The sequence below is a fragment of the Diplotaxodon limnothrissa genome, linkage group LG19 (assembly GCF_057381915.1).
Source record: "Diplotaxodon limnothrissa isolate DT_005_m linkage group LG19, D_limnothrissa_male_GT1.1, whole genome shotgun sequence".
Lineage (NCBI taxonomy): Eukaryota > Metazoa > Chordata > Actinopteri > Cichliformes > Cichlidae > Diplotaxodon > Diplotaxodon limnothrissa.
The window spans coordinates 24194060-24338238 of NC_140614.1; the positions used below are offsets into that span (position 1 = coordinate 24194060).

General features: G+C 41.2%; 6 protein-coding genes across 7 annotated transcripts; 4 read left to right on the forward strand and 2 right to left on the reverse strand.

Annotated features, from left to right (window-relative positions):
* The first annotated feature begins 5815 nt into the window (after positions 1-5815).
* On the forward strand, positions 5816-44674 carry LOC146612269 (single-stranded DNA-binding protein 3). Of its 2 annotated transcripts, none has more exons than XM_085343756.1 (18): positions 5816-6042; positions 13583-13655; positions 14408-14469; positions 19792-19876; positions 31245-31334; positions 35703-35786; positions 36924-36983; positions 37108-37174; positions 37590-37654; positions 38044-38105; positions 38353-38398; positions 38969-39004; positions 39150-39204; positions 39460-39530; positions 39937-40015; positions 40106-40134; positions 40296-40397; positions 43166-44674. In XM_085343756.1, the coding sequence occupies exons 1-18, from the start codon at positions 5987-5989 to the stop codon at positions 43334-43336; spliced, it is 1293 nt and encodes a 430-aa protein (XP_085199882.1). In that variant the 5' UTR covers positions 5816-5986; the 3' UTR covers positions 43337-44674. The 2 variants fall into 2 exon arrangements, with proteins under 2 accessions (XP_085199882.1, XP_085199881.1); XM_085343755.1 differs by lacking the exon at positions 43166-44674 and adding an exon at positions 42882-43056.
* Positions 44675-49412: 4738 nt separating this feature from the next.
* LOC146612270 (ankyrin repeat domain-containing protein 34C) lies at positions 49413-53130 on the reverse strand. The gene is made up of 4 exons (XM_085342482.1): positions 52918-53130; positions 52267-52449; positions 51776-51992; positions 49413-50266 (listed from the first exon to the last, which is right to left on the reverse strand). The coding sequence occupies exons 1-4, from the start codon at positions 53128-53130 to the stop codon at positions 49413-49415; spliced, it is 1467 nt and encodes a 488-aa protein (XP_085198608.1).
* A 4987-nt stretch (positions 53131-58117) lies between these two features.
* On the forward strand, positions 58118-67906 carry LOC146612271 (RNA polymerase II elongation factor ELL-like). Its single transcript, XM_085343136.1, has 12 exons — positions 58118-58381; positions 60704-60748; positions 60865-60986; positions 61459-61619; positions 62464-62756; positions 62998-63122; positions 64479-64953; positions 65041-65128; positions 65216-65282; positions 65399-65570; positions 66722-66766; positions 66856-67906. The coding sequence occupies exons 1-12, from the start codon at positions 58247-58249 to the stop codon at positions 66982-66984; spliced, it is 1857 nt and encodes a 618-aa protein (XP_085199262.1). The 5' UTR covers positions 58118-58246; the 3' UTR covers positions 66985-67906.
* Positions 67907-68518: 612 nt separating this feature from the next.
* d2hgdh (D-2-hydroxyglutarate dehydrogenase) lies at positions 68519-72434 on the forward strand. The gene is made up of 10 exons (XM_085343632.1): positions 68519-68617; positions 69125-69491; positions 69579-69636; positions 69715-69854; positions 69986-70179; positions 70255-70423; positions 70553-70696; positions 70835-70977; positions 71128-71293; positions 71382-72434. Exons 2-10 carry the CDS (start codon positions 69152-69154, stop codon positions 71645-71647), a joined length of 1620 nt encoding a protein of 539 aa, XP_085199758.1. The 5' UTR covers positions 68519-68617; positions 69125-69151; the 3' UTR covers positions 71648-72434.
* Positions 71864-81589, reverse strand: acvr1l (activin A receptor, type 1 like). The gene is made up of 10 exons (XM_085343633.1): positions 81461-81589; positions 80705-80788; positions 79774-80028; positions 79452-79663; positions 77323-77422; positions 76387-76533; positions 75567-75842; positions 75148-75345; positions 74787-74917; positions 71864-73680 (listed from the first exon to the last, which is right to left on the reverse strand). The coding sequence occupies exons 2-10, from the start codon at positions 80775-80777 to the stop codon at positions 73549-73551; spliced, it is 1524 nt and encodes a 507-aa protein (XP_085199759.1). The 5' UTR covers positions 80778-80788; positions 81461-81589; the 3' UTR covers positions 71864-73548.
* Positions 81590-85374: 3785 nt separating this feature from the next.
* On the forward strand, positions 85375-95271 carry otomp (otolith matrix protein). The gene is made up of 9 exons (XM_085342483.1): positions 85375-85465; positions 85956-86092; positions 86324-86426; positions 86602-86787; positions 87683-87857; positions 88443-88510; positions 90049-90233; positions 90559-90730; positions 95171-95271. Exons 1-9 carry the CDS (start codon positions 85375-85377, stop codon positions 95269-95271), a joined length of 1218 nt encoding a protein of 405 aa, XP_085198609.1.
* The last annotated feature ends 48908 nt before the right edge of the window (positions 95272-144179 follow it).

A 144179-nucleotide genomic window follows, 5' to 3' on the forward strand; every position in this document is an offset into this window, starting at 1 on the left:
GGGTGGGGTAAAACATTATTACGCAACTTAAAACGCTCAAATTTCACAGTGAATGAATTTGCATTTATTCATGCCCGCTCATGTTGTGGCAGTGGCAGTTAATTTTGGAGCTTGTCACATAAAAATTAAATTCATACGTCACCGAAGAAAACAAGACCACAAACTTTTCCATTTTTTTGTTAACTAAGCATACCACATTTAAACCTGTGTCATGTTTATTTGTTTATCTGTATATTCTAATTCAATAATTCAAGTGGTCTAAGAAGCAACTAGCCTTGCCTGTCTCCTCTGGGATTTCAAGTTCTCTTTCTTTCTTTGTTTTCAAACCTGCAGCAGGTGAGCAGTACAAAAAATTACCGTATTAAAAGCAAAACCTCAGCAGTGACTTGTTTTTAGCGCAGAGGAAGCATGTGCATGTTTGTCTGTGAAGGGTCTCCGAGAGGAGAGGGGGGAGCTGCAGGAGGAGGGCTGTCTGTCACGTTCTCCATTATTTATTCATTCATTTATTTACTGCCTTTTCCTATATTTATGTGACAGTATCTAAATGAGAGACACATTTTAAAAAAGGACAACATCTTTGTATGTCTGTGAAGGGAGAAGTCAATTGTAGATGAAAAGCTGCGATAGCATAATTCAATAACACAACTTTCTCTCTCTTTTTTGGTCTTATTTGATTACTGGCGCTCTTTTTTAGCTTGTCACGAGTCATTTATGTCGACATGTTGCGGAAATCGAGTAGAAAGTGGTTTTTTTTTTTGGAATCCTTTGACCAATTTCAGAGGCCTGCAAGTCTTATCTAGTTATTTACTAAAGTAAAAAAAAAAAAAGGAGATAAAAACACACTTTCTGTTCTGTAAATCATCTGAAACCTCAGTCTTGTGCTACGTACATCTATTTCATTCATAAATAACACACTGATGACAGAAATCTGTTGAAAGGTTTAACAAACTGCTTAAATAAGCACCACTACATGGGTAACATAGGGTTTAACTTACCTTCATCTAGTTTAATAGTTAATAGAGTCCCTGAAATGTCGACGGTGTTCTTACGTCTTCTCGTTATTTGCAACAATGGGTTGGATTCGTGACTTAAATTGATATCGCACAAGAAAATCTTTTTTTTTCCTGCATTAACTCACAAAGAAAAAGCCTGTTCTGACAAAAGAAAACGGTGGGGAGGGGGGAGGAAGGAAGTGATTGCTAAGTGTTGGAAGGAGTCCCATATCTCTCTTAGAAGCCAATGAGCTCTGATAGAGAAATTCCAACAAACCGACTGATTGGCACCGCAAAGGATGCCATTCAATTAGAAATGAACATGTGAATGGAATGCTTCTGAGAGGGATCTGGAGTGATGAAAAATACAGGTTTGGCATGATTGAGCTCAAACCTGTTTGGGGCTTGCACGTGTGTGTATGTGTGTGTGTGCAATCTCCCTGATAGGATAGGGGCTTCGTTAGGGTAATTACAGCTTTGCTATGTAAATAAGCCTGTCATAGAGGAGAAAGACACACCCACCTCTTTTTCAGACCCAATTAACCTAACTCCCCTGGAGTTTACATACCTAGCGCTCTCCAGAACACACACGCGTATACACACAGATAAAATCCATTCCAACACTACTGCGTGCACACTTGTCTACACTTATGTTAAGGGCGAATATAGTTATCGGCGAAGTCTTCCGTGCTCCAAACTTTTCCATTTCACACAGAGCCAGTCCTAGACACCAGGCAACGCAGTATGTGCGTGCGTAAACTTGAGAGCATTTGTGTGTATTCGATCCTGGGCGAAGCAGTAGACTACAGCTAGCCAGGTGATATCTGTATGCATAAGGCATCACCCCAGGCTAACTGGCTGCTGGAGCTGTGGTGAGCAGCATCTATCATCTCAGGCCGCTGATGAATGTCTGTCCTGAATGGCTCTGTGGCGTAGTGAGGGGAGCAGAAAGAGAGAGCACAACATGACTCATGGTGGAAGGAGAAAGGAGGGAGGTGAGGGCTGGTGGTGGTGGGGAAGGGGGGGGGGGGACAAGGTGGAAAGATGAGGGAGAAGGGCAGAGGGGGAGGAAAAAGGGGAGGAAGACAAAGACGAGGAAAGAGTGGGAGCGATGAAGAACAAAAAGGCAAAAAACACAAAGACAGAGAGGGAAAAGAAAGTGAAAATGCTCAGTGAGACTGCACAAGAATGTAGAGATGCAGATGCATCGGAAGGGGGGGAGTAGAGGAAGTGGCAGAAGAAGGTGAGGGGCGAGGAAGACGCGGAAGGAAGAAGAAGAAGCAGAAGAAGGAACAGAAATAGGAGATGGAATGGAAGGAGGGTGGAGAAGCATGAACAGGAAGAAGTGAAATGGAGGAAGAACAGGAAGGGGGTAGGAGAATGCGAGAGAGACAGAGATAGAGATGAAGGATGTGGGTGCATGGGGAAGAACAGAGGGAGATAGTGGCAAGAAGGCATTAAAGTGGGTCAGAGGAGAGCAGGATGATGTGGAAGAGAAGGAAAGACAGAGAGGAAGATAAAGAGAGAAAGAGAGCATGTTGGGAGAAGCAAGAAAGTGATGGAGAAAGGATGGAGTGGAAAGAAAGGGAGGATAATGGTAGTTCAGATGACAGCAAACCCAATAATGCACCAAATAAAGATTGACATATGTTGTATGGTGCGTGGACTAAATGCAAAAAACACATAAATGAACCCATAATCTCTGCCAAACAGAAGAAAACTTGTCAAACCAGAAAAAAAGTTGTTAAATACAGCTGATCCGTAACAGTAACTGTTTTTATGACATTTCAGCTGCGATGTGATCGGACAATTTATATTTACCATTTTCTGTAAAACATTGCACACCATTGTTGATGCAAGATGTAACATCAGCTTGGTTCCAAATCACCCTGATTTCATTTCATCCAATATTGAATAAAATTATCATATATAGAGGGAAAGCACGACGACAAAAGCCCAACAGCCTTATCTGCATTTGAAACGGAGAGACAGACACACAATACGCAGTGACGCTGCTTGTGTTTATTCTCTGCAAAAGAGGAAGAGCCAGTGTTCCCGGGGATCATTGGGTTCTTGGATCAATATTGGTGCTATGATGAGACAGTGATAGAGTTTGTGGTCTAGAGCTTAAAAGATACCTACACCATCACTTTCTCACTTTCCCCTTCTCTCTCAGAGTTCAGCTGGCTAAATTTGAAAATGCATATTCTTCTTCCTCTTTCGGCTCTCTGTCCACACTTTGACACCCTTCTTTTATAAAGTCATTACCAGAGTAGAAGAATCTGAAAACAACATCTCATTTCAAAGTAGTAGTGCTGAGCAATACAAACTTCGGTATTGATCCGAGTACTGCCAATACCAATACTGATACCGGTACCGATATTTTTAACCTGTTAAGGTAGCTTATGTAGGGCAAAGCAATGTGCTGCGATTCACGAAATGAATCGTCATCAATTTACTTAATTCGGGACACATTTTAATGACCACCGTGATTTACGTGTTCTACAATAATTAGTTAAAACAACAAAAAACACCTTTTAGTTTTTCTTGTATTTTGAAACTGTTTCTTTTTTGGAGACCTGGAATGTAAATGTTGTTCTGTTGTTTAACGGTGCAATAGGTCATAAATCATATTTGGATGCGACAATTATTTAACACAATTCAGTGGGCTACACGCTGAACGTAGTATCGATGCTATCATACTAGTATCTGATACCAATACCAGCGTTGGTATCAGTAGTGTCGATATTTGGAATGATCTGCCCAACTCTAGGAGAAGGAAACTTTTTGAAGACCTTCCCGTGTTTGCACATGAAAGCAGTCTTTAGCTGCTTTATTGCAAACATTACACTGCATGCAAATATGAAACCATTAAGCTTAAGACAAATAGCAGTCCACAGCTAAGTGCCCAGTCATATTTGAGTGAGTTTAAATAGGCTGCAAATAAATGTATTCTTATTGTCAGGGTATACTGTTTGTCCCTTGGAAAAATCCCAACACTCTTATGTCTGTTGCATCACTCAGTGTTTCTTTGTTGCTATGTTACATTCACTAGTTCACCGAGGAGAAATGTTTTGGTCATCCTTAAAAATGATGCTCCTCGCTAGTGTTTTTTATCTGTTGTTCCTCTGTTCTTTCATATAATGTCTGCTCATCATGAGGTACATGCTCATGTAGAAAAAAAAGGCTTACCACACATACAGAAATATTTCTCTCTCTCTCCCACCCTTCTCTCTCTCTCTCTCTCTAACTCTCACGCACACAGAAATTCGTGCGCCTGCCTCCGCGCATACACACTGCGCCGTGCGCGCAGGCGTGCACGCCCGCAGACAGTCAGCTGTGTCCTTCCCACAGCTAGTAGCACGAAAACAGAACACACTGCCTGTCCCTGCCTTACACACATATACACACACAGACCCATGTGCACACACAAACTCTGAAACAGCCCTCTACACACTCTTAAAGGGACATGACACAAACTAACGCATTATATATCAAGCGCCAGCCCCGTACCTGGATAATCAATTATTTTTTATTAGTATTAATATTATATTAAATTGAAACGAAGCTTGTGTGTCTACAAGCATAAAACAAATATAACTCGGAGCTAGTGAACAGTGATAATTCCTTAATGCTCTCATCCCTGTGTCTTCATAAGATGGTCACTTTTTAATTATTTTATTTTTACTGTATAAACTATAAGCATGTTGATACAAGATCACAGAGATGATCACATTTTACAGTGTGTAAAAAATGTTGCATTAGTGAAATAGTAAGAGTCCTTTGAAATTGAGACAACACGTGTTGCCCCAAATATTCTTTGAATATATAAGAAACTTTTTTTGGCCTTATGATAAGGTTTGTGAATAAAGAGAGACAAAACTGGAAAAAGACTAAACAGATTAGGATAATTTTATCATCTGTATATACAGTGGGTGTATTTGTCTGCTAGTGACGCTAAAACTACTTCTTTATCTTCCAGAACGCATAAAATTGATAATATTTTATACCTCGGGACACTTTAGACACACAATGAGTGAATTATGTGCTTTAAGCAGCTGACCGTACTGATTGCACAACAAAACAAAATTAAAAAGATTAAATTATAGCAGAATAAGAGTTTTCTTCAATTACTTGTGTTCCTACTCCTCCTCCTTTAAGGGCCGTTGAGGTCAGAGAACACTAGTTTGGGAGGCAATAGAGAAGTATTGCATGGAAAATAAAATACAATAAAATAAAAACACTAAAGGCTTCTGATTTGCACTTATATGTCAGCATGATAGCATCTATGAGTGGTGTACGCCGACTGTCCGAAGGCTCAGCAGTCAAAGGTAATAACAGACATCTTTTTCTGTGCGCACAGGACTGGGGTGTCTGGTTGCCCTATACGGTGTCACTGCATGACTGGTGCTATGACTGGCCACAGGGGTAATTTAGAGGTACACAGGTCAACAAGGGTGGGTATTTGGGACTATCAAGCCCCCATCTGCTGTGGCAAAATGAAGCCCTGAATCTTTAGCAGGATACATATTGACATATAATTGCTTAGAAAATGTTTCAAAACACCAAAAGCATTCAATCTGAATAATCTTGTGCTGTATATGAACTCACATGTAATGTAAGGCCTGAATTTGAAGGCCATCAAAAAGAACTTGAACTTCAGCGAAGTCGACAAAAACTGAGTCACTGTGCCTTTAAGAAGCCCCCACCGTCTCGCAACAGGGGGGGCGTGAGCTGAATCCAGGAACAGCGATTGAAAAAAAAAAAAAACGCTCCACCAGCGGACTGTTTCAAGTTCCCCCCGGCTGAAACCCTGCCTGATTTGTGGGCAATGTTGGGGATGTAGAAAAAAAGGAAACCGGAGCAAAGAGAGCGCAAGGGAGAGATAGGGAGACAACACTAACTAGGTAGCTATGGAGATAGTAGGTTTTCCTGGTAGCTTTCTTTGACAGGTGTCGAGTGGGATAAAATAAAGTATCAGAACAGCCTCCAAGATGTACGGCAAAGGAAAAGGAGCTGTTGTCCCCTCCGATAGCCAAGCAAGAGAAAAGTAAGTACAATATTGCACTGTCACAACTGAAATCCAGCAAAGAAGTGTGCTAAGGTGGCTCAACTTGCTAACTGATGTGGAGCAGTTCAGTCACTCCAGCGGAGTCACGCATGTTACTGGAGCTCTTTTCTAAAATTTACCGGCTACTTCAAGTGAAAGCTGTGCTACTTTATTCTTCGTGTTTGCCACTTTGTTTGTACTCGTGCCTCTACCTTTCTTCTTATGCATCCTCCCAACTACAGGCATGGCTGCTAAGTTAGCCCAAGTGGCTAGCTGCACTGCCAATTTCACTCTTGTCTTTCTTGTTTTCTCTCAAGTACAAAAAAAGGAAAAAGAGAGAGAAGCGGCAGTTTGAGCAACTAAAGTTGCTCCACTTTTACCTGCAGGGAGTGTTTTCTGCGCGTGCTTCCAGCGATAATGTCTGAACGTGCACTCGGGAGCATTGATGGGGATCCCACGTCCATCTCTTTGCCCCTCGCCCCACAGTGTGAGGAACAATGCATTTGGAGCGACGCCGTGCATTGTAGCTAGCATGCTTTGTGTCGCCTCGCTGAAGCAGCAGGTATAAATAGAATACAGCTGTTTGGGGCTTTGTTAAAAACTAGCAGCGGAACGTGCTCGAGAATTGTTCCAGAAACCCAGACTGGTTACATTGTAGCGATGCCCGTGTTCGGCCAGCGAACAGCCGCTTGCGGTCTCCGCGTAAAGGGGAGCTGCGCCTCCTCTTTAACTTTTGTGGCCCGTGGAGATTTTCTGCAGTCATGCCGAGTTGTGCGAAGCGCCGGCGGGGACAAAGTGCTCACAAAAATGCCGCCGCTTTTTTTTTTTTTTTAAACCGTAGGAGTTCCACATGGGCCTTTTATAGTGGTTGGTTTTTGTTTTGTTGGGAAACTTAGATGGCGTTAGCTGTAGCCCTCCAATCCCTTTGTCTGTGTGCCTCTGTCTCGGTGCCTTGTTGTTCGCTCTGAAGATACGTGCCGCACGTTTAGCAACACTCCTGTGAGTTTCGGAGCTTTCACGTTAGTCTCAAAAAGATTTGTAAAAACCCCATGTGCACTGGTTCCGAAATAAAAGACACGCTTCTCTGCAGTGAACTTCCTTTCCTAAAAGTCACAGCTAGCAAAGCGCATTGGGACATTTATTAAGATTCGTTAAACTTTGGTTAGATTTAACAGTTTGGGAGTGTTGTGCTTTGCAAATGGTCCACAGTGGGGTCGGATTCTCTACGGTTAAATATCCTGCTGAAGAAAAAGGAAGAGGGAAGAGCTTTCACACAGGTCAATGCTTATCGATTCGTCCTCAGAGCGGATGAGTTGGACACATCAGCTCTGACTTGCCGGACCGGTCTGAGCTGAAGTGGGACCAAATTGTGAGACTCGTGTGCATGTTTGCATGAAGATCAGCAGGCGCCACGTTACCCCACACCTTCTATTCTGTCATTTGTGAAGCCATCTGCTTTATTCTTTTCCTCTGTGCGTGGCTTTTACACCTCTTTTCTCCATCTGCCTCCCAACTCTCACTTCCCCATCCACTGCTGCTCCTCAGTCTCTTCATCCCTCACTTCAGTGTTGAATTATTGAGACAGACTGAAGCAGCTGCTCTCAGCTTTGCGTCAGAGTTGAGAGAGACAGAAGAGAAAGAAGGAGACAGAAGAGAGGGAGATATGGTGGGCAGGCTCATCCATGTTTAAAGAGGGGGTTTTGTCGGGAGCCTCAGGCAGGATGTCAGGTGTGCCGACCGTGTACATCAGGGAGATTTCTCTCTCTGTGGAAGTGAGTTTATGCACGCGCAGATGTCCCATCTTTAAATGTATAAGAGCGTAGTGGGCAGGGAGGTCAAAGGGCACCTCACATGAAGTGGAAGAAGGAAGAAAAATTTTCTTAAAGCAGGAGAGAGAATACCAACCAAGTAGCGTACGAGTCAAGCTAGGGGCAGGGATAGCTCAGTAGGTAAAGTGGTCGCCCCATGATCGGAAGGTCGGCGGTTCGAATCCACTTAACGGCTACCCTGAGGTACCCCTGAGCAAGGTACCGTCCCTACACACTGCTCCCCGGGCGCCTGCTTAGTGGGCTGCCCACTGCTTCACTGAGTGAATGGGTCAAATGCAGAGAAAAACAAGTAATTTCCCCATGGGGATCAATAAAGTATCCATTATTATTATTATTATTATTATCATTATGTGGAGGCCACACAACCTTAACAATTGGCAGAAAAAGGGTTGCTTCAGTTTTTTAACCTCCCCTGATGAATATAATATCACACACTGCTACTTGACTGCTTCTCTAATCTCCTGTACCACCTGCTGTTCCCTCCACTGTAATACTGGGCATGTTCCCGTTTTTGTTCCAGTCAAAGCCATTTTTTCGTCTCTCCCTTCACTCCACCAACCGCTAGTGGCTCCTCACCTTAAACTTCTCTTTCTTTTTCTATGTCCAAGCTTCTGAGCTTTAATAATGCAGTAGGCCAGGTGCACACACAAGCTGCCCCTTCTTGCAGCCCACATACAAAAAACCCCACACACATACACACCACACATAAAAAATTCATTGAAGGCCTCTTGGGGGGCATCTGCATCGTGAACCTCCCATCCCCAGATGTAACACCAAGTCCTTACCCGTTTCCTTCCAGTCAAAACTCCTGTGTAAGGATGCACATGTATTGAGGAAGCCTGTAAGCCTGCAGTGTGCAGGGACATGCAGACAGTATCAATATTTGAAGCACTTGCTGTATCCTAAAGCTTCCTGTGAGCTTTTGCCAGGCATTTCAAAAATATTTAAAACTGGTTTTAAATCCAAGGAATCTGCGGGTGTTGAGGTGCAGAGGTAGAAAGCTCTATGATGCATAGCATGTGTGTGTGCGTTGTAGGTGCTTGTGTGTGGCTCAATGCTAGACTGACCTGCAAGTGGCAGTGACTTACACTCTACACCAGCGGTCACAGAGAGCTCTGTGACCTACAAATTGCTAGGAGCCTCAGAAAGTGGTCAGATTCCCCTGGCTAAAGTGGTCAAGTGTTTGCGTGTGTTTGTTTCAGCAGAAGTGCAGCCTTTAGCCTCATAAGAGCATTGGTTATTTGTACAACAACTAATCTGCCACGCTGTCTGTTTTGAATTAAGTGGTTGCACTCGGGATGGTTTCTTCCTTTTGAAATATCAGTGCACTATGAGAGATTTATTTATCATGGAATATAATAAAAAATATGAATTCTTCTGCGAAGAAGTCAAGGCCAGTTGTGCTTTGTTTGTTTGTTCATCGATATGTCTGCCTGTTCATTTATGTGCTCTTATCTCTGTCACTATCTGCAACAGGGAAACACCCTCGGTTATTTATTACCTTCCAAGCAGGTCAGCCCACTGTACATACGCAGAGAAAGCAGCACTTTGAAACTGTTATCTCTTTCCGCATGAAGTGCAGGACTACTAATGATACATGTTCAACCTGGACTGACCCATTGATAGTTTAGCCTTATGTAACACATGTGTCATTATTGTTGACTGAAAACCGTGTCTGCAGCTGGGATGTGTGTTTACAAAGAAACTTTCAGTTTCTGTTCTCTCTTGGTCTCGCACTCTTAACTTTTAAGACAAGTTGGGTAGTTGCAAAATGTTTCTTTTATTGAAATTCCCGCCTAGACAGATCACTTAAATCTATTCAAAGTAGCAACCAATAGGAATGTACCAGTTTATTGTCGGCTAATGTTACTGCCATTGGTTAGACTCCATTTATAGTTTTCTGTATCTGGGATCCAGGTTTATTAGTTACAAACACAATTTGAGCTCATTCAAAATCGGTTGACAACTTTATGATTAATACGCAGATCTTTGCTTACCTGACACAAAGGGTACAGTGGAAAATTACAAAAACAAATCGGTTTCCACTACTGTCTAAATTATTTCAATCATTAGTTCTGGCCCAGAATTTCCAACTTGTTGCAGCGCTAGTATACAGTGCATATTATATTATTAAGCTCAGGTCAAGAGGACAGAAGGTTGTGCACCTCATGTCGACCCACTTGAATGCCAACGACGCATGGCGGCATGCAGGACTCTAAGGTGGCTTACAGTCTCTATAGGCTTATACATACATTGTGTGAGCAGTCTTGGAAGTTTGCAGGTTTTGAGTCCAACAATGTTGGTGAACGGGTGTATTGATGGTTATATACATGTGTATATATGTATGAAATATATGAATGACACTCAGAGCTGGTCATGGATGATGATGAATTTGCCACCTTCAGTTTGATATCTTGTGTTAAATCATACACATAATGTGTTCTGCTTAACTTTTAAGAAACATGCATTAAAATCCGCTCACTAGCCCCGTAAATGTCTTCTGCCTGTTTTCTCTCGTGAAGGACAAGGTTTGAACATGTAGGGACTAACATCACTGCTGTTACTGTCTATTTGCCTATTCATATCTTTCACAGACTACATTTGCATACTAACAATGCATATTTTAAACATTTGCATACCATTTGTAGTAAGTACAGGTCAGTCACAGATCATGTCTCTTAACGTAACCCATGGCAGTTTTTTTTTTCCATTTCTGTTATTAAGCCTTGAACCTCACAGAGAATTTGTTCATTGCTTTACTATCTGGATGTTTATTTTAAGCGCATTTATTAAATTTTTTTTCCTTCAGTACAGGTTATTAGTTTAAAGAACAATGCTCTACATGATTGTGTTTATAGCCTGGGATGATTTGCAAAACATACTCCTAAAAGAGACAAGAATAAGGAAACAAGTGCAGTTTAACATCCCCATAGCTAACACTGGATAATTCTGAATACTAGCACAATGGCAGTTGAACCAACTTCATACTTTTATTGAGCTTCTAAACATTTTTTTGAAATCAAGTTGGATGATTTTGATATTTAGAATGGAAAAACTAAATGTAAACAGGGTTGTAAAAACCTACAGTTTTCCGAGGGATGTCCACGAGGGCAGTCGCATGCCCTGGAACGGGACTGGGGTGAGGCCCTCTGTCATCTCCAGACACAAGCAGCTGGAGGCAACTGCTAGTGATCCTTCCACAGGTTCACCTAAGGAAGTCTTGTTACAGCAAGTAATTCTTTTACTTTTAAGTAAGAACAGTAATCTGGGGGTTTGACAAAACATGTACTGGAGCTCAAGCTAGTTGCTTCAAGCTATTTCTAGAAGTCCTTGCTTAAACCTTTTTTGCATGTCTGTCTGCAGCGTCAGAAAGCAGGTGAGACACTTGCACACATTTAGACATGAAGTACAGGCAGCTGTGCTACATGTAAATGTATAGTAAATAGTTGGACAGGATCAGTTAGCAAATATTTGTTACTTCACTTAAAACAGGTGAGCTGTCACATAAAATTGACCTTTATCCCAATGACAGAAATTTGGAGTTAATTGTTATACTTGTTTTGACTGTTAATCTAAAGATTTCAGATTGACTTCAATTAAAAAAACAAACAAATTTCATAAAAATAATATTATGTTGATGGAGTGAAGTTTAAAACAAGCCAGCACTTGACTAATGTACAGCATGCACTCATCAGCTTTATTGATTGGTTAATAGAAAATCAGAAAACTGTGATATAAACCCACCATAACTATCCCCAAATCACAGGGTCGCGCCATCAGGCGTCCTGATTAGTCAGAATAAATTTTACATTTACCAGATTGTGACCAAGAGATGACGCGTCAAGCCTAAACATTTGAGAACATTTGACAAATGATTTCTGAGCCTCCAGTCGATGGTCCTAATAATAGTGGTGGATTAATTTTCTTTTTATAGACACACCCCAAGGTTTAATCTTAGTCCATATGCACTTCAGGACCACAGCTATGCACAAACCTAAGGGTAATTTGAGTATTTGCAACCTCGGCGGTTATTAAACTGTCTTTATCCATTTTATTTTCATTGAATGCTGATAGAACTTCCTCTTTAGCATCTTCTTAAGAGACTTAAATGCATTAAATATGTTTTAATAGATATTTCATCTTATGAAGAAGTAACTTTGGAAACGAAGACAGAATTGGGGGGGAAAAAAAGCTGTCAGTGGTTGAAAACAAACTGAACAACATCCTAATTATCTCAAAATCATGTGTCATTGATCAGTTCATCGACTAATGATAGGGACTATGACACTAAGCTACTGTCCTTCTCATTAGGACCTTATTGGGCTGTCAGAGGACTGTCTGCTCTGGGCATACGGGGCACTGTCATATCCACACTGCTGGTCGATTGATGGTCCATTAACAGCCTATTAAACATGACTAAGTGAAGGAGTTAGGAGTACAATGTTGGGCCAATGGGGGTTTCCCACTCCACAGCATGGATGTCTGTCTGTTAATAGACCCTGGTGGATTGCCATTTTCAAATGTTGCTGGCCTGTTATAATAGCAGCGATTTTGAAAAGTTTGACAAGAGCTTTTAAAATATGGTTGGAACGATTGGGAATGCCTGTCATGTGCAGCTATTTCTGCTGGTATGTGGTGCTTTGAATAGAAGCGTATTCTTCAAAGAGTCTGACTGTCTTTAGGTTTTGTTGTGATTAAAGGAGTTTGGATAATTAGGCTTAATAAAATGCACAGCAGCAGTAAAGTATAGCAAACTATACAGACCACCTGGAGTCCCAGAATGTTTAAGTGAGATTTATGGTCTAGGAGAACAGAGGCGCTGTAGAGCTTCAGTCACAGGAGCTTTTGTTTTTCTTCAGTGACTTTACAGCCATCCCGAAATAAAGTGAAGATAACAATACGGAGGAGCTCCAAGTCTCCGGAACTTTGAGCTCAAGGAACTAATGTCCAGGAAGTGTTTAAGGAACTGAAGGTTCATTTTGCCCCTTTTGTTTTTACTGTAGTGTAAAGACCCATAAAGACGAATCAAATTAATCACCAAGTGAGGAGGTGATGAGGTTATGACAAAATGTCCAGATGCTTTAGCAAGGCCATATGCATTACTTTAAAAAAATCACTACTATAAGTTTTTATTATTTATTTAATAATTAAAAAAAATCCAAATAGAAGAGTCAAATCCACCTAAGTTAAATTGTAAATGTACAGCAGTGTTATGAGTATGCATGTATGCATAGTATGGAGTGTAATACTGGGATATTTACTTGTATTAATAGAACTATTCACTGTAATGAAAAGAACTATAATAACACAAGCAAAATCTTAGGTTGGTCATTGTAAGTCCAGTCTTCTGTTGCTGCATGATGTTATAGGTTAGCCTGATGGCTGAACGTTTGAACCTTTGTCTGAACTTTCAGAAAGTACTTCCTGTTTAACCCTAACAATATCTGACTGACATTTAGTTAACCCAACTTCTCTGTTGATTGAGGGAAGTTCTAAATGACTTCACCCTCCCTGACTTTTTTTATTTTTCCCACTCTTGCCACTTCCTGATAATAGTTTGTTCCTTCTTCACAGTTGAACAGTCGTTGATCTGTTGATACATAATCTTCATTCTTTTTGTCTAATTTGTTAAAAATGCAAGACAAAGACAGAGGAGTTTGACATTAATGTTGAAAAATATCACTAATTTTTCTTTTTCTTTTACATTTCAGGTTGGCGTTATATGTGTACGAATACCTGCTACATGTGGGAGCACAGAAATCAGCACAGACCTTCCTGTCTGAGGTAAGACGGCAGCCATGACATCGACTTTTTTATGCTGTACCGAGCCCGGTCGGTTTAGAAATGCCTTCGTTCTTTGCATCTTTCCTGAAAATCACCCCTATAGTTTAACCTTACCAACTCCTGTTCAAGTACATGTTACCAGAAACATTGGCCTTGGTTACTAATGAATGGAAAACGGCTTCCTGCATTACCAAGCTTTACACGATAGATCCCTCCTGTAGCTCATGTTATAGCAGCTTGTACCCTCTCAGGCATACATCGTCAGTGCAAACATGCTAAACATGATTACAGGGTGCAAGGTGTTGCATAAATTTTTCATAAGGAAATCCTATAACGTTACACCGGATCATGCTCACTGTCCAACCAGGGGATCTTAGTGAACCGGTGAAGTAATGTTATTTCTAGCCGTTTATAGGCAGTGTATTGTAAACTGCATTGTCTCAAGTCTGCTGACAGCCCATTTGGGTGTAAGGAAGTAAATTAATAAGCTATACTCTAGATGATGATTGTACTTTACATTAAAAAGAGGAACAGTAGAGGGCTAATAGAAGAAAGATAGTCGGGAAGAGGGTGATGCACAGAGCCAGAAGGATGCCGATCTTCACATTCGATACCAGTGACAGTTTGAGACTAACTGATTATGTGTTCTTAACCTCGGACCTGCAGACATAATCCTCCCTCTCTAGTGGCCATAAGTGACCTCTTTTCTTCTGGCTTCCTTTTCCTTTCCCTTTTTCTTTTCCTTCTCTCAGATTCGATGGGAGAAGAATATTACATTAGGCGAGCCCCCCGGATTCCTCCATTCATGGTGGTGGTAAGCGATCTATTCAGTTGTTCTATTATTAGCAGAGCCTTTTTGCTTTTTATTCTTGTTTATTTCGAGTGAGTATGTGGATTTTTACTTGCGTAAACACATTTTACAGTGTGCATCTTAAACTGTGTATCCCCCCTCCAATAAATCACTACTGTTATGTGAACAAACAGCTGTAATCCAGGTTTGAGAATAATAAACTCAACACATAAATCAGTACATGCAACCATTCAAAAGTTAAGGTGCTTGGGAAATGCCACTTTTTAATTTAATTAAGGGTACTTGCCCATATTCATGATTTAAAGTGACTCTCAGAGGTGGGAGGTCTGACAGAGTCTCACCCTTGGGGTTGACCAGACTCACCGAGGGCGTGACCCCCTCCCTTCCTGTCTTCTCGCCTCTCCCCTCCTCCAGCTCTCCAACCTTCACCCCCGATTCTGAAACAATAGATCCAGATGGTTAGGGAATGGACCCCCCCCCCTCCCTTCCCCCTCCTCACCCTCTCGTCAACCTTTGTAGCCCCCCCACCTCCCACTTTTTTCCCCTTTGTTCACATGGGAGAGGGATTCTTGGTAGATTAACCCTTTGCATTCCAGCTTCCTTTGTGTACAGCCTCCCCCAACCCCTACCTCCACCCCCCAATCATTTCTCCCCAGGGCTAAGATTTAACCTTTAGGGTCAATACCTTACGAACTGATCAGCAGTTTCACTTGTTTTGAGGGATTGCCCTCATCCTGTGGTTCACATTTACGGGTAGAACCATGTTTGTTTTACTGTAAAACCCACATTTAACAGCATTTTTTTTTCTTTCTTTCTACCACATATTTAAACTTGGATGGAAATATTTAAGCCTGTTATTGGTATGTGGGTTTCCTGTGGATGCAGAGTCCCCTCCATTGTGTCCGTTTGTAGTTAAGACTACTGAGAATTGAGGCTACACTTAAACAGATCTTAAGCTTATGTAGCTAAAAAGAAACTGAGCAAAAGCTAAATCGTTGAAAATCTAAACTAAAAATTAAGCTGCTGAATTGTCTTAATACACTGAAACAGTAGCAGACAAGGAGTATTTTATTTTTCTAAAAGTCAGCACACCTAATGACCAAAACCACAGAAGAATACAATTTATTTTCATTTTTTTCATACTTCTTCACATTCTTGGCATATGAAACCATTTAGCTTTCACTTAAGACTTTGAAATCTGTTCAGTATAAGCTTTTAAATGATTCCTGGAAATGACTGGAGAATAGTTAAAATCATGCGTTTTAATGGGGATTTAAAATATGAGAGGAGTTGGCAGGTGTTTGGAGGAGTACTGACTAGTACCTGAATCACGTCTTTTAACGGGAAGATGTTATTTTCTTACCTCCTCTTAATAAAAGTTTAGCATAGAGAGTGAACAACAGTGTTATAAGAGTGAGTTATTGAGCACTGATGCTATTGAACCAGCTGTAAAAACAGCACACACACAGCTGAGTAGCTGATGCTTGGTTTGGACAGAACCACACCAAGAAGTTGATAAAAATGATGAGCAGTACCTGGTGATGTCACCACTGAGGAAGCTCTTGTATTGAGTTCACAGGTGGCCAAAAGTTTATTTGGATGAATGGGAAGTTTTATCGTCTCCTTGTGTTTAACAAGGAGAATTCATAGTAGAGATGGACCGATCCGATATTACGTATCGGTATCGGTCCGATACTGACCTAAATTACTGGATCGGATATCGGAGAAAAATAAAAAATGTAATCCGATCCATTAAATATCACGAAAGCACCTCACAAAACTTGCAACACGCCGTAACTCACCTCAGAACGTTAGCACGTCGGAGCAGTATGCATCACGTGATAGAGCGGCTGTGGCATGCGGGACCTGTCGGTGGTCTGGATAGCATTTGGAGCTTCGCTAGCAACCCGGCATTTCATCTCCGACAAAGTTATCCCCGAGAGAAGTAAAGCAAGTGTGTAAGTCCATCTCTGAATGTTTGTAAAGCATTCCTGCGTTAAGCTTAACAAACGATATATGGAGCGACTGCCTCTTCTTGCTGCTACTTCAATCATGAAACTGCTTAATGATCAGCTGATCGGCTTTTCTGTCGCGACTCCGTCTCTCTTGTTTGCTTTTGGCCCACTTTGCACCAGAAAGAGGAAACCAGCGGCTGAACAACAGCAGCACGTTTAAGCTTGATCAGCTGTTGTTCGAATGTATTTAATATTACTTTCTACTCGAGGATCTTTTTCTACGTAGCTGACGCTGGTAACTGTGCAGGGGCGGATCTAGCAAAGTTTAGCCAGGGGGGCCGATAGGGCATTAACAGGGAAAAGGGGGCACAAAGACATACTTTTCTTTCTTATTCTCATTTAAAATGTCGAGCTTTTAATAAATAATTATCTGACACCGAAAGTTTTAATTTGATGTAAAATGAATAGAAGTCAATTACTGTATATAGTGACTATTAAGTCTAATATACCCTAGTAAGCTATAGTACCTTTTCCTTTGGGAAGATACCATCTGTGCAGTCTGCAATTTTGTTGAAGAAAGATGTTGAATCTATTTAATATTTCTTGAAAAATAATTGATTTCTGTGCATTTCTTTTCACACTGCATCAAATTAAGGTTGATTACGTCGATTAAGCATCATGAGGTGGAGCGTGAGGGGTGGTTCCCTATTTTTTATTTATTTATTTTTGTTGTTGCTGGGAGTTGGAACCCTATTAGTTAGGTTGCTTAATATTTACGCTAAGTACTCTTTAAAATACCAGAATAGGGAGGATGGTGTAGGTTTAAGTCTATTAGATTGATCAGTATTGCTGAACTATGAAATATTTTTTTTTGCATACAGGTATAACAGAATAGCTTTAGTGTAGTTGTTGTTTTAAACTTGAGTATGAACTTATACAAAATGCAGCAAGATATTTTAAAAAAAACAGTTTTGTTGATTAAAAAACACTATATCGGATTCATATCGGTATCGGCAGATATCCAAATTTATGATATCGGTATCGGTATCGGACATAAAAAAAGTGGTATCGTGCCATCTCTAATTCATAGCTGTGGACAGTTCATCCTCATCAAAGGAGGAATTTCAACAATTGATCACGGTCACCAGAACAGCTAGCAGTGTCATCCGACATCATGACGACTGTTTACACTCAGTGGTTGTTGTGAGATACAACAAAAATAAATCAGAATATGTGTTCAAAGTGACAAACCCCCTATACCCCCCAGGGTGTAGTTTACATATGAAAATGTTGACAATTGTGAACATCCCGAACATTTAAAAAGAAAAACAATATTCAGTGCAGGGCCACACAAAGAACAAAGCAACATATTAAAAAAATTCTGAAAATGTCAAAGTACAGCATTTGCCAACCTTTCATACAAAGGCGACTCTGCTCCGTGAATCTTTGTAGAGCCTATGATGTAACCTATGTGGCCAACGCCATTGCCAGCATTCATGCTTTTGCGCAGTGTTAATTGTGTTGTGTCCCAGCATTTTATGCGGTGCCAGCCACGATACAAACAAATAAAATCCTGAGGCTTTTCCCCTCCTGCCTACCCGGGCTTTGGTGTGGTCAGTTTTTGTTGTCGTTGGTTTTGTTTGGGTTTTTTCAGAAGCAAACATATTTGCCCCTCAGATTTTTCCACTTCTTTGTACATTCCCTCATGTTCGTTCCGATAGATTCAGCAAGCTCCCTGCCGCAATTTGCTGACTTCTGTGAGTCCTCAAATTGAGGCTATGGTTATGATTCCCCATATTTAGGTGATAATTGTTATTCTCTCACTGATGCATTCAAAAACTGGTACTGATCAGGCCAATCACAATAGCTGCAGACTGCATTTATGTGCCATGTAGTTACATTTCCAGGTGCACATCAGGTTACAGGAGACGTTTGTGGCGCCGTCAACAATAAGAGTCCAAGGACATGTTGTAATAAAAAGCAAATGAAAGTAGAGAATAATAATTTGAAAGCATGCAAGGCAGTATGAATCTAAAAAAAAGTTAGATTTGTTATTTAGTTAAAAACTTTGTTTCAGAAGGTTCTGAAAGGTGTAATAAAATAAGCATGATGCTGTGTTATGTAAACATTCAAGAAGTGCATCTTCTTGAGATCAATTTTTTTTTTTTTTTAAGTTTTATTGCACACTTGAGCTTTCAACTTTGGTCATTAGTGCTGTTAGGTGCATTTTTTTCCCCAACTTTTACCGGCACTTGCTTCTTCCAGAGTTTGCTGATACAGGTATCGCAATGCCCACAAAAACCCGCCTCCTCTCAGTCAGACTCATGCACTGCAGCTGAATAATACAGGCTTATTTTTATTTTTTAATACAAATCAGACATCTTATGCCCTCAGTGTTGCGGCGACTTGTCCGCCCCTGGTATTGAAAATAATGTGGAATTATATTTTCTAAGGCATTCAAAGTTATGAATTCCAGTGTAATGGAAGGAATTTCCCCACTTTTGGGATTATTAGAGTATATCTTAAACAAATCAGGGGTTGTTTTTTTAATATATATATATATATATATATATATATATATATATATATATATATATATATATATATATATATATATATATATATATATATATATGAAGAATGTCTCTCTCCTCTGAGTTCATCTTGTCATTGTTTAAGCTGTTAGTAAAATAATCAGAGCAAATGAAAAAACATATGTGCTGCTTTGTAGCTTATGTGATCATTCTGACCTTCTAAAGATAGGCCACTAAGTTAGGATAAGCCAGCTTTTGGGATCAACATAATCTACTCCATTCTACTCATTTTGCTCAAATACAGGAGCTCATTATTGAACTATCCGAAACCTTCATAAATGTCTCATATGAAGGCAAGACTGTATGAAACGCACAAAAAAAATCCGCTTGGAAGTCTTAGTTTAGTCTTAGATGGGTAGCACACAGGCTGTTTGCATTCCCTGTTCTACTTATCATGCCCAAACACACTGACAAAGAAACTTTATGAATAGTTGGGTCCACTCTTGGTACGAGTCAGTGGAACAGTTACAGTGTAGGGACAGGAAATGGATGGAGGTAAAGAGGTCTGCACAAGTATGGTAATGCAAGTGTGTGCGTATGTGTGTATTCTGAGTGAGTGAGAGGTTGATTGAGGAGGCGACACTGGCATTGTGTCCCTCTTCCAATGATGCTCAAGTGTGTAAGAGGTGGTTTAAGAGCGCCAGGGAGATAGTGAGAGTGTGTGAATGGGTTATGAATAGCTGTTACACATTGGCTTGTATTGCTCTGTTTGCTAACCTTTGAACTGCACCCCCCCCCCCCCCCCCCCCCCCCCCCACCTCCCTCTTTCATTTCAGCGTATTCTGGGATTTGTATTGTGCAGCTCCAGACCGAAGAGAGACGTGTGAACACTCCAGTGAGGCAAAGGCCTTCCACGACTATGTAAGTGACAGACTGGCTTTTCTAACACTTAAAAGGAAACAATTAACACTTACTGTTAATCCTTTTTTTTTTTTTTTTTTTTTTTTTTGCCTGTTCTTTTATGTATGTCTGCCAAGACAAACACTATATTTCAGTCACAAGTTCAAGTTTCTAGAGGAGTCTTAAAGTGGAAAACGGGATATATATATATATATATATATATATATATATATATATATATATATATATATATATATATATATATATATATATATAAAAATGTCTTTTTTAAGATTAATTGGACTGAAAATATTATAATTAAGTATAATGAAAATGTTTCTCGAACAACAGCGAATACTGGCTGACTGGATTAAAAAGAAGAAAAAAAACGTGGTCCATATGAGACACTTCTGCTAACCAGAAGTAAAGTTCTAACTAACGGTCGTTTAACAATTCATTGATACATTCTTTTCTTGATTAGTTGATGTTTGGCCTATAAAGTACAAGGACATGGGGAATGTCTGTCCTTATGTTTAAGGTGGAAATCCTCAAATTCCTTTTGTCTGATCTAACACACAAACATTCTGATCATTTCAAAGGCTGAAACTTTTCAATATTTGTCCTTTGGCTTCAAGAACAACTTAAAGATCCACTCACACAAATTGTAAAAAAGTTTAATTGAAAATGCTTTTCCCCCCTATGTTCTGTCTTGTGTCTGTGTATGTATACCGTTACAGTGCTAGATACTCATTTAAAGTATTTCAGAGACTTCTTCAAACTTCAAAATTGTTCTTGACTAGTTTCATATGTCGGTTACAGTTGATGTTCTTAAAATGGTCATGTCAACAACCCCAACCATGTGCTGTGTAGACCTGTTTACAAGAGGCAGGCATTTTAGACTAAAGTTAGCTGAAAGCAAGAAGGAAAGGTAGCTGCAAAAAGGCACCAGTGTAAGACAAAGGTTATTTTAAACTGAATCATACAAACCAATTTCAGTAGAGCTCAAGAATAAAACCGTGGAGCCAGAAATAAGTTTATAGGTCTCCTTTTAACTGCTTAAAGCCATGTAATTAAAATAAAACGAATAAAAAAATGCAGTGTTCAACTCAGAAGTCGTCAAGAAGATCAATTTATGTGCACCAGGCTTCTTGAGTTTTGCTGTCACACATGCTGAATGGCATGCATGGACATGTGTTAGACCCAAGTATGATTGAGCAGGGAACATTTCCATACCAAACCTATGGTTCCTCATTTCTTAAGGTGCATCAATAATTGACAGAAAAGGAAGAAACTTCAGAGGAGCAGAAAAATAAAAACAATTTGAGAAACAGCAAGAGGAAAAAACTGAGGGAATATTATGGAAATCCAAAGGGTCTCATTCTGTGGTGTTGCTGATTGAACGATGAAACTGAAAATGACATTATGTAGGTAGATTGCAAGTCGGTGTTTCTCTTTGTTACAATGTATAATGTTGTTACAATGCACCACTTGAAACGACACCACACAGTGTAATATCCTTGCAGTGCCATGAAAACCCTGCTTCTAAAAGTGTGTTCTTGTTACCAACTTATATTAATCATGTCTTTAGCTTTACTTAACATAGAATCGCAATTCAGCAACACACTTTTTTTTTTTTTAAATTGTTTTTCTGAACTTCATAGGTGAGAATGGCTTAAATTCTTTTCAAAGGTCGGGGTCAGCTGTGGTTTCCATAGTTTGTAAGGATTCAGTGTCTCATTTGAAATCAGTTCATTTGGATGGCCTCCTAATTGTTATTCCTGATTTTCCATCTTGCTGAGGAATTCCTCAAACAACAACTCCAGATTTCTGCAGCAATAATGCAAAGTGTTGTTTTTATTCCAGCATGAGGAGAAACTGTAACTCTGTTGTCATGTCTGTAAAAGTCATCTGCTCTGATTGACACTGTGTCTGTCTTCGGCGTGTCCGCTTTGGCCAAGACAGTGTGGCATTGTGTGTGCGTGTTTTTGTGTGTGTGTGTGTGTGTGTGTGTGCATGCGCTGTATAGTGTGAGGAGATAATGGAATAGAGTTCTAATCCGGTAATCCCAGCACTGGGCCGAGGCTAAGCCAGGGATTTGTGTGTGTGAGTGTGTATGTGTGTGTTTGGATGGGTGGGGGGCATCTTTGGCAGCCAGCCCATAATAGGAGGGTGGATGGGCTCATACCCTCCTTCCAGTTAACCCTGTGTATAAATGTAGATGGGTGAACTGCATGTCTGCTCCTAGCAGCGATAAAGCAAAGGAGATGGGACTGGTTTAATTTTGGCTCTTGTCCCCCGAGGCTGGTCTCTGAGCACAGGTCCTTTTCTACTGGTTTCAAAAGAACGAGCCAGTTAGAGGCACTGAAGAAAAAGGCATTTCACCTTACGTTAAAACAGTTTCTTACTCTTTTGAGGATTGCAGGAGTGCACGCCAGCGTTTAAGGAACATTATTACAGTTCTGTCCGCTGGGTGCAGAGACACAAATGAGGTCTGGCTAGTTTTTGGATGCGGGTTATAAAAGTACTACAGGGGTTATAATATAGTTGATTTGTTTGTGTATTTTTTTTTTTCAATAGAAAATTACCTGTAATATTCATAGATCTCTTTGTATAGGTTTTTAATTCATGCTTAAATAGCTTTATAAATTATAAAGCTATTTATAAAAGTGATGTGTTTAATGTGGCAATATTTAGCTGAAGTGCAGTAAACATGAGAAAAACAGAAGCCAAGGCAAACACCATGTATATGTATGTATAATTTAATCAGGGCTTGTCAATAAGACCAAGACCAGGGATTCTTGTCATGGGCTGTGTTGTATTACTTGGTAATCTTCTATTAAGTGAATTTTTGTCATTCAGCTTTCAGCAACATCTTTTTGCAAGTATTTGCTTACTGGGTAATTTAGCACTGCTAGCTTGATCACTTATGTTAATGAGTGATAGTATAAAGTGTTTCATAAATGAGTATTTCTGCTAAATTATTGTGTGTTGTTTTTTATTTTTTAATGGATTTATTTGAATTTATGTTTTGAATGAGCTTGGGGATGTATTCATCTGGGACGAGGGGTCACGAGTGCTCATTGCTCGGCTATAGAGGCCCTTGAGTTTTATTTATTTAATTTTTCTGCTTTTAAAGCTTCTTCAGGAAGCTCTTCTGCCATTTTCTGTTACCTTCTCAAACTCCTTCCCCGTCTTCTTCTCATACACTCTGCAGCTCTGTCCTATTCACGTCATATTTTTGCAGCGTTGAGTACCTCTGTTAACACCCCCACATCCGCATCTGTCTTCTGTCCCCATTCATTCCAAAAACTTTTTTTAACCTCTCTTCCTTGTTAACTCTACCTCTTACTCTTTCTTAGATCTAACAAACCAGCCCACCCCCTCTCCTCTCACTTCGCTTATCACTCGCTCTGTCTGAGTCTCCTTCTCTTGTTGCACCCACCACCCCCACCCCTACAACCCCTTTTCTCAAGACAAGATTGATTGGCTAATCTAGCTGTTTACCCACAATGCCTACTAGCACTGAAGAGAAGAGGGCAGTGTTGATGGTATAAAGACACAACCAAGAGACAATTGAGGTATTTGAAAATGGAGTTCAGTGAACATACCAAATGGATAGAGAAGGAAATTAAAGATAGCTGCTTTTGTTATTATTTTAAATAGAGCAACTGTAATTTCCAACTATGTGTAAATCAATAACACTATAAAAAAAAAAAACTACAGGAAATTTGAAAACAGCATGTATTTAAAGTTATAGTATATCTGTACTGGTGTGTGTTTTGGTGCTTTTCAGCACTTTCTGATGCCTTGGAGGACAGTAGCAGCGTAATAATATTTGTACCATTTCCTTTAATGCCATAAAGTGTTTAAACCTAATGAAGCATTAGTGACAGAAAGCAGCTCTTTGTTATACAGCAATTTCTCCTGAAAAAAATCCATTAAAACCAGCTGACGACATGCAGCATATTAAACAACCTGCAATATGTTTTCACTGTGAATAGTTTAAGGAGAAAGCCTCTTAGATGCAATTGAATAAAAAACCCAAACTATTCTGCCAAATTTCTGCCTGCTGTGTAACTGCTGCTTTCTTCCTCTTTTGACCACATTAAACAGAAATCTCTCTAAATTCCTGAAATTTCATATAAGTCGCATTACCACAGTGATTTTTTTAAAAATGTCTATAATCCTGTTAAAACAGTATTTGTATGTATGTACAAATTCCTCTATTAAAAGCAAAGAGACATAAAACACAAGCATGTTTTATTTCAATCTATATTTTTGTCACTGGCTGACTCCAGATCAGCTAAATGGAGAACTTTATGCTTTTTGCATTGCAGAATAAAGTATGTAAGAGAGAAAGAAGTGTTTTTATATATATATATATATATTAGTTATTTATTACTGTATTACTTAGAATACTAGTAATAATACTAAAACATCCATAATAATTTCAGTTCTTCCTTCTCCTTGATTTGAATCTATACTGTTATTCACTGCTGTTCTCATTCCACCCATAGTCTTGTCTTTTGGACGCTCTGCCATCTCTCTGGAGCGTTGGCTAAGTGGATGTTGTGTCTGCAGCATGTATTAGTGCTGTCATCCGGTGTGTGCGCACAAGTCCGCCTGTCTGGTTCAGTACTGCTACCTTGGCAGCAGCGTTTGGGGAAGTGCGTGTGTGTTTAGCGTGCACGTTGTGCCAGTTTTGAGGACCAGCTGGGTTTTCAGAGACTGTGTGTGTGCACGCGTGTTTGTCAGACGTGACGGTGAGAGGAGCAGCCATATCCTGTTGCTCCAGAGTGAAACATACTGTTTGGTCTGGGCAAATTAGCCAGATCACCACAGTCAGCTATTTTTTTCCCCCCTCCCATCTCCATATACTAATAATAATAATAATGGATTGGATTTATATAGCGCTTTTCAAGGCACCCAAAGCGCTTTACAATGCCACTATTCATTCACTCTCGCATTCATACACTGGTGGAGGCAAGCTACGGTTGTAGCCACAGCTGCCCTGGGGCAGACTGACAGACTGACTGTCTCGCATCCTCACTCCTTTGCCTTTCTACCCCCCCCTTCTCTCCCTTACTCTGTTCGCTAAGGACAGCAGGTCAAGGAGACAGTGATGAGGTACATATCAGTGTGAACCAGAATGTAGATTAGTACCTCTCCAGGCAGGGACACACATAAATACAGACACAAGCACACACATACAGGTGCATCTGCTGTCTCTTCCTACCTCACGCCCTTCTTTCCATCCAGTGTTTATATCTCTGTCTTTATCCCTGTGAAAGGTATCAGGCGGAGGTCAATAATGTGTTGAGCACTATTGATCTGTCCGGTAGGTCCTATGGGTGAGAGTGGGGAGAGGGAAATGGAGAGGGAAGGATCAATGCTATTTTGTATAGGCTATCTACATACTGTACTATACGAGCCAATCAGAATCATTAGTGTCTTGTTCTTTGATAGATTATTCATCAACACTATGAGTTTGTGCTGAAAAGGAAAAGCAGTCTCAACTCTGGATTAAGGTGTCAGAGCTTGAAATATTTTGCCACCCTGGTAGCGAGGCAGAGGGTGGAATACGTCTGAGTTCATCCTGATTTCCACAGGCTAAACTACTTAAACTCATCTCACTCCAACCAGGAGGAAACTCTTCAATAAAGTGAGGTCATTGAAGAGTTTGGTACAGTCAGCTTACTGAAAGCTGCCTCAAGTGTAAAATTATTTTCATGGAACGAACAAATGCACGTCAAAGGTTTTACAGAGCCCAAGAGACCGTCTTCACTCTTTGCTTGGTAACTAATGACTTCATATGTTAGAAAATTGAATCAATAGGATTGAATGAATATTATTATTGTTGCTGGTATGTGAGTGGGAGGTATTTTTGCCTCACTGGATAGTGTATAATCCAGAAATAACAGGAAAAGATGAAGGGTGACTTGTCACAGAAATCATCATCCAGGCTCAAATCAGAAAAGGTGTGATAAGAGTACAAACATCAGTCTATTAAGAAGACTTTTTTTGGCCTTTTGTCCAAGTGTGCAATAGAGAGAAACAGGAAGCATGGGAAGACAGTCGGATGATATGAACCAAGGCTCTCTGACTGTCAGTGTACCCAATTAATGCTTCGTTTGAGGTGTCTGTCAGAGTCTTAATAAACTGTGGATGTACTCATCAGAGAGTGGGCTACAGGCGGGCCCACTCTCTGAATGATTCAAATTTATCTTCAGTATATTTTGCTAGCTGTAAATATATTTAGTGCGAATAATGGAGATTTGAATTTCTGAGTAGAATATCATGAATAGAATGGAAACACCTGTGTGGCAATCATAGCCTGTACAGGTTAGGGTGATAAATGTTACTGAAGCCTTTCTTGTTTAATAGTTAAAGAAAGATCAACACTATGTGACTATGTAAGTCCAGAGGTCGCTACGCTCTCCTGCCAAGTTGTGAACGAGTATGGAGTGGCTGAGAAATGAAAACCCTAAAAAGGTAAAGATGTTGGTGGAAGGAAAGAGTACATAATGTAAGTTTAACGCTAATAATTGAATACTTTTCATTAGGAAAGTGTAAATCCATTATTTTTCAATGTTGATACTTGTGCTGTTGTTTCAGCTGCGACCCTTTGTCAGCTCAGTATGTTGTAAACATAAAACCCAATTGAATTGAATGGATGAGCTCCATAAGCCATAGTCCACCTGTTGTCACCAAAATCGTACACACAAAATCATAATTCATGAAGGTGCACCCAGTTGAATTTGAGTTTTTAAAAGATAATGTTGTGTTTTTTTTTTTTTTTTTCTTTATATAGCTCAGGTACAGATCAGGTCTCTGGCCCAGATTCCGTGTTGTTGATAGCCAGGTAACATAAAAAAACTCACCTGATATTGTTTTTGAGCAGATGCTGCACCAGGATGCTTTGACACAGTGTTTGTGCAGCGCTGCCGCGGAAGGCCATTAAAATATAGTTTACAGTTTAAACAGTGTAAATATTCCCAGGCATTTGAAAATGCGTCCCGTGGGTTTTGTTGAACTTTTCTGCCGGCTTCTATAAAAGAGACACATTCTTCTTTCTGCTGCATGTCAGACATTAAAGAGTTTGTGTTGCCACCAGGTGCTTCTTTCATGTAGACTTTTCCATGCTTCTGCCTGGAAATGAATAATTCAACTCAACTCCACGTTGCTATTATATCAGCTAATTAGTGCAGTACTAATATCTGCTGTGGATTATTATGTCTTCTTGAACTTGCTTCTTTTCATAAGTTTACACACTTGTCGCCCCTGTACACACATGTTCTTTGTGAATTAGCATTTAACGTTTACCTTCACAAATGTCAACCCATTCCTGGAGATCTGATTTGTTGTAAATCACGTTATTGTGATAAAATGCAATGGGGGCAGGATTTTCTGACTGTCTTCCACTTCAGAGGTAGAAATGGAGAGGTGGATATAAACACTACTGTACGTGCCACTACAAACACACAGGAAAAAAGGCACTGCTGGATTCTTTTGTATTTCCCCAGGCCAGTTGATTTTAATAAAGTCCAACTGCATATTAAATCTACCTTCATTTTTGCTCGTGGCAACCGCGCTCAGTCTACACGCTTTCAGTCTGCATTCATTTTCAATCAGCAAATTAGGGAATGTGTGAGGAGATAACTGGCCATTAATAGTCCATAAAAATAATGTGACTGAGTGATTGATTGTGAGCAGAAACCATTTTTGGTGCATGTTCTTTGTTTTTCTCCCTTCGTGTTTTGTTTTTTTTCTTTCTTCTTTTTATCTCCTTCTGTCTCACTCTTGTATCTTCTAACTCACTCTCCAATCTCACTCTCCTGCATCTTCTTATTCTCTCTCTCTCTCTCTCTCTCTCTCTGTCTCCGTGCTCCTGGAGCGGGGGATGCCAGGGGGACAGAGTGCAGATAGGACCTGTCTCCATAGCAACAGCTTCTGCAAGCTGCTGACACCCTACTGGGGGGACTGAGGGGAGGAGAGGTTGTGGATGGGGAGGGATAGTACAAGGGTTGGGGCACAGGGATATGTGTGTGCTGTATGTGTGTTTGTGCATGTGTGTGCACCAGTGCCAAGACAAATGAGTGTGGGGGTCACGAATAGGAGGAAAGATGGCGAGAAAAGTGTTCGGAAGAAAAAGAGGAAGGATGGAGAAGGAGAGAAAGAGGCAGCCTACCCTGCTTCTTCCCCAGGGACTCGGTGGCCTGCTCATGTTCACTAGCAGAATTAGCATAAAGATGGGGGGAGGTGTGTGTGCGTGCGTTTGTGATATTTCAGTTTGTGTGCTTTGGTTTCAGATGGGAGAAGGAGGACGGCAAGCGTGTTTGTGTACATCTGTGTAACTGGTGGTATGTGTTGTCCATGCATGCGGCGTGTGTCATATGGATATAGTGTGTTTGTCAGTTGTGCGTGCTGGAGGATCTGTAGATGTGCAAAAGTGTGTGTCTGTGTATTTGTTAGAGCAACTCCCTCCCCTGGGTCTTAAACCCCCTCTCTGTTCTGTCCTGTAGCCTGCGGTTCTCCCCTGTCTGCTTTTCTGTACTGAAGGGCTGCACTTTATGAGGCTGTGATGCAAGCCTTTGTGTGTCTGTGCGATTCCGCGTTCATGTGGTTGCGTGCACATGTGTTTGTTCCGGCTTGCTTATGTAAGCACTCTGAACATGCGTCTCCTTCTATGTGTGTTGACAAGAATACAGTTATATCATATTTAACTCCCGGGCTGAATCATTCTGCCCCCCTTTTCCTATTCTAGATTCTAATTTTATTCTCCCATATTGTTTGACTGACGTAAAGGGGACTGGAGACAGTACTGGTGTTACATCTGATTTGTTTTAGTTGAGTGGTATGCTTTCTGTGTTTGTCCTTAAGATAACAATAACATAATTGCTCACTGATTTTATAAATTTCTATTAAGCGAGAAATGTAGCATTTGTAATTAAACATCCTTAGATTTGTAGAGTAAATGGAGTACTATTAAAGACACTGTGTTTGTCCTATAGGGAATGTTAGCCCAAAAATCTAATGGACAATTGCTTTGGAGTTAAATGTTATTCAGAAAAACTGAAGAAGAGAAAAAAAAAGATTCAGTGGCCTTCTAACAAAACAGTCTTTAAGTGTCTCAAATATCTTGATTGCTTCATTTTCTAAAAATTAGCAAGAACTCTGTAAGATCAACCTATTTGCAGAAGACTTGTTACTATATTTAACCTCTGTCAGTACTCATTAGGTACTTATGAAAGCTTGTAATGAAGATAAGTTTTGAGTAATTTAATTGTTTACAATAAATTAATGTAAGTTGTAGGGCTGCCACGATTTGTCGACTAGTCACGATTACGTCGACTATCAAAATCGTCGACGACTGATTTAATAGTCGACGCGTCGTTTGAAGCTTTGTAAGATCACAAAAGACGCAGGAATAAGTGGCAGGATTTAAGAGTGTAATAACGGACTGAAACAGAAGATGGCAGCATTGCATGTACAAGGATGTCAGCTACCGCTAAACCCCGAAGAAGAAGAAGAAGGAGCAGCTGTGTCCCAGAATTCATAGCGCGGCCCAGCGCAGTTTCCAACAATGGCGGCAGCTAGTTAGTTTTAATGTTACTCTTATTATTCTTTCTGGGTCACAAAATAAACGTTTAACATATTTTCAGGCGAGAATGTAGCTGTGTAAACCTCAAATATCTGCTCAGTTTATCAGGACACCACATATTTTCAAAAGCGCTCCGACGTTTTCGGAGACATCTGTTACCCACTAGCTCGTTAGCGAGCCGGGGGCTAGGCTCACTAGCGCCGTGAGAACACCGGACTCCCCGCAAATCGTTTTCAAACCCACCGCCGTCTTTCGCTACTCAGGTTAAATATATATGAGTCACTTAGATAACTTAAAATGTTATTGTTTGGCTTTTTTTTTTTGTATTTTATTTGTTCCTGAGTAAATCAGTTTGTCTGAGATTAAAGTTATAGTTTTTACACAGCTGAATAAACGTCAAGCAGACAACTGATTATCAGAAGTGTGAGATGCTCCAGAATATACTCCAGTGTCCTGTTATATTTTAGATAGCAAGGAGTTTATTAAACTTCACCGAAACAATCTGCAAATTTCATTAAAATTTAATAAACTATCATCTTGTCTTTATTTTTAGTTAGCACAGACCTTAAACACTTAAAGCTGTAAGCTAATGATAGTTATATAAGAGCAGATGCTGCTGGTGCAATAAGCTGTAGTTTTACGTCCAATGGATGATGATCTGATTAGTCGACTAATCGCAAAAATAATCGGTGACTAGTCGACTATCAAAATAATCGTTTGTGGCAGCCCTAGTAAGTTGGTTTGGTGCTGAACTGTATTTCATAACCATTTTTTTTAATATGTAGCTCATGAAACATGAGATGACACTTGTCTCTGTTGTGATCTGACCAGGAAGTAATCACTATACTTCAAATCGATCAAAATGTTTCTTAAGACATGAAATATGAAGATTTTTCCTGAATTCATTAAAATTAGTTGAATTTTGAAATAAATTAAATGTAACAAATTGTGTAGTTTGTGTCAGATTCTTAAACTGGATCCAAATATGCCATTACTGACACTTGGCTTCTTTGTAATGAGAAAGGACCTGTGGAATAGTCGTTGAGAACTTCAAAAAACAAATTGGCAAAATTTTTCAACTTTACTAGCTGACCTATGGAGCATCTGTTAGGATGTTGAAATGCAGTTTCAGGGTGATTAGTTCCATATGAGTACATTCAAGCTACAAACTCCTACATATGCGGTGTTCCTAGATCGCTTTGCAAATCAGCTGCACGTTATTATAGAGTCAGTGTTGTTTTCATTTATCTCCAAGAAATGAAAAGGAAGGAGTTTGCTAATATTAGCCGTTATATTTCTGTTGTTTGTGACAGAGAAAAGCTTTTTAATGAAAGAAGCATAAAAGTATGTACTCATTATCACCGGTGCAAATAAATAACTGCTGTGTTGGTCAGGACATTATTCCTGGGTGTATGATAGAATAGATCAGAGTACAGGCACAGGTCTCTTTACAGCTTTGTGTCACTGACATTTTATGATTGTTCCTCTTCTGAAGTGTTTGAATATTTTTGCAATGTTTCTCCCTGAAGTCTTTCTTTTCATTGCTGGCCTTGCCTAAAGAAAGAGATGGGGGGGGGGGTTAATACATCTCTCTTCTATCTAACATTTAAACTTTAAATTGAGTTTTTTTTTTTTTGGGGGGGGGGGGCAAATGCAGGTGCAGCCACTGCTCCCTGTTGTCGTTTGTTGGCCAATGCGGCATCATGCACATATACATTAGGGTAGAGCAGTGAAGGATGCATGTACACGTTGAACACCATATCGAATTCATCTGTTTGTGTTTTCCAGAGCGCAGCGGCAGCGCCGAGCCCAGTGATGGGCAACATGCCACCCAATGATGCCATGCCAGGTGGTCCCATGCCCCCAGGCTTCTTCCAGGTATGACCCCACTCTTGTGTCATCACCAAACCCACTTCTCATTTTACCCCATCTGCCATTCATTCATTTCTGACTTCCCCAAAACAAATAATCTATATTTAGTCTACTCTTTGACTTCCTTGTCCGATGTTCACTTATTTCTGTAGAGCAATAAACTAGCAATTTCTTATTTTATTGTTAGCACATTTTATAGTAGTTGCACTAAACATGGACATTTCCCAGTTGAGAAATTATTCAGGTTTCTTTTTAAATTTTCATTCATGTTATTATTCTGACAGTAATTACAGTCTTCTCTGTACAGAAGCTGACTTTTATTTTATGAAAACTTTTTTTAAGTAGCAAATAAAAGCAGCCTTGTTTGCACCTTAATTACTGAGCAATATTTGATTAGCCCAGTTGGTGGTTTATTTACACAAGAAGACAGGAACATTTTCTTAACCTAAAGTTTATCTAAAGAAAAAGGCATGGCTTTGCTGCTAATTGAAAATATCTGTTATATTTATAGACGGTAAAAGGAGGGTTTTCCTCAGTTATTAGACTTCTTAAGATACTGATCAGATACCCGTTTTTTTGTTTTGTTTTTTAAGCCTTTAATTTGACTTCCGATATCAGTCAGGTTCTACTAATTAAGACTTTCACAGTAAAATCTATATGGAGTTTAATCAGATGACAGCATAGTTGCAGTTTGGGTAGCAGGGTTTTTTTTTTTTGTTTTTTTTTTTTTGGTGTTTTTTTTTTTCCCTCCACATTTTTCCAAATACTGTTTATTCCATTCTAGATATTTACACCCACCAGAGCCTCTGAAGCTCATACTGTTCATTCATCTGTGGCTCTGCGCTCGCTGGGCTGCTGTTCAGCCGATTTGTGATTCAGCCATCCCGTATTCATCCTCTCTCCACTCCTCCATCTCCATCTCGTCTGTCTCTGACCTGTCCCGGGTCTGTGAAGGGAAAGGTTTTAGTGTGGGAGATGGCTGTCTGAAGAGTGACGAGAACGAGACATGCAAACGCGCACACAGTATACAAACACGTGCAAGCATGCGAGCACACATTCACAAACAAAAACACTGTGAGGCAGTGGTGTGATGGACAGCACTGGCATTTGGCAGGAGGCACGATAAGGTGATGGCGAAGAGTAGGAGCGAAAAAGCGAGTGACACATTAAGGGAGAGGGAAGGATGGAGAGGAAGAGGGGTGAGTGGAGGAGTAAGAAGAGAGGGAAATGTGAAAGATCAGTGCCACCAGGATTGTGGCCCACTGTTTGTTTCTGTGGCTACGTCCCACCCTATTGTTTGCTGGCTGAGAGTGAGGGTGGTGGTGCTGATGGTGGTGGGGGGGCTAGTGAGAGTATGACTGTGAATAAGCAAGGGAAAGGGTAGGGGGGAGAGGGGGTGACGAGACATGCATGGAAGTGCTATTTATAACATTGGTGGAGGAGTAAGATTGGACGATGGCTTGTGTGTCTGTGTTTGTGTGCACATTGTGTTCAAGCGACCTTACTGTAACAGAAAGCTTCGGTTGTTCACTGCAAATGTGGCTCACGCAGGCAGAGCGTTGTTTGAAATCCTGTTAAGAACGTCAGGCTCGACACCTAAACAATACCTCCTCTGATATTTGACTTTTAAAAAATGCTAAACTCTTGCTTTCACCATATCTTTTTTTTTTTTTTTTTTTTTTTTCAGCTAAAGCAGTCACAAATTTAAATGCTCTTAACATACAACACAAGCAGCTATGCAGAAATCTGTCAAGGACATACGAGATCCAAGCAGCGGCTGCTGATGACTTTCATAACCAGTCGATATGTTTTTCTTGTTTTTGAGTTGTTATTTTGTCTACAGTATGTCAGATAAGACATGACAGCTTCAAGATATGACTTAAGTTTACGAGCAAGAGTTCAAAATAAAAACAAACAGTTCAATTTTCCATCATTCTGCAAAAAGACAGCAAATCTTCGCAGCTGAGACGTTTGACATTTTTGTGTTTAAAAATAATTCGCTAATAGATTATAATAGTTGTTGGTTGTTCAAATTTTCTTCTGAGATGCTGACCTCATATTAATTGGGTCAAGTGGTTTCTTTTCTTTTTTTATTACAAAGTTTCAAGGTTTTTTTCTCTCTCCATGAATTGCATTCATTAAGAGCTTTTTATCAAGGCCGCCCTTCTGACAGATCTGCTGCCCCAGACAGATATTGGTCCGTACAATAAAGTAGACCCCATCTAATCTTGTTGTTGTTTGTTGTTAATTAGTACACCTATTTCTTACTCAAGCAAGCAGTTGGTCTGTTGTCTGTCCAGCAAACACAAGCAGTTGTATGGAATTGATGTCTGTCTCTATGCATTTGAAGAAAAAAAGAAGCGACTTTTGGTAGTCAGTTGTACAAAGCGATTGGCTCAGATTCTGTTGGTCAGCTGATTTCTTCATTTCATCTGAAAAATTATAATATTGAACTGACTGTTTAGCACTTATGGACATTTTTTAAATTTAACCGTTACATTTTAAAGCACTAGAAGTAGTTAGGACGCACGCAGGTGCGCGCCCCCCCCCCGCTTGATTAAGTAAGGTCTGGAGTTGAATGTGCATTTGGTAGCTGCTCACTGGGACTTTCAGCATGAGGTCCAAAGAGATTTCGATGCAAAAAAACATAACAAAGATGGTGGAAACTTTAGGAGTGGTCTAATCAACAATATGGTGCATTCTTAAAAAGAAGGAATGCGCTGGAGAGCTTAGCAACATCAAAAGGCCTGTAAGCCCACACCACATCTAACTTCTGCTAAAATGATGGGAAGCATATGGAGAAGAAAAGGAAACTCTTACGATCTTAAGCATGCCACATCATCCGTCAAACATGGTCGAGGCAATGGTATGGACATATATGGCTGCCAGTGGAACGAGGTCACTTGTGTTTATTGCTGATGTGATTGCTGATAGCAGTAGCAGGATGAGTTGTGAAGTGTACATGGCTATAGCCCCTGCACCGAGGCAGCCTGCTGCTAAACTGGCCAGATGGCTCTTCACAGTGGGACTCTAAAATGACCCAAAATGTACAACGGAAGTAACACAAGAGCTTCCTAATCAAAGAAATGTAATGTTGCTAAATGGTTGGGTCAGTCACCGGACATCAACCCAACCCAGCATGTTTCTCATTTAGTGACGACAACTGAAGGCAGACTGACCCACAAACAAGCAGCGACTTAATGAGGCTGCAGTAAAAGGCTGGCAAAGCATTTCATGGGTGGAAACCTAACCTTTGGTCATGTCAATGCATTTGAGACTTTAGGCAGTCATTGACTGCAAGAGTTTTGTGTATCAGGTATTTAAAATCGTGCCGTTTGGTATGATTTTTTTTTTTTTTTGAGAGTTTGTGTAGTTACTTTTGAGCCTAACTACAGTTTTTTCTTTCTTTCTTTTTTTTAAACAATTGCAATAATTTATTTCGACCGTAGTATTTTTGCTGAACTCCCTAGGATTATGCCAAAAGTCTACACTGAATTGCTTTGTTTTAGATCTATTATTGGGTGTGTGCAGAGATAAATTCACAAAAAATGTTGTCACTGTCCAAATACTACCAGACTCACTGAGGTAATCGGTGTGCTGTCTTTGTGTGTGTCCGGATGCCTAGGAGGGATACATGGAAAATTCCATTTACCATTAAATCAGCCAGCTTTTGTTTTCTTCGGACAACTGGAAAAGGAAAAAAACCAAAGCACTGAAAGCACTAACAGTGATGGAGCAGAAACAAGACTGTTGCATAATGACTTCTTTATTAGAGGCCGTTAACCGCGTGTCTCTGGGTGAGAAGTGGGCAATAACAATGCAGTGTTTTAGACCAGCAGAGGGGTCCCTCACAGGATCACGCGTTTTACTTTGAAGTAGGCTGACGATAAGCAGGGAAAAACTTCCAACCTGTTCTTGTTTTTGCCAGTATCATCTTTCTGGTTTGAAGTTACCTCTTGTGCCTGTCCTGCTGCTGCCTGTCCTGTTGCAGTGAGCCTTGGGCAATACTGCCCCCATGTGGATTTAGCGAATACATTTAATCCTCCAACAAGAAGGACCAAAGTATCAGAGAGATGGTTATGCTTTAAGATTTCTGTCAGCTTGTTTGAACTCAAACTCACATTGAAACTATTCCTCTGACTTTTCATTTTATGGGTTTTTAAGGAGTAACTCTTAACTCCACGTTAAGATGCAGCTTTTCCCACTTTTGTGCTTCCTTCTACCTCAAATTAAAGACTCCCCACTGACACCCCCCCCCCCCCCTTCCCAACCCTCCCCATCATCTTCCTCTCATAACTTTGATTGGGTAATTCCTCCAGGTGTAAACCCACATTTTGCCCCTCCCCTTTCTGATATCGCTCTTCTTTCTTAAAGGGACCACCCGGCTCTCAGCAGTCCCCCCATGCACAGCCCCCCCCACACAACCCCAGCAACCCCATGATGGGACCCCATGGCCAGGTAAGAAGCAAATGCTTTCTCTCAAGCACCCCTCTTTTTTTCCATTCCCTCTAAATCTCCCCTCTACCCCTCACCCACACACTACCTCTTTCTTCCCATTCACTGCTCACACACCTTCTTCTTCTTCTCCCACCCTTGAGCCCTGTGAGCTCCAGTTTTGTTCAGGGTAACTCCCCGTAGATGTCGGGCCCCCTTTTTATGAAAGCCGAGCTTCCAGAGGCAGCAACGCAAGCTCCTCTTCAAGGCCCAGAATCAGCTGTCCCCGTGTGGGATGAATAATTCACTCCTTGCCCCTCCCCTGGAGCAGCTTGTGGGGGGTTGCACACTTATCTTCTCCGTCACTCTTAGCACACACACATGCTCATACCTCTCCCCTCCCCCCTGCTTACTTGTTTTAACACCTTATAAATAAAACAGGGGACAGGCATTATAAACGTCACATATACGTACAAAACACATGGGTATGCTGATGCACGTAGAACAACCAGAGGCTTGGGTTGCTACAGCCTGCCAGTTGACAAACACATATCCAGTCTTTAAAAACTTCAATCCTCAGTCATTCAGCAGTTATCCAGAACAGTAGCTACAGATGCCACTCTGGAGGTAAAGCTAGCCTTTACCCATTAACTGCGGCAGCTCAGCTCTTCATTCTTGTGGTTTCTGGTTTCCGTCTTATGTGCAAGAGAGTGTGGACACGCTTCCGCTAAGGTTTTGAACGGTGTTGTTGGCCTGAGGTGTCTCTAACTACGCCAGGCAGACCACAGGCCGAATCAGCTTACACCACAGTGAGAGCACGCGGGCTGTGCAGGGAGCTGTGTAAGCGCTGCCGTTAAGCACACACAAATGTGCATGCTGTTAGTATAAGCGGGAGATTTGAAAAATCAGAAAATAGGCTCTTATGCCAGTGTATTTTGTTGGTTTCCAAGTTACTAAGTTGATGAATCTGCACTTTTTTTCACTGCCATCTCTCATTCTCCAACACCACTGCGTTCATCTGTGTCCTCACCATCACCCCTGTTTGAGTGCGTTTGAATCTATCAATAATAGAAACTGTGTTTTCTCTGTGTCCTCCTTTGCCCTATAATTTCCACCCTCCTTTCCCTCTGTTTTTCTTTCTTCCCCTGTTCCTTACTGCAGCCTTTCATGTCACCGCGGTATCCAGGTGGACCGCGCCCCTCACTCCGAATGCCAAATCAGGTACTGAGCAGCATTTTGAATTGTGTTTATCTATTTTTTTTTATTTTTTTTATTTTTTAAACACCACTGAGAATCTGTGATGCCAACATATGCCAGTGTGTTGATCAATTTTCTCTTTTCTCAGCCTCCTGGTGGTATCCCAGGATCTCAGCCTCTCCTGCCAAACAGTTTGGACCCAACAAGACCGCAAGGTAAGGCCGGTCGTAGTTACAGGTCAGAGCAGATGATGGGTCTGTAACTGAAGTTTTAGTTTGGATTTTCTTGAATCTACTTTAAAAGTGGTGATATTTTAAAATACCTTAAAAGATTTGGTCGGTAATCAAGAAGTTAAAAAAACAAACAAAACTCTGCATTGTCTTCATACTAGGGCTTTGGGGGATTTTGTATACATTCAGATTGTGTGACTATTTCTTCCTGAATAGATTGAATATGTGGGGGTGTGTCTGGCTCAGGAACGGGTCTGTGCTGATTTTAACTGCAGATTATAGCTTCAGAGGCCTGAGTGTTGCTACCAGAGGGCTTAGAAGGAACCATTCTAAGTGGCTATGGCATTTCTTAATTCCTGTGTTGCTTTCAGTGTGTGACTCTGGGGGTCTTTTCTTGCAGGTCATCCTAACATGGGTGGACCAATGAGAATGAACCCTCCCAGAGGAATGGCCATGGGCCCACAGGTATGACAAATCGGCTGCGCAGAGGGCACGAAACTCTGATGGGAGTTAGTTTCTACATCTAGTAATTGCAATAGTGAATGAGACAGCTGTGCACTTAGGCTTGCTTTTAATGGTTATATAACTGTATGGAAGCGCCTCTTACAGGGTGAAATGTAACTTTTCTTGAATTTGTTGCTATAATTGTCATTACTCACTTATGGTGAAGACTTTTGTCTTTTGTTATCTGCCTTTGACAGTCCAGTCATGTTTTGTGTATGATGTGTGAATATAAAACAAAACACTGAAACCTGTGCACTCAACAAAATCAAATCTTTTTAAAGTTCTTGTAACTTTGCTTCGAAGCTCTAACTGTGTGTTGGATTTTTTTTTTTAAACATCTTGTCTCTTAGAATTATGGAGGTATGAGGCCTCCTCCCAACTCAATGGGTGGTCCAATGCCAGGAATGAACATGTAAGTCCCATTTGCTTCATCTTCAACATACTGCTGTTCATTCGCAAGTAGTTTTAGTAGCAAGCAGAATCCAAAAAAAGGACATCAGTTAAATGTTCTTCATTAATTCCGAGGAGCTGTTGGAAAAAGGTGTCCAGAGTTTATCCTTGGATCTAGTAAACTTGTATAACTCTCATATTTCCTTTATATTCCCAGTTCCCTTTATTGTTGGTTTGCTTTCTAAACTTTTCTTTTTTTTCCCCCTCAGGGGTCCCGGAGGAAGAGGGCCTTGGCCAGGTCCTAATGCTAACTCTGTGAGTTTGAAGCCCTCTGCACATACACAATAGGTGGCAGGCAGACTTATAGCAACAAGAATAACAATAACTTGGCAATATTCAAACTCAATGCATTGTATAATAACTTGATAATGAACTCGTCTAGTTTTCCTAAACAGATTTTAATTGTTTAACATGTTTAAACAATGTTGGAGATCATTTTGAACACGGCTAATGTGGTGCATCAGTCAGTGCCGGCAAGTTTGTCCCCTAAAACCAGGTTCATCAAGTACATTTGGAGATGACTAAAGTTTAAGCAACACCAATTAAACCTCTGAGAAGAATGTGCTTTCTCATTGTTGTTCTGTGATGCTAAACCAAAGTCATGCATCTCCTTTGTTAAATACCCAAAGATAATAAACGGGTAGCTCTTGCACAAAAATCGAGGAAATTTCTGACAAAGCATTTTCACCAGCTGAAGAAAATCTCCCTGACAGACTTGCCGTTTACTGCAGGATTATTGTATTAGTTTTAATTTTCTTGTCTAGATGAACATCTCTATCTTTCAACCTTCAGATCTGACTCTTTATTTCTTCCTCCCCCTTGCAGATAGCCTACTCCTCCTCATCTCCAGGAAACTATGTGGTGAGTTCTTATATAAAAGCATGTCTGCTGACTAGGATGCAGTGTAGGCTTTTTTTTTTTTTTTTTTTTTTTTTTTTGTATTAAAGAATGCTTCATTTATGCTCCAATGAGTATAATTTCACAGTTGTCTTTTTTCCTTCCTCAGGGTCCTCCAGGCGGAGGAGGTCCACCTGGAACTCCCATCATGCCAAGCCCAGGTGGTGCGTCACCTAACTATGTCCCCAGCACTAACACTTGTGCATTAGAAATAGAAGTGTCTCCCATTTTCCCCTTCATCTAAAAAAAAAAAAAAAAAAAAAAAAAAAAAGCATGAGTGTGTCCACTCACAGAGTGCTGTCAGTCTGAGTGCTCTCATTATTTCATGTCCGCTTTCCTGTTTTCATATTTGATTCAGAGATTTTATATCAACCTCCTGATATCCCAAAACTGAACATTTTGTTCTCTTTTTTTCTTAGATTCAACTAATTCCAGTGAAAACATCTATACGATGATGAATCCCATTGGACCTGGAGGCAACAGACCCAATGTGAGTCTCCTATAACTTTTCTTTTTTAACAGTAATACTATACTGTTCTCTTAGAAGTTTAACTTTGCAGCCTTGCTTAATTTTTCAGATATTGCACATTGATTCTTGGCTAAAATAATGGATGCTATTGTAATGATTAAAATTACAGCCTTAACCTCAAAATATAATCCAGTTCTAATAGGGCTTATAACCACATCACTGGGCACCAGTACAATCCAGCTTTAGAAAAACCAAATGCTGCCACAGTGAGCTCAATAAGAATTGACTGGGAATGAAGTGGGGAGAATAAATTAAACAATCTCAACTTCACCTCGGGCTGAAAACATCACAATTATATCAGAGAGGTCACGGATGGAGAATCGTGTTAGTGGTTACTCATTAGATTTGTTCCACACCTTTTCACCAGTTCCCTATGGGACCTGGGCCTGATGGGCCAATGGGAGCTATGGGAGCCATGGAGCCACACCACATGAATGGATCACTAGGTGGGTTTGAACACTGATGGTTTGGTATGTATACAAACAGAAACTGCTTACAAAAACAATTGACCTGTTTATCTCCTTTTACTTCCTCAGGGTCTGGGGATATGGATGGGTTGCCAAAGGTATGTCGACATGAGATTTTCTATAAACGCTTCTTATTTGGGTATTTTTGTGAACTAAAGCACTTTTTTAGAATCTCTGCCTTCTGCACTTCAACTGTGTTGCCAATAAGAAACAATTTTTCAGTTTAACATTGATTTTTACCCCCCGTTTCTGCCTCTAGAGTTCTCCCAATAACATGGGGGGCATGAACAACCCTCCAGGGACGCCGAGAGATGACGGCGAAATGGGCGGCAACTTTTTGAACCCATTCCAAAGCGAAAGTGTGAGTAGAGCGAATGAATGACATCTCATGACCCCTTAACAGTTCTCCTTGACATCTTGACATGAACCAGTGGAAGAATGCAAGCAGAGGGTGCACCTGGTTTTTTAGAATTAATCTCAGACTGTTGAAAATGTTTTGGTAATATTTATGAAATTTGGTCCCACTTCAGTTTATTAATTCACTTTAGCTGATAGGGGTGCAACGATACACAAAATTCACGGTTCGGTTCGATACTTTGGTGTCACGGTTCGATATTTTTTCGATACAAAAAAAATGTTCATGCCTTTTTAATTTGTCATTTATTAAAATTATAAATATATATTTTAACTCAAAAGTACAGTTTTTAAATTTAACCCTAACCCTTGTGCGTGTTTTTTATTTTGACAGCGAATGCGCACCTGCGGACCACTTATGTGCAGCCCTGGTTATTTAGCTCGTCATATTGCAGCCACAGAAATTCTTTTGTCCATGAAACCATAAAGCTGCACTTTCTTTTTGCCTTATAGTCTGATTTGTCATAACTTCTCCGTTTTGTGGTAAGCTTTTCTTTGGCTGTCACTTCTTCACCCTGACCTGTCTTATTTGGCTCAGCAGAACTAAAATATATATCTGTCTGTGAAGGTTCTCAGTCATCCAGGTCATCGTAGTCAAATATAAATCCTGCTGCTTTTACACACGCACTCACATAAGCTCAGCGATTCTCTGCGCGATCAACCTCTCACATGTTTAAGCTGCGGGAGATTTCACTTGTCATGTTTGCATAGTAAGCTAACGATTAATAAGACGATGTCAGAGGAATTGGTGCACAAATTATCATCACTCACAGATCAGTGCTGTCGCTCTCTATACACAGTTCGGGCGATTGCAAAGTGAAAGCAAAGAACAAGCGCAAATTCAAACGCGATTTCAATATGTCGCATATTGACAGTGGCTCACCGATGCCAATGACATAATTACCCAGCTACATTTCTGAAAGAATGCAAAAGCATTGACATATATTTTTCCTTCCTACAAAAGCCCGACGGGCAGGGCAGAGATAGATTTTGGTACCCCGACTGAAAAAATCGCTAGCTCCGGGACGTCGGGCTAGCGATATTGCGAGCCCTGTATCTGATTGAGGAATCACTCATCTTTGGAAAAGAGAGTTTATTACAGAGAAATGTCTCTTTCCAAAATAAAAGCTATACTATCCGCTTCTTCTGGGCTATATTCTCAGCAGCATATTAAACAGCTGTCTAAATGACTCGGCTAAAGTTAGTAGCATGCTTGTTGTTTTTGTCTTTGCACTAGGATGATGTCAGCGTAAATGTGCAGTCATATTCGTTGTGTTCCCACTAGTGCTTTCAGGTTAATCTCGTTGAAATGACCTTAACGCCACAACACGGCAAATCTCCGTTAACGAGCTACCGCCGATCGCCCCGTGCATGGGGCTAGACGGCCAACACGTTAACGAGCTAACTGCGCTAACACACTAGTTCCCACCCATGTAATTGAGCATTGCATGGCACATCCAACATACTGTTTTACTTTAGTCCATGACTCGCTTACCTTCAGGGTCATACATCACATGAAAACCAAAATAATTCCAAACGCCAGATCTGAATGAGGGTGGGGGAGGTGCCCTGCGCTCTTCCTTCTGACGATGCTGTCTGTGTTGAGCGCTCAGTGGATCTGCGCTCGACAGTGCAGCCTAGGCGGAGTAGTCGAACGCAGATTCACTGAGCGCTCAACACAGACAGCATTGTCAGAAGGAAAGTTGATAAAATAAATTACAAATGTTGTATTGTTCGATACATATGCGTACCGAACCGAAAGCACTGTATCGAACGGTTCAATATCGATACGAATATCGTTGCACCCCTAATATATATATATTTTAGTGGATTAATAACTTGTGTTCTGCTTGCATTGTAGCCGCTTACTAATCACATACAGTTCCCTCTGTATCAGTGATGTGATTGCAGTTGATTGACATAAATGTTTGCTGCGCTTGAGTATATGATAAATACCTGCATTTTATTTCATTTTAAAAATGTACTATATGACTAGAAGTGGCAGTATCTGTAAGCCTTGTGTTGCATAAACAACTGTAATGCTCTCTTACCTTTGGCCTGAAGAGCCACCGGGTGCACAGACTAGAACTCGAGCCAAGCCTTAATCACTCGATTCAGCTAATCAGTAGCGGGGCTGGGTATCATCTGAGTTAAACAGCTGCTGGATAAATGATCATTAAAACTCCTAAATATCTGTTTGAAAGCTAGGATTCATTTCAGTCCATACAAATCATATATGTACTATTCCCAGCCCTTATTAGACATACAGCAGAAAGTTCTGATTGCCTGAGTTAAAGCTTGGCTTCAACCATAGTCTGAGCTTCCTCTAGCTTTGCAGGGCGGGGTTTGAGCGCCCTCTGGTGTTTAAATGTTGTCAGTGACATATCCACTCATCTGTGCCCTCCTCCCCCTTCCCTCTCTCTCTTTTCAGTATTCACCCAACATGACGATGAGTGTGTGATTTTATTTTCCTTTTTTTTGTATTTTCATTTATTTCTTTCCCCCTCTTTATTTTTTGTAACCTACACCTGATTTTTTTTTTTTTCTTCTTCAACTGAATCCTTACTTCACCTTGGACTGGATCACTTCCCTTCCTCCGCCCACACACACCCTCTGTCCCCTCCTCAAACGGGGACCCACTACTACCCAACCCACCACCCCGTTTTTGTTTTTTTAATTTTCCCCTCTTCTCACTCGGGAACTCTACGGCCACAGCCTTCTGGGACAGCCCTTGAGCATGCTGGGACTCTAATTAAGACGGGCCCTCCCGGCGCATGTAAGCTGGCTGCGGGTGTGAATAGGAAGCAGTCACAGAGCAACAGGAAGAGCCTCCTCTCTGACTCCGGCCCCAGCCTCCCTGGCTTCCTGTCAGGGTCTAGACAATGAGCGAGGGAAGGAGGACAAATGGAGAGAAAGGGGGAGAAAGGAGACTTGAAACACAGCCCTCCCCCTAATGACACAGTGTCAGGTCTCTCAGCAGCTGCCTGGAAGCGTCTCAACCACGACTTTGGATTTTTTTGTTTTGTTTTTTTAATCATCGTCTTTTGATTTGTTGCTGTTCCTGATGGGGTTATCGGTGGGTCGGGAAGAACCGACCTTCGTGCCCCCCACATTGTTCTCCTTGTGTGTACATTTGTAACAGAGGTGTTGTGATGATCAGTGAACAGGATTTTCCTTTTTTGTGTATGTATTGTATCATTGCTATTTTTATTATTGTTATTAATGATTATTGGTATGATCATTTTAAGATTAGGTTCTAATTTTCTGTTGTTTGTAAGGGCACATTTATTATGATGAAGACAGTATACGTGCACACAAATCGGTAATTATTTGCTGTGTAACATGAGGCTCCGTGTGAGCACACTGCCCCCTGCAGGTAAGATTTTATTCCTCACGGTACTAATTGGTTCTTTGTTTTTGTTTTGTTTTTTGGAAGGTTGGCAACTTCCTTTTATAAGATCTAAAATTTTAACTTGTTGCTCAGTAACTCACACCCGAAGAAGAGTCTCCTAGGTTCCCTGCAGTAAAATGCACAGCTCTATTTATTTATGTACTTTTAATTTGTCTTATGAATCATTGTTCCTTTTTTTTAAGTGTTATCCCTGTTTTTTTTATTATTATTATTTCTTTCTCAACTGCAGAACTAGTAGCAACTGTGTAAATATGCAGATCCACTCAGCAGCATCTTCTTATCTCCATCATTAGACCCCCCCCCTCCATCCATCCCGAAAGGTGCTGACGTTATCACGAGTCCAGTTTGACCACACTCACACCGCTCCCACTAATGCTTCCCACTGTTCACTCTGTCATGTACATACGTAACATGTTAGTCTGTCTGCTGACCTGTAGTGAACACTTGGATCGTTTTCATTTGCCGATGAGGTCCCCCACACACTGTGATGTCCGTCTGCACTTTGCGGGCGCTTGCTTTCACACACCGCTCATTTTAGCTTGCAGGTGTTTTCGTTCGAATATGTGCTGTCCTTCCTCTTTTTTTACGGTTGCTTGTGGTGAAATGGCTTCTGGCCATCTGCTGATCGGATCAACGGTGTTTTTTCTTTATTTTGGAGAATGGCAGGTTAGGAAGCAGCAATGGCATTGTTCTGTTGACTGTAGCGAGTGGCCTCCCTTCCATTTGCTTCCCTATTCTCACCTCTCTAATAGGCCAGCATTGACACACAAGACACTCAGTCACACACCACCCCTCTGATTTTTTTTTTTTTTTTTTTTTTTTTGGTACAACTCCATGTTTTAATTTTAATTTTTTTTGTAAATACTGTAAAATGCATTTTGATATCATTGACATGTTTTGATATTTCAAATCACGACTTTAACAGTTGATCAGAAACGAGCTGATTTGGGCAACTGTGTATTTGTTCAGAGAAGGCCTGTCTTTTACTCAGAAATAATATGAATGACGAGAGAAACGGAAACTGGAGCTGCTAAAGACTATTATGCTATTTCACCTCATCACAGACAAACGTGAGGCTTTTACTGTGCATCGACGCTGTTGTGTCAAGCGGTCCAGCGGGACAAGGGAGGAAAAACCTTTTGTAGTCGAGCTAATTCACTGTCACACACATGTACCTGAAAAACTCAGCTTCAGATGAGATATAAGTCTTCTTCCTCTGCCTCTTTTATTGGAAATTTATTGGGGGCGAACAACCTACCTCTGTTTTTGCAAATTCATGGTCAAAAACAGAGGTAGGTTGTTTTCCCCCCCCCAATAAATTGGGACATTTTTATAATTAAACTTGTGGTCTCTTGACACAACTGAATCGCAAAGGAGGGGTACAAAGGACACTGGCTCTCAATCCAAAGCACCAGGGACCAGAGTTCGTGCTTTACTATGAAGGAATTTTTTTAATCTATTTAAAAATGAGGCAAGAGAAATGTTTGAGAAAAGTAAAAATGGGGAAAAACAATAACACGTGGGACAGATTTGTTGCTAAGAAGCGGTGCAGGAAGAGGCGTTTTCCTCCCCTGTACTTTGAAATGCTGTTGTATAAAATGCAGTCCGACTTCTTTCTGTCCTGTAAGTAAAGCCGTCACAACGTTGATCATTTCTGTATTTCTATTGTGCTGATGTATAATACTGTAACATTCAGGGGTGGGGAGGGTTAAGAGAGGACTTTTGGGGGAGGGGGTGGGGAGTAAAGATTTTTTTTTTTGTTTGTTTGTTTTTTGTTTTTTGTTTTTTCCTGTTCAGTTCCTCATTTTTCCTCTTGATGACAAAGCAGTATTGAATATGAGGCAGTCTGTCCTTGGGGAGTTGCTTTGTATCTCATGTTAGGGTAGTTTCAGATCCTAAATGTCTTGTGTAGTAAAATAAGAGGTTCCTTCGTATGTTTCTTTATATTGTAAAGTTTCTTTAGACGAAAAAAAAAATTACTTATTGGAAAAAAGGTGGGAATCTGCATTGATAATGTATTTTTTTTTTTTTTTTTGTTTTGTTTAATTTTCATCAAGTTGTCAGTCGTTTTTTGCCTGTGTCCCCCTTGTTGTAGATACATATTAAAAATAAATAAAATGACTTCACGCCTTTTGCCATGAATATAAATTTTTGCCTCCAACATAAATGCAAAAGTTGATTAACAGGAGTCAGTTTTCAAAAGGTTTGTGAGTTTTTTCTTTCTAAATATTTGTTTCATACAATTTATATCTCCATTGTGTTCAATACAGAATCAACAAGAGAGCTGCAGCCAGGGATTAATTTATAATTCATTATTTACAGTTTTGCAGAAATTAAAAGCAGAAACCTTAAGTAACTTAATTCTAAGAATAATCCACTTTCCCATTGTTAGTGTGTTTGAGTTATTTGTTGACTGACTATTCTTATATCTTTTTCATTGCATTTCTTTATGTTCTGCTGGTTCACGTTGTACTTCTCTGACAAAACACTAGTGTTTGAACCCAGATATTTGTGAATGGTTTCCACAGCAAGCTTTGAGTTGATTGCTTGCTCATGTTGAATGAGAATTTAAGCAGGTATCCTCTAAAGTTAAATTAGTTAATAAACCGTACTCCATCTCAGAATCACAAGTCTGAGTATACAGTAAGCTCTGTAAGCTTTTGGGCAGCAGTACAATTTTTTTTTTTTCCTCCTAACTTGCCTCTGAACACCACCACAGTGTTAAATCAAACAATCAAAATGCAACTCAATTGCTGTTTTTCAGCTTTGAGTCATGGGGTCTAACAAAAGTGTTTCATTAATTGTTTAGGGATTTTTCAGAGGCTGTGTCTGTATCTAACTGAAAGTTTTGAGGGGAGGTGGAGCCTGTCCCAGCTGTCATACACCCTGGACAGTTTGTTAAAGGCTTAACACAGAGACCAAACCACTATTCATGCTAACATTCACACCTACAACATACATTTAGAGTCACCACTAGACAACATGCATATCTGGATTGTGGGGTGGAAGCTGGAGTATCTGAAGAAAATTAAAGCACTTAAAACATGTCTTATTGGGTTACGATCAGGTAACTGAGTTGGCGATTGAAGAATATCCCATTTACTTTCATTATCCAAGTGTTGTAGCCCTGCACACTTCAGAATTTATCCTGTGACTTCTATCAAAAGTCACACCATCAATAAAAACTCCTTGTTCCACTGGCAGACATATGTGTCTATACCATTGCCTTGACCATGTTTGATGGATGATGTGCGGTGCTTAAGATAGATCGTAAGTATTTCCTTTTCTTATCATCATGCAGTATGCTTCAAATCCTCTGTTCTGTTTATTTATTTATTTATTTATTTAGGACAGTGCATGTTAATGAACATAAATGTAAAAAAAAAAAATTACATGAATGTAAACATACCAGATTATAGCCAAGGGCTAATTTCCATCTGTTGTCCTTAAGCATAAAAATAGACATAATAATTCATAAAAATTCATCATTCATTCATAATAAAAACTCCATCACCAAACTTACACATACACACCATTCTGTTCCCAAATAAAACATTAAAACTATACAACTTATACATGATCACACACTTGATTTGTCCATAACCAGTTTTTAACCTTTGCCTTAAACAAATTGAATGTCGAGCATTCTCTAATGGGTTGAGGAAGACTGTTCCACAGATGGCCACCCTGGACAGAAAGGACGTTCTGCCCAAATGCTGTCCGTCTGTGGGGTATAAACAAGTCTCCTCGGATTGTAGCTCGAGTGGTCCTGTCTGAGCTTTCTTTATGCCTAATGAACTGCTTTAGTGGTGGTGGAGCAAGGGAGTGTAAGACTTTATATATTAAACTCACTCTTTTAAGTTTCACTAAGTTATTGAAGTTCAGTAATTTATGTTTTTTTAACACATGACAGTGGTGGTGGGAAGTCGGTTTTTTGTCAAGTAGTTTTAAACTTCTTTTATAAATGTTTTCAATAGTTTTAAGTGTTGTTGGACAAGCAAGTGACCAGGACGTCAAACAATAGTCCATATGAGAGATGATCATTGAGTAAAAATAAGTTTTTGCAACATTCATATTTAAATTATTACGTATATGATTAAAATTTCGATTATTAAATTTAAGTACCTGGGACACTTTATTTATGTGACTCTTGAAGGATAATGTTGGGTCTAGAATGACCCCAAGATATTTAAATTCTGGAGCTAATTCAAGCTCTACTCCATCCAGGAATATGTTTGACTGCTTCAAGTTTAAGGGGCGTTTTGAAAAATACATACCGACAGTTTTTGAGGTGTTCAACATTAGGCATGAGTCCTCCAGCCAGCTATGTATTAATGCTAAAGCAGCTGTAAGATCTTTTTCCACCTGCTGGACACTATTTGCTTGCGTATATATAACTGCATCATCTGCATACATTTGAGTAAATATATTTGGACAGACTTCAGGTAAGTTATTGATAAAAAGAGAGAACAATAAGGGCCCAAGAACAGATCCTTGAGGAACCCCTGTATCACAGTCTAAATATGGAGATTTAACCCCATCCAACACCACACACTGTTTCCTGTGTGAGAGATATGAGGCAAACCACTGAAGAGCCTGACTGGAGATATTAAACCGAGTCAATCTGGATAACAATATCTGATGGTTTACAGAGTCGAAAGCCTTCCTCAGATCTAAAAATACAGCTCCAACACAGGGACTCTTGTCCAGCAAGCTCTTCAAGTTCTCCACTAACATACACAGGGCAGTATCTGTGGAGTGGTGTGCCCGAAAGCCAAACTGCAATGGATGTAATGAGGGTTGGGTGTTTTCTAGGTGAGCAGTGAGGAGTTTAACCACCCACTTCTCAGCTATTTTAGATACGACCGGGAGTATGCTTATGGGGCGATAATTAGCCATGTCAGTCTTCACACCTGCTTTGAAAATTGGTGTAACTGCAGCAATTTTCCAATCTGTTGGGACAATGGAGTGTTTGAAAGACATATTCAAAACATGAGTTGTTGGACGTACAAGAAAATCCATATGTTCCTTTAGGAAGTTTGTGTTAATACCATATACATCAAATGCTTTTGATTGTTTTAAACCTGTAATTAGTTTAGCAACTTCAGTGTCTGAAATATGAGTGATGGTGAACAAATTTTGACCAACATCATTCACATTATCAGAGCATATGACTGAGTCAAAGCTCTGACTGATCTCCTTAACAGATGAAATAAAGAAAGTGTTTAAGTTACTGGCAATAGATAGAGGCTCTCTAACAATAGAGTTATTTACATAAAGTTCAATTGTGTTTTTACTTTTGTTTGAATGACGGCCAAGTAATTTATTTAAGTGTTGCCAGATAATTTTACCATTACCTTTGGCTCTTTCAATTATATTTATAACATTTTTTGCTTTGGCCTGTCTCAAACTTCTTGTTTGAGACAGTTCCTTCTCCAAACTTTTCTCTTCCCATGATTATACAGTAGAGGCTAAAACTAGTCCAAGTACTGGTGAACCTAACTTGTAAAAATGATGCTGGGACCATTATCCTTCAAATATAATATGGTCTCACATGTCTAAATAGTTCATCCGTGTTCCTCCTTTTAGCTGTTCAAGCTGCACCGAGTGACGACGCAGTGACCTCCTGTTTCTCTCGTTGTAGCAGGAGGCAGAAGGAGGAACCAGTGAGGTGACGGAGGAAGCTGAGGGCAGTGGAGGGAGTAGAGCTGGCCTCACTGATGCTCTAGAGGGAGGAGAGGAGCTGGGTGGGTGAGGCAGAAACACCATGGTTCTGCTTTTGGCTGGTGAAACCTGGGTTGGAACCTGGAGGTGAGATGTGGATTGGCTTCCCAAAGGAGGGAGGTCAAGTAGAGGAGGGTCGACTGCGACAGAGGGGAGGGTATTCCTGCGGAGCTGGGAGTGAGGGGGCAGGCCGGTGGGGAGCTTTTTGTCTGAGAGTGACCCTGCAGGAGTGACACATCGTTTGAGGACCACGCTGCCGGGCGTTGCATGAGTCGAGCTCATCTCAGTGAGCGAGACGACAAAATGAGAAGTCTTCAAAGAGAAATCCTCATGGCTGCGGCTGTAATCCTCTCCTCCATATCCGTTATCTCTCCTTTGAACCTTGCCTCTTCTCCTCTCTTCCACTCTGGACTGATCAAAATGGGACTCCTTTTCTTCTTCCTCCTTTTCCTCACCCTTACTCCTTCCTCTCTCCCCTCTCAAATCCTCTCTGTCTCTCTCCTCCTGTGGGCTCCTCTCCCTCCTGCCCTCCTCATAAGCTCTGTTCAGACAGGCCAGGTTGTGAATCGCTAGCCAGGGTTCAGATGATATTCTCTGTCTGAGAGGGGGAGAGCTGCACCGGCTCAGTGGTTCACAGGAGGGACGTCTGCTGCTAATGCTGCTGCTACTTCCTCGTTGGCCTGGAGGAAGAAAAGAAGTCAGTTTTAGGGGTTAAAATCATAGATGTAGAAGCTGTTGAGAAGAGGCATCCTTTCTCTGTTGCTGTAATGTTTCTTCATATTTGTCATAAAGCTGGCTCCCTGTTGGATACATATAAGGCTTTTAATCTACCAATATAGTGTCTTAAAAAAGGTGAACATCTATGATAAAAGTCACTGATAATGTCTTGTTTAGAAGATATAAGCTGCAGCAGTCGTCACATTGTGATATCTCTGTCCCTGTGATTTACATCTGCCCACTTTGAACACCTCTCACAGTGCCACGCAGGAAGCCATGGCAATCCATCCTATTTCAGTCCAGAATAAAGCGAGGCAAAGCTACACATTCATATAAATATGTTGTGCATAGCGTGTGCTATAAATTCTAAAAATATTCAGCCAGGTTTTCCCCAGTTCATCACTTACCCTCACATGACACATCTTTCCCATAACAACCATCTGTCTTTATTCACTCTGCTTCTATGGTACAAATCGAGTTCATAGACGGGACCTGTAGCTTCCTTCATTACAAGCTTCACTCACCCTGGCAACACATGTTCATTTTCTCTCCTCGGGAATGAGCGTGCAGCTAATGATTTCAACCACAAGGCATTTATTCTCATCTGTCTAGACTTGTTTTTGTTCAGTGCTGATCTGCTATTATCCAGGAGAGGCAAGTGTCTGCATATAGAGATTGCAGTATTGATCTGTTTTAAGGCGGTATAGCCAGACAACTCTGATAATATTATTCAGAGCCGGTTAGGGAATCCGTTATGCTGTGGGGGGAGTGTTTTGTTGACATGGATCGGGTCCGCTAATCCTTTAAAGAGAAGCGTCTCTGAAAATCAGAACTCGTCCTGTGATGAAATGTTTCTGTTCAGATGGAAAATGCCGTGAGGGCTGCAGTAGCAGTTCTGACTGGTTTGGTGTGGTCAGAAGTGCAGCTTTGTTGGAACTTTAACTAAAACCAACAGTCGTGTCAGTGTCTTTAAATACAGTTGTGGTCAGAAGTTTACATGGAGTCATCACGGGCATGGCTGTCAAGATCATTTTCGGCTTTTAATGATTTCCTTTGAATTCTGCTTTTTCCAGGGTGGAATGATTATACAGCAGACATCTTTATTGACTTTAAAAAACAAGAATTGGATGCACAAGTTTTTTTTCAAGTATACAAGGAACTCACTGAAGATCTAAGAAATAGAACTGAAGATTCAAACAAACTGGTAATGTCTCTCTGAGCCATTTCTAAACAACTGCATATTCCAATATCATCAGTTCAAACGGTTGTATGTAAGTACAAGTTATTCAGATATGTCTTAATAACTTGGGGATTAGAGAAATTCCAAAATAAATTCAAATGTATGCACCCAGTTCTTTTTATTTAAGACATTGAAGGTGTACAGCCATTTCAGTGTACAGCCTGCTGGTGTGGGATACACCATAATTCAATTAAACCAAGGCATTTTCCTGTAAACAAAGCTCATTACTCACTTGTTGCTCTGAAGTTGAAGATGTTTTCGCCCTCGGGTGAGTTTGGCGAGCCTGTCTTCAGGACTATGTCAGATGGGGACATGCAGGACACCGGTGAGGTGTTTGGGGATGGGAGAACATTCAGATAGCGTCTGGTCACAGGGCCTCCATGCACACCCACCTCCGTGGCAATGATGATGATGTCACGACCTCTGACCTGACATGCATCCATCAATACCTGAAGTACAAGAATGCTGGTAAAGTAACTTTACAGGTCTTGTGGAGGTGTTGAAATCTCCTTCTTTTGGAGTTCTATTACATCCTGGTAGTTTTAATGATAATCATTTAAAATGAACTAAATTATATCAATTAATTGAAATGAACTCCATCTTAGGATGGTATAGGGTTAAAACCCTAACTTATAAACAATGCAAAACCTCATAATATCCTCTTCCATCCTTTAAATGTATTGATTCACACTTCATTTCATTTTTTCTTTGCTCCTTACTAACCTTCAGAGTAGGCTGATGCTGCGCGTTGATGGCGTAGACCAAAGCTGAGGCTCCAGAGTAATCCTCCATGCTTGGGTCGGCTCCTGCAGCAAGGAGTGTGGCTGCGACCTGAGCTCCCGCACGCTCCATACAGGCGTACATCAGCGCAGTACGCCCCGCCCGGTCTTGTGCATTAGGATCTGCCTGATCAGTGCAAAAGATCCAATTGAGTGATTAATTCAGTGATAAATGGTTATCCCAGAAGGGACATGGTCCGGTGTTAGGAGTCACTCGGAAAGCTCAAGTGTATATTTTATAGAAACCAAATTTAGCAGAACTCTGTGCAATTTGGCTAATGCTCTCTTAATTAGAACTGATCTGGCACTGTTGCTTTTGTGTTGTGGCTCTCAACTGTGACTCACAGTGTGTTATATTCTGTTCTCCGGTGCCAGCATGTTCAGGAACACCCTTTTAGTTGGATGGGGTACACAAGCAGAGCTGGATAGATCACAAGCCTGTTTACTATGCATTAAAAGTTCTCCTCTCTTAGAGCAAGTACAGTTTTTTATGCATTAAAAATACACCTAAGTCAATAAACTGCTGAACTTGTATGCACATGTTTACATTCAAGTGTCTGTATTTAATGGTGACTATTTGTCACTGAGGACTGACCTTGTTCTGGAGGAGGTATGTGAGGAGCTTAATTGTCTCAGACCCAGCAGGCTCCCCTCTCAGGGCCTTGCAGGCAGCCAGCAGAGCTGTCTCTCCTTTAGGGTTGCGCCCATTTACCTCTGCTCCACCGTCTACCAGCAGACGGACCAGACGGAGCTTCCCAGAGGATGCTGCACTGATGAGCGGGCTACAGTCTGACAGAGGGTCCAACATCGCCGCTGTAGGGCATTCAGTCATTTATCATTCTGATACTAATAATATCATATCATATATATAGATGCAGAAATGCCTCAATCCTGTAATCAGAGCACTAATTGGATTACTATGACATGCACATGCACTATATTGCCAAAAGTATTCACTCATACATCCAAATAATTGAATTCAGGTGTTCCAATAACTTCCATGGCCACAGGTGTTTAAAATTAAGTCCTCAACTTTCTGCAGAGTCAATCTCTACAGACCTGCAAACTTCATATGTTCACCTGATTAGTTCAAGAAGCATGCATAGAGAATGTTTTTCTAGTGATGACCCCTTCCTGTTCCCACATGTCTGTGCACCAGTGCACTAACCAGGTAACATAAAGACACGGATGAGCGAGTTTGGTGTGGAAGAACTAGACTGGCCTGCACAGAGTCCTGACTTCAACCAGACAGAACACATTTGAGATAAATTAGAGCAGAGACTGCGAGCCAGGCCTTCTCATCCAACATCAGTGTCTGACCTCACAAATATGCTTCTGCAAGAATTATCACAAATTCCCATAAACACTCCTAAACCTTGTGGAAAGCCTACCCAGAAGAGTTGAAGCTACTTTAGCTACAAAGTGGGCCGACATCATATTAAATCCTTGGATAAGGATGGGCTGTCATATGTGCATGAAGGCAGATGAGTGAATGCTTTTGGCTATTTAGTGTCTGTGTCAGCAGTCGTCCTCTCATGCACCTGTCGCTCATTCAGATGTGCAGAAATTCTACATCAGAGGTGTGCAAGCAACAGAGATACTTATAAAAAGTAAATTTAAAGAAGACTGGGGAAAGATTTTCGATTTTCTTCCTTATGTCATTTTAAAATTTTCTTCTAATATCAGTGAAATTTTTAATGGATGAGCAGAGTATCTACAAAGTACCTACATTCAACATCATTCTTACCTTAATTTTTCTGTTCAGTCTGTCTTCTTCAACAAAACACAAAGACAGCAGTCATCTTCAAGTTATCTAGATACGATGCAAAAAAAAAACCCTACTACCCTGCTCCGAATTTTATCCTGATTCTTTACTAGCTTGGTTTTCTGCATGAAGCGTCCTCGTGTCGCTGGCCTGCAGCAATCAGCCGAACATGAAGTGATAGGATACTAACTTTCATGTACTCCCTCGGTCTCTGTCTCCCTCCGTCCTGATCTGTCCTCTCCTTACCTTCTGGGTCAAAGGGAGGTTCAGCCCACGGCTACTGTTCAAAGTCATAAATGGTTTTAAGCCCAAAATGTCACCTGTTGCAAACACTACACTTCAAAAGAGCCAGAGGGCCTTTGATATGAGTCAGCTTTGAACAGTTCTCATCTGCTTTGAGACCATCTGTGTTCAAACACTGGCAGGGAGACATAGATGAGAAACCGAACTAAGGCTAAGCAGGCTCACACATTAAACTCATGGCAGCTCATTTGTATCTGAACATTTTTGACGCACTTCTGTTGTTTGTATTTTAATCTTTTGTTCTTTCAGAGCACTAAGCGGCTGTTAATATACAGTCATGGTAAAAAGAAGTACACCTATACAGTTCTTATCGGGATAAATTAGGTAAATATGACCTCAAAAGAACAACACATTAGAATATAATGTGACATTATTCAGACCTACTACAATGACCATTAAGTAGGTCATTGACCTACTTAATAGTTACACCAGTGAACAATTAAGTGAATCATCCTGGTGGAGGACCGTTTTTCAAACCTAAGCCGTGCTGCCATGTTCTTTTTTTACAGAAAAGAGGCTTTCGCTTCTTCTAAACAAATCATACCTTTTCAGTCTTTTTTCTAACTGTGCTGTCGTGAACTTCAATATTTAAGATGCTAACTGAGGCCTGTAGAGTCTGAGATGTAGTTCTTTGTATTTTTGCAGTTTCTTTGAGTATTACACAATCTGTCCTCAAGGTCAATTCGGTCAGGTCGGGACATTCCCTCTCAGGGTGATACAGTTATCTTGAATATTTTGTGAATAATCTTTCAAATTGAAAACTTTGTAACCTTTCCCAGACTGACAGGCAGCAACAACTGCTTCTTCAAAGCAATGACTTCTGCTTTTTTTTATAGAGACGCTCACAACCTACCCTCTTAATTCCTGTAGAAGCAGTAAAGTTGTACTATATTTTTATATTTTACATGTAAAATAAAATGTAATTTGTTGTTCATACGAGATTGTATTTAGCTAATTTTAAGATATGTTGATATATAAAACCTCAAATATGAAGGAGAGTGTATGAAAATGCAGATGAGTGTAATACTGCTTCCAATACTGAACTTTTGATTGAAATACAAATGAATTCAGTTAATCAAACTGTGTCAAATAAAACTGGTGAGAGCTAAGACTATAAATCAGAAAGAATCTGGATATAATAGAGGTGCTCACACTCACACTTGGATAATCGAGTGCATTTGATTAGCAGCACCTGGCTGGTGTTTACATTTAGTTTTTGTATACTGCTCCTGCAAAGTGGCTGAATTTTTGTTAAATATATAATTACTTGTTGTGTTATGTAGTTGATCCGACCTGCCGAAGGTAAAATTGTATTTTTATGTCCCGACACATAAAATGTTATGAATGAAAGTGTGTGTACTTTCATTTTTGTGTACATACTTTTGATTTGAATGAGAGAAAGAAGGAGGAAGAGACAGTAGATAAACATTTCAGAAAATTGCACACCGGTTGTGTACTTGGGCCAAACCACAATTAGGTCAAGCAAACAGATTTAGCCCGGAGCAAAAGCAGCATGTATAACATGTTTATAAGGCAGTGTGAAACAAGCAGCACTGTGTCTTATGGTATTTACATTATTTTTAGTATTGAGGGCTAAAAGCTTTACTACACAGTAGAGCCTCAAAAAGCAGCAATCATCTCCCTTTTTGAAAAGGTTATCTCAGCATGCAAAATCCTTAAAGATCTTGTCTTCTATCTACAGAGATGTAATAGAGCAACAGGCTGGTTTTGAACTGTATGCAAACGTATTATCTGTCAAAGTTTTTTGGGGTGCTATCTATAGTAAATGTCAGCTGGCTCACTTTCCCAAAGGTGCATATGTTAAATGAAAACTTCATCTGTGTGTGTGACAAGCTGTGTGCAAAACAATGTGAAATATCAGCTTGAGCATTTAATATCCATTTAGATACATATATATGGATTGCAGTCCAAAATGCAGTGTTATTGAGTCATTGCATCGCCTGACACACCCCATTCCTCCTGCTGGGAATGACTTCAACACTCACTCATGCTGCAGCATTCTGAAGAGGCACATTTTGAATGAGTACCTAGTAACATCATTTTGTCATGGTTACACCAATGTGAAATGACAACCACCTCCTAAATAAGCCCTTCAAGGGAAATTCCAGTGATACATGTCCACCACATCTAACTAAAATAGGCAAAATTAAATCATTAAGATTGTAATTATTAACACCTAAAAATACAACATTATCTTGTTAAAATTTGCTGGGAAGCATTTGGTTTCTGGAATTGTTTCACTGGGTCTCTCACAGCTGGAAAAAGACAAACACAGAAGACTAAATTATCTCTATATGTGTGACTCAGCAGTGACAAAATCCACCAAGAAAAGCTGAGAATGTAGATTCCCTCAGAGCCACTCTGCATTATATTTCAGCACGTGTTGAACTGTCACATGGTGCCACATTTATATCTTGATGTTACTAGTCAAAAAATTTAAATGCATCACTTAGAGTTGTAATTGTGAGCATTGTAGCGGTGATTCAGCCCAAAAAAATTGCACAAATTCTGTTTTGCAACAGGCGGCTAGAGACACGTGTCTAAAGATATAATGTAAAATTGGTTCTTTGCTAAGATGTCTGTTACGTGTCGTCACAACAGCAGTCCGTCCCTTGAGTTAGGTGCCTTTTTTTATACTTGAATGATTCGAAGGTCAGTGTTAAGCAGCTTAACAAACAAGAACAAACATAAACATTCATCAGAAAATGATCAGGTGCAAGGAATGGACTGAAAATCAGTGAAAAAGCAGCCAATGTCTGATGAAAACATTTAAAAGACCTACAGAGAGCCTGATGAAATATTGCTCAAGCCAATTTTTTTTTTTAAAATTACAAGAAAGTCTGGCTCCTTGGACGCAGACTATTAAGAAATGAGAGATGTCTCAACACTTGTACTGCTGTCGCCACTAACCTGAGTATACATCACAGATCTCTTAGTCTGTCTGATTCCACAGGTGGATGTAGATTTAAGATTAACTTTTACATGCACAACACAGGCAAAGCACACGTTTTGTTAATGGTCGCCATAAACACATGATATTTTTAATGTTGTCATATATTAGGAATATCATGTAATGGCTTGTGACCATTTTGCATCCCATTTTTGTTTAATCTAAGCTGAGAGTTGTGGTTAGATTTGTTTTAATATACTGGAACTTTAATGTGTAGTCCGCTTTTACAACAGAGTAGTTGTCAGTTAGTCAAATTGTACTCAAATTGTAATGTAGTTTAAAAGAAAAGGTGGTTAGAGAAAACCTACTTCCTCTCTATAGCTGTGCACAAACGTGCTAACCAGACATCCTAACTTCCTCATTTCTAAACACATTGTTTATTCTATATGGATAGCAATCATTGCTTAAAATATTAGGTTTGTCTTGCTCACACCCTTTTATTCTTGACATGTAAAAAAGTACCCAAAAAATCAGCGTAAATTAATAATACTTGTATCAGTATTTCGCTCAGATAAATCTCCATCCAGCCGTTTATAAATCGCTGAAACAAAATCACCTGTGTCCTCGCACTCACTGTGCAAAGTACCCTCATCATGCCAAAGAAAGAGAATTAGCATAGTGAGAGGGGAAGTAGAAAAAAACAGTAGAGGTGGTTACGTAAAGCCCTACGTAATGGTTTATTTATGTCGGTGGGCCAATAAAATGTGCTCTGACTTCAGCCGTCATGACGTAATGCGATCTACTCCAGAATAGCGCGCGGCGGAGGAGCAGCCACACGGTGCAGTTCAGCTCTTTCTCTCTCCGGACCGTCTGGCCAATGTTTGTTTATTTATGTCGGATTCGTGCGGTCCGGAATAAGGCTGGCAGGGCGGGATTTGCGGCGGCATGTCGGCGTTAAAGGAGAACCAGTGTTACGGGCTGTCCAGCGGCAAACTGAGCCGCGGCGGTAACATCTCCGTTTTTCACGTAAAACTCACTGACAGCGCGGCAACAGCCATTAATACCTTCCAAAACGGCAAGGTGGGTCATTTTCTAAAGTATTTTCTCTTCAAATAATTACAGTTAAGTACACTGACATTTAAATTTAACGTACCACTTTGTCAAAGGAACAATTTTTGGGTTTTTTAACAAAGGAAAAGACGAAGTGATACTAAACGCGGGTTTGTTTTTTGTGTGTGCTTTAAATTTCGGCCGAAGTTCACCACTACCTTCCCCGGTTGTTGACTCCTACAAGCTCCCCCCTTTTCAAGCTATGAAATGGAAATGCATGTTGCATAATACAACGCAGAAGCGTTTCCCTGTGTGCTGATGTTTGTAACGAGCTGCTGGCCCACTGCTCACAAGCTGCTGGCAAAGTACTAGGAATGCTAATCAGTGCCGGGGTCGAGGAGAGGAGAAAGGAAAAAGGAGGACAGGCTGTGTGTGTAGGGGGGAGGAAGGGAGGTTAGTTGTGGGAGGATATTCTGAATTGGATTTAAAGACATGGAGTACTTGTGTGATTTATTTTTCTTTTTTTAATTTGCTGAATATCATAAAGATCAGAAGACAGATGGACGAACTCAGGCAAACATTTGACCCAGTTAATCATAAATGAATCAGACGCTGCAGGAAGTGTAAAGCAGAGAACAGTCATGTACACTTCCTCAATGCACTAATTCCTCCTAATACAGATAGGAAACTCCTCAGTGAAGAAATGACAGCTACAAGCTTTTCTGATGAAAGGTGGAAACCACGCTGCTCATGTCATGTCCTCACTTTCAGCGTAATACAGCTGTGATGAGATCGAGGGGGGAAAGCACCTGATGAGGAGCAGGCTGTAATATGCATATATCAGTGTTTCTGAGCATGCATTTAGGTTCTTTATTTAGCTTTAAGCATGTCTATTCAAATCCTACTTGGCTGGATCACAGATACCAAAAAAGAAAAACCCAAAAAACACCTCCACACCTTACTCTGTACTAGCAGCCACCTCACTTTCTCTGCACTCATCAACAGGTGGACTTATGCAAAGGTCAGAATCGAGTCATCACATACTTTCCATCCCTGCTGCAAACGTGTCACTTTGGCTAGTTCGCTCCCTGTGAGAGATGATACTGTGTTTCATCATATTTTTATCTGTGGAGCTGCTTATTGACCTTAGCCAGTGCAAGGGGATGGAGGAGCAGCAGGACCTGGAGCAGACAATGGTGCATGTACCCATCTGTTTAAATGGGAACTGAGCACTCAAATAATACCTGACATGCTTGTTTAATATCCTGAGTTTATTAATAGGACTGGGTTTGTTCTTGATATGAACGCAATGGGTGTAGGGTTTCTTTTTCTCTTTCGGATTCCTAAGTAGGAGGGGGAAGTAGCTTCTGGGTGGTGAAAGTGAAGCAAGTACAGAGCTTAACAGTGACTTAACATGCATTCATTTTAATGGCCAGCAGGAGGTGACTTTTCTAGTTTCAGGAAGAAGTCCAGTTCTAGAAGTCTATTGGAAAATGACCCTGCTGCTCACTTGATCTGTACCCTTATTATATGGTTGTCTGATAACTTTATGGTTTCAATTACTAGTTTCACAGCTTATTCAATACAGCACGATTCAATAAGTGTCCAGAGGGACAGTAAAGTGGCATATCTCCCTTGTTTTTCCATCATATCCCTCGCTGTTTATAGACAGCAAGAGAGGGATGGGCCTCACTAACCAATGGATGATGTCACAACAGCATTGTCTTATATCTTATATACAGTTGGTGTGCACTATGCAGGTTAAGAGCTAATTAGGAAAGCTCACATCTTTCTAAATCGATAACCCTGTTCAAAAATAAATAAATAAATGAATACATAAATAATCTTCCAACTGTAGCACTTGAGACCTGTAATCAGACCCTTACTGGGCCGCTGCAAAAGAAGGGATACTACCTTCACTTGCAAGCTGGTGTGGGGTTGTGAGAAAAAAAGATGTTGGAAAATTCTCTGAAATGCTGTTCACAATTACGAAGAATAACAGTACACAAAACAAAATGAAAATGGGCTACTAGCAGCCAGAAAACCACCAGAAGCATTCAGATGAATAGTGCAGACCACAAAACATCCTCTACTGCCCTGCTCTATATGTATATGTGTGGGCTTGTTTTACTATACTTGTGGCATCTGCTAACCTTGTGGAAACTATTATAACTGGACTCCACAAGTTTAAGGTTAAGCATTTGTTTGACGTTGTCAACGTTAGCAAATGAAGCACTCATACAAAGAGGGTTGTGAGAAAACGAGTCAGTATGTTAATGCTTGTGGGGTTTTAAAGATGCACACATCTAATGTTTTCTCTCTTTCTTTCTTTTTTTTCCCCCCCCACCACAGGGCTGGTCGGCCCAACCCACCATCTGTTTTAGTGGAAATGAAGGGGTAAGAAGGACGTCTTACTGCTGACACAAAGCGATCCTAACACATTTTAAAGCTGATAAATCTCAATCTTTCAATCTCAATCTGCTCTTTTTCTTCTTTCCCTATTCATATTACAGAGAATCACCATCCCTTGTTCGGAAAATAGAGATGAAGTCAGGAATTTCACCTTTGGTGTAACTAATGTTGCCCGTGATAATCCCCACGGAAGCTTTGACTGCATCAAACAGCTCAGCACCAGGTAAAGGCAGCAAAAAGCATCAGTTTCGATATAGGAAGAGTTTTCAGATTAAAATAGAGTTGTAAGGCTTTAACTGTATTGTTTTGTCTGAGGTGGTTAAATGATTATATGTTTACTTAGTATTATAGATGTAGAAATAACTGACTGCCTCAATGAGTATTAATCTTTTCAAATGTCTCTGCCCCCTGCTGCTGTGTGAAAGTTACCCTGCTGCTAACGTTTCTCTGCCTTTAAATGCCAGAGAAAATTCAGGGTTCCTGACTGCATAAGCATAGAAATGCACTGAAGTGGATTTAAATGTCATGTATTGGCGAGGCAGACAAGTAGTCCAGCATGCATCTAACTGAACACTACCTAAAGCAACTGCGTCCTGAGAAACAATCTTTTATTTGACACGGATAACCTTTGCAAGGAGTCGTTAAAGCACTGTCAGGTCGCTGTCTGTACACGCTGTCTTCTCTCCTCCTCTCAGTGCCGCCGAGGAGCTGTCATGTCTCGGGGTGATTCAGAAGAAGATGACAGTCAAAGCCACAGATGAGTCGTACGATAAAGCTCGTCAGAGCATGGCCCAAGCCGAGGAGGAGACGCGCAGCCGAGGGGCCATTGTCATCAAACACGGAAGCCGCTACCAGGGTATGAAGTATAGAAAACACTTGCACGTCCACAGAGCGTACTCTGTTATACAACAGATAACTCCAGCTAAGCGAGAAGATTGGCCTGAAGAAAAATTTGTTCTGTGCTTATAAGCACAGACAGCCATATTGCATTGGTTGCCTTGGCAACATGTGTAGTAACCAGTGACATAGTAACGGCCTGTCTTGTTTTCTCCTGCATGTTTTGTCCTTTTGTGTAGCTATCTGTAAACTTTCTATATGTGATACAGTGGTTTTAAAGAATACATGGTCTCTATGCACATACAGAAACTGCGTTCTGCACATGTTCCTCAAACATGAATGTGCATGATGAAACCAATGATTTAGCTTTTTTTTAACAAACCACCAAACCATTTCCGTATGAACTGATATATTATAGCCTGAGTCTCAACTGCTTTCACCGAAAGGGCACATAAATATACGCGTATATATGTAGATGGGTTTTGTTGATTCTGTCATTTCAGAGGAAGCCTTAAAAAGAGAAAAAAACTTCCTTACAACAGGCTTGTGCAACCATGTGGTTACTTCTTAAATTAGACAGCAGGCTTTGCTCGCTGAGATGCGTGTGCATGCAGCTTCGTAACCTAAATGTGGGTTTCTGAAAGGTGAAATGAGGTCTTGTCTTTGTGTTTCTCCACATCTCTGCTTTTGGAGAAAGTTCAGGAAGAAAGTCCTTTTCCCCCTCAGTATCTGATTTTGCTTCTCTGTCTGGAAATAGCAATACATGTTAGGAAATGAAGCACAAGGTTATTTTTGATGATTGAAATCTCAGGAAGTGCTCCCCTGATGTCATTGATGTAAAAAAATGTCCTGTTTCTTTGAAGGCAAGAAGGTAACAGTGCGAGCCCCAGCCCCTGCTCTGGCCAGACTCACCAAGCCAAAACACTCGTCTCTTCTCAGCAACATTAAGAAGGGAGTCGGTGCGTCCAAGCCGAAGAAAGATGCCTGTGCATCAAACAGGAGAAGCAGTTGTGATTTGCAAGAGAAGCCCCTCAGGGAGAGAGTAATGCACCTGCTGGCTCTAAGGCCATACAGGAGGCCCGAGTTGATTCTGAGGCTGCAGAAAGACGGGCTGACAGCAGGAGACAAAAACATGCTGGACTCTGTACTAATGGAGGTATTTCTGTTCCAGTTTTATACAAACATAACATGCAAGCATTAGACTGTGTTAAAACTGCCTTTATGCACGTGACTCTTGGTTTCCTTAATATCAAGATTATGTTTTTGCAACCTTTGACAAATCTGTAAAGAATATGAACACACATGGATCAGTTTGGGAATCAAACTCTTAAGTCAACTCCTCAAAAACAATTGTCTTAAGTCTTTTCTCCCCTGTTTTTGTGCATGCTTGTGTTCAGGTCGCTCAGCTTAATAGTAGAGACAGCACATATGTTCTGAAGGACAGTCTGTATAAGGAGCTGCAGAAGGACTGGCCCGGCTACACCTCTGGAGACCAGCAGCTCCTCAAGCGCATCCTTGTCAGGTAACTTAGATAAGGATGTGCCTGCTGCTGTTTTCATACTTTATGACTACTGCAGAGCTCTCAGGCCCTACGTTTCTTCATTATAATTTGTTAAGCTTAAGGAATGGAAATAACTGGCATTTTAGTTCATTTTCATCACTTTGTAAATCACTAAAGTGGCAAAATTTTCAGAGTTCAGTGATTATGTCCAAGTGTTTTTGAGGGTTACAGGTTGCTTTTCTGCAGTGATGTAATTTCTCAAATTTGTGTTTCTGTAAATAGAGTCAGTTTCAAAAAAATCTTTTTGCATGTTTATGTAAAGCAACCGTTACACTGGCAGCAACAGTTCAGACCTGCATATGTAGGGGTTTTTTTTCTTTTTTTTTTTTAAGCTGCTGTGATAATTCGAGAGTATGAAATGACATATTTGGACAGAAGATGCAGCGATTGTGAAATTCTGAACCAAAATGAAAGTTTACCGTAACAGTTTGGCTGATGATAACGATCGACATTTAAAAAAATTAATCAGTTCCCTTTTTTTGTGCCAAGCCATTCATGATCATCCTTGATGCCAGCTTCATATCATCTTGGTTGAATTGTGCCGAGATGGTGTTCGTATTCAGCAAACATCCCTATTCAACTGTTGTAGTTACTCATAATACAGAAGGAAGCACTCAGGTTGCATAAACCAGTCTTAGTTTGAAATTCTCTTCAAATGCAGTTGCACAGCGATCGAAGGCTCTGATGAAACTTATTCTCACAGCGAGTGCTCTGGTGCTGCGGATAAATTCAGTTAGCAAGAGGCCACATCTTAGAGTTTAATTATCTGATCTGTGTCACCGTCAGCCGTTCGGAGGAGACTGCATGAATTAGGCCTGTATGGTTGAAGCAGAAGGTGAACGGATGGTATTTGCATATGTGGGTCCCACTACGTAGCATGGAGGAGGAGGTGTGATGGTGTTGGCGACTTATTCAGGATTCAGTGCAACATTTAAACAACATATTTGGCAGCAACACGTCATCCCATCTGGTTTGTTTAGTGGGACATTTATTTATTTAAATAACAGGACAATGAGCCACTGGACACCTCCAGGCTCTGTAAAGCCTATTTAACCAAGAAGGAGAGTCAGGGGAATTATGGGATATGTTTGATCACAGAGTGAAATAAAGGCAGCTTCTAAAAGCATAGCATTGTGGTGCTTTTGATTTAGACTTTTTAAACATTTAACACTTGCATCATTTATTTTTTTTACCATATTATTATGTGTTTATCTGGAGGGCTCTGCTGTTGCATTGCACTGTACAGCACATGCAAGAAAGAAGAATGGATTCCAGGGAAATGCTAATTAAAGCTGATGCCCTGTGTTTTCTGTGCAGGCGACTGTTTCAACCGCAACAGAACCTCCTCGCTGTCCCTGAGGCCCAGGTCAGCCCACTGCGAGACACGCCCAACTCTTCGCCAGCACACCGTCCAAAGCATTCCCTGCCAGAGGAATACACTGACCCTTTGGCCTCCAAGAAGCCCAGGATTTCCCATTTTTCCAGCAAAGCAGCCAGTGACAAGTCAAAAACGAGGCCTTCTAAACAAGCTCACGAGGACATCACAGCAGATGACAAGCAAAGAGTATCGCTTGATCCTCAGAGACTTATTGACTCCTTGTCAGCAGTCTGTCAGCAGGAAGAAAAGGTGGCTAAAAGGTTAGAACCACCTCACGCTCCCCCGAAAGAACCCGAAATTCCACAAGATCACCCTCAGGATAACTCAGATCGCCCCCCGTCCCTTCTAACGGTGCCAGATCTTACCAAACATACAATAAAAAAGAAGAAGCGCAAACACAAACACAGAGACCATGTGAGAAACTGCTCCTTATTTGTCTTTTAATAGTTATTCCATTTGATGTGACACATTGCTAATTTGGATTTGTATTCATTTGTCAAGGAGAAGGATAAGAAGAGAGACAGGATGGAGAAAAGAAAAAGACCCAGCTCAGAGCATCCAAACAGCAAAGCCTCTCTGGACTGCACAGGTGAGGCCTAATGGCTGCTGACTCATCAGCACATGTGCTGCTTGTTTAGTTTTTCACTTAGCTGACATGTTTCTGTTTTTCTTTCAGAGCCGGCTGACATTTTTTTTGACTCTAATGCACTTCGAGTGGACAGTGACACACCAGACTATTTATTGTAAGCATCATTCATTTGAACAAGTATTTGCAATGGTCAAAAGGGGTTGTTTACTTGTCTTAATGCACTTTTATTCAATAATTTCCTTTTCTTCTTTTTTCCCGCCCTCTTCACAGGAAGTACACAGTGATTTGTAGCCACGAGCAGAGACAAAGTTACAAACAGGACTTTAACAAGGAGTACAATGAGTATCGAGATTTACACGCTCGCATTGACAGCGTGACGCAGCAGTTCATGGATTTGGACACACAACTCAAGCAACTCCACCATGAATCACATAAATATAAGGTAGATGTACAGAAAGTCTTTATTTTTCTTTTCTTTTTTTTTTTTAAATGGAGGAAGTTTGCATAAACATCCTCTCATCTTTCTTTGCTGTTTGTAGTTAGTCATTAGACACATACCGTCCACTTTATTAGGTACACCTTACTTGTACTAGGTTGGACCCCCTTTGGTCTTAAGAACAGCCTTGGTTCTTCATGGCATAGTTTCATTCTTCAGAGATTTTGGTCCGTGTTGGATTGCATCACACGGTTACTGCAGATTTATCGGTTGCACATCCATGATGTCAATCTGCCGTTCCACCATATCCCAAAGGTGCTTCATTGGATTGAAATCTGGTGACCGGAAGCAGAATTAAGTGCAGTGACAACTGAAACCAGTTTGATAATGTTTGAGCTCTGTGACAGTGTGTTATTCTCCAGAAAGCAGCCATCAGAAGATGGTACACTGTGGTCATAAAGGGAGGGACATGGTTAGTAACAATACTCAAATACGCTGTATTGTTTAAATGATGCTCAGTTGTTCCTAGGACGTCCAAAATGTATCAAGAAAATATCCCCCACACCATAATATGACCTGTCGCCTAAATTTGTTAAACTTACGCAAATTGTAGCCTCAGTTTCCTGTAGTGGCAACAAGTTAGGTCTTCTGCTTCTATAATCCATGTGCCTCAAGGCTGCAAGTGCATTCAGCAATGCTCTTCTTTATACTTGTTGGCCCGAAGCAGTTGGGCCTGTAAAGTCATTGGGAATCCCCCAAAGCACTCTAACTGATGTTAGAGTGCTTTGGGGATTCCCAATGACTAAGACATTTTCACCTACAGAATTGCCACTATGGGTGAAGGATTTATTTTTGGCTCATTAGACTGAGCAGATGAACAGGTGTACTTATTAAAGTGAGCAGTGACGTGTATATGTGGCAAATTCAGTCATATTTTTCCTATATCAAACGTTCACACACAATGGGGCCCCTGTACCAGCATTTGGGGGGGTGAAATTGTTAGGTCATGGTTCCTGAAGCCTAATAAACAAAACCATGAAGACAAACAGTGATGTATTATAGTTTTTCTGTGATCTTATAGTCACATAAGGATTATTTTGCAACTTTTCACAGACTTGATTTAAATTAATCTTCATTTCTGTATTTATCCCTGGCAGACAGTTAGAAATCAAATTCTTCAAGAGTATCGGAAAATTAAAAAGGTAATGACTTTCTTAAAACTCCCCACTTTTTTTTTTTTTTTTAAAAACCACCGCTTTTAAATAATCAAGTTTTCCTTTCCTCACTACAGTCTAACCCAAACTACAATCAGGACAAGGCTCGCTGTGAATACTTGCACAACAAACTGGCACACATCAAGAAGCTCATATCAGAGTACGACCAGCAGCAGCTCCGTGTGGAGCATGCCGCTCTGAACTGAAGAGCCTAACTCGGGATGACGAGTGAACTTCACGAGTACGACAAAGATCCCCAGCCAAAGGGGATTCATGCTGCTGAGCTCAGTGCCATCATGCTTAGGTCTGTGGTCTTAATGGCTAAATATAGTATCATTAGATCTACTGCGATTGTTGGCGAGGTTAAGTCTAAGTTTTGTGAGGAGCTGGAGTGATCGGACGGCAAGATGAGGGATTTTCTTTGAAAGTGGTCAAAGTGATGCTACTGCAGCAACACGGGAGTAACATTAGTTTTGCTCTAAAACCTAGAGCTAGGGTCTTACTCCTCAAAATGCAAACACATGAGGAAATGAGGTGAAAAGCCTTAAAAACATTTGGAGATTCTCATCCCTATTACACCTTTTAGTCGTTGATTTGGGTTTTTTGTGTGAATTTAATCAATTTGAGTATTTACTAACATGTTCTGTCAAACGCATCAGTGTTGAGGTTTAAACTATAAACATGAAAAAATAATAAACTACACGCTGTACCCACCCAGACAGCTCATACAAATGGCAGGTGAAGGTTAATGTCTGATGGCAGCTGGGACGCAGATGTGTCCTGAGAAGAATCCGTCCTGTTCTTCGGGTTTGGTGAGATTACAAGTCTTGCCAGTTGGCTGTGACTGCCGAGTTTTGCCTTGTGCTCCAACTGGACTCGATTCATAGTATTCCACTGGTACTGTGCTTCAGGTGATTTTCCTGGATCACTGAAGACTGTTATGTTGAATGTCATGTGAACTTTAAGTTGTAATCAGGGAATGTGTGTTCCGCACGAGCTTCAGTAAAAGTGTAAATTTAAAATAGGTTTTAATTGTCTGGAAGGACGTTATTATACTGTTTCTGGGAAGGAATCGAAATATGAAAAGACGTAGTTGCATGCTGTGTACTTTACAGAATGCATGATGCATTACTCAAGATTTTGTCTGAGATTCAAATAAATCTGTTTATACTCATTTTGTGTGATACTTCTCCTTATTTACTGTAATTTTACTCTAAATACCAAATAAAAGAGTAATGAATGATGTAAGATGAAAAGGACACTGTAATCATCGTTTTGATGCAGAAATACTACTTTATGCCTGTAAAATGTTGTCTTTGACATCTTTTCAGATCAACTAAAAAGGGGGGAAACAAATGTGCTTTTGCCATAAGCTTGCAACAAAGATGTGTGGTTCATCCCTTGAGTTGTCTGGGTTTTTTTTTTTTTTTTTTGGGGGGGGGGGGGTTATGCTCCAGAGTTTTATAGATTAGTTTTATTCACAAGTATATTAATTTGGTCCTGTTCTAAATTAATCAAATGAAAAAGGTCTGTAATTAATTATTTTCTCTCTAAACCTCGATTCACAGCTTGATTATTCAGTCATCACTCTGTTTAATAATAAAGAAAGGCTCCCACCCATAGGCTAATATCCATTGCGTCAATCTGAAAACATGCTTCTGATTGGTCCGTTTTCCTCTCTGCTTTTTTTCTTACTGTCAACCTCAGTAAGCAGCTTCATGCACTTGCTAGCAAGCTAAAAACACGGGATGTGCCATGTTTATGTAACTGAACTGCCCTTGAACTTTGTGACTTTCATGACGCGAAAAAAAGACACACATTGCTAAATGAACGCTTCTGGTGAGTAAATGAAGCCGTTATTCGGAAATATCGGAAAGGAGCGTGCTAAGCAAAGTAGCTAAGCTAACTGAGGTTGCAGCTGCTTCAGGTGGTGATATTTGCAAGAAGAAAACATGCAAAGAGGGTAATAAGATGCATTGCTGCTGGGAAGTAAGCGTATTTGCTGCAAAACACATGTAAAAAGACAGCTTTAGTTGGTGCACTTACTAAAGCTGTTCATATCTTAGGTCTCTTATACCTCATATCTTCCATCTCCTATTGCTGTTTGTGTTTATGAATGGATGCAGAAAGAGATGCAACGAATTGCCACCAATGTAGAGTTTAATCAAGGTTGGCTTTTTATTTCTGCGTCTTTGAAGCAAAGAAAATGCAGTTAACTTCTAGCTAACAATCCTAACATTGCAGATGACTAGAGACAAAATAACTAGAAGCTTTCAACTCCACTACAAGATAAAAATGCTTTTAAAAATATCCAACTCTTCTTGTTGTCCCACCTGTTTTCTGCAGCTTGTGTTGCCGCCTGTCTCTACAGTCATGGCAGGACTTTTGAAAAGAGCACTAAGGCTAAGGACAGCTCTGAGATGTCTGTGCGACTACAACATGCTCTCACGATCTACAGCCACTCTTTCACCTGTTGACTTTCACAGTCCTTTTCTGACCTGCAGCTCAGAGCAGGTTTTGGCCTCCACTCGTAAGCTACATGCTGGGGCAGACGGGTCTAAAGTATCTCCTTCTGCAGCACCAGAGAGGTTGCCTTTCTGCAGAGTAACTGAGGAAGATCTGGCCTTTTTCAGGAAGATCCTAGCAGGCAGAACCATTGTTGACCCTGATCTGGTGGAGCCTAGTAATGTGGATTGGCTAAAGTCTGTGAGAGGTGAAGGCTACAATTGAATCCTTAATATAGTTCATAATAATAATCTACTGGTGTTGATGGCTCGTTTTTCTGTTATATGTCCTGCAGGTTCTAGTGAAGTGTTGCTTAGACCTCAGACAACAGAGGAAGTATCACAAATTCTAAGGTAGATGGTAACCAAATCAACAGAAAGGTGTTTATCTAGTCATCAGACTTTTTCACATGTTTTGTTTTTCTCCTATAGTTACTGTAACAGTCGTAACCTGGCGGTGAACCCTCAAGGAGGAAACACTGGGCTAGTTGGTGGCAGCGTGCCAGTTTATGATGAGATAATTCTCTCCACCTCTCTAATGAACAAAATCCGTAACTTTGACAGTATCTCTGGTAAGTTTACTAGTTTAATTCAAAAGAATTCAACTTTGTCGCCATAGGCTGACAAATACCTGACAAATGTGTTTTTGATTTATGGTTACTTGTGCTGAAAATTCTCAAAGATCACTTTGTTTCCCTCTCAGGTGTTCTGACCTGTCAGGCAGGTTGTGTCTTGGAGAACTTGTCTTTCTACCTCGAGGAGAGAGACTATATAATGCCACTGGATCTTGGGGCAAAAGGCAGTTGCCAAATTGGCGGCAATGTAGCAACCAATGCAGGTGGTCTCCGGCTGCTGCGGTATGGGTCCCTACACGGGACTGTGTTGGGTCTGGAATTGGTGAGTGCTGGACTTTTGATACTCTTCCCCCCCCAAAAAAAGTAAAGCTTATTTTCAAATCTGTAACACATGCAGGTATTGGCAGATGGGCAGGTGTTGGACTGCTTATCCACCCTGCGGAAAGATAATACAGGATATGACCTCAAACAGCTCTTCATAGGGTCAGAAGGCACTTTAGGAGTCATTACTGCAGTGTCCATCCTTTGTCCACGGAAACCCAAATCTGTTAATGTTGTTTTCCTGGGTAGGATTTTCTATTTGCTTCTCAGATATACCTTTGTAAAAGATGATAGAGAAAGTTTTGTAAACCATTAAATGCGTTGCTTTTCTTGGAGATTAGCAACAAAACTCATGTGTCTATCTCTGCTGTTAGGTTGTGAGACCTTTGAGCAGCTGCTGAAAACATTTCAGCTCTGCAAAGGCATGCTGGGAGAAATTCTGTCTGCCTTCGAGTTCCTGGACAGTGAATGTATGAGGCTGCTGAATACGCATCTCAAACTACCCAATCCTATATCTGGTATAAGCACGTTTTCTCTCTCTCTCTCTCTCTCACTCACACACACACACACACACACACACACACACACACACATCTGTAACGATCCTATAAAACGAGTGAGCACACGCAGACCTGCCCTTTCCGTTTGCTGTGCAGACTGTCCATTCTACATCGTCATTGAAACTTCGGGATCTGACCCGACCCACGATGCGCAGAAACTCCACAACTTTCTTGAGGAGGCAATGACATCATCGCTGGTCAGTGATGGAACGGTAGCAACTGAGGAAGCAAAAATAAAGGTCGGTGGACATGATTGGGAAAAATATGCTTCTGTTGCATACAGTGAAGAAACTTAAGTATTCCAAGATTGATCCAAGATCATTTTATGTAATTGCATAGGTAAATATAATGCCAAATGATAAAAACATTTTCTGCTCCCGTTTTCTCAGGCTCTGTGGTCACTGCGTGAACGTGTCACTGAGGCACTGACTCACGATGGCTTCACCTACAAGTATGACATCTCCCTTCCAGTGGAACGGATCTACCAGCTGGTGACAGACATGAGGAAGCATCTGGGAAACCGGGCCAAAAGTGTGGTGGGATACGGACACGTAGGTAAGACGACTTGATAAAATGATCTGCACATACTCTATACACATACTACTGTCAGCTATCATCCAATTCTCTCTTACTTATCCTGTAGGTGATGGTAACCTCCACCTGAACGTCACTTCTCCGTCTAAAGACCCTGCTCTCCTGGCTGCCATTGAGCCATTTGTTTATGAATGGACAGCCAGCTGTCGTGGGAGCATTAGTGCAGAGCATGGACTGGGCCTGAAAAAGAGGAACTACATTTACTACAGTAAACAGAGCCAGGCTGTGGCACTGATGGGTAACATCAAGGCTATGCTGGACCCCAAAGGCATCCTCAACCCGTACAAGACTTTACCAGACAACCTGAAGCAGTGATGTACGCAGAGGTCATGCTCGAGTTAAACTTTAGTTACCGGTACAACCTCAACCCTATATGGCGTGTGTGTGCAGTTAAGGTGCTTTTCACACATTTGGTGCAGAGCTGACAGTTCACTCAAGAAACACTATTTGTCACACAAGCCACAAAACCCAGTCTTGCAAAAAAGAAAAGACAAAGTAGTTTCATTTTATACAAAGCATTACTTTCAGACAGATATCTTCTTTAGCAAGCTGCGGAAGTGAAGTTCCAGTTTAAATATTTTAACTACCCTTGTTAGTTGCACTGATAGAGTAGCCTTAGTCTGATGCACTCCATATTCTATAGAATATTCAGCAGGTTTTAGAGCTTGAAAAGAAAAAAATTCCACTTTCTCAGAGGAAACAAATGAACAATGACTGTCCTTCATATGGTGTTTGAGTGCCACTAGAGGGCAGGTGGGTATAACAGTATGGGTATAACAGTGTGGGTAAAATGTTGTCTGGATAAACTGATGTTTGATACATTTATGCAGTGAATGCCACAGCTTGTAATTGGTGGCCAGCCAGATGTTCTGGATTTGGATGTAGCCATAGTAGGTGTCAGCAGCTGACTGTGTACATGTACTGAATGTATAATCATGCAGTAGCAGATTAAAGCTTTCCAATTTTGTTTGTAGAAATCAGAGCACATACTGCCCATTCATTAGGCAAGAGTGCAGTAAATGTTTACATATAAAAAGGCAAAACAACTTTTCCCCCCCAAAAAAACAAAGCCAGCATTTGAAAACAAAATCCTTCATACACCTGCAACTTTAAATTTAAAGTCTTCAATAAACATTTCCAAATGAAGACAGTTTGTTTTTCCATTATTCAGGCAACTTGTACACAACTAGATTTCACCTCCAGTCTCTTAAAATAAAATGCACATTAGAACACAAATAAACATTTTGTGATTCCTCCTTGCCTGAGCAGAAGACTTTTTCAGAATCAGCCACAGTGAGTTTATAAAGTATGCCACAAAGAGGATCAGGTCATTTCCTATTCCTATCACAAGTTACACACTAATTCCTATTGGCAGGTACTTGCTGCTTCTCTAGTCCACAAACCATCAGAATAAACATGTTTGTAGTGTTTTGATCTTCTTCCCTACCCTTGTCCACTATTTCTCAAAATATCATTTCCTGTCCAAATAATGATGACGTGTAGAGGAAGTCCAGTAGAGTAAATGCCTATATATGTATGCAGTCAGTTTCACACACCCATCGCACATTAATCTGTATCTTCAGTAGTGTGGTAGCAATGGTGATTCAATACATAAATAACATACTAGTGTTTTTTTTTCTTTAAGAAAAAGGTTTAAAAACAATTTTGATTCGATTGGCTCTTTTTTCCTTTTATAAGTGAACATTGTGTTTCTGTGGTGATGGCTGATAGTAATAAATGGGTAATAGATTTCTGATTGTCTCTGAGCAGAATGCCAAAAGGCTGGAGATCAGAAATTTGAGTAGACACTCAGTCTTGTAGTGTTTGTACTGGAAGGCAAAACCCAGTGTAGTCCCGCATGGGCATTAAAGCATTGGGATGGGGTTCCTATAATATACCAGCCAGTCACACTCAGTAACAGTCCATAGTTCAAGTTGGTGGAAACACACTGGCAATTGGTTTGCCTCATATCAAAGGCTGGCTTATTCAGAAACGACAGGTCCAAATGTCTGTGTGGGCTTCAAGTCAAACATGTTGGTGGAAGGCATCCACAGAGAAAGTGAGAGAAGGATGAGGCTGAATGACTCTTGGAACACCTCTTTCCTCTAGTCCTCTTTCCATCTGCCTAATCTCCCTCTCTCTTTTTAACAAAACACTGGGAGTCTTGTTGAAGCCAATCCCTGACACCAGGCAGCTGCCTCTGAAACATGGCACCCTCACGACTCCTTGCCCTTTTCCAGAGAGCTGTGAATCTTGTCTAGGGTCTTCTTGATGCGCAGTGCTGTAAGCCTGGCAGAGGGGTTCTGGTACCAACATTCCTTCATTAGTTTCACCAGAGCAGAGAGAGTCTGAGGGAGAAAGAATGAATAAAAACAGTGATGAATCCATTCTGAAAAGAATCAATGTGACTGCAAGCACTTTCAGATGTTGGCCCATCACCAGATAATGATCACATATGTAGGCACTCATGAGTCATGGATAAAATAAGAGCAAGAGTAGTTGGTTCGTCATCATATACAGGTGCTATTAAGCAATTGCAGAAAAAACAACAATATACTTGATGGACTGTTTCACAGCTGTATGCCTCTAGTTAACTATTAGACCCATAATACATAATGAAGACTGAAGAAATTTAGTATAAGCAAAGTATAATTGTCTGTCTAGTAAAGCTGAGAGTAGACAAAATGTCAGATATTTTGTACAACCGCTTGTTAATGCAACCTGCCAATCTAATCTGCCACTCATGTGGCAGGAGCTGAGTGCATCCAGACATGTTCAAGATTTCATGTTGAAGGTCAAACTGAGCATCAGCATTAGAAGAAAGGTGACTTAGGAGACTCTGAACATGATTACTGGTACCAAATGCACTGGTAACAACAACTTGCATAGCCATCTCTATGGTTTAAAGAAAATGACATAAAAAGATCAAATATCAACAGTCACTCAAATAACCGGCTGTTAAAACCAAGGTATATAGAAGAGCACGTCAGAACACATCAACATTTGCAGCAGATGGGCTACAACAGCAGAAGACCGCACCATCAAGACTCGAAAAAGGTTGCCTCATCTGACGAGTCTCAATTTCTGCAGTTCTACTCGTTTCACTGAACTCAAATGGCCTCCACAGACACCAGATCTCAATCCAACTGAGCACATATGGTGTGTGGCGCTATCATTTCAACATGGACCAAAATCTCTGGGCCATTAATCTGTGCTTCAAAGATCTCAGGGAATTCTGTTCAAAGGGGTCTAATTCGATATAAATGGACAGTAAGTGTAGATGTTACTGCAAATAAAGTGTCTCATGTCAGTATTTGTCATAAACATCGCAGAAGGCCTATATAATTACCACATGGCCAAAATCTGACTTTTTGAACGCCTTCATCCTATTGACAAATATGTTGACACACAGACAAAATATTGCAGACAGACACACAAAAAGATTCTTACTCACAGGATCAGAGAACCATCGATTAGGAATGAAAGGCCTCTGCTGTTCCACACACACCACTTTCCTCATATCCTCAAAGCTGGGATCGTTTGGCACCTGATCGTAAAACGGAGGTTTGTACTCCTCAACAATGCCTGGAAAGTGGAATTTGAATGAGAAAAATTAGTGAAAATTTAAGGACAAGTTAAACAACAAGGAATGAAGAGACAACCAGAGGGCCTGGCACAGATCACCGCACTGCATCATAGTATTTGACTGTATTACAAGCAGCAGGAATTTTATGTATGAAGGAGTGCATCGTGATCACATTAGCGTACCACTCTCTGTAACGTCCACAGCAGTGCACTATGTGCATGACACTCACCATTGCTGTACGTGCGTCTCGCTATCTCCCACAGCACCAGTCCAAAGGCCCATATGTCCACTCGCTTGTAAGCATCGAAGCAGTCTGTCTGAATGGTTTCTTCCAACACTTCAGGTGCCATGTAGCGCTTGGTGCCAACCTTTGGATTGTTGCCCACATCCAGCAGATTGTCTGCCTGGGAGTGGGTCACGGCCAGCCCTGTAGCATGCAGTTACACACAGTGTTATAACAGGACCTGAAATTGATGTCTCCTGAAATGAGCGTATGATTTTTTAGTACTTTTAGTATCTAATTAATTTATGTTTACTCTTTTGAGCAGGTAGCACTGGTGAATCACATGCCTACAGTTTATCTGAATCCCTGAAATAGGTGAAAATCCCAACAGTTCGGAGGAGACAAAAAGCAGAAAAGTGACTGACCAAGGTCTGCGATGCAGCACCGCAGCTCCTTGGTCACCAATATATTTTTACTCTTCAGGTCCCGGTGTGCGATGGCCGGTTTCCCCTCTGTGCCAAAGATCTCCGTGTGCAGGTGCACCAGGCCGCACGCTATCGATGCAGCCATTGCCAGACCTTCTGATGTCTCCACTGCGACTCGCTGCAAGTAGTCATAAAGCGAACCATTTTCATGGTAATGGGTGATGAGCCACAGTTGAGTGCTGGAGTTTCGAGAAGTCATATCGGATGCCATGAACCCTGAGGGACAGAAAGGTGAAAGGTAATATCATGAAATTGTGTATTATTGATTCAGACGTAAGTCAAGTTCCTCTGGCATCCATCACACTTATTACTGTTGCATTTTGCTGAATCCTTTTGTATTATCTTTCACAGATCATCTTGTACTTCCTGGTCCCTTTAGGGGGTCACCACAGCGACTCCTCTACCTCCATCTCACTCTGTCCCTAGGATCCTTTTCTGTCATACCAACCCTCTGCATGTCCTCTTCTTCTGCATTAATGAATCTTCGTGGTTTTACACTTTTCCTCAAGCCTAGCAGCTCCATATTCAAGATCCCTTTGTTTAATATATCCACTATCCCAGTAGCTCTAACCTGAGCCGTCCCGCTGACATCATGATTTCCGTGACTTAGTGCTTTAAAATAAACTGAGAGATTGTCCAGTTCAGGAAAGCTGAGGTTAAAATTAGGAGCTGCCATTACTATGCAAGGAAACACACATGTTAGCCTAACCAAATTTGGGGACAGTCAGCAAGACCAAAACATTAAGCGTAACAGACTCACCCAGTATGTTTTCATGCCTCAGCAGCACTGTATTGTAGATCTCTGTCTCTCTGAACCAAGACTTCTCATCTCTCGAGGAAAAGATTTTCACGGCCACATTCTCGCCCTGCCACTGTCCTCGCCACACCTCTCCATATCGTCCTTTGCCTGGCGGAAAAAATATATATGTATAATAAAGAGAACACAAGAGGAGACAACAAACAGCAAGTCAGAAAAGAAAAAAATACAGATGCATGCATTTTAAAAAGACAATCACTGTCTACTTTTTAAAATTTGAGGGGTGAATTTTCACTCTATTCCATTGCTACAGCAGTGAGATTCTTTTGGCCCAGATTTGATGTTTCCACATCAAAAGCTCAACTGTGCACAAAGCCACAAACTTGAAAACCAAACTCTTACGTGCTGTAGTTCATGATAATGTGGTATATAAAAAGGACCCCAAGACAAGTAACCTACATACTTTTATTTGAAAGCTACATCAAAATCTGTCAGATTTTATAGTGCTTTTTACAGTGACATTATCTTTATCTTTAACTTCTGACAGGTGACAGTTTTGAACATGGTCAACAACTCACACAAATAAAAAAGGAACTGATAAAATGTTTTGACAGTTTCTTGAAGTAAGTCACAGATGATTTGACCTCCCGTCTCTTTGACATCACTCAGATTCCACGGATATGTACAGTCATGACTGTAGTCAGGATCGCCTGTGGCGTTAATTATAAGCATGCTCGCTTCTGGGAAACTAACTAATGTGTGAATATATCCCTTTCCTCCTGATTAATGATAAGAATTTGTTATTTTCGTGATGAATAACTTATGTGTCATGACTTTGGATTTTTTTCATGTCATCTGAACAATTTGCTTTTCAGTAGAACTCTATCAGATCTGCCAGTCAAACAGATATGAATCTGAAATGTTACGTGTTATACCTACCTACGCACTCCATCAGACTAATCTGTCGGGCCACAGTTCTTTGAACAAGGAAGGGAAGACCTGAACCACTGCCGGACGTACATGAGTGATCCAACAGGTCCTGCAGATAGACAGATTTGATTTTAGCTTTGTTTGCAAAGATTTTTTTTTTTTTTAAAAAGAACATAAATCTTTACATGTCATATGTAACTAGCATGTAGAGTCATATACAGGTGTATGCTTAATATGCTTGCTGAAAGCTACAGTTGTGATCAGAAGTTTACATACACTCATCAGTGTATGTAAATCATGAACTTTATGGCAATTTTGGACTTTTAATGACTTCTTCAAGAATTGGGTTCACAAGTTTCAATTTAATTGGATTTTCTAAAATCTGCATGGGGTGAAAAGTATATCTGTGAAGGTTCTCATCCATCCAGGTCATCGTAGCCTATAGGGCTGCCACGATTTGTCGACTAGTCACGATTACGTCGACTATCAAAATCGTCGACGACTGATTTAATAGTCGACGCGTCGTTTGAAGCTTTGTAAGATCACAAAAGACGCAGGAATAAGTGGCAGGATTTAAGAGTGTAATAACGGACTGAAACAGAAGATGGCAGCATTGCATGTACAAGGATGTCAGCTACCGCTAAACCCCGAAGAAGAAGAAGAAGGAGCAGCTGTGTCCCAGAATTCATAGCGCGGCCCAGCGCAGTTTCCAACAATGGCGGCAGCTAGTTAGTTTTAATGTTACTCTTATTATTCTTTCTGGGTCACAAAATAAACGTTTAACATATTTTCAGGCGAGAATGTAGCTGTGTAAACCTCAAATATCTGCTCAGTTTATCAGGACACCACATATTTTCAAAAGCGCTCCGACGTTTTCGGAGACATCTGTTACCCACTAGCTCGTTAGCGAGCCGGGGGCTAGGCTCACTAGCGCCGTGAGAACACCGGACTCCCCGCAAATCGTTTTCAAACCCACCGCCGTCTTTCGCTACTCAGGTTAAATATATATGAGTCACTTAGATAACTTAAAATGTTATTGTTTGGCTTTTTTTTTTTTGTATTTTATTTGTTCCTGAGTAAATCAGTTTGTCTGAGATTAAAGTTATAGTTTTTACACAGCTGAATAAACGTCAAGCAGACAACTGATTATCAGAAGTGTGAGATGCTCCAGAATATACTCCAGTGTCCTGTTATATTTTAGATAGCAAGGAGTTTATTAAACTTCACCGAAACAATCTGCAAATTTCATTAAAATTTAATAAACTATCATCTTGTCTTTATTTTTAGTTAGCACAGACCTTAAACACTTAAAGCTGTAAGCTAATGATAGTTATATAAGAGCAGATGCTGCTGGTGCAATAAGCTGTAATTTTACGTCCAATGGATGATGATCTGATTAGTCGACTAATCGCAAAAATAATCGGTGACTAGTCGACTATCAAAATAATCGTTTGTGGCAGCCCTAGTAGCCTAAGGAGCTTGGAAAGAAAAGGGTCTGGACTTTTTTAAGTTGCTTGAAGATGTTTCACCTCTCATCCGAGAAGCTTCTTCAGTTCTAGGGTCAAATGATGGAGAGCCCCAGATTTAAGCCCCAAGTTACATCTAGACCAGAACCTTTTGGTAGTCATTTACATGTTTCTGGCAATATATCTCACCACTTTTTCTGCAGAACTGGCACAGTTGGCAGGTAGTCATTGTCCTCCATTATTCCATCCACTTTGTGCAATGTACCAATACTATAGGCAACAAGACAGCTCCACGCTGGGCAGTTGTCACAGTGTTTTTAGGTTTGAAAGGCTCACTTTTACTACACTTTTTTACTTTTGACTGTGTAGTTTAGAGAAACTCCCAAAATAAGTTCAGACTTGTGCACCTAGTTCTTGTTCTTTAAAGTCATTAAATGTCTATGTTGTACAATTATTCCACCCTGGAGAAAGAACAGTTCCAAGGAATCATTAAAAGCCAAGATTACCATAAAGTTAATACCCATAGGGGTATGTACACTTCTGACAATAACTGTTAATTCAAGGTGAAAAATATCCCAATACTCAGAGGCTGGAAGAGAACACAAAGCGTGAGATGGGCCTTCTTCTTGCTTTGGCCAAATCCCTTTTCATGGTTATCTCTGTTACTCTTACCGCTAAAGTGCTGTCTCCGACATTGGAAGTGATGAGACCGTCTATGGCTCCCTGCTCAGCGTCAAACTCCTGCAGTCTCTGCAGACGTCCATGATGGAGCCTTCTGCAAGCCAGCACAGATACTACAGACAGCAGAGCCAGAACGACCACTGGGCCAAGTACGAAGAGAGCTAATGTCTCCACACGATATCGAACTGGCTCACCTTCTGGGGCTGTGGGTAAATGTAAAAAAGAGATATGTATAGTTTGAAATTGGGGAAAAACATTTATAGTAAGGAAAAGAGCTACAGGACAGTCCAATTTCCTTGTAGACATAAAGCACCTGATGGTAGCAGAGACATCAGATATTCCCTGGTGGTATTGCTGTTGCACCTGTCCTGGGAGCAGCATTGAATAGCCTGGTGGTAGGACGTAGCTGTGAAGCACTGGAGAAGGATTTGGTCCGCGTCGTCCAAACAGCCACGCTCAAAAAAAACTCCACTCTTACTAACTTTGACTGAAGAGAAGCACTGGGTACCTTGGCACCGGGTGGGGTGGAGGCATTTAGGACCCTCACATGCACACTGCAGCTGTCCATCTGTAAATAACAGGATGCAAGTTCACAATATTAACTTTGAATTAAAGGTAACAGGTTCTAATAAAGCAAAAGACATAATAAAAGATAGGTAATGGACTCTCAGTGTGTTCGAGATAGAAGGTAGGTGGGCATCACCAGACACCCCGTGATACAATATTTTCACATTACTTTAAACCCACAATATATTATTGGGTTTTTAATTATTGGGTTGCAGAGTGTTACAGTGATATATATTGCAACTTCTCAAATGTTTTTAACTGCAAATGATGTCATCAAATTTAAACTTTGTCATATCCGTTTTATTCAATAAGATAAAAATGATCTGACGTCACTTATTTTCTCGCTACAAAATGAGTACAACATTGCCACTTAAGTAAATGTTGCCTTAAGAGAGTGAGTCTGCTATCAGTCTGTGACAGTTAGCTCCACCCACACATCAGCTTACATCTTAATTTCTTTTTTTTTTTCCAAATCCAGAGTACATCACTTGTAAAAATTTTATTTATTTATTTTTTTTGTCGTATATCACACATAAAATTAAAGACCATACCTGTTCCGGGTATTATTTTTCTACTACAAATAAACAATCTCCAGCAATTTAATATTCAGGCTTGAGCACAAAGCAGCGAGAAGCAGTCTCACAAACAATAAATGAAAAAGCACATGAGTACAATACCTGGACCCTCAGCTGATATCGACAGAGTCTGCAGCGAGAGCAGCAGCAGGACATGGACACTGCAACGACCCATGTTTCAGTGCACTAAGAGTGGGGAGAAGATGCAAGATGAGCCAGAGAGTTCAGAGGAGTACACTCATAATTACATTTAGCCTCTTTATGTTATCTGACGAGCCTCATAAGGCTCCATACAGAAATGAAACAACAAATTATAAAGGCTGAATGAGTTCAGTTTGTCTTAGAAACCATTACTTAGTATACATTAGTGCAATGGATTAAACAGAAGCCTTTTTAAAAAGACAGTCACCATGAATTACTTCCAAATGTATAAATGTCTTCACCTGAACATAATATAATCGTGTGGTTTGTTCTTAAGTGGTTGACTAATAGACTAATTGCTTTATATGTAAGACTTGATGTACTATAACTGTTCCTCCGCAGGCTAGCATGCACAAACATACACTAAAGTCAGCCTCTGGTTTTGACCTAACATTCAGAAACAACCAAAGCTATCAGCAAATCCTTCTTTAAAAGGAAAAAAAAGATAGGGGACCTAGTTGTTTGCTGTGGCCATTAACAGGCGACCTCATTGGCCGCTCACAGGCGCCCCGGAGGCGCCAGGATGCCTGGTGCTGCTGCCCTGTAAACTAAGCTAAGCTAAGCTACGCTAAATTAAGCTAGCCACACAGCACAAAGCGCAGACTGACAGCCGAACGAGGACAGCCAAAACAGAGCATTAAAACAACACCCACCTACCTGGCGCACACGCAGCGCAGTTTCTAACTCATGCTGTTAAGCCTGCACATTCGTACACGAGTATTAAATAATCGTATCGGCGTGATTTTCGATGTAAAACCACTAAAAGAAGGGACCACTGCCCAGCCCACCCACTGGCTGTTTTCGCTTCCAGCTACACTTGACGTCACCAAAACATTAACATCAAGTTGCATTGTGGGGCAGAGAAGTCCGCCAACTTAAAATCAGTGTAACGCCAGTGATATTAATGTGTATTTGAAGTGTTAATAACGTCAGCCATTATTATATGATAATTAAATGAGAAGAGACTATTGTTTGTTAACCTCTGTGGTCAGTAAATGCTGCTCAATGGGTCCTAGGCTGCAATCATTACACGTTTGTGTAAGCACTTATTGAATTTAAGTGCATTTTTTTTAGCATTATGCTGGTTTCTAATAGTGAAAGATTCGCTTTTTACTTCACAACATACCCTTGTTAATTCTCATATCATTGTTTAAAATATTATATATGTATTGTTATAGATTAAATGACACAAAGATGCATTAAAGTTGGTCCCACGGTGACCAGCTACAGTATTAAACCTGCTTAAATCCTCTTACATTGATAAAAAAGAAATCCAGCAGTGATAATTTTACACTGAAAGAGTGTGCATTGTATTAAATCACTTATTTACGTAAGCTGAATTTCAATAAATACATTTTTAAAAGGTCACATATGCATCTATATCAAATCTGGATCAAATCCGGATACCAGACAGCTGATTTTTGGCCTTATAAAGAAGGCATTTCAACATCTCTTTCTCTATCAACGGGCCAGTTGTTGAGAGGCTACATATGCCTATACAAGTCGTCATCATGGGACTTAAACACTGTTTCACATTGTTAGTAAAGCGCACCTGGGGCTCTATTTCCTCCAACCAAGGAAATACAGGGTTAGTTGGGAAAGTATAATTCATTTGTATAGAACTGTTATGGATTAATTTCTCCATCCTGACTTGGTATAGTAACACAATCAATCAGGGCAAACAATTGCTTGAAAAAGTAGTAAGTAGAGCCTTCAAGGTCATTGGTTGAGGTCTATATTCCATAGCTTCACACTATGGCACCAGAATCACCAGGAAGGCTGGAAGCATCATCACTGACCCCTCCAACCCTGTACATCACCTATTCAATCTTCCTATATCAGATTGTAATCAAAAAATCTGAAACCATCGAAACCTATATTTATGTATCATGTCATCATATTCAAGTTAAAGACACTGGCAAATATCTGTTTTTGTCTCGCTTGAGTAGACTAAATTTAGACTTAGTAGAGGACTAGTGTCAGAGCACAGGCTTTCCAAATACGAACTATGACTCACAGCAACAACCCAGAGGAGAAGTTATGAACTCACCTTTAATTTTAGTTCAAAAAAAAAAATCTTACAGTTCGCTTATACTTTGGTCTGTGTGGGGGAGACTTTCTTGCTATTATTACAGCTGTTATTGCTGCTATTATACACAGACATTTAGAAACAAGACTAAAAATAACCAGTGACTTCCATTAGGAGCAGTATTCAGACATGATGCAATCTTTGTTTCCCAGTTAAGAAATTTGTGTAAAAACTGCTGATTATTTTATTTGATAAAAGTTGGTGAACTTCACATTACAACTAAAGACACTGTTATTTTCTGGGGAAAAGTTGGCAATGACTACATTTAGATGAGTTTGATTCTCTTTAATTATGAACCAATTATCAAATGATTTGCTGCCTAATTATTCAGAGTGATACACTGCAATAAGGTCAGGTCTAACTTCTTGCTGTGACACACTTTTTATGCATGTCAGGGTTTTTGTTTCTGTACCTCTTTAAAACTGATGAAGAAATGCTTCTTAATTAAGATTCAGTAGTGATCCATCCAGGTGGGTCACATTTCTATTTCAGTTTTAAGACATCTGTCTCCTGCAACTCCTGCATGTAGTACAGAGGTCACATTCCTCCTGAATGTGCTGAGCAAGATATTGACCTCAAAATTGCTATTGTTCTCAATTGCAAGGCAAATATCATTCCATCTCTAGTAATTATTTTGGCAATGCAGCTTTGATGTGGAAAGGCAAAAGCGGGACGAGGAGCAGCAAGACTCCCTCTTGGAACAGCAGAGACAACAAACATTAAATTAAGTATGAATGGAGCAGCTGGTGTGGAGGTGTGTTGCAAAACGACTTGCAGATTGCAGAGGTCCATCTAAACAGGTTATCAGGCTTTATGCAGGCAGAAGCAACATAAATAACATGTCCTGTATAAGATTTGCCACAGGCATCGGCTGAGCCTTCAGCAGTTGTTAAGGTCACCTGATCTGCCAGGTTTCTGTTGGCTGAACTTGACTCAGTAGAGTCATTGCTACGCTAGCATTAGCCTTAGAGAGCATTTTGAATTGATCTGTCTTTTTGCCTATGTTTTCATGCTGTCTTCATCCTCCAAGGAATAAAACATTTACAATGATGGTGGTCAATGGTGGTTTTAAAACGCGTCTTAAAACCCATTTTTACTCCTTGGCATATGACACTGTATGACCCTGATTTCATTGGTTTTATTGTTTTTAATCTATTGTGCTCATTTTATTGTTTTTAATTCTAATTATCATTTTAGACTTTTTTTGTGCTATTTGTGCTTATTTTTTTTATTTTAAGTTTTTATTTATTTTATTTATTTATTTTGGGTAAATCTTTTTTTTTCTTTTTTTCTTTTTTTTACTTAGTCATGTATCATTTTTGGCATGCCAAGTGTACAGCACTTTGTGTTCAGCTGTGTTGTTCCGAAAGTGCTATACAAATAAATTGCTTGCTTGCAAGGTAAATAAATTAATAGAAAAAAGGAAAAATAGCACAGTTATTGATATGAACCAAATGATTAAAGATAAAGATCTGAATGTTTCAGAAGTTCATCTAAACAGGTTCTTTTGGGAAAATCCTATTTTCTCTCACTAATTTCTCAAAGCTCCACATTTAATCACCAGTATTATGTGAGTGCTAGACTTCAAAAGTCCTTCTGTGCTCCCTGTCCCTTCACTGAAGTGTGCAGAAGATCAGATCTCCCAACTTTCCTCTTCCTGAAAAGTTTCAGGAGAACCAACAGGACTCTTCGTGCCCTGAGCTCTCATGCAGATCTATTATTACATAATACTGCACCTAAAATATGGACTCAATGATATATTAATTTCACTTTTCACCTCTGAAGACTCCTTCAATTATTGATTGGCACAGTAGATGTCAAGAAAAATGGCAGTGAGTTTCTGTGCGTGTGTGTTTGTGTGTACGCGTGTGGATGTGTTATTATGTGTGTGCAGAGCAGAGAGCGAAAAGGAGAATTGTATCAAGTATCCAATACGTTTTCCCTCCACAGGGTCCGTTGACCATGAACAATGGCCAGTGCTGTTTGTTCCTGCTTACCTGAGGCTTAGGTCTCCAGTGAGTCAGAGCAAGACCCAGCCAGTATCTATTCTCCAGGAACAGAGTTCCAGCACAGAGACACATTGTCCGCAGCTTTCTTTAATTAAAGACCCCCGGTCGACACTCTGTGCCAGGTGACCTGAACTGCTCCGAGCCTGCATGTTTCTACCACTATCCTCTCCACTAGGGATAAGTCTCAGTGGATAATTAGAGAGGGAAATGCTATACTGCTGTCATGAGATGGAGGAAGGATTATCTACTAGGACTTTCAACTGAAGAGGCGGGGAAAGAGGAATAATGTGATGGTTTCTTCTACAGTCAGCCTACCTATCTCTTTCTCTTACCTTTCACCCTCTCTCTTCCTAAGACCAAATAATAAGCGAGGGAAGGGACACACAAGTGACTTTTCTTAATGTATTCCACCTGTTTCTCATCTCAGCTGTGTTAGCGAGTTAGTCCCAAGCAGGTTTCCATCCAGAGCTGACATGGAGTATCCAGGGAGAAGACTGCTTTCAGCGTTCCTGCTTTTTCTGCCTCTTCTGTATGTCAGATGTCTCTCCAATCAAAAAACTACAGGTATCAATTTAATACTGTTGGATAGTCAGATTAACCTCCTAAGACCCGATTCTCTTCCATGGCATGCATTTTTAATTTCTCTTTGCTATTTGGGCTGATTTGGACCTGATGAATGTAAAAACAAAGAATTACGTGATTTTTTTTTTTACCTTATTTTTGTTTCTGAGAAAAATGAGATTCACATATGAGGACATTCACATTAAATTTCGATAGAACAGTGGCAGTGTAACGTTCTCGTAAGTGGATATCAGGCCCTTGTAGAGCAAAATTTGGTACTTTGGTCTAGACAACCCAAAATATGTAGTCAACATATGTGGACACCAGGTCCTAGGAGGTTAATGCTAAACACATCAGTGATCAAATCCTGCTTGTTTGTATATTTAAAGGGAGGCTTTAGTGGCAGAACTGCATGAGTTGTGGAATTTGAGGTCTAACTGTTTAAAGTTTGCACATATGTAATTTGCAACTTGTCCCTACTGTGTTTGAAAAGTCTCCTGGTGTGTGCTGTCTGATGCTGAGGAGCAGAAGTGTCTGGATTTGGCCGGAAATGCTACAGCCCGAAATGTAAAAGGAACACTGCAGTGTGTCCGTGGCTTAAACACCAGGGACTGTATGGAAAAAATCAAGGTACACAAGAAACAACTGATGGGGAAAGTAGATTCTTACCAAAAACTGTCGTACATTTCATTTCATTTATTTTATTAATTTTTATATCAGCTCTGTCAGATGCATGGCAGTTGAAATTTCTTAACATTAATAGGAACTGTTATATCTAAAAAGTGACTACAAAAGAAAATAAAAAGTATCTGTGAGACATAAAATGGGAAATATAAAAATATGAATATATATTTTGCTCAGAATGGAACTGCAGATGCAGCCTCCATGTTTGGAGATGACATCTATGCTGCTGGTTTCTGCCATGGCCTGGAGCTTGCTGCAGGAGAGTCCTACAATGGTGTAGGTAAGTCACATGTTTAAGGTCTGCAGCAGGTGACACAGGAAGGCACTGAAGTCTCTGCAGCTTATGCCAAAATGCAGATACTGTTCACACAAAATACTTTCTTGCACCCACTGCTTAATCCCAATTTTAAAATTGATTCCTTTTATTTATTTTTCATTTTTGGTCTCTTCTGTAGATGGTATCAGCTACTATGTGGTGGCAATGGCGCGCCGCTCCTCCTCAGACCTGTCCCTGCTCGAGATGCATGAGCGCAGCTCTTGTCACCCCGGCATTCGAACCACAGTGGGGTGGACTGTTCCCATTGGCTATTTGGTCAACACATCCCAAATCAGTGTAGGAGAGCAGTGCAACTTCCCGAGAGGTGAGTCAGAGGGGACAGGGGTGATATAAGTGTAGATGTGTTTTGGTGGAAGGTGTATGAAATGTTCAATGCAAGGAGGGGAAATCGGGAAAGCAGTGAAGGGGAACAAAGAGGTGAAGAAATGAAGCAGGCTGGAGATGCAAGGAGAGGAGACAGTCACACAACAGTGCTTCTTTCTGTAAATGTGAGGTGGATAAGGGGATAAAAGGGGAAACACAATAAAAAATCAGAAGGAAGGATAAACAGGAAAAATGCTGTCTCTTAAAGTTTATTATTATGGTGCTCTGGACACATGGTTCCCAACCATCAAGAATTTAGTGTGGTCTTTTTTTCTATAAAAATCCAGCATCCAAATCTTAAAATACATTTTTGGCTGAGCATAACTTGCACGTGTGGTCCCAAACAGTGAAGAGGCTCATACTTATTTAATTTTAAATCAGTAGGTAAATTTAAACTGCACAAAAAAAAGATAAATCTGACTTTTAAAGTCTTGTGATATTGATAGCAAACTATAAAATTCAACAGTGGGAAGATGAAAAAGAAAGACAAGTGGACCTGAGTTATTTACTTTGACAGGGAACCTTTATGGTCATTTCCAGTACTATATTTTTATTCTTGGACTCTCTTAACTCTTGGAATTGAGTAGTTGGGCATGACTCACAGTTCACCCTGTCTGAGATTTCTTCTGTGATCACAGTAGTGTGAGCTTAAGATGACCACAATAAGGATATCCCCTCTCAATTACATCATACTAACTGAGTTTAGAGCGTTCTGTAGCCTTGTACAGTCCATATGCTGACCATGCAACAGTTTATAAACAGGACAAAAACCTTAAGCATGAAAGTGCAGAAGACTTTTCAAGTGTTCTTTGGTGTCTGTGTCTTTTTATTGTTAGTGGTGGGGAACTTCTTCGGCTATAGCTGCGTGCCAGGCATTAAGGATCCCCAGCACGATCCCAGAGGCAACAATCCAAAGAACCTCTGCGAGGCCTGTATAGGAGACGAGAACGACAGACACATCTGTGCCAACAACCACAGAGAGCGGCATTACGGAGAATCTGGAGCTCTGAGGTACACTGACATTAGTAACATGGGAAATAATACAACAACAGTAGTAGATGTTATGACTGCTGCCTTTGTGTCTGCCCTCAATTTATATCCATCCCAGCGTGCTGCCTCCATAAAGAAAATAATAGTGGAACTCTAGTGTATGCCTTATCTGAAGGTATGCAGTAGAGATAATAACAATACAGTGACAAATTACTGTGTGTATATATAGTGAACAGATGGAACACACAACCAGATTAAAATAAGAGAACAGAAAATAATAAATCTAACAGTTCCTGTGATTGTGTCGCATAATTTGTTTAGAAAATCATGTATGTATTAAAATATAAATATATAATACTGTTTGTGCTGTGCAGTACTGCCGTCTGTGCAGAACAGTCTTTGGCACAGTACTGAATGTACTTCAGAGGGGAACAAAAGAACTACAGGGGGTGATTTCTTAAAGTGCCACAGTAAGTGGCAGAGGGAGTTTACTTATGGTCTCCAGAGTGTGTTAACAGTAGCACACTGGCAACTGTGCTGATTTCATTCATATTTCAATCTGTTTATAGACTGAATGTGTCTTGCTGTTTGTGTGTTTTCGTTCAGGTGCGTGGCTGAGAACCTCGGCGACGTGGCTTTTGTCAAACACACAACAGTCTTTGACAATTTGGATGGTCAGTGTGCAAAATATTGTTTATTTTAGAGACTATGATAGTCGTTGTTGTGTGATATAATTTTTATAATGTCTCAATTTGTGATTACATTGCTTGGAATATGCAGAGGGTGCAACTCCCTGTCAAGACATAGGATGTCAGTGTTTCATAACCCATTTGTGCTTTTTACAGAAAGTGGAATACAGTGATTGGATTGCACTGTAATTATGATGTCATATGATAATATGTGGGAATGTGAGGCGGAGAGAAAAGTAAGCAATCTGAAAACAAGAGAAGATAAGAGCGAGAATGAAAAAGAAACAGATATCACACACAAACGCACACACAGGATAGTCACAGAGTTGCAGACATTTTGTCCAGCAGTGAAGTGCCCTAATTCTCTGTTTGCTGCATCTGCTCCTCTGCTTTGGGCAACATCCAAAATTAATGGCGATCATTATCGCCGTCACGCTACACAGGCTCTGCTGGTATAGCCGAGAAGGAGCAGTTTGACGCCAGCTCCACAAAATGCTGTCGCTGCTTAACGAAGCATGTTTTATCATATGGTTCAGAAATGTCCAGAGTCAGAACGATTAACAGAGGTCAGGAAAACACAGAAGGTCTGGGCTGTTGTCTGGGAATGCTGTAGGCTTCAAGGTGGTTTACCCTTTTTTCACACAGTTGTTTGTTTTGTTAAACGGGGTTTCGTTTCCCTTTTTAAAATTCTCAGGGGACCGATCAAATCTGACAAAAACAGCATATAAAATATTGGTAAATTAGTCATAAATCAGGATTGCACTGTTTGATAAATGTGTCATCATAAACAAATTAATGAATGCACAAAAGAAAATGAAAAACTAAAGTAGTTCTTAGTTAATATAAATAGCTTATTCAGAGTATGAGGAATAATCACATACTAAACATTACAGCTTTCAAATGGTTTTAGATAAGGAGGTCAATGCATATGATGTTACTTTCCTTAGACTTAACTCAGAGGGAGACCGTGCAATTATATGGACAACTATGTCTTGGTATACTTACTGTAAACTTTTTTTAAATATTACTTTCGTGGCATTTTAGCCTTTATTGGACAGAGACAGTGTAGACAGACAGAGAGGGAAAGACATGCAGCAAAGGGCTGCAGGTCAGACTCGAACTCAGGCTGCTACTTTCTTTCACATGCTCGCCTGCTCACCCACTGAGCTAAATTGGCAACCCACAACTTACTGTAATCTTATCATCATGATGAGGACCCAGGATATCTCTACAGCTGGCCAAGAAATACACTAGTTTCTCTAAACCACAGTAAAACCATGTTAAAGAAAGTGCATATTCATTACTGGCTTTTAGAGGCATTGGCATGTGGACTTTGCTCTGTGATAGTCAGAGATACCTAATCCCTTAATAGTCAGGCTAACTGTTTGCAGTCTTAATGTAGCTGAGCTTTACATTTAACAGACAGATTGGTTCCAGTTGTCTTATGTAACGCTGTGAAAGAAATCAAATGTGCATTTCCCATAATCCCAATCTCCTGTTTATACATCTCCTCTCTTGCCCAGGTAAGAACCAAGAGTCCTGGGCCCTGGATCTGGAGGTGGAGGACCTGAAGCTGCTGTGTCCTGATGGAACGGATGCCGGTCTGGAGGAGTATGAACGATGCCACATTGCCGCAGTCCCTGCCAACGCTGTGGTGGTGCGTATGGAGGACAAGTGCCGTGTCTGGAAGTACCTGGAACGCTTACAGGTGGGTGTGGACATAAGCTGCATGTGCTTTGCTTTTGTGTGTGTGAGAGTGTGTGTGTGTATGCACGTTTTTCCACAGAGCTGTGTGTGGATCTCTGGAGCCTGTGCTATTTATCTGCACATCTTAGTACGCAGGTATCTGCTAAACTGTCACCCTTCCTCCGTACTCAGTGTGTGGGAGACTCCAGGATGATTGATACGTCCTGTGCTGATCCGCCCAGCCTGCACTTACAATCTGAAAGACACTTATGTACACAGAACGCCAACGCACATCCATGCATGCCCTCATGCATTAAGCGCAGTCACACACTTCCTCTCTCCTGCAGAATGTGTTTGGCAATGCCACGGAGGGCTTCAGCCTGTTCAGCTCAGCAGGCTATGGCCAATCCGATCTGCTGTTCAGTGATGCCACCCACCACCTGCAGAGAGTTCTGGGTAGCTACTCCTCTTGGCTGGGCCCCACTTATACCACTGTGCTGCAAGCCTTCGAGTGTGAGGGTAAGAGTGATGACGTGTGCCTATTTGCCTGTGTGTAAAAATGTGTTTATGTGGAATTGCTGATGAAGAGTGGGTGGCTAAGTGGCTGGAGGAGTGTTTTTTGCTTTATGTGTGTGTGTATCTGTGAGCGCATCCACTGCAGCTGTTCTCATTATTGCACTCTCCCACCACCAGGCTTCTGCTGATGGAAGAGGAGGAAGACATCTAGCACATCATCTTCCACCCCATCCCGCTTTCTCCATCCTCCCTCCCTGCCATCTGTGTCCCCCGTCTCACCATATTTTCTTCTTTTAGCTTTGCTTTATTAATGTTTTTTCCCCCCTGCATTTCACCACCCAATCTTTAATATTATATCCTTGCCCTCCTCCAAACTTTTATGACTTTTAATATGCTTGCTGGCAGGTTATGACAAGGTTAAAGAGTGGCTAGTTGGCTGTTAAAACATAACTAAAATTGAACATGTTTTTTAAAGGGCTCTGGGGGGGAAAGTGTAGAAAAGAAAGGGATAGGACAAAAAAGTTAATGATTGTTGTGGTTTTTCTTTTGTGTTTGATTAACACATACCAAAAAAAATCTCTTAACATTTGCTGCCCTGTATATTTGTTGGGAAACTGCAGCCTTCTTGGCTTGTTTCATTAGACTAAGCTTCGGTACCACCTTTCCACCTCACTCCCACAGGGTCTGTCTCTGGCACTGAACAACTGGGTGCTATTAACTTTTTGCTTAGAAGTCTCGGTTACTGTGTGTGTGTGTGTGTGTGTGTGTGTGTGTGTGTGTGTGTGTGCACCTAATTGGTGCTCTGGCATACTATACTGTTTGTGCATGTGTGTGAGTGCATATGTGCGTTAGTGTTGATAGCATTCCTGCTTTCCCATGCCTTGTATAGCTTACTCCTTTGGATCACTGCTTTCTCACGTCCGGTATGGTGATCCAGGCTGTGTCAGCTCACAGTGTATTTTAACACCTTATGATTAGAAAAGGGGGAGGACTTAAAGTTGAGTTGCCTTCAATGACCCTTGAGGGAGTCTTAAAAAAATGATAATTTTCTCATCTGTGACAACATTTGCGTCACCCAGATTCCTCAAGATTTGCAGCCTCTCCCACACTGCTGTCTTTATACACATGTGGGGGGTTTTCCTATAATATGTCATTTATAATTTAACATTACCACCAGTAGTGAGATGATGATAATGATAATGTGTAAGAGTTACTAACAGCAGGATGTTTAATTAGTCAGTTTTGAATTTAATCTTATTAAAAAACTGTCCTGGGGAATTACTAAAGAAATTGCAACTGCAATTGACAAAAATAAAAACAAAACAGCATCTATAAGCATTTATAAGGCTCTATAATTAAAGAGACGCAACCAGTTTGACCTTACTTGACCTACTGAATCGTGTACTGTAATTGTGGGCTTTTCACCTCATGTCCACCTCATGTTATTCCACATAGCGCATCACTGAGCTTGGCAATCAACTGATAAGCCGGATGAAGTTCTCCTCATCAAACTGTGGTCTTTAGACCTCGTCATGCATGAAGAATCCACAGCTGGTACAACAGATAATTTGCAGAAATTTGGCGGCAGATTTTTTTGTGTGTGCATTTCTGTTGTATTTCTTCAACTCTGGTTTTGGTGCTGTTTGTTGCTACTTTTGTCCAACAGGCTTAAAAGAGGCTTGATGTAAATACTCGTCTCTTCGTGAATGTGTAGTGCTGCAAACCTTCTTTATTTTCAACCAATTAAACGAATGATGATAAAGAGAATAATCCTCTCTTCTTTTCACGCTGGCTTCTAATTATCCCGAAACAGCTATATATCTGTGTGGAAATGAATTAGATTTGATATCAGCTCTTTTGCTTCATCACCCACTCTCTGGCTGCCTCTTGCACACACATTTACTCAAAAATAGTCACTTTGCTCCCTCTCAGTCATTTGGAGAGGGACACAAGAGGATGAAAAGAAGCAGAAAAGCACAAAGGCTCAGGTGTTCACTCGGTTAGCGAGAAGCACCTCCCAGGTGGACAGGTGAATCAGAGACACACTATCTTCACATGTGCAAACAGAGCTCCATTCAGGGTAGGCTAAATGCTCCTGCTGGCAAAGCTACCAGATTTACAACACCAGCGGCTTAGAGAAAGCCCATGTTTTTGATGGAGCAGTATCATTTAGAAGTGAGCAGATACTGTAGATTGAACTGCATTGCAGCAGAGTGCTGCAATCATTCTCAATCCTCAGCTCTCTTGCTGCCCATTTTGCTGCAATGCACAAATAAAAACAACTAATTCAATTCAGTCCTCTGAAACTTGAGTGTGAGTATATAAGAGAAGGGAGCGTGTCAGTGCAAGTGTTGGAAAGTGATAATTAGTCATTTAGAAATGGAGTTTTTTTGCACGTATACCAAAGCATACTATAGCTGTTTGCATCTATATTTGTGTACTGGTGTGTTTGCATTGCTTTGCTAACATAAGAGAAACTTTTGCTGGATTTATTGTCTTGCTTTGGCTTTGTGTGTGTCTTTGATTACAAAGAGAGAGGGATTATGGGAATTCTACCTACACAGAGGCACATCTAGAAAGGCCATTACACCTCCAATAAGATTATTGGACTATCTAACAAGAAGCCTTATGTATAACCAGAGGTCCAGATAGCAGGAGATCTTAAGCATTTAGATGTTATTTTGTGCAGTAGCCCAAAAAGGTCAACAGCAGTTGTGCATGGGCTGAGTGATGAATGTGTATAAAAAGATGCTTGAACAGGAAAAGAAGCGAAAAGTTCACACACAAAAGAACACATAGCGAGCACAAACATTGGCTCCAGTGTGCAGATGTCATTGTTTTTAACACTTTACTACAAAGACGTGTATTATGTAGTTTGTCTATTATGACTGGATTGAGGGTTTGCAGACACATTAACACTTACCATGTGGCATTTGTGTGTCCAACACTTTGAATCTGTGATAATTAATCCTGATAACAAAGTATCAAGAAAACAAGGCACCAGATACATATGCTTACAGGCCAATCCATAACCATCTGGCAATGACCAAGTGAGGTATTCCCCAGTTGGCAAGCGATTGCTGGAAGTTGACAGCGGTCACCAGAAAATCAGTTGCTAAAGCCCCAGTCATACTGGCCTAGAGACCAATATGTGACACACTGGCAACCATGAGTCACAAGTGGAAAATGTGTATTCCCTGACAGTCTGGCAAAAAACTCCTTGATTTGATTGCCAGCAGATTGTATGTGATCACCTGTAGTTTGCATGGAGCGTGAAGACTTGTCAACAAGCACTCACAAGCTACTTCAGAGAATTACTGAAACTGGGAAATGTGCAGCACAAACTCAGAAAGTCAGAGAAGACCCACCAAACCCCAAATTCATGATCCAAGATAGCAGAAGTGCACACAAACAGTAGTAAAACTGTAAAGTTTTTAATGTGTGTGCACTACTGCGTATTTATAAGTCGCTAAATAAGTGATATGCAGCACACTGACAAGCTCCTATCCATGAACATGCTGCAGAGGCAAAATGAGTAAAGAGCACATTTAACATAGGAAAAATCCTGGCTATTGCATTAACATTGTGAAGAAGCTAGATAAAATGAAAGCTTAATAAATTTAATTTCGGTTACTGTACATTCATCAAACTACTGTGTTTACACCTCAGCAAAGTTGTGGTCTGTCGCTGCAAGTGGTAAGATTTCTGTGAAGGTGTATGTCAGGCCACAGGCTGTAGCTGTAACACAACTATAAATCAGCCTGAACACTTTGGAGCCATTTATAAAAGAACCACTTCAGTTGCTAATGTTATTTTGCTAGCCTTAGCTAACAATACTCGCAGTTTAAACTTTTAATGTAAATGAAACCTCTGGATGATTTTCCTATTGTTTTTAATACAATAATGCCTACAAAAGTTGTGTTTAGTGTCATCTTGCGTGTTTGTGGGTGTCTTCATCTGCGCTGACACGGGTGATGGCGCGAATGGTTTGACCGGAGGTTGCCAGGCGAGAGCGCCAAAGATGAAGGGGATGACAGTGATGGAGGGGGAGAGGGGAGAGGAGTGACAGGTAATCCATCAGAGGCGTTACTGTCATTATTCAATTACCACCCATCCTTAGCACTCTTGATAACCCTAAAACACACACACAGGCTACAAGTGTGTGCATGCAGTTGGAAGCTGCAATGGGTTAGCAGATCCTCTTACACACAGTGGGTTTGTGCTGTGTGGGTGGTGAGGTGAGTCGGGACACAGAACTTGGCACTAGTTCTTTATATGCTTTTAGTGCAGTAGACCCTTAAATCTCCACCTCTTCCTCTCTAATGTCCTCTATTCCCTTCTCACAGCTCTCATCGCTCACGTTTTTCTCCCCTCACCTCTCTTTATCGACCTCACCCTCAACCTAACCCTCTTGCTCCTCACTTCTCCGTCTCCATTCCATAGTTCCCACCATACCCCCCGCCTCCTCCTCCTCTTCCGCCTATCTCTCTCCTCTGTTCCGTCTCCTGAGCCCAGAGCTGATAAGGAACACAGAGTATGATTAGACGCCAGTGACACCAGGCTTATCGTTCTGCTTCCACAATGCTCCCAAGATCACTTGCCCAATAACAGCCAAGCATGGCAAGCATGAACACACACATGCACACACACATGTTGCATCCATAATACGGCCCAAACTGGGTGAAAAATGACCACAAGCAGCAGATTGTTTAAATGTGAAGTGGTGGGGAGGAGGACGTTTATGCAGCGTAGTGTGCATAGGTGTATAGAGCGTGACAGAAGATGCACGCTCAGGGTTTTAAATTTAAAACACTAGATGGCACTGTCCACTCAGCAGTGTTCGTGTATTCATTAATGCTTTTTCCAATAAAACCATTATAATGCCAGAGGGCATACACATTACTGACGCTCCTCAGGGTGTTTCAGCATCCTCTCTTTTCCAGTTTTCCTCTCACTTTCCTCTTCTCATTTCATTTTCATTTTCTCCTTTCTTTCGCATTTACACTTCTGTTTTTTTTGCTCTCTTCTGTCCTTGTGTCTACCTTTCTGTTTGCCCTTTTTCTTCCCTGTGTCCAATCCCTTTCTCTTTTCTCCTCTCTGATGTTCTACTCATCAGTTTTTGTTTTCGTGTCTTGTGTCCTCTATTTCTTGCCATCTTTCCTCTCTCCCCTTCTTCTAAATCTTCCCTGCACCCCCAAATTTCCTTCCCACGCTTACCTCTGCTCCACCTTAGTCTCTTCTCTCTCATCTCTTTTCTCCTTCACCCTTCCTTTTCTGTCATGTTTTTTCACTTCCCCCCTCTGTTTCTAATTTACCCTTTTTCTTTAATTGTTTCACCTCCTTCCTTTCCCCCTTTTCTTCTTCTCCTCCTCTTCTTTCATATATTCTTCTTTTCTGGCACTTCCTCTTCTCTGCCCTTTTTTCTCTTCTTCTCCACTCACACACTTTTTCACTCTCCTCTCTCGTCCATGGGGCAGTAGCTCTGTAATGTTGTTAGGACATGCTCTCATTAATAACCTACACTTTGAGAGTCTTTGCTAGTGGAGCGTGAATCTCCCGTTCGTTTGGGGACGAATAGAGGGTGTTTCACCGTGTGTGCGTGTGTGTGTGTGAGCATAAAAGAGAGAGAGAAGACAGATAACGAGAGAAAAGCCAATGGGTGAGTGTAATGCACAAAAAGCATGTTGTTTCCTCACATTGTTTAATGGTGCTCGATCAGCTTGCAGTCTGCTGGTCCAGTATGTTTTATGTGTGTGTGTACTGTAGGTGGGCGTGTGGAACCGTGCCAGACGTCCTTGAGTCTGACCCTGTTAAGGAACCTTGCCTTTGGCATCCCATGGCTCAGTGCTCATTACTGCCATAGTCGCACGCATGCACGTACACCTTTTCAAGCTCAACCACATGCCAATTGATCGACTCGGGAGCCAACACCCACCTCCAATTACAGGTAAATTTACAGGTCTGTTCTTCAAGGTGTGTGTGTGTGCATGCACACTACAGTATATTCACTACATTATAAATTCTAGGTGAAAGACTAATTTGTGACCAGCCCTTTCTCAAACCGCATTACGAAAAGTGTTTTTTAAGTGTCACCATTAAGCGTGAAAGTTAAGGTAATGGCGGAACTCAGGCAATTAGCGGTGACAGGAGAAGTTAAAGCAAGTTAGAGAGTGAGTTTGAGTCAAACACAAGTATAACAAGGATGTGTGAAGGTGTGTTTGCATGCCGTACGTGCGAATGTGTGTTAGATTTATGTTCCGCATGCCTGTTCCTGTTCCTGCTCTCCATAACGAGCCGACAGGTGTACGAGCCAGCAGGCTGGACACTGACTGATGCAGCACTAATGCTCACAAACTCCTCTCTCCCGCCCCTCACCACCTCTCCCACCACACACACACACACACGCACATGAATAACATACTGTACAATAGGTGTTGTCTTACCTCAGCAGTACACTGAGCTTTGGCAGAGAGGCAAAAAGAGAGAGGAGCAGGCGGGGGATGAGAGAGAGGGTGATTAAATAGTCTAGTTAGTCCACAGAGTGGTTGAGAACATTAAGAGCTTGGCCATTCATCAGAATAACACACACAAAACACTACATATACACGCACCCACTCATATTGATTGTACAAGTTAAAAATGTCTCGGTGAGCCAGTGAATTCTCATAGGAAAACAGCACTCAGACACAGAGACACACACGCAAAATCCCCCCCAAAACTCACATATGCACATCCGCACACACACACTTACTTCCTGTCTCTCTAAAACAGATTAATTTTCCATCACTTACCCCTCCTGTCATAAGTGTGAGCACCGACTCATTAAAACTCTTGAAACTCCCTCCCACACCTCCCCATCAGTCTCTCCCTCATAAATGGACAGGGCTCCTTTACTGCTATGGAGGTGGGGATATAGAGCGAGAAAGAGAAATACACAGACACACACACATACAATGAGAGTCTGGGAGGATGAGGAGGAAAAGCAGGTGGGCTGTCAGACAAGAGAAGATGAGGAAAGAGAAGAAGAAGGGGGGAAAAACAGGTGGATTGTCAGAGAATAAGCAGGCAAAATGAGGAAGGAGGAGGGAGGATTTCTACAAATAGGATGAAGAATGAGCAGACGGGGGAAAGGACAAACAGTCCGGAAAAGGGAGGATAAGCTGTTGGGATGTTAAATAAGAAGGACACAGAAATAGAAGGACTGAAGAGGAGGAATTAGGAGGGTTCACGAGGAAAGAAAATAAATAAATAAATAAATTAAGGACAAAATAGGGAGAAAAACTGTGTGGCATCTCTGCTAAAAGGCTGGGATAAGAAGAATGTGGAGGAAAAAGGAGGAGCATTCACAAAGAAAGCTCAAGATGGTAAATATGGAGAAGAAGAGATAAAGAAATGATGTGAAGCAAACAAAATGAAGCATTTACTTGGTGATTAGTAAACGGGATGAAAGGTAAAGGAGAAGAGGCAAGGACATCATGAGAGAGAGGGAGCAGAGAGGGAGCAGCAGAGCAGCAATTTCTCCTCCTGCTCTCCCAAATATGAAGTCCCTTGTTATCACTGTTAAGTTTTAATCTTCAGCCTAACAGTCGTTTTCATTATCAGGATAATGCCAGTTATTACCTCTTCATTGCCAGGAATATTATGATGGATGTTTTCCAATCAGCCCCAGCATTAATACGATCAGCGCAGACATTAGCACAATCAGTCAGCACGCTGCTGATAATAACTCATGATTGTTGTGATTTAGTCCCAATGCCACGACAGCTGGAGCTGCGTTTAAGCACCATTAATTACAGAGAGATGGGGTGAGTGAAGGAAATAGAAAGGAAGGAAAAAGGGGTAGAAAAGGATGTGACAGAAGATGTAAGGAGCAAGGAAGGAAGGAAGGGAAAAAATGAGGGTGAATGTGAAACAAAGACAACAGCAGGCAGAAAACAGATTTTCCCTGCATTCACAAACATGTTTGGATTCAGCACGTAAAGTGTTTGTTGCTTTAAAGTGATTCATTCAGGTGCCAAAATTGAGCACCAAACTCAGGCGGTACCAAACAACTGCAATGAGATGAGATGCAGGTGTAGGCTGTCCACGAGGAAGAGCACCTCTTTGTTTCGGGTGAGAAAAATAATCAAATTTGACTGTTGAACCGTGCCCGTGTGCTTGTGTGCAGCTCCACTTCTGACTGATATGAGAACTCCAGTGTCTTCTGCTGGTCTACTACTTTGTCATTTTTCCTCTTCATCTCGGAACCTTTATAAAGTAGAATCCCAAAGCCCAGGACTGAGTGCGCACTTTAAAAGTTAAAACCTTTAGACTTTGAGCAGAACAAAATCATCACATTTGTTAATACAACCCATTAGAAATCCTCGACCTTGTGCTACTTTTGTAGACAGTGGCGCCACACTGTGAGAAATTTCCCTTTTGTATAGCAGAAAACTACTGGCAGCTAAACTTCCCACCATTAAACTATTACTTTACATTGTGTAATTGATTGTACATTGTATATTTATAAATCTTAAAACGTATCTCCACTTGAATGTTGGAAACCACACACACAGCATAACTGAACTAACTAATCCCAGCACTCCTATATGAACATGTACGTTATACATTATATAGTAATATAGACATTTTTGCTCCCATTTTAGTCCACAGGTCATTATAGCAACTGACTAAAAACAATTGTTGTGAAAATGATTGTCTTCAGTGGTTCAGGGGTCTATCTGACCTCCATACGTCGTTGTTGCTCAGATTTGGCCCATTTAAGAACCGACCTCTCACTGGTAGCAAGCACTCTTCTGAAACACCCACTGGTCCTCACCTGTTATTAAAAGCAATTCCTCTCACCTGTACTCACCTGCCTGCCCACTCTCCATTGCTCTTGGACTCTCCATACTCTTTGACAGTTTTCCTTCCGAAGAAAACCTCAAACTCTCCTGTAGTGTAATCCTGTCATGTTCCTGTTAATTTCATTAATTCATTCAATTTCCAAGCAAAACAAACAGTATTTTTCAAAAACAAGGAAACAAGTGTGTAGGCAGAAGTAACAGCTTATACGCGCCTATCTCTCATAATACAACGTTTAGCTAAACACAAACCGAGGCTGCAACAGAAGACAGTATTTCATAATTACAATAATTTCAAAGAAATCAAACATCTATATATTTATTCATTTATGTTTCTTTGATAGAAGTGCCATGTAATGTCAATACATCACTGGCATTCATTTACTCCAGTCAAAGAAAAACTGTTTTCTTTTCTTTAACATTAGTTTGTATCTCAGGTTTCCTCTTAATTCATAATTGGTTGTTCTCAGCTGGAACAAATCCTGGACACCTGGAGATAACTGGTGGTTTTTTATTTTGTACATTCATGAATTTTTAATGTATTCAACAGAATGATCGGTGGGGTAGTGGAACTGTAATAATTTGCACTGCACACTATTCATATTACTTCCGTTTGTGATAGAAATATATATGAGTTGGTGATATGTATTTGTATGTATTTTCCCTTCCTTCCACCTCCATCAGTCAAATATGAAGCTATGAGGGAGCAGTACAGCATGTAGAGAGAATCTGGATTTACAAGTTCTTTGGCTTTGTGTAGTAATGCAATTGTCTAAGAATTTTTTCTTGTGTTGTTTAACGTGAGGTTTCCAACTGAATTTACAATTAAGAATACCCCTAAGCAATACATCTCCTGTGCTCTTACAGCTACACTATACCTCTAGAGTTTTTCGAAATCACCCACAGGCATTCAGGTGGATTTGTGGCTGTGAAGGCTACTGCGTGTGATTGTAATTTGCAAAATCTAATTTGCAAAATCGTTAAACTAAACTCTTTTCTTTTCTTTTTCTTCCTTATTTGTTGGAGACCATGTACAACAAACATTAGGCTCTAAGAAAAAAAAGATGCATTGCTCCTGATTTGGCTCTAGCTAATTTCCATCTGCAGTGCAGATCTGGGCAAGACAAGCCACAAATAGAAATACATAAAACCCACACTGTCAATAAAAAATGTAATAGGCCAAACATCCCAGTTAAACTCACCTTTACACATAAATATCAAATACATCTAAATATTATGTCAAAACTTTGAAATATAAAAGAACAACAGATGGACAACAGATGGAAATTAGTCCTTGGCTATAATCTGGTATGTTTACATTCATGTAATTTTTACATGTATGTTCATTAACATGCACTGTCCTAAATAAATAAATAAAATTAAATTAACCTGAAGAATTCATACCTGTATGAATCTATCAACATGTATCATATCTTAAGTGATTTAAGTAAGTTAAGTTAAGTAAGTTATGATTTATTACAACTACATTAGATAGTCACCATTTAAATGCACTTGCGCAGTCTTTGATTTGTGTAGCATAACTACAAAAATCAGTGACATATTGTTTCTTCATGTGAACTTGACTGGTATGAACACCTGAAAATGTCAATTATAACAACTTTATTTCACTAAAACTTTATTTTGACCCTTCTGCATCGCCTAAATGTCCAAACCTGCAGGATGGCAGATTAGCAAAGCAGGTCAATAAAGCTCTGCTCTTTGTCACTCCTGTTTACAAGCCCAGTTACACTTGTAATTGGGCAGTGTGAACATAAAGGGACCAATTAAAAGAATGCAACAAAGCAAACTTTTTTAGACTATGCCTTAAAAAAGTGAACCTTTGCCCTCAGATAACCGCTGCTAAAGTGGGCTTTATTTTTGGTGCCAGGCCGATCTATCAGCAGAAAATTGTGTTTGTGAGAACAAGAAAGTAGCTCCGCAGGAACAGAGCCCAAAAGAAGCACACCCCCAAAAAGCGTTTGCTCTCCCCTATAGCATTACAGCACCCCGTGGTGGGTTTCTACGCTAAACGAGCTCCTATCGAACTTATGTGTTGCAACGTGGGAACTGGTTGTATGCGAGAAATGGAGCAGAATGAACAACAGGGTAGATCCTATCTCACACAACTGCCATTAATATTATATTAGACCACATCACCAAAAGACCAGATCAGTGTTGCTCACGCTCAAGCTCGCCAACATCTATCGCAGAGTAAGTGGAGCACTCCTTATGAATATTACACACCTCTCTGTGTTAAAAGCTTTCTGTCTGCGTGACATCGCTGGCAAGCTGCTCCACAGCTGTCAAACCAGTGTTGGGGAGTGAGAGAGAAGGTGTGGAGGAACAGAGTGTAAGCGTGAATGAGTGCGTAAGGCCTGTGTGTATGTGTGTGTGTGTGTTTGTACAACATGATGGAGTGGCTGGTTTCTGGATGCATTTTGTCAACATCACACAGCTGTGAGGAACTGTTTATGTGTGTGTGTGTGTGTGTGTGTGTGTGTGTGTGTGTGTGTGTATAAAAGAAAAGCAGAAGGGATCTTAACATGTTTATGAATATCTTAAATACCTTCCATTAAAAAAAACGTGTGATTATTAAGTCATTGCTTTGTCCCATATAGTTGACTGCAGTTGTATGTTGGGTGATAATGGGGGATGTGCATTTCTCTGCCCTGTCTCCCAGAAAAAAATATGTTTACACGCCAAAAATGTTTTCTCCTAATTGCATTTTGAAACTAATTTTCAACTCAGAGTTGATTGTGTTTCCAGGCAACATTTTGCGTGAAAGCAAGTCATGGGAGATGGTTGGGGTGAATGGTTGGCATGGAAAGCAAAGCACCTGCAGGAATAGTTCAGGGTTTTGGCAGCTATGCTTTTTTGCCTTCTTGCCGAGAGTCATAATGAAACTGAAGCTACCACCAGCAGCCAGCTCACTGGATTAGTACAACGACCGGAAGCAGGATAACAAGCTAGCCTGTCTCCAAAGCAAACTAAACCCACCATTACCTCTTAAGGTCACTAGTTAATGCATTAATATGTTCAAGCCGTAAGGAAACCAGTGAAGAAAGAAAAGGCTCTTAGCCAACTCATAGCTAAGCCCATAATAAGCCATAAAACTGGGAGATGTCTTTTTTAACAATTTAGTTTTTGTACAATTAAGCAAAAGTGACACAGCATGCACAAGCTATACAGACATGTGGGAGTTTTTGTTACAGCTGCAATTCCAAAAACATCAGGACACTGTGTCTTGTAATCCAAAATGCTGCAGCAAGAGTGCTGACAGGGACTAGAAAGAGAGAGCATATTTCTCCTGTTTTGGCTTCCCTTCATTGGCTTCCTGTTAAATCCAATATTGAATTCAAAACCCTGCTCCTCACATACAAGGTCTTAAATAATCAGGCCCCATCTTATCTTAATGACCTTGTAGTACCATATCACCCTATTAGAGCACTTCGCTCTCGCACTGCAGGTGTTGCACCCTCAGAGAGACATGACTCCATTCTCCTTTTTCTTGCAACTTTATTCTCCTCAGTTCAGGTTTGGAGTTTACAGGCAGAATAGCGTATCATCAGCAAAACATCGCTCCCTCACGTCTCAGACACTGTTTGTTTGTTTTTTTTTCTCTGCGCTTACTGATGACATCACACATCTGAACTCTGACCTCCTGGAGCCAATAAACTACAAAAATTAACTAGAAATGTGTCCAAAAACAAAACACAATTAAATAAGAATAGTCTTTAAAGATTTTCCCCACAATTCAGAAAAATTTAAGTTTTATAACTACTTTTAGAGCGCAACACCCTCCCCCACAAAAGAAAAATGTTGCCACACATTTTCTTTCTAATCTTTGACAATTTACCAAAAATAGAACATTTAACCAAAGATGAGTGAGCAAACAAGTATTTTCACACATATTACACATTACTGGGTGAGAGGCTATACCATCTCTTAGTATCTCAGGACAAGTCTCTCATGGTCACGATACAAAACTAAATGTTCATAGTCCTTTTGTACTGAAGGGTGGGTTATCCCTCGAAGTATTGGTGGGCCCGCCGAATCTTCGCAGTGGGACAAGGAAAATACCATTTACACCCCAACATCATGTGATTACACACTTCAAAACCATGAGTTCAGTAAACCCATATTGTACTCACTACTGTCTTAACTCTTTGACGCAAGAATGATAAACCTTCCCTCTATTTATTATAGTAATAATGCTCAGAGTACCTGTTTCTCTTTTAACTGTAACATGTGTCAATACCACATCAACATGAACTACAACTGTAATGTTACGCTTAGATTAAACTCTCTTGTGAAGTTGACTCTGTGTTTTTCTGTTATATCTATTCATACTGTGAAGGATACATGAATGATGGTGGGACAGAGGAATGATGGATGCCACTTGAAGGGCTGTTCACACTGACAGGGCATGTGCTCCATTGCTGGACGGTTGGCTGGCCTAGTTTTTCATATGTGTAGACACGCCGGGGCTGTCTCATTCTCTTTGGCTTGTGCCTCCATGTCTCAGCATCGCTCTGCTCACTCTCGGGTCCGACAGCTGGAACTTCAACCTCCTCCTCCAAACTGTGTCTCTCCTCCACCTGTTCCTCTTCAGGATGCCCCTCTGCTCTGAAAGCAGGCTCAGACTTCTCTCCGAGTGCGTCACTCCGGGGGCAGAAATCCTCTGTTTCTGGATTGAGGGGTGGATCAGCATATCTGAGTGCTGTCCACATGTGACAGTCGTCTTCACTAGAACTGCCTGTGTCTGTTTGGTCAGTATCGGGCTTGGTCTGATGTCTTCTTGCTGACTGTCTCTGTTTGTTTCCACGGCTTTTCTCTTTCAGGTTGCTTTCACACACCCCAGACTCTTCAACCAGGTAAGGACACGGCAACAGTAGGTTACGGTGTAACACTCGTCTTCTTCCTGTTCCCTGCAATGGCTCAACCACATACACTGGACTATCAGGACCTTTCCTCTTGGTGATGACATGAATCATATCCTCCCAATAGCTGCGCAGTTTCCCAGGACCTCCTCTGGGTGTGAGATTTCTCACCAAGACATGGTCACCTGGCTGAAGCACAGAGCTCCATGCACGTCGATTGTAGTTTTTCTGTCCCCTTCTTGCACTCTTTCTCATGTTCTGCCTCGCAATTGTATATGCCTCTTGCATAACTCCTCTCCATTTCTCTGCATAGCCACTGTGTGACTGACTCTTCTCTTCTTCTCTCTTTGGGAAGAGCAGGTCGATAGGCAAGGTTGGTTCACGGCCAAAGAGAAGGAAGAATGGAGAAAATCCTGTTGCTTCGTGCACAGTCGAGTTGTAGGCATGAACTACTTTGTTCAAATGGTCTTTCCATCTTGACTTCTGAGATTCATCAAGTGTCCGGAGCATACCTAGGAGGGTCCTATTGAAGCGCTCTGCGGGATTGGCCTGTGGGTGGTACGGGGAGGTACGAGAATGGCTGATACCGCAGTAGCCTTGAAGCTTGCGGAAAAGATTGTTCTCAAATTCTTTCCCCTGGTCATGGTGTATTTTGGATGGGAAACCGAAGCGCATGATAAAGTCATCAAAGAGCTTTCTTGCCGCAGTCTTCCCAGACTTGTCCCTTGTCGCATATGCCTGGGCATATTTGGTGAAATGATCCACAACTACGAGTATGTATTCTTCACCTCCTGTGCACTTGTCCAAATGCAGATAGTCAATGGATATCATCTCAAACGGCGCAGAGGTTTCAATGCTCTGAATTGGTGTTCTGGTTATTCTGTTAGGCTTCTTCTTCTTTATACAGCGACACACCTGAGTGACATAGTGCTCCATTTCCTGCCTCATTTTAGGCCAGAAGAAGCGCTCCCTGGCGAGAGCAACCATCCTGTCTGCTCCTAAATGTCCCATCTCCTCATGTAGATGTTTATAGACCATGGGCTTTAATGAGTCAGGAACAACAAACTGTTTTCTCCTGGTGGTCTCACGCCTCAGAATGCCATCTCCATCAATCTGCAAATGGGGCCACTGCCGAAGAAGGTACCTAACTGCCTCACTCTCCGCCATCTTTTCTTTATGCTTCAGGTAGGTGTGTGTTCTTTTCAGGGACAAAACTCGGTTTATGGCTATGTCTGCATCCTGGGCGTCTCTGATGTCGTCAACTGCAAACGGCTGAATTGGTTCTGAGACGATGCATCCCTCTGGCAGCGCGTTGACATTACAGGTGACAGCTGAGATCCAGTTCATTTCTCCTGTTTTCTCTCTCTCTAGGGCTTTCCCAATACATTCAATGTCATCTTGCTGATATTCCTCTGTGCATTCCTGCATGATGTCTTCAATGGGCTTTCCTCTTCTTGATAAGAAATCTGCATCTCGATTCGCTGCCCCTGGCCTGTACTTAAGAGTGAACCGATAATCTGCCAACTCCGCCACCCAGCGGTGTCCAGCTGCATTAAGTTTCGCTGACTTCATGACGTATGTCAGCGGGTTATTGTCACTGTACACAGTAAAATGAGGCGCATGAAACAGATAATCACGAAAGCGTTCTGTTATGGCCCATTTCAGTGCCAGGAATTCCAGCTTGCCTGAATGTAGCTTGTAGTTTTTTTCTGCAGCTGTCAGTGTCCGTGATCCATAGCCTATGACTCTCAGGGCAGTCCCTTGACGCTGGTACAAGACTGCACCCAAACCATCCTCAGAGGCATCTACATGAAGAACAAATGGCTTCTCTAGATCTGGATATGCCATGATCGGTGGGTTTGTCAGCTGGTTTACTATTTTGTCCAATGTCTCTTTGTGAACTGTCATCCACTGGATTGGGTGGGATGGTGGCAGCTGGGCAGATTTGCGGTGGCACTCCTTACTCTTTCCACGCTGCTTGTGTTCAGACTTAGGCTTTGCTAAGAGTTCATAGAGGGGTTTGGCTGCCCTTGAGAAGTCCTGTATGTAGGGTCTGTAGTAGCTAAGGAAACCCATCAACTTTCTCACCTCTCTCACGGTCGATGGTTTCTCCTGTTTCAGTGCTTGCACTGCTTCAACTTCTTTGGGGTTCATCTTGTATCCCTCTGCTGAAACCACTCGCCCCACATAGCAGACTTCACGTTTGAAAAAGTCACACTTCTGTGGCCTTAATTTGATACCACATTCTCTTTGTCGCTGTAGCACTCTCCTCACATTTTGGATGTGTTGTTCGAAGCTTGAGCTAAAGACGAGTACATCATCCAAATATGGGACACACATTTCATCCCTGAGGTCTCCCAGGCATCCCTCCATGTAGCGCTGGAATGCTGCTGGGGCATTAGTAAGGCCGAATGGGACCCTCACCCACTCATAGAGTCCCCATGGTGTTATAAATGCAGTACAGGGTCTGCTGTTCTCACTCATGAAACCCTGGTGATAAGCCTTTCCCTGGTCCAATACTGTGAACCAGGAGTTGCCCCCAAGGTTTTCCAGGATCTCCTGTATTCTTGGGATGGGATGTCTGTCGGACAGTGTCTTTGCATTCAGGAGCCTATAGTCTACACACAAGCGAAGGCCACCATCTTTCTTCCTGACGCATACCACAGGCGAAGAATATGAAGAACAAGATTTTTGGATCCAGCCCTGATTCAGTAAGTCTTGTATGTGTGCTTTTACCTCCTGATAAAGGTGTCTGGGGATTGCATTATATGTCTTTTGCACAGGCACTTTGTCTTTTAGCTGTATCTCCAGCTCTAGATCTTTAATGCATCCTGTGTCCCAGTCATCTTTTGCAAAAACATTGCATTCCTCCCTCAGCATCTGTTTTACCTGCTGCTGTTGGTCACTTGTCAGATGGCTCAAATCCACTGGTGGGTCCCAGGGCTCAGTTTTTGTTGTCTGACTGGACTGCACTGTGGGTAAGGAAGTACTTGCGTCTGATGTCTTAGAAAGCTCACCCTCCATACATTTTACATGTGGCATGTAGATAGCATCAACATTGTGCAGCCACCCCAGTGTAGTGCGACCATAGAGGGTGATATCATGGTCAGTCATGTTTTCCACAGTCACTGCAACTTTAGCATCACCTTCTGAGGGGAGCTGAATTAGCTGTTCTCTAACAACTAGGCCTGCTGGCCATGGTGTCTCACAGTTCGGCTCCAACACTGCATGTGACCCACTCAACACACTCTTATTTAGCCAACCACATTGCACTGTCATCATGTTACGCTTCGGGATGGTCACAGGTCGCCTTCCTACTCGGGCTATGTGGGGATGGCTGTCAGGCGTTTGTTTCTTTAGGACAGACAGGACAGCTCTTGCAGTTTTGCGCCCCACCTCGAATGCTGAGCACAATCTGTCCAGCATATGCCCTGGGGGGATACAGTCTTTGCTGGTGTCATTTCTCAAAGCTAATTCTTCTATCACATTAAAGCCGATGATGGGACATTCAATGTCACCGCTGGCGACTAGGATTGGAACTTGGACGGGCCTGTTGGTCATCCCAGCAACAGCATTTTTGGACAGGCTGAACTCAGTCTCTATCCATCCTTCATATGGAATACTGGTCCCATTAGCAGCTGAGAGCTCTAAAGCTCCCTCTTCGAGCAGCTCTTCCACTGACCTCATTTCAGCATCAGGCAGGTGTTTCTTTCTCCAGTTCGTCCCCACTATCGATACTTGTGAGCCGGTGTCCCACAATATTGTGGTGTCCACACCTCCTAAGAAGCCACGGACCTGGCATCTTTTGCCTACCAGCTTCGCCATTTGTTGTTGTTTACCAGTGAGGGGTGCTTTGAGGCTGAATGGGTCGGTTTGGTGCTTCTCCCCTTCAGGGTTAAGTATGATTTCGATCTTACTTGAATTAGCTGAGCACTTTTTCCTACGACAACCTGCTGCCCAATGTTCCGTACTGCCACATTTGTAACAGTGGTCACATTTGTTTCCTGTATTGGATGATTGACACTGCTGGCACTGTCTAACGTTTGTGCTCCTAGGTTGTGATTGGTATTTCCGGTCAGGTGGTTCGGCCATTCTCATGTGCTGAGGCTTAACGGTCTGCTGGAGGCTAGCAATGTGAGTGGTGAGGTTCTGCAGAGCCTCACATATAGCCTTGTTGCCTTGATCAACTTTATCCATTAATGTGTCTCGTTTGACCGCTCCACCTTGCTTGATCTTACTTTCTGATGTGTGCATACTGCTTTCTTTCTCCACCTCTTGATCTTCCCCACTTACTGCTGCAACTTTGATAATCTTTGCTCTTGATGCAGCTGACAGCTTATTCTTTCTTTCCATTTCCAGACTGTATGCCGCAGTCATTTTTTCCAGAAGAACCTCATCTGTGATTTTAGGATTTTGCAGGTATAGCTTCACATCAGCTCGGATGGTGTCATCATGGAGGCCAGTGAGTACTGTCTGGAGAAACTGATTTTGGATCAGCTCCGAACTGTACTTTAAACCAGACTTAACTCTCTCTGAAGCAAGAACAAGTTGTTGTCTCAAATCCATTGCTCGCATCAAAAACTGGATTGGAGTTTCTTTTGGCTCCTGTACAGCACGTGTGAGCGAGTGATACAACTCTGTGGCATCTTTCTCAATGTAATGAGTCCGTAATATTTGCCTGAGAGCTTGCAAAGTCAAATCTACTCTACTCTCAAGGTAGCTTTTCAGTTTTGTTCCTGGGATTATAGCTTGAATGATGGCTTCAACAATGTCTCCTTCATCATATCCCCTCTTCAATGCCCTCTGGATTTGTCTTTCCAAGCTAGTGTATGTTAATTTGTCCTTTTGGTTTGGTTCTCCAATTTGTCCCATTATTTTCAGATCCCGTCGGTACAGTGGGTGTACAAAAGGGACACTTTGAGTAGCGACAGGGGTGACTCGTGTAGCATTCAGATGAGAAACACTTTCTCTCTGCTCGTCTGAATTACTGGGTGCTATCACATTTTCAGCCACAAGGTGGTGCTCTTGTACCACTTGTTGAGACAACGGGGCATTACTTTCGCATCTCTTTTGCTTCATTTCATTAATTTTGTCATCTAATTCCAACAACAGAGACATTCCTTCATCTTCTCGTGCAGTAACATCCTCTCCCTCTAAGTACTGCAGAATACGCCGCCTCAGTTTACGAGGTAAGTCTTTTTCACTTTCATCCACGGCTAAACTGAGGGCAGCACAAATCTCATTCAAATCCGGTGCTAGCAGTGTAAGTAACTTTTCCTCTATCTCCTCAAGAAGTTGCTCCCAACCAGGAGACATCTGCTGTACTTTAGACATGACGAAAAACTTTTACCTTCACTGCCTTTTCTTGGAGGGATGGCACTGCGGTATGAGTTCAGGTGGGGGGTAATGAGCGAGGCTAGTCACATGTAGCTCGTCCTTCTTTGCGGTATAAACTCCAAACCGGGCGGAAACACCAAGATTATGTTGCACCCTCAGAGAGACATGACTCCATTCTCCTTTTTCTTGCAACTTTATTCTCCTCAGTTCAGGTTTGGAGTTTACAGGCAGAATAGCGTATCATCAGCAAAACATCGCTCCCTCACGTCTCAGACACTGTTTGTTTGTTTTTTTTCTCTGCGCTTACTGATGACATCACACATCTGAACTCTGACCTCCTGGAGCCAATAAACTACAAAAATTAACTAGAAATGTGTCCAAAAACAAAACACAATTAAATAAGAATAGTCTTTAAAGATTTTCCCCACAATTCAGAAAAATTTAAGTTTTATAACTACTACTAGAGCGCAACACAGGCCTACTTGTTGTTCCTAGAGTGTTTAAAAGTAGAATGGGAGGGAGAGGATTCAGTTTTCAGGCCCCTCTTCTGTGGAACCAGCTTCCAGTTTGGATTTGGGAGACAGACACTATCTCTACTTTCAAGATTAGGCTTAAAACTTTCCTTTTTGCTAAAGCATATAGTTAGGGCTGGACCAGGTGACCCTGAATCCTCCCTTAGTTATGCTGCAATAGACGTAGGCTGCCGGGGGATTCCCATGATGCATTGAGTTTTTCCTTTCCAGTCACCTTTCTCACTCACTATGTGTTAATAGACATCTCTGCATCGAATCATATCTGTTATTAACCTCTGTCTCTCTTCCACACACACACATTTACCCTGCTTAGTTTATTTTTAAATCGACGGTAGCGGCCTGTCTCAAAAAAGTTGGGATCACAAGGCTGGAAAACTAAGTGGTATTAAAAAGAAACAGCTGGAGGAACATTTTGCAACTATTGAGGTTAACTGGGAACAGATCAGTAATATGGCTCGGTATAAAAAGAACATTTTCAGGAGACAACTCTGCAGGAGAAAAAGGTCCAGAAAGGCATCTGGTCCAGATGGTGTGTCACCCTCCCATACGGTAAAAAAATACATTTTTCCTGGCCAAAATATATTTCAAATATATGGTAAATATATTTTGTATTTGTGATGCTCCAAAAAAATATATTTTTGAAATTGAAAATATATTTCTTTCAAACCAAAATACATTTCAAAACATATTTTAGGGTGAAGAAAATACATTTCCAACCTTACAGTAGAATGTATATCAAAGTATCCTTTATTTAAAATATATTTAGTGCAATAATGATGATAATGATAACAATACTAAAAGTAACATGTTTTATGCACATCTGCAAAAAACAGTTGGATTCAAACAAAACAGAGTCAAAGGTCTATCACGAATTAGGTTGTTTATTCATTTGCTTACAGTATTTCACATTACACAATATCTCACTATAATGTAGCGTTCATTGACTTTGAAATTATCTGTCAGTGATACAGTAAACAAGATACAACAACTGCTATGTACACTTTAGTTTTTGACAATATATACAATTTAGTACTTAAAGGAACACACTCCACTGTTTTGGAAATAGGCTCATTCTCCATCTCCCTCAGAGTTAAAAATGCAGCGTCTTCTTTCTAGATCCGTACGTTAATAGGGCTCTGGAGCGTGATCTTACGGGATGGGGCGTAGCCAGGATTTTTGGTCAAGGCGCCATATTAGCAGGCCAAACAAATGCTTGCTGTGTGGTCGGTTGTAATGTTAGATTGCACTACCGACAAAGGAATAAGCTTGAAAACAGGCTCTCTTTTCATTGTTTCCTCACCTGGAAACATCATGAGGGAGCTTATGTGTTGGATGTTACCAAAAGAAGGCGTCTAGCCTGGATAGCAGCTGCGAGACGAGCTGATATTCAGTTCTCTACCAGCCACAGATATCTGTTGGTGTGCTCCAGTATTTTCATTCAGGTAAGTTCTAAATAAGTTCATATTATTATTTATAGCCTGTTAATTTTATTTTCAATAGCACAAACTTAGAACAAACATGCAGAACTACCTTCTATTTATAGAGTTGCTAATTATTTGGCATTATTGCAACAAACCAGCCTATGAAATGAATGAAACAAATCCTGACTGGGTTCCAACACTACACATGGGGCACTACGAAATCCCTGCTTCAAACTACATGCTACATACCACCATGCCAATCAGATTACTTCTTCCATGTGAGGGTAAAAAGGTGACCTTCCTGGATAAGATGGCAAAGGTTTGCTGCGTTTTGGTGAACATGTGCCCCAGTGTGGTAGTAAAACCAGGGAAAAATGCTCTTGTTAAATACTTTTAAGTCTTGTGCTGTTTATGTAGTGATAAGTTTTCAAAAGAGACAGTAAATTACAGAATGCTAGTAGTGGGTGATATTATACAAATGCTGTCATGATTTTATGTGAACATTTTGTCATTTGTAAACTATACATAACATTTTTTCTACATTGTAACTGATGTGATGTTCGACAAAGTGCTTTTAATTAAAAATAGGCAAACATTTCTTTGTTTCTTTATTCAACTTTTGAACAGTGGTATTTAGTAAGTACATATTCAGTAAATGCAAAGTATTTACATGGCCCCCTAAATTAAAACATTATGGGTTATTCAGAACAGAACTATGCTTGGAAAAATATTGTCCCATCAGTTGATCCAACTCCTCCACAGTAGCAGGTGGAACTTTTCTTTTTTGAGGATGGCTTCTTTTACCTGTCACAACGAATGGTCTGTTTATGTTTTGATCAAGAACCTTTTTTTTGGGCAGCTGAAGAGGAGAAGTCTATCTTATGGCCAACCTCTGGCTGTATCTTGGTCATATTACCCAGCAAAACCCAGTATGCAGGTTCATCTGTAACAGTCCTTGTGCCACAGATCCTCACTGTTGCTTCTACATTAAACAGAAGAGCAGTGACATGGCTGCAAGTCTCCACGACTCTAGCCATACAGCTGCAGTGGGCGGCTTCAACCTTCCCTGTGATGCTCACAATGACCTGTGGCTGCAATGCTGCAATTCAGTCTTTAAGAGTGCAGGACCTAAAACACACACAGACAAAGTTCATTTAAAGACAAGAACTTTAATAAGCCAAGTCCGACACAAATGTGTTTTATTTACTTTCAAATCCATTTATCATAAATGTAACAAATAAAGTGTTTTTATGTATCCATCTATAGAACGCTGCATGTTATATTCTAAATCTGCATGTTTCTTTTTAGAAACCTATCAGCAAAAAATGAACCTAAAGTATGTAATGCAAGGATGTAATCACTTTCAAGAGGGAGAAAACATAAAGTTCGACTTTAAGTGACAACTATGGACACCTAATATGACAAGCAGATTCTGCAGGTCATTAATCAATGTATAAAACTAAAACAGAATGTATTTTTAGTGACACAGGACACAAACAAGGAAGCAAGATGTGTAATTAGGATTATTTATAATAAATATGAATTAATTAGGGCAATTTCTTTAACCATAAAGAATAACTAAATCCTTCAGGACAATGTCACATCAATGCACTGAACTCACTATGTTATCCCTCTAACAGAGCCTCTACATGTTCTCACTGTAATTTCCCCCTCACGAATGAATTTTTGCTAGCACTAATTTGAATGCTGGGGGGAATCAAACGCATTTTACTCGCAGTACTCAAGCTGACTTACCTTTGCTTGAATGACGGCGTACTCACAACGTGGAGGCTTAAAAATAGCCAAATCTTGTACCCAGTCCTTGGTGAATTGGATGTGCGCCTCCAGAGATTTATAATTGCGAAATTGGTGCGCCGTGTATGCTCTGACTCCACAGACAAGGTATGAGAGTAGATCATGCTAAGTCAATAGCGGTTTGGTCTTCAGGGTTTCTACTCCACGGCTATATTTCATACGGGTCCACATTTCAACAATCAAGTACCGTCTCTTTGCATCTGGACAGAATCTGTCTCTATACCGTCATTTTCTTTTGAGCTACGTTTCAGAATGGTTCGTAGCAATCTTGTTTTGATTCGTGACCTGCCAAGATGGTGCTGCGCTCCCACAATGCATTGCGACATTACGTCAACTCCAAAGCCCTTTGCGTGCAGGAGTGTATGCGCATGCGCATTGCCACGGTGGTTTAAAAAATAAAGATATAATGAAAAGTAATTAATAAAAATTAAATATTTAAACATTCCCACAAATGTGCAATGAACGTGCAAAAACTCTCTTTAGTAGTTGTTGCTGTTTCTTTCTTTCTTTCTTCTTCTTTTTTTTTTTGAAAAATAACGACGTCTCTGAGGCGCGAAATCTGACAGCGAGAGGAACGGCCGGATACAGGAGACGGGAAGAAACAAGCCGATTATGTTCGCGTTAATTAAGTGGTTGGAAGATGTAAAATTCTCAATTCTGCCAACTGAACATATACGAGATTTTAATGAGGATGAATAATTAGCCGGCATGGAGGAAACGGACCTTTATTTCGTGGAGTGGCGACAAGAAGCCAAGGCGGGTGGCCAGTCTAAGAAGCCTCCATCATCAAGCTAGCAGGTGCCTTTTCCCATATAATATTACTTTATTCTCGTGTATTTGGAACGGAAGCGTAGAGCTGCCACCCAGGCAAAAGAGAAATATAAGTATATCACGTTATAACGTGAAAAGTTTATCGTTCTAACAATATACTATCATGTTTGAACAACATGTTTGAACAACATTGTACGAAAAATGTACATAATTATCACGTCCGTACAATATTGTGCGAACGTGACAATTATGTATATTATAATAACGTGATATTATATTATACAAACATGAAAAGCATAATGTTAGAACAATAAACATTTCACGTCATAACGTGATACAGCTCTATTTTTCTTTTGCCTGGGTGGCAGCTCCACGCTTCCATAATTTGGTAATCAAAATATGTAACTTAATTAATTATATTGTGACGTACTTTTGCCTTTTCTTATTATTCTGCCTTCTCAATAACTATCAAAGCCTATTCACATTTAATTTGGCTTTCACAGAAATCCTACCTCTCCTTCTGGCTACAGAGTACTTACCAAGGTTAGAAACAAAGAACAGTTATGCTTTATTAATGTTCGCTAATTACAATGTTCCACATTTCCTTGCTTTTTAAGTCATTTTTAGGCTTTTTAGAGTTTTTGTTTTTTATTTTTTTAGCAGTAATGTTTCTGCCTATTTATTTCAGCCCATGAAATCGAATGCAGATCTTCCTAATGTGAGATTTACATAAATGTAAGTAATTTTGTTTGTCATTGTCATTAATGTTGTTGCTGTTGTTGTTTTTGTGCAGTTTGCAATCATATAAACCTAGCAAGCATCAGTCAGCACAGTGACTAACCTAAACAGATTCTTGCTTTATTCACATATATTATATGTAATTATATATACCTGCACATTGTACCTAGGGTTGCAGCCACTTGGCCCCACCCCATTGTTGTGACAGCCCTGATTGTACTTATACACTGCATCTGAACAGGGAACAGTCTGCCACATTAATGTATTTTTAAGTGACTTGTTTGTAATACATGAATTTGTTTTTTACAGATGTCAAAGTCTCAACCTCATGCTGCCCTCCCCCATCCTCCTAAAGTAAGTATTTGTTGTTGTAGTTTTTTATGCGGTGTCTGTGTCACATGCTAATCATAATTATTGAAATAACTGTTTTCTAACAGATTTTCCAAAACACTAGTTATGTTTGTTGTCATTCAGACCAATACTACTGCTTAGACATTGTTTAGTGGTCATGCATGTTTGACAAGCTCGTTATGATACCAAAACAGTAGGCCTATCACAATAATCGATATATCGACTTAACACACAATACATGTACATGACCTCAATAATTGTTGATGATGTAATTTATCCGCCATTATATTTACAAAAATAAAATATAATGATAACATAACAATAACATTAAATAACATTGTTTTCTATTTGTTAGAAAATTTACTATTTATTCAAGTTTTTAAGGTATCTAATATTTTGATTCCTAATTTCAATGATCTAAATACTTTAAGAATTAGATGTTGGTTTGTCAATTGAAAGTGTGTAGATCTTGCATTATTATGGTGTTATATTATGATTATACATTCAAAGACATAAAATGGTCTTAAAATGACAATGACATAACTTGTCGCAATTGTTTATGGGGCAATATACCGACCAACAAAAAGTCGCTATCGTAACAGGCCTTCAAAACAGACGGTTTTATGATTGATAAATTCAAAAAATAAATACATTTAATTTCTCTGAGATTCTCTAATATTCAGTTACAGTTCACAACACAGTTACCCGTACATGCAGTATTATACTGTAAATATAAATCTCTGCATTTAGCATCCCACTAGAAGCGTCACAGTTACTGCCTCTTTTTTTTTTTTTTTTTTTACAAATACCTGTACTATCACTAACACATTTACTGTTTTACTTTTAGCCTGTGGATACAAATGCAGATTTCCTTAATGTAAGTTGTGCATTTTAATTACATCATGTTATTTTTATTATTATTTATTTATTTATTTTATTTTACATTCAAATATTTCAAGCTTCTTGGTTAAAGAAGCTTGATTGCTAGTAGGTAAAGAATAGTTCACCTATAATTCATATTCCCAATTAATTTCTCACCTCTGATTGAATGCCTTTGTTTGTTTTCCTTTTGACTATAACAAAACATTTTTGCTGGATATATATGGTGAATTTATATGCATAGATACAGTCGTAGTGCTTGACACATGCAAACAGCAGTAGATGTACTAAAAAGGAAATAATTACAATCATGATGTTGATTGCTGATGTCAGTATATATATTTTAGAGGAATGTTTTGTTTTTCACCCAAAATGAACTATATTGCTTCAGAAGAGATTTATTACCCTATATAAACAGTATCTATATATTGTTCTGTTTTTTGTTTGTTTTTGTTATTTTCAGGTTCAATGGTGCGTGTTCTTCTAATGGCCGCCTTCCCACTGGAGGTTTTGATCCACAGCAATTTAAAAGGTAATCAGCTTTGAAAGTCAGTTCAAATGGTTAGCTAATAGTACTTTAAAAAGCCTACAACTCTGTCACCAGTTTCTTTACCAAAAATTACCCATAAAAGTATCGCTCAATAGCATATATTGTAGTTCAAATGTTTAGTTGTACAAATATCAAATTTTTGGAAATCTAAAACTAGTCAAACACTCAAATGTTCATGCTTTTTATAGGAGGACAGAGCAAAACGGACATCGGCGCAGAGTGAAGAACTGCCCTTGATAAGGACACTATGACAGCCATATATAGTAAGTGAAGACTTTCTGTGTATCTAAAATTGCATACAGCACAAGTAACTTACTTTGCAACCATTAAAATAGGTTGTAAAGTAAGTTACCAATACAAATAGGTGATGATGCATTGTAGTGGTTGGTCTCAGACAAAGAAGGTCAACAGATTTATGAATGCTGGAAGGTAAGGAGAGACGACCAAAAGGGGTGTTAGCATTACTGTAATGTGAACTGGATAGACTTCCCATCTAGGGAAAAAAAGAGGTAAAATTATGCGTAAAATATATCTGTATTAATATCTGTATCTATATAAACAGAAATATCTGTTTGCTAAATGAAGCCAGCTAACATAAATCACATTTTTATTTTAACTCTGATAAAAGTAATAGAACTGTGACTTTTGTTTGTTACAGTGGCGGTAAGGAAGGGGTTTCCCAGCGTGTCCAGAAGGGCTTTGAGGATTGCCGTGAAAGCTGGGGGAACTGAGACTGCTGGAAAAGGAAAAGAAATTACATTTTAAGTATGCTGACTTATGTTCATACAATCACACACACATATACACATACACACACATATGTGTGTGTGTGTATATATATATATATATATATATATATACACACACACACACACATATATGTATATGTGTGTGTGTTTCTTTTAGAATGTTTGAGTATGTAATGAGAATAAACTTATAAAATGAATATTCCTTGCTTGATTGATATGCTATATGTATGTTTTAAACATCAAATAAAGATTTCTTTCAGATGTTACATGTGAATGTGTTTTCTTAGAAATATATGAAGGGTTAAATTTATATTTTTTTGAATGATTTTAAATAAATTTAAATTGTATTTTGAAATATATTTTATTAATATATTTCAAAATATACAAAAAATGGCCAAAAAATATATGTGCTAAAAAACATTTCAAAATACATAAACATATTTCAAAATGTATTTTAAAATACATTTTGAAATACATTTCAAAATATACAAAAAATGGCCAAAAAATATATGTGCTAAAATACATTTTAAATATATAAATATATTTTAAAATGTATTTTAGCACATATATTTTTTGGCCATTTTTTGTATATTTTGAAATATATTTCAAAATGTATTTTAAAATATATTTTTTTACCGTATGGGCTCCTACCTCAAATTCTTCACTGATCACCTGGCACCCCATCTTCACGCTGATCTTCTACAGATATCTGGAGGTGTGTGAAGCCTCCTCCTGTTTTAAGCATGCCACAATGATACCAGTCTCCAAGAAACGCTCTGTCACCACGTTAAATGACTACAGATCTGTCTCACTAATATTTGTGGTGTTGACATACCTGCAGGACATCGCAGCCCCACTACTAGACCCCCTACACTTGCTTACTTGGCTATCGGTATAAATATATATACATTTCAACACCTTGGCTGCCCAGCGACATATGCAGGGTCCTGTTTGTGGACTTCAGTTTGACATTGAACGCCATAATTCCCGAAGTCCTTCACATCAAACTCATAAAACTCCCTATGCCATTATCCATCCTTTGAGTGAATCACAAACTTTCTGACAAACATCAAGGAAAAACATCAAGTCTCCCTATAAATCAGTTTAAATTTCCTTTTTCTGTTTTCTTTGTTCCAAGTCTTTATGAATTAATATTCATTTTGGATCAGCTGGTTTAGGATTCACTGCAGAAATTTTACCACAGACAATTTTTTAGCTATCAGTTTCCAAGGTTTTACTGTTTTTTTTTATATACATACAATTTATAAGCAGACATTACATTATTTTGCCACTTGCAGGAACAGGTTACTCCTCTATGGTCCCAAAACAACCACAGTTCTCAGCATTTCAAGCGAATATCCTTTTATTACCTTGGTAGCACTATGTTGCATACAACCACCTTTGGAATTTCAATGAATTTAATGCATTTACCCTAGCATGAACACAACACAAACAGCTTATCCATTTCAGGGGAGCCTATATATATTTGGCAAACGACAGATTAGATCCTGGACAGGATAACACACATATTGATACCCATGGCATTAGAATATAAGAGTAACCAGTTAAGCTAAATTAACCTGATAAGTATGTCTCGGGACAGGTTTTTGTCTTTTTGTTTTTTTTCCCCTAAGAAGCAACTATACTGACGTTAACACTGTAAAGTAAATTGACACTGAACCCCGAGCTGAACTGGTGTCCAGTCTCTTAATCTTCTGTAATAACAAATAAGTGGGTTGTTCCATCGCTCAGTTTAACATCTCTCTGTGTTCTACCTTCACTTTTCTCTGTCACCAAGCACTCCAAGCAAGCTCTTTAAACCACATTGGTAAATGGCCTGTATTTATATAGCGCTTTACTAGTCCCTAAGGACCCCAAAGCGCTTTACATATCCAGTCATCCACCCATTCACACACTGGTGATGGCAAGCTACATTGTAGCCACAGCCACCCTGGGGCGCACTGACAGAGGCGAGGCTGCCGGACACTGGCGCCACCGGGCCCTCTGACCACCACCAGTAGGCAACGGGTGAAGTGTCTTGCCCAAGGACACAACGACCGAGACTGTCCAAGCCGGGGCTCGAACCGGCAACCTTCCGATTACAAGGCGACCTCCCAACTCTTGAGCCACGATCGCCCCACATTAACCCATTCACACAAACATTCATTATTTACTACCATGCATCACAGATGCATCAGAGGTTTTTTTAAAGTTCAGCATCTGCCCAAGCATACTTCAACATATGGACCAGAGGAAGCAGCAACCTTCTGATTAGCATATGAGCCATTCTGAAAGCTGAGAAATTGGTGAGAGAGTGCCAGGAGTCCATGCAGGAGATGTGGCTAATACGACTAATAAAGCACCTATCTATCTATATGGTCTATGGGAAGTCTATGGGTCTATGGGTTGGCGTACACACACATACAAACACACACAACAGCAGCCTTGGATATAGTCCTACCCAGTTATAACATTTTACCCTTAACATCAGCTTTTCATTAATGAGGTCTTGATCATAGTCCTCACAGGTGACTATTCATCCAAATATTCATCCACACACACACACACACACACTGCTCCTCACCTCTCCTTGGCACCTCTCCTCTGAGGCCTCTCTAAAGGCAGCTGGCTGTGGGAGCAGGTCTCTGCTCTATTAAAATCAGACCTCATCTCATCTGCCATCTATTCCACTGTAAATACACTCTCCATGTTCACACTGTGCTCTGCTCTCCTTGAGTGCTTCGACCCTCCGTCCTCTTTGCACTGGCAGCAAAGCATGCATTAGGTTCTTTAAGGCTGAGTGTCCTTGGACCATTATAAAGTGCCTTTTTAGTGCCTCCTGTGCGTATATCCAACGACTTAGGCCACTGAATGAAAATGTGGATATAAAAGACTTTTGGCTCTTTATTAACCCAAGGGTACTCTTTAAAGGAACCAAAAGAGAAAAAAAAACTAATTTAGTGTTGAATTGAGTCTCACAATAAAATAGGGGCTAAATCTAATTGCAAAATTAAAAGACACAAAAACACATGTCAGAATAATATTTTCCACCTTCAACAGACAGCTTATTTGTCTTTTCGTAGATCCTTAAACTCCATTAGCCTTTTTAGAGTTAATAAAATCATATTTCATTACAAGATTATACATGAGGAAGCCATCTCCACAATAATGCCTGCAACAGTGTTAAATCATACCATGTTACACCACATAAATCCATTTAGCACAATGTAAACCAACAAAAGGATGTGTCATTTTTATTGTGGAGGGCTATATAATTAAAGTTCAATTGTGCCCACTGCATAAAGGGAATTTTATGGTAGAGCATCGTGAGCAGTTCTCAAGAAAATTGCAACCCACATTCTGACCATTCTCCAAAACCACATTTTAAACAGGCAAACACACTTGTTGACTGCGTATGATGTGTTTCAGTGACTTCTGTGAATTAGCAGTTATACAAACAGAACCTTGGTGACATGCTCTTCCAGCTCCCTAAATGCACTGAGATCACTGATGTTCATCACATCTGATTTAGTAAAAACATGAAGTGCGCAACGCTTTCATCACAACATGTGCTCTCAAAGTGCTGTAAAGCAAACATTCTTGCAAAAATATGATAAAAATAATACATCAACATATAACACATAATAAGTTGATCATGTTATGTATTTTGTCCAGTGAGAACTCTAAAGTAGACACAGGCTGGATGGAAACTTACTTACTACAAGGGAGGAAAACTAAAGAATGTTAAAAACAAATGAAGTGTAAAGAAAAGAGCCAAGGGCACACAAGGATTCATTCACAAATATGAACAAAACATCTATAAACTCTTAACTTGAACCCAAGAAATCATGGAATTAAAAGCATCACATAAATGCTGAGAAGTGGCTCATTTCAGAAAATTATAATTAAAAAAATAAAATACTCAGAGACCTCTTACCGCCATTAAATTCTGCATCTGGGTCTGGGTCAGGCTCATTGGTCATGCATGAGAAGGAAAATAATTTGCATTTTGTACCTGTTCTTTTGCATAACTGCCAGAATTAAAATTTCCTCTGTGGAACAGAGGAAAGGATTTAAGAACTATTTATGGATGGATCTATATATTCGTATTTATTATAGGCTTAAAATTAGACCAATTGAGGAACATGTATCCTACAAATATTGAGTTATTTTAACAAAACAATATTTTTTCCTGTACATATTTCTGTCTTACTCGGAGTACTAACGACTGTCACCTTGAAATAAACAAGGAAATAGATGCACAGCTACTTTGACAACTAGATCTTTTTTGCAAAAAGCAAAAAATATTTCAAACTAAAAGCTCCAGTACTTCAGAATAAGATAAGAAAAACAAATGACAGACTGTCTTTGATAAGTAGTTTGCCCAAGATAAGAATTAGCGCCTACTGGAAGAGACATTACTAAGGATAATGTGATAAGTGTTTTTATATACGTTTCAGTTTTGAAAAAACAAAATCACACAGACACGCTGCACAGAATTTGTCAGCAAAAGCGCGACGCATAAGCAGCGTTTCCAAACATCTGCTAAGTGCTGCTACTTGCTAATAAGTGGTTCGCAGTTGCTTTAGGGACTCATTTAACAAACAGGTGTTCAGAGGAGGAAGAGTAGCTGGATGTATTTTTAAGAATGTTATATTAACTGACTGAAATGAAATAAAAGGAGATCCTTTGCTCAGTATCTACATATATCTGCCAGTGCGCTGGCTCAAGTCCACATTAAATGAAAAACGCATTTTGTCCACAGCAGGACGATTGGTATAAATTTCCATTTAAACTGTTGTACTAGACAGTTTCTCCTTATTCTTTTCTGCCACCTTTACAAATTACAGCATCATTTTGAACGGATGGGGAGAGTGCTTGAGTTAGGTTGAGACTAATCTTATTTTACTAGGGGATATAAATCCCTGAGGTCTGCGGATGTTCCTGGACTCATTCCCTGCAGTCTTAAAGGTTAAGAGCCGCCTATAAATAAGCAGGGCACCACATTAAGTTTCTGATCAAGATGAGGATACATAAGGCCCTTGAGCGCTGTTAGAATGTGTCATGTTGCATAAATTCCCTGCCTAAGTTGACAGCGATTACTCCCTAATTAGTCTGCGGAGACAAAAGAGGTGTGATGAGGGTGAACCATTTCTGTCAGTTATAACGCAGCAGTGTCGTTGTGATGCTGTGAGGTGCAACCCAGTTTTGTCAAAGAGCGAACCATTTGTTTTGGTGCTAATGCATGCAATCCCAAAACAGGTAACATGTTAATGTTTAATTCATTAAAAGCACTTTGCAGAGGCTTTTTGTGTGATTTTGGCATCTTTTAAATGATCCTGTTTGTGCTTGTAGAAGAATTAATCTGGGGTAAATTAGAGCATTCATCTCATTGTCCTCTAGTCTGATTTGTGGGTGTGGGACTCTTCAGTGTGTAACACCCAGACTCTCCCTGAGTCTGGGTGTTATTTTTTATGTCTCTGTATAAGATTTTTCAATCTTATATAAAGATTGAATGATTAGTTTTATTCGTGGGAGAAATTCACCAACTTTAACAGAGTGGTTTCAGGGCCAGATTTTGTCACTGAGTGTGGTCTTATTGTGTTCATTATTTCCGTTGCAGCTGCAGAATGTCTTTGTGGTTTGACATAATTTGAATTGCCAGCGTTTTTCTATACAGCCAACTTTTTGGTGCACTCACTTTCTGTTTCACCTCCAATTACGAGGCTTTGAAAGTGTGACTCAGCTGCGATTTTATTTCCAGCCTCAGTGATCGTTTGAGTGCTTTTGTTGACCTGCTGGACTCCGCTGCATGCCCACATTTCAGCAAATTACTTTAGTGACTAAAATGTTTTCATAAGAAAAGGACAGGACTGAAAACTGCAAAATAAGACCCATGTTTTAAACTCAACACTCTATGTAATGGTAAATGTGTTCAACATTAGCTAGTTTCTTATTAGAATGCATATTGGCTGTTTATTAGTCATGATAAAGTACTTATTTGGGCATTACATTTTTACACTGAAGACACACAGGTTCTTTCTCCATTCAGGATAAGAAGGTTAAAGTTAGCACAACAAGTATTAGCTTCTTCTTCTTCTTCTTTTCTTTTTTTTTTTTTAAAGAATATTCATACATTCATACATTTTCTTCTGATTATCCAGTTCAGGAGAGAGACAGCCTTTCCCACTCGCAGTCATGCAGTTCAACCTAACCCCAGTAACTGCATGTCTTTGGATCAGACTTTAAACTACATCTCTGTGTATTTATGATTCTGATGATTCTATATCTGTGTGAGCTATTAAGTGTCAGATTCATGTACAGCTTCAAGGCTTGTTATCAAAAAAACAGTAATTATGAGGTTACAGAGGGAAAAGTCAATAATGGCCAAGCAGTAGCAGTTGAGGTAAAATATAGTCATACAGAAAGAGGCATTAATAAGTGCTATATATTTAACTAATAAAGAACTGATATTCTATGAATATCAAAGACGTTATGGGAAGCTTAGCATTAGAAAGTTTAGCACTGCCGCCTCACAACAAGAAAGCCCTGGGTTTAAATCCAAGCTGGATTTTTTGTGCAGAGTTCGCTTATGCTAGCTGAGTAGTCCAGCTTCGTGTCACAGTACAAAGACACGCATGGGTTAGATGAAGGGGTGATTTACCTAAGGTGTGAATTTCAATGTGAGCTTTTGTCAGTCTCCAGCCACCCAGCAGAATGGTGACCTGTCCAGAGTGTATTTTTGCTCTCACTCAGCTAGGATAGGCTCAAGCCATCCCACGATCCTCATGAGTGATTGGATAGATGGGTTTACATCTTTCTAGACTTTTTTTTTTACAGCGTGAAAATTGGTAATGCACCAGTTCGGTGCTCTGGTGGTGTGTTGATCATGCCTCGACTCTAGATCGAGCTGTAAATGAATGAACGCATGGTATGAGACCACAGAAATTAAAGCTATAGCTCTCTTCACATTCATTTAGATAAATGCTCAGTCTTATTAAATGAAAATAACTACCCAGTCGCTGGCTAGACTTGCTAGAAGGACTTTGATGTTATGCATACTAATAAACAACTAGGTGGTGGTGAATGTGTGTAGCTTAGAGAAACCTCTACTGATGACTTTCTTTTAGTTTGGAAGAAATGTGCAACACTCTTCCAAGAAAATTAAATTAAAGCACAAAAGCAAGTTTTTACGGTCTTCTGACATTCATTAGATTATCTCTGATAATGTTCCCACTGAGACGGCATTGAAATGTCTGTGTACTTTCTTTCTTTTCCTTTTTTTATTACCTGTTGTTTTCCTATTTAGTAATCTGCCTGGCACTTTTCCAGATATTGCTTTGAGCAGCGTCTTAATTCAGATACCTGCTTTGAAACCAAATGTTATAGATTAATTGAGTTCTAATTTGAAACTCAATTCATTTATTAAGATGAATGTGCACGCACTCAGACACACACTGAAAGGGAAAACCCACACAAACTCCCTCTGTATTTCATTCACCACACTTACACACATACACACACACACTTTGAGCTTCCACTCTCCAATGTTTCCTTCATCTCCCCTGTGGCACTATCAGAGGGGTGAATCTGTATCGTTTCCCTGCAGCATAACATGAGCTCCATCCCCTCGCATTCACTGACTGACATAAAACTTACAACACACACTGAAGCTTTTACACTCACTCTGTTAGACAGTTAGTCTTGGTCAGACGGAAAATCTATATGAAGAAGTGAAAAAAATGGGAGATTTCTTTTTTTTTATTTAAAAAAGCCTTTAAATGCACTGTGGGCCATTTGTTTCGCACACACCAACCAGCAAGGAATCCAGACTGACACTCAGAGGGATAATGATTATTATTACTCCTCTCCTTGTGGAGGTTTGGGATAACCTTCTGTGTCCGTCCCCCAGTGTGGTGCTGCTGCTGGGGCTGCTGGGCTGGAGTAGCTAGAGGGCAACCAGGATCCACTGAGGCCCCATGATGGATGGACCATGCTTATTTATGGGGGGAAAACTCTGCGGTGTGGTGTGTTTGGGGTTTTTTTGTGCGTCTGATATGTATGAGTGTGTGTGTTGGACTAAGAAACAAGTTGAAAAAAAAAGTGTGCAAGATGAAGTGGGCCAGTGATTTTGAAGTGTGCTCTAACCTTGACCTTGCTTCTGGGCAGTATAAGGCCAAACTCTGTGTGTGTGTGTGTGTGTGTGTGTGTGTGTGTGTGTGTGTGTGTGTGTGTGCGCGCGTGTTTGTGTGTGTGTGTGTGTGTGTGTGTGTGTGTGTGTGAGTGAGACCAAGAGAGAGAGAGCAATAGAGGCTGCATAGCTGACAGGTTTTTAAAGGCCAGAGGATAGTCTAACCTTGGCAGAGAATAGGTTGGACACCAGCCAGCCTCATCTTCACCTTAATCCCCGAGCCTCATATATCCTTCACCAGACCCCGTAGAGATGATGGCATATTTCACTTTATGACCTGATCATATTTCTGATAAATCTTCACCATTTACACCCCAAAAGAGCTCACTGACTATCACCCCGTTGAATTTTCAGAGCTGTTTAGCGATCGGCAATGCCTCCCTCTATCTGTTGATGGCACTATTGAGCTTCTGTATCCTGGCCTGTAATCTCAAGTCATCAACAGTCAGATGCAAGCATTAACAACCACCAAACCACCGTGCAGCCCCCTCATACCAGGTTCCAGAATCCCCCCAGCTTGCTGCCTCCACCCACCCACCCCTGGAGCTGTGATAGATGAGCATGCCTGCAAAACTACTTATGAAACACTTAACAATAATAATGTTGTTATTTCTCATTCACTATTCCACAGAGCTTCCATTTAGTCTCTCCAGCTGAAGCAGAAGGTAAATGACAAAAACCCACACTTGTCACAAAATGTCATATAACTAATACAAATGGGGAAAACATGCAAAACAATGGTTGCATCCATATTCTAATGGCAGGAGTGGGTGCCATTGGTGCAATGTAAATACAAGCACTGTTGACTGATTGTGTATATGGAGAAAAACTGCACTGAAGACTGGATGAGAAGCAGAGGCATAAACAGAAAAGAGCTGAAGGGCAAAACAGAGCCCACAATATGCAATTTGTCTTTCTTCTTCTTCTTTCCTTTTCAGGCCATACATGTACATATGCCTATCAATACACTTCTGTGCATTAATCAGAGGGCACAATTTTAAATATCAGCAGTCCTCTGGGTTTCAGTTAAAAAAACAGCCAACTTCAGCTCTTCAGTAACCTGTGCATGTTTCCATCATAGTCACATATTTTGATCTTTAACTTATTCAAAAATTATGCTGCATTAGTAAGTATCAGAAGAATGTTTTGTCTGGTGCAATTATATAGATCCGCCCTGGCAGTGGGAACATAGTGCATTATTAATATCTTCATATTACAGTACATTTTGCGGGGGTAACCAGCAGAGATCTGCTTTAGAGAAGAAATCAGAACTGACAAATATCTTGTTTGTCACTGAAGCAAGTTTTCAGCACTGACTAATAAAGGATGGAGGCAGAGCAGGCAGGCTTTCTTTCCAAACAGGCAATTTTCCTTTTGCCTTAACCCTTACCCTGACCCTACCTCTAACCTCCACCCTGTCCAATCCCATGGACAAAGAGCACATATTTCATGTGTTCAATCATTGTTGCTGACATTATGGCCATTGGCTGTCCTGTCAGGCGTGACTATATACCGGCTAACCCTCGGGTCCCTGCAAACACAGCGACAGCAGCCTCCCACAGTGATAGCTGCCTGGGAAATAGAAGTACAGCCACCCTGTGATCATTCCAGGAGCCATTCTGCCTAACAGCTCTGGGCTTTATGGCTCTGCTGCTTCTGGTGATTCACACTCTGTCATATAGTGCAAGCACAGCTACACGGACAGACAGATTCATGGGCACGCACACACATGTGCACCTATGCACACATACCGGCAAGGGTGCATCGACAAACGAGGCACATTCCTGCACACACACATTGGGAAACACATGTCCATAAACAATACATATACAGACAAACCTGAGGAATAAAACATATGTTCAAAGCACATATTGCACATGGGCACATTGGAGAAAAATTGGTGTTTATCAGTTTTTAAATTTTTTTTATTATTATTAAAAAAATAGATAAACACACATATTTTCTTTCTTTGAAACCGCTCTGCACTTCCTAATCTTAAACTGGAAGGATTAATGCTCTCTTATTGCAACTTGGGTCTTGTTTAGATGTTTTGGATACCAAACCAACCTCAGCTAATTGAATGAATATCACTGCTGAGGCTGAAAATTCCCTCCATACTATGCATGAATTAAGTTCCTGCATCTAAAGGAACACCTGCCTTTTGTTTAGTTTGAGATATTTTCATGACAATATGTCCCAATTTCTTTTTTGTTATGATATCTATCTGTCAAGGCATGATGTGGAATGTCCATTTTTGATCTATCAATGGTAAAAAATAAAAGAAAAAAAAAAGAAAAAGAAGAAGAAGAAGAAGAAGAAGAAATAAAATCTCCAAAATGTAATAATTTCTAATGTAGGGAAAAAGAAAGAAATAAAATCATGCAAGGTGCAGACAGACTGAGCCTTGGCAGAAGTAATTATAGAGACTGTCAGTTGTAATTTACACACTCACTTCCTGCTTACTTACTAACTGTTCTCGCACACAAGTTGTCTGCAAAATCAGAAGCCATTAAGGACAACTTTTATGCCCTCACTTTATAGCCCACAGTCAAATACACTAGCTTGTGTAATCTGTCTAGCTTTGTGATTCTCTGCTCATATTTTAAGCACATTTTGAACTCCTTTCAGTGTTGGCTGCACAATACAGAGCCCACTTTCTGATGTCTTTCTCTTTCTTTTTTGCACATTTGTCAAGTTTTTACCGGCAGACAAAGATAACCCATGTAAATACAAAATTAATCTTTTTAAATTATGATTTTTTAAGGGAAAAGGATAAAGTTTTGAAAGTCATTTTAAGATGAGAGCTTCGTTTTTAGATTTTCTGGAGGTTTTAATCAATAAAATAAATATTAACATTTTTTTTTAGTCCTCGGTCATTTTTGCTGTACAGTTTGTTTAGGTCAATCACAAATTCATTCATCTTCTCGGTTTATATATGAATAATGCAAATAGTGGCTCAAACTAGAAGAAAAAAGCCCATATATAAGTAATAAAATTTGCAATACACTTTGAGAAATATGCCCTTTACACTCTAAGAAATGACACACTGATGTTGGTAGCATTATGTAAATGCTTCATGTTAAAACTAATGCCACCAATTGATTTTTAACTTTAAACACAAGTATGTTGTTTTGAATTTAATTAACAACATAATATTTCAATACAACAAAATGCAGTAAATTAAATCCAACGTAAAAAGTTCATTTAAAATGAAGAGCACTTTAATTTAAAGAGGATTGTCCTAATAGGCTCTCCGTACTTCTGAGTTTGCACATGTGCAGTGTGGAAGTTTGATCATCCGCCATTTTCAACTGAGACTTGCATATGCTTAGCATCCTGGGTAGAATCCATCGCCATCTGAGGATTATTTGGTAAGTACAACAATTTAAGGATGACAAATTTGATTAATGTATACTAACTGATACACATCTGACACTTTCGGGAATACTTTTGCATTTTTTTTAAACAAATGATGCCTGGCAAATTTTTTAACACTCTAGCTTGTATATCTGTCACAGGCTGGGTCTCCGACCCAGCACTCTGAGTTTTCTTTGTATTTTTTGATATGTTATTAGTTTGTGTTATTTCCTATTTGCCTTTAGTTTAGGCAGTTATTGTTCCTGGGTTTTCTATGTTTTGGGGTTTTCTATTTATTTCATCACGTATTAGGTCTGTTAAGTTGTGTTGTCATTTCCTGTTTTATTCTGACAATGTCATGTGTTCTTTGTTCATTGTATTTAGCTTTCCTCTCCTGGTCCTGTCATTAGGTTTATGTCTGTCAGCTGTTTTCCCCCATGTGTCGCCACTTCCCCTGATCACCTCATGTCTGTATTTAAGCCTTTTGTTTTCTTCATGCCATTGTCAGTTCGTCTGTTTATTCTCACCAGAGTTACAGTCATCGTCATAGTCTTAGCCTGTTTATTTTCCACCTCGGTCATAGTTATAGTTTTTGGTCTTAGTACCTTTAGTGTTTTGTTTCTTAGTGTTTTGCCAGTTCAGTGTTTTGTTTCTTAGTGTTTTGCCTGTTTGCTTTGGTCTCTTGGTTCATTTCCTGCCGTCATCGCAATAAAGGTTCACTTTTCTGTTAATCATTACTATTCCTCGTCATCATCTGCTTTTGGGTCCTGTTTCCGCACACATCGGCGCACCCCGCCGTGACAGAACGAACTGACCAGTCATGGACCCAGCGGATTCTGCTCTCATCGAGTGTCTGGAGGAGACTGCTCGGATCCAAGCGATCCTCGACCGCTTCTTTACAGCGCCCGATTTGAAGAGCAAGCTGGTAATGATTAACGCTGCTGAAGCTATTATGGAGAGGGATCCCCGCCTTCTCCAGCTCCCGGACTCACCTGCCATAGTTGATGCCTTTACGAGGATAAAGGAGATGCTGCAGGCCCAGGGACTGTCGAGTCAGGAAATGGCTTCCAGCACCCACCAGTCACAACAACCCCACAATCAGTCATCTCCATTGCTGCCTCCGGAACCTGAGTGTGTTCGTGTCGGTTCGCTGAGATTCGCCGCAGCGTCACCACCTCTCAGCTCACCAGTTTCCACGCCCTCATCACAGTCTCGCCATACTCCTGTCACAGTTCAGCGCGAGGAAGCGCCGCACACCATAGACTTGGACGACGACGAGCGCCAGTCTATATTCTGCGCTCTCTTGGAGGAGGAGCTCCGGTGGAAGCCGTGGCTCATTCCGGAGCACGAGCACTCTTTCCGGGGAACTCGACTGGCTCTCAGGGGACCTCGGAGTTACCAGGGACTTCCACCCATCGCTCCGCCGTCTTCCACTCCTAAGAAAAAGCGGCGTGCGCGCCACCGACGCTCCGTATCACAAACGCAAGTGAGTGATTACATTTTGGCTCCTCATGTTTTCTCTCAGGAAGTTGTTGAAATTGACACTACTTTTCCGGTTAATGAGCCCGGCTATACAGAGACTGTTTGCCCTGGAAAAGCTAGCCATCAGGCTCAGCTAAGCTGCTGTGGGACTGCTATCCAGGCCGGTTTGGAGCCGGAGACGGAGGTACAGCTGGTGCAGCCAATTTCAGTGTCAGCCGGAGGGCCCGGGGAGCCCGTCCGGCCTCATGTTTCGTCTGCTGGAGGTTCAGGAGAACCCAGCCAGCTTCATGCTTCATTTGCTGGAGGTTCAGGAGAACCCAGCCAGCTTCATGCTTCGTCTGCTGGAGGTTCAGGAGAACCCAGCCAGCCTCATGTTTCGTTTGCTGGAGGTTCAGGAGAACCCAGCCAGCTTCATGCTTCATTTGCTGGAGGTTCAGGAGAACCCAGCCAGCTTCATGCTTCGTCTGCTGGAGGTTCAAGAGAACCCAGCCAGCTTCATGCTTCGTCTGCTGGAGGTTCAGGAGAACCCAGCCAGCTTCATGCTTCGTCTGCTGGAGGTTCAGGAGAACCCAGCCAGCTTCAGGCTTCGTTTGCTGGAGGTTCAGGGGAATCCAGCCAGCTTCATGCTTCGTCTGCTGAAGGTTCAGGAGAACCACACCAGCCTCATGCCTCGTCAGCTGGAGGGCCCGGGGAGCCCATCCAGCCTCATGCCTCGTCAGCTGGAGGGCCCGAGGAGCCCATCCAGCCTCATGCCTCGTCAGCTGGAGGGCCCGAGGAGCCCATCCAGCCTCATGCCACGTCTGCTGGGGGGCCCGAGGAGCCCGTCCGGCCTCACGCCACGTCTGCTGGGGGGCCCGAGGAGCCCGTCCGGCCTCACGCCACGTCTGCTGGGGGGCCCGAGGAGCCCTTCCGGCCTCACGCCACGTCTGCTGGGGGGCCCGAGGAGCCCTTCCGGCCTCACGCCACGTCTGCTGGGGGGCCCGAGGAGCCCTTCCGGCCTCATGCCACGTCTGCTGGGGGGCCTGAGGAGCCCGTCTGGCCACCTTCTGCTTCACCACCTGTGGCTGCCTCACTGTCACCTGGTTCTGCCTCTGCTACGCCAGGACCAGCTCCGGTCTGTGCTTCGCCCGGTCCAGCTCCAGCCTGTGCTTCGCCCGGTCCAGCTCCAGCCTGTGCTTCGTCAGCCGCAGCTCCAGCCTGTGCTTCGTCAGCTGCAGCCTCAGGGCCTTCATCCTCGCCCGGTCCGGCCTCTGCATCAGCTGCTCCTGCTCCACCTGGTCCGGCTCCGGCTTCAGCCTCAGAGTCTTCGTCCTCGTCCTCGTCTGGCCCAGCCTCAGAGTCTTCGTCCTCGTCTGGCCCGGCCTCGTCAGAGTCTTCGTCCTCGTCTGGCCCGGCCTCGTCAGAGTCTTCGTCCTCGTCTGGCCCGGCCTCGTCAGAGTCTTCGTCCTCGTCTGGCCCGGCCTCGTCAGAGTCTTCGTCCTCGTCTGGCCCGGCCTCGTCAGAGTCTTCGTCCTCGTCTGGCCCGGCCTCGTCAGAGTCTTCGTCCTCGTCCTCGTCTGGCCCGGCCTCGTCAGAGTCTTCGTCCTCGTCCTCGTCTGGCCCGGCCTCGTCAGAGTCTTCAGCCACGCCGGGTCCGGCCTCTGCCTGTGCTTCTGCTACGCCTGGTCTGGCCTCTGCCTCTGCTTCAGCGTCGCCTGGTCCTGTGCCCTCCAAGCCTCGGCCGGTACGCCTGACACTTGGGCGCCGCCGTCGCCTTCCGCACGGCCGGCCCCCTGAACGGTTCCCGCCCCGTCGCCTTCCGCACGGCCGGCCCCCTGAACTGTTTCCACGTCACCGCCGTCGAGGTCGGCCCCCTGAACCGTTTCCGTGTCGCCGCCGTTGCCGTCCGCACGGACGGCCCCCTGATCACATGAACTATGACTTTCTGGACCGTCACCCTCCGGGTCGGCCCCCTGAGGAGTCATGAACTGTTCCCTGCGCTCCTGTGATTTTGATGGACGTTTTGTTTTTGGTTTTTTTTGGCCTTGTTTTAATATTTTTAGGGGCACAATTATTAAATATATTGTTGAACAATCTAGAATTGATTAAAGCAAAAATGAAAGCTTTCACGTAATGTCAAAATTGAAAAGCTTCAATTTTTGGGTTCATATATTTGTTAATCTGACACAGAGGAGTCAGTGCCTTACCAATCATGAACCTCACTGCACATCACTGATGTGAGTTATGAAACATTGCTTAATCATCTGCTATGTGTTAATATTTTTGACTTTGTTTTGTAAAGAGGTTGAAAGGAACCAAAATAGGAAACTTCTCTCATATTGAGTTCTTATCTCCACCAGAATCCCAGCGTTGATGTTCGACGGGAATGCATTCTGAAAGCTGTCTGTGTCTACTTAAATGAAAAGCCAGATGACCTGTTCAAGGAATTCTTGGTAAGTTAAAAAAGGAAAACGATCAGTTATTTTCCTTTTTTAAATTTGGGATTGGAAATGGAAGGTGGACTTACTTGTCCATATGTATATGTACGCAATTAACTTATCTTTTTTTAATTTTTATTTAAAGGATGTGGATCTTGGTGCAAGCAGAGAAACGGAGCAGCTGACTTTGGGAGTCTATGTTGTCAGACATGAGAGCAAACTCTGCAGATACACCTGAGGACATTGGTGTCATCATAGAAGGATGCACTGTGCTGCAAGCTCTTAGTGATGTGGCAAAGGGTTGTGCCCTCCTGCTTGGACTAATCTATAGTCTAAATCTGAGCTACCCAAAGCACCTGAAATACACATCTGAATTTCTTCAGAAGGTGCTGATGGAGTTGGATGGGAACAACCTATCCATGAAGGTGCAGGTTCTGAAAAACAAACTGCTTGAGTGAAACAGCCTGCAGTGAACTATAGAGGACACTGAACTTTAAGGTTCTCGAACCCTTCTCCTTGCACTTCATAAACTGTTCAGTTTGAATTGCCACAAGAACTTCTGCAAGGCCTTTCACTTTTCTGCGTTCTTTGTTCTTGAACCTTTACCAACATCCAACTACACTGAAAAAGACTGCTCCTAACTTTGGACTTCAGTTTAAGTTTTGAAGCAAAGGTTATTTTTCTAAATATGGACAAAAATGACACAAAAGTAATTTCTACCTGCTGTTTGCAGGGCTGTATTGTGGGCTTTTCATTGTAGCCCAATCAAGTTTAAATTAAGTCATGTTAATGTTAAAAATGTTGGAATCACAACACTTTCCAGTTTTAATCATTTCAGTTTAACATGACATTCTGTATCTTGTCTTCCTGCACCTAAAATGCACTTGAATATATGTAAAGATTGTTTGGGGAAAAAGATCTAGAAGCATTTGAATTGCTCAAAGTGTGCTTCAACAAGTTTTACACAAAGTGTTATTAAAGTTAGGTTAACTGAATAAACTTGTGTTCGATTTATTTAATTTACAAACTTAAATAGAGTAAGTTGCAATTCTGTTAAAGTGATTTAATCCTATAGTTTCAGTAGAGCGTGTTTTGGGTGAGTAGATTTATCAGATTTACTTAAAATTTGTTGTTCAAATTAAATATATCATACATTTTATATTTCACTAACCCAGTTGTGTGGAACCGGTTGACATAACTGGGTGGAGTAAATACAACATGTTATTTCTCAAAGTAAGTACAGCTTGTTTTGGTTGAGTAGGTTTTATTTAGTCTTCTCAATTTAAATCAACAAGGTTAGTTATATCAACATTATGATATTCAGCTAATACAACATGATTCTTTTGATTTGCATTTAATTATCCAAATCTTATCAGATGTACTTAAAATTTCTTGTTCAAATTAAATGTATCATACATTTTATATTTCACTAACCCAGTTGTGTGGAACCGGTTGACATAACTGGGTGGAGTAAATACAACATTTAATTTCTTAGAGTGTATGCTGAAAATTAAACCATTTTTTAAATAATACAACATCCTAACATGTCTGGTCACACCAGAATGTGGCACAGCAAAATGTATTTGCACATCCATGTTAGATAGGTGGTGCAGAAAGCTTGGTGATGTACTTGTGGGTGATGCAATGCATGTGTAATTTTTTTTCAGCTCTGTTCCTCTCAGTTGCCTCAAAGTTCAGCACTGTGAAGCCTGGTCAACAGTGTAAATTCGTGTATCCGAGCTCAGAAAAGTGTAACTGCACAAATCTTGTTCCACTTCCATGACTGAATTCGCTGCGTAATGTCGTAAAGGGCAGCGAGACGGAGCTCTGAGCGATAAAATCTCTCAAAGAACAAAGAAGGAAAGAACGCACACAATACTAGTGATATCTTCACAACATAAGGGTTTACTAAGGTGTTGTACACACTTCCCACACCGATGAATACTCAAATTCAGCAGCAGACACACAAACAAACAAACATCAGACCTGCGTGGATCTGCACAGCATGGTCTTCTGTCTCTTCCCCAGCACAAATAACAATGTCCTACAACCAGTCCCAGCATCATTTTTTTAGTTACCTAGGTAACCTCACGTAAAACTTTAGGATCCCCATTAAAATCAGTCAGGATGGAATAAAACGCACACACACACACACAAACACCTAACAAAATCCCTCTTAACCTTTACCAGCCTCCCTCTCTCACTCTCTCCCATCGTTCCTCCCATTCCCTGTCCAGGCAGACTACTATTCAAATCCACCTGTACCTCTTCACCTTCAACAACCTGCACATTTTTCTCGACATCTCCTCTGTTCTGACAGAACATTATACTCCTCCCCTCATTTCTCCTGCCTCCCTAATCCCCCGGCTTTCCCCCTTTCTCTCCTCCATTCATGTTACTCCCTTCGCTCACATTCTCTCTAATACAGTCCCCCTTCTACCTCACGGCTATCTCGCTGCTCCTTTTTCATCCCCTCCCTTTCCCTTCATCTCTATCCCTCCATATACTCAGAGATGGAGTGGATGGACCTTCCCCGTCTATCAACCCCAGCTATGACATTTTATCCCTCTCATCCTCCCTGTATCATCATCCCTTTCTCCCTCTCTACCTCTCCCCTGTGTCTCTCCCTCTCCCAGCAGCCTCCCTTTGGCCATTTCCCTTTGAATGCAGATGTGAGCTACTGCATAAATAGCACTCTGTATATTTTCACTGAAGCTTCACTGATTGAAGTCCAGCCATGACCAGTGCATCGCTTATCCCTTGCATCCCTTATCGCATCCTCACGGCTGTAGATGAACAGTATCCTTCACTTTTGTGTCTCACTGTGGATGTGAATGAATGATGCATTGTGATCTGCAACATCAAAGTTGTGTTGTTTAATTCATACATCTACATTATCTGGCTGCCCTTGGCAGGTGTCAGCAGAGAGTGCAGTTTAGAGTCTGGGAGCGGGATGACACCGTCCTGCCCCGGCCAGTGTCACACTGATGTATGGCTGCAAATTACTGCGATAAAAGCCTGATGCTGCTACTGTTACCAGCCACTTGAATGCACTTAATGCGGAGCGGGAGGGAGAGAGGAAGAGGAAGCCAGTGTGTATGTGATGCATCGCGCACTTGCTTGTGTTTGTTATTTTGAGTTACGAACTGTTCAGTTGTCGCCGTCCCTTCGGGAGGCCACTACAAGGTAAATTGGATGTATCTACAACTGTCATAGTGTGGGTAGCAATTGTGTGTGTGTCTGGTGGGATAATAGGATGGCTGCTTGAGTGAACTTTTCCTATCTCTCCATGTGTTACTACCGACAATGTCAGTGAACAGCGTTTTGTCAGATGTTACAGCTTTGAGCGATGCGTAATTCTCAGTGCGGTGACAGCAAAGACTGAGATGACTTTGAAGAGATGGAGGAGAGGCGGGAGAAGACGGAAGGGGAAGACAGAGTTATGAAGATATGAGCAGAGAGCAGGAGAGATGACAGGAAGGCAGGGAGATGGGGGGAAAATTGAGGACAGGTAAAGATAGGGTCGAGGGAGACAAGGGAAAGAAGAGGAAGAGATAATGTCAGGAAAAAAAGCAAAGCAAAGCAGAGAAACCCAAGGAGGAGGGAGGAAGGAAAGAATGGGAACTTGGAAAAAGGTTTTGTAGGAGTAAAGGGGCTTTCTCAAGGACACAAAGCTTAAGAAATTTCCACAGCAAACAACTCCCATCAAACTGTTGTTTTGTGAGATTATGAGATTTCGGTATGTATAGAGTTAAGCTAGTTGTTATTACTTCCAGTTTTTCTGCCAAGGAGCTTAGACAAAAGCACAGCAAGCTGGGTCATCCTGTCACGACCATTATCAATTTATTCTCTAGACTTTCCCTGAATGAGGCTACCTTCCATTTATGCATTTTAGTTGTAGCAACCTCTGAGGATGAAAGATTTGTGGCTCCATACTGTAGAAGTTTACATATTGCCCAACAAGCAAAAATCCCTGGTTTGATTCTGGCAGGAGACATGAAACCCCAGGGAATTGCACCAGGATGGACATTTGATGTAAAAATCTGTGGCACTATCTGCTGTGGCAATTCCTTGTGCATAAGGGATCAGACAAAAGTAGTTCCTTAAATGGCCATTTGAGCCTGGCTTCATAAACAAGTCAATCTCCACATACTCCGATATTTGAATCCCCAACTTGAAAGCAGAAATAAACAGTAAAAATAACAGTTTTGGTCTAAAGTTATTGCAAAATGAGGAAGGTTGACTCTGAGATCTGACTAAGCCACCACACTAATCCTAACCCTAGAGGCAATCAGTATGTAATTTTCGTTTTTATTAAATCGTTCTCCCATGTCTTTGCAATTATAGAACAGAGAATATTTACTCTTACTATCTAACTATCATTTCTGCATTTTTCTCCAAAAAGTCTGTTTTTGCTTTTCTCCAAACAATAAATGGGGGTAGGGTTAGGATAATTGTTGTCACCTGTGCTTATTTAAACCTCAGAGGTTTCTGTGTTCTGGCGTGAGGTTAGCTCTGTTTTTCTGTTGTGATTTCATTCATGTTTGGTATTTATTGTGACCGCGCCAAAGTCCAGACCTTGACCCAATAGACTCGCTGTGGCAGGATCTTAAGAGTATGCCTGCAAACATCGATGAACTTGTGTCCTTTTGAATCTTCTTTTTGTCTCTGTGCTCTTGCGTTCACTTGTACCCCCCCATGTCATGATTAGTTTCCCTCCTATGTGCAATCTCTTTAGCCCTTTACTTCCTATTAGTCTGTTTACCCTTCCTCATCTGTTACTGCCTGCTAAGAAATAGTTTGAGTTATTTTACCTTTTCACCTTACAAACCTTGTATTCAGGCGACCATGGCTCAAGAGTTGGGAGTTTGCCTTGTAATCGGAAGGTTGCCGGTTCAAGCCCGGCTTGGACAGTCTCGGTCGTTGTGTCCTTGGGCAAGACACTTCACCTACCGCCTACTGGTGTTGGCCAGAAGGGCCGTTGGTGCAATATGGCAGCCTCGCTTCTGTCAGTCTGCCCCAGGCCAGCTGTGGCTACAACTGTAGCTTGCCTCCACCAGTGTGTGAGAGTGAATGGGTGGATGACTGGGTGTGTAAAGTGCCCTAGGGACTTTTACTAGTCCCTAGGCGGGACTAGTAAAAGCGCTGTACAAATACAGGCCATTTACCATTTGGGCTACTTACCCAATACCATTTAAGGGGTGTTTTCACTTTACCTTGTCTGTTTTTTGTGGTGTTTTTCTTCTTGCTTTTGAGTCTTTGATCTGCCAAACTATGACAGAAAGTATCTCTCGATGATGTTCGTGCTGTTAACTTAGCCCTCTACCCTCTTGTCCAAATATACTTACCACTGGCTCAAAAACAAAACAAAAAAAGCAACATGAGGATAGCACAGTACTAAACATAAAGGTTTCAAAACAGGACTTCACAAACCAGAAGGCAACTTTGTGGTTGTCTCTCCATAGTGTGGAGCAGGGAAATTATTTTACTGCTATTGTTAAATAATCATCATTATTACCATTGCATTAATAATATAATCTGGAGTTTATATTGCATTCAGGGGTTGAACAGTGTGTGTCTTTCAGAAAGGCTAAAAGTCACAGGCTGACAGGAAACAGGCTTGCAGAGAGTTTGCAGAAGCAGGAAGTTATTTTGAGCAGCAGGCTAAGACGAGGCTTTAACAATGTAACAGATAGCTTTAAGAAGGCCTTAAGATGTTATGCATACAGTTATTATGTTGACCTTGTATTTCAGGTGCAGTTATGACTATTTTATACACAGTGCATATCTGTGCTTATTAAAGAGTTGGAGCTCGGTCAATTAATTGGGGGTTGGAAGCTTTGTTCGGCGCGATGTCCGGACAATCTATTGTGCAAGTGACTTGGAGCCATAGAAGGAATTGCAATACATGCTTACAAAACACTTATATCAGGTCATTTCATATTAAGGTTTTAGTAGAGGTTCTTGGTTAAAACATTTATTTAGTAGAAGACATACACATAGTCTCAGTGAGCCTCTGGTCTAGTGAAAGGTCAGACAGTTAGTAGATGAAGAGGTGACACAAAGAGCATGTGAGGTCAACACACACACACACATGAGTTAGATTTATTTAGAGGAGAGATTAGTCATGTCTCGGTAAAAGAGGAACCGTCCTTGTTGTCTCGGCAAGAAAGAGGAACAATTCACTTTAAGACAAGAACGGAAAGTACCAGCCATGAAAATAGAAGATGATCTTCTGGGTTAAAAGTCATTGTGGTGTTGATCTGATCTATGTATAAAATGTATCTGTGACGCATGAAGGGGCGTCAGTAAATCAAACCCTGATGCTATAAAATATCTGTTCATGCTTTGATTAAGTTGAAGACTACTTGCTGTCTGCATACAGAGTTGTCTTCCCACACGTGTGTATTCATTAAAATCATTGTTTGACCAAGAGCTCCTGGACCATGGGTGGTTTGTATTCTCCTTCCTCAATTTTGAACCTTAACAATACACTATTATCTTCCCCACTGCAAAGTTTACCTCTAGAGAAGTGTGTGTTCTTGGATTTCTGTGATTGTGTTTCAGTGCGTGTGTGTGTAGTTTTTGCTTACCACAGCCTTGACCAGCCAATTGATTTTTCCTGGCAGTCTGTAGAGATCTCATTTGAGTTTCCAAAACGTTCAATTTCTCTGAAATTACAGGAAAATCCCCAAGACAACAAACCAAGAGAACATAATTCTCAGACCAAACCAGAGCCTTTCCATGAACACAGCTTCAAAACAAACACTGGAGTCAATTTTCCTGGTGAACAGCTGCAAGTTATGTGACACATTTAGTGCACTGACCTCTAGATGACTTTTCTGTTACTAACTTGATATTGAACTTAAAGGATGTAGTAGTTAATTGGCTTACTGTGCGTGGTAATGTTTCATCTGTAGATCTGCTAACGTGTGTGTGCGTTTGTGTGTCTAAGTCCTACAGCAGTGATCACCACTGCTTCTTAATGGTGCTTCTTTTACTTGCTGGATCTATGATGGGTCTGTGTGGCAGACAAGTGCAGAATACCAATGAGGAGAGCAGTTTCTGTAGGAATGGCTCCATCAGTCCAGCATGCTGCAAGCCCACAAATCTAAACCACTATCTCTATGCAATTTCATCCTAATGAGCTCAATTGGAACAGAGGTTCAGAGACAATATTGCCAGAGCAATTAGGTGCAAATGGTTAGAGTATCATTTGGATAATAATGAGACATAAGAGCAGAGTCGGTTCAGTTTTGTATTTTCTGTCAGTAAAAATATGAGGATTCTGGACATGCTGCTGCATATTTGAGATATTTGGGTCATGCTTGGATATGATGATGAATTACTCAACAAAATCTTAGTAATTTTCTTTGCTTCTTTCAAATGAAAACAGTGTAATTCATATCATTTTCAAATCACTTAAAAATGAATGAAAACATTTCTTAAAAAGTTCAAATACTAGAAAACCAATAGTTTGACACATTAAATTTGAAAACAGACAAACTTTGTTTTAAATAGTTTTAGATTTAAGCTATTTTTATTAGATGTTTAATCGCTTTGTTAATGAATTCAGTTTATGTGTGTGTGTTAATTGTAGAATAAAAGTACAATTTTATCACTTTCATAGGAGTTAAGAGGAAACTGCGCAACCAGATGCCATTAATCAAATGCACTTGAATAAGTGATAATCAGTGAGCGTGACCACCTGGATAATAGCAGATAATCTGGCAGTTTGTAGGTCCGGTGCATTTGGAAGTATGTGTTTACACATAACCAATGAGGAAAAATATCAGCAGTGTTTCTAATGAGGCAATGGTTTCTGCCCATCAATCTGGGAAGGGTTTAAGGACGTTTCCAAATAATATAAAGTCCATCATTGCACAGTGAGAAAGATTATTCACAAGTGGGAAATATTTGAGGCAGCTGCAAGTCTTCACAGGACTGAATGTCCCAGCAAATTCATGCCAAGGTCAGGCCGTGCAATGCTCTGAGAAACTGTAAAAAACCCAAGAGCTACATCTCAGACTCTACAGGTCTCAGCATGTTAAATGTTAAAGTTCATGACAGTTCAGTTAGAGAAGACTGAAAAAACATGGCTTTTTTAGGAATTTTTGCCAGGAAAAAGGCTCTTCTGTCACGGTTTGCAGGGGCAAGCCGTGTGGAATATATATAGGACCAAAAGGCGGCAGCTCTGGTGCAGGTGAGGGTTTATTAACAACAAAAATGCAAACAACAAAGGTGCTAGGAACATGAAACTGAAACCTAAACTGGGTAAACTAACAACACAAACCAAGAATGACGGTGCAGGGAGGTCCGGGGAAATACATACAGGGAGACCGAGGGGAAACAACACAGACGAACCAGCAACTACTATGACAGAAGACACAACTAAAATACACTCAGAGAACACAGGGAGATTACATACAGGTGGGAACACAGCTGGGAGTAATTAACATGACGAGACTAGGGAGGCAAACTGAAAACACTCACATAAGACACAGACCTTCACAATAAAACAGGAACTTAACACATGAAAGGACACAAACTAAGAAACGCGGACTAGATACAGGAACACACGGGCAGAACAGAGTAAACACTAACCAGAGGAAGAACAGAACCAAAATCGCGAAGAGAAAACACAAAACGCTGGGTCAAAAGGACCCAGGATCATGACAGTACCCCCCCCTCAAAGGCTGGCTCCAGACAGCCCAACAAGAAACAAAACAGAAAACAACCCGACCAGGGCGGGCGGCGGGGGACCCAGGAAGGAGGGCTCGAAGCAAAACAAAACCGGAGCACCAGAAGGCCAAAAGACAAAAACAAAAAACGAGCCCAAAACCAAAAGAAACGAAGCACACCAAAACACAGGAAAAAAAAAAAAAACAGAGTCCAAAACAGAAGAGTTCAGGGGGCCGACAGCACAGGAGTCCAAAACAGTTCGGGGGGCCGACCGTGCGGACGGCAACGGCGGCCACTCAGGCGACGGCGGTCCGGGGGCCGGCCGTGCGGAAGGCAGCGGCGGCCACTCAGGCGACGGCGGTCCGGGGGCCGGCCGTGCGGAAGGCAGCGGCGGCCACTCAGGCGACGGCGGTCCGGGGGCCGGCCGCGCGGAAGGCAGCGGCGGCGCCCAAGTGTCAGGCGCACCGGCCGAGGCTTGGAGGGCACAGGACCAGGCGACGCTGAAGCAGAGGCAGGACCAGGCGTAGCAGAAGCACAGGCTGGACCAGGCGTAGCAGAAGCACAGGCGGAGGCAGCTGAAGCACAGGCGGAGGCAGCTGAAGCACAGGCGGAGGCAGCTGAAGCACAGGCGGAGGCAGCTGAAGCACAGGCGGAGGCAGCTGGACCAGGCGTAACAGAAGCACAGGCGGATGCAGCTGAAGCACAGGCGGATGCAGCTGGACCAGGCGTAGCGGAAGCAGAGGCCGCAGGACCAGGCGTAGCGGAAGCAGAGGCCGCAGGACCAGGCGAGGATGAAGGCTCTGATGAGGCCGGACCAGGCGAGGATGAAGGCTCTGATGAGGCCGGACCAGGCGAGGATGAAGGCTCTGATGAGGCCGGACCAGGCGAGGATGAAGGCTCTGATGAGGCCGGACCAGGCGAGGATGAAGGCTCTGATGAGGCCGGACCAGGCGAGGATGAAGGCTCTGATGAGGCCGGACCAGGCGACGCCGAAGCGGCCGCAGGTGGCGGCTGGACAGGCTCCTCGGGCCCTCCAGCGGAGACAGGAGGTTGAACGGGCCCCTCGGACCCTCCAGCCGACGAGGCATGAGGCTGGTGTGGTTCTTCGGAACCACCAGCTGACGAGGAAGGCTGCTGGACGGGCTCCTCGGGCCCCCCAGCAGAAACAGGAGACAAAGGCCGGAGCGGTCCCTTGGACCCTCCAGCGGAAACAGGAAACAAAGACCGGAGCGGTCCGTCGGACCCTCCAGCGGAGACACGAGACGAAGGCTGGAGCGGTCCCTCGGATCCTCCAGCGGAGACACGAGACGAAGGCTGGACGGGCCCCTTGGACCCTCCAGCAGAAGCCATCACAAAGCCCGCAGGCATGGAGTCCACTGGCAGACATGAAGGAAATGGGTGCTGTGCTGAGCACTGGCCCTGCTCAGACAGCACTGACACGGGGCACTTCCCAGGTGGCTGCTTAAACTCCAGGGGTCCAGAATCAGCTGAGGACTGGGACCTAGCCTCTGGGGAAGCCCTGGAGCGGCAAACAGTGCCAATGGCGGCTGAACCAGGAAAAGCACCTTGAGGTGAAATTAAACTTTCTCCCTGCACGGAGTGAATGAGTGAAGCCGATGATACTGGAGCCAGAGCTACTGGGGCCTGCGCTACAGGCGGCACTGGAGCTACTGGGGCCTGCGCTACAGGCGGCACTGGAGCTACTGGGGCCTGCGCTACAGGCGGCACTGGAGCTACTGGGGCCTGCGCTACAGGCGGCACTGGAGCTACTGGGGCCTGCGCTACAGGCGGCACTGGAGCTACTGGGGCCTGCGCTACAGGCGGCACTGGAGCTACTGGGGCCTGCGCTACAGGCGGCACTGGAGCTACTGGGGCCTGCGCTACAGGCGGCACTGGAGCTACTGGGGCCTGCGCTACAGGCGGCACTGGAGCTACTGGAGACTGAACTGAGGGCGGCACAGGAGACTGAACTGAGGGCGGCACAGGAGACTGAACTGAGGGCGGCACAGGAGACTGAACTGAGGGCGGCACAGGAGACTGAACTGAGGGCGGCACAGGAGACTGAACTGAGGGCGGCACAGGAGACTGAACTGAGGGCGGCACAGGAGACTGAACTGAGGGCGGCACAGGAGACTGAACTGAGGGCGGCACAGGAGACTGAACTGAGGGCGGCACAGGAGACTGAACTGAGGGTGGCACAGGAGACTGAACTGAGGGTGGCACAGGCTGCGGGGGAGCTAACTGGGCTGAGAGTGGCTGCGCGGGAGCTAACTGGGCTGAGAGTGGCTGCGGGGGAGGTGATATGCTGTTCACAAAGTCATCTGCCGCACAGAACACCGCCCCTGAATGAACCGTCATACAGTCCGCAAATGGAAAACAGTCCTCACTCACCACAGCCGGCGAATTAGAAGTCCAAACGTCCAGCTGTGGTGTGGCGCGCTTGCGGCGCGATTGGC

Coding starts and splice junctions, on each gene's coding strand:
- LOC146612269 (XM_085343756.1), top strand. CDS start 5,987: ATGTACGGCAAAGGAAAAGGAGCTGTTGTCCCCTCCGATAGCCAAGCA. Junction 38,106..38,352: donor CCAATGCCAGGAATGAACAT/GTAAGTCCCATT, acceptor TTTCCCCCTCAG/GGGTCCCGGAGGAAGAGGGC. Junction 40,135..40,295: donor ATATGGATGGGTTGCCAAAG/GTATGTCGACAT, acceptor TTCTGCCTCTAG/AGTTCTCCCAATAACATGGG.
- LOC146612270 (XM_085342482.1), bottom strand. CDS start 53,130: ATGTTGGACCCTCTGTCAGACTGTAGCCCGCTCATCAGTGCAGCATCC. Junction 52,450..52,917: donor CATACCTCCTCCAGAACAAG/GTCAGTCCTCAG, acceptor TGCACTGATCAG/GCAGATCCTAATGCACAAGA. Junction 51,993..52,266: donor AGCATCAGCCTACTCTGAAG/GTTAGTAAGGAG, acceptor CTTGTACTTCAG/GTATTGATGGATGCATGTCA.
- LOC146612271 (XM_085343136.1), top strand. CDS start 58,247: ATGTCGGCGTTAAAGGAGAACCAGTGTTACGGGCTGTCCAGCGGCAAA. Junction 60,749..60,864: donor GTTTTAGTGGAAATGAAGGG/GTAAGAAGGACG, acceptor TTCATATTACAG/AGAATCACCATCCCTTGTTC. Junction 65,129..65,215: donor AGCCTCTCTGGACTGCACAG/GTGAGGCCTAAT, acceptor TTTTTCTTTCAG/AGCCGGCTGACATTTTTTTT.
- d2hgdh (XM_085343632.1), top strand. CDS start 69,152: ATGGCAGGACTTTTGAAAAGAGCACTAAGGCTAAGGACAGCTCTGAGA. Junction 69,492..69,578: donor TTGGCTAAAGTCTGTGAGAG/GTGAAGGCTACA, acceptor TATGTCCTGCAG/GTTCTAGTGAAGTGTTGCTT. Junction 70,978..71,127: donor CTGAGGAAGCAAAAATAAAG/GTCGGTGGACAT, acceptor CCGTTTTCTCAG/GCTCTGTGGTCACTGCGTGA.
- acvr1l (XM_085343633.1), bottom strand. CDS start 80,777: ATGGGTCGTTGCAGTGTCCATGTCCTGCTGCTGCTCTCGCTGCAGACT. Junction 75,843..76,386: donor GAGGCATGAAAACATACTGG/GTGAGTCTGTTA, acceptor TCTGTCCCTCAG/GGTTCATGGCATCCGATATG. Junction 75,346..75,566: donor GTGCTGCATCGCAGACCTTG/GTCAGTCACTTT, acceptor TGCATGCTACAG/GGCTGGCCGTGACCCACTCC.
- otomp (XM_085342483.1), top strand. CDS start 85,375: ATGGAGTATCCAGGGAGAAGACTGCTTTCAGCGTTCCTGCTTTTTCTG. Junction 86,093..86,323: donor ACTGTATGGAAAAAATCAAG/GTACACAAGAAA, acceptor TATTTTGCTCAG/AATGGAACTGCAGATGCAGC. Junction 86,788..87,682: donor GCAGTGCAACTTCCCGAGAG/GTGAGTCAGAGG, acceptor TTTTATTGTTAG/TGGTGGGGAACTTCTTCGGC.